Genomic DNA, 110,954 nt, shown 5'->3' with positions numbered 1-110,954 from the left:
GAATTTCTCTAAGGCTATCTTTCTCCCTCACTAGCTAACCTGTGTCCTAGTCAAGGCTTGCAGTATCTCTTGTCTTGATCCTTACATACAGTTTCCAGATTAGTCCCCTAAACTTTTCTCTTTCAATTCATCCTAGTAGCCAATATCAGATTTGTCTCCCCAAAATTCTCTAATTGATAACCTACATATTATGAGCTGAATTATGTTGCTCTCCCTACCCCCCCCCCCAAATTCATACGTTGAAGCCCTAACCCTTAATGGGAATGTATTTGGAGATAGGGCCTCTAAGAAGATAATTAAGGTTAAATGAGGTAATAAGAGTGGGTTCCCAATCCAATATTGGTGCCCTTGTAAGAAAAGAAAGACCAGATCTTTTTCTCTTTATGCCATCCCAGGAAAGGCCATGTGAAGACACAGTGAGAAGCAATTATCTATAAGCCAAGAAGAGAACCTTCACCGGGGACTAAATTAGTTGGCACCTTGATATGGAACTTCTAGCCTCCAGGACTGTGAAAAAATAAGTTTCTGTTGTTTAAAGCATCCAGACTATGTTATTTTCTTGTGGCAACCCTACCAGACTAGTATACTAGGTTAACTCCCTATTTTTCTGACTCTAGACTCCTTTATACCCCCTACCAAATCCAATCCTACCATAGTTACCCATCATCGCCAACTTGGCATTCTCTGCAGTCAAGTATGACTCTTCAGTGTTTCTTGAATACTAGCTTTTGTTCGTGGTGGCTCCTACTTCAAAATAGGACCATGCCAACAGATTATTTCAACAGCCTCCCAGTTGGTCTCTGTGCCTTTCCCCTTCAGTTTATCTTCAGTCTACTCCTAGCACAGCTGTCAAGTGATTCCATTAAAGCATGTCCAAATATCTTACTCCCCTGTCCAAAACCTCCCATTGGATTCCCATCTCACTCAGAGTAGATCATATTCTTAAAACGGCCCCCAAGACCCTGCCCAAAAAGTTCCCCTATTGTCTTTCTGACCCGATCACCTACTACTTACTTTCTTGTTCATTTCGCCCCCGCCATGTTCGTCTTCTTGCAGTTTCTCCAACCTGCCAGGCACATCCCTCCTCAGGCTGTTGCACTTGCTGTTTTCTGTGTCTGGAATACTATTTCTCCTGGACAGCCACATGACTGCTTCCTTCATTTCTTCAGCCCTTTGCTCATATATGTCACCTTCTAAGAGACATGGTCCCTGACCAACCTATTTTAATTTGCACACACACATCCCACTTTCTGCTTTATTTTTCCATGGCTACCATCTGTCAGACTATTTTACTTTATATTTTCTTAATTTCATGTCCTTAGAATGTAAGCTCTCTGAGGGTAGAGATTTTGTCAACTTTATTCATTGCTGTATTTCCAGTGACTAGAACAATGCCTGACTGTTCAAGAAAAACAAATTAAATGAATCCCAGGGCCTCTGCCTTTCTTTTCCTGTCTGATTTAATTTTTCTGGTTTACTATCCCAAACCTTAGTACTGTCACCTTCAATCTGTTCAGACGTCAGTTGTTCTGTTTAACATGTGCTTGTTTTTTAAATCTTCCCAGCCAAATTGTAACTTTCTTGAGGGCAAAGACAACAGAGGATTTCTTTTCTGCAATCCACAGCTCCTAGCAGAGTGCTGGGCACGTAGTCAACGTTCATTAGATTCTTCATGATTAGATTCTATCTACAGTAAACTAGAGTCTTTCAAGGTGAGGCTGCCTATTGGATAACTATAAAAAATTTCCAAAGGGGCAGACAAGTAGGCTAAAGGTATACTTCCTTCTTGAACACTCAAATTCTTTATGATAGAGATTTTCATAGCCCGGAAAAGCCAAGCAAAGGGTCTGTTGTTTATTGAAAGCTTAAGGAAATATGAAGGATGAACAAGAATCATCAGTAATTTCTCAGGTGATGTCTTAGGCCAATACAAGTATGGTTATTTCTTTTGTAATAGTCTGTCTCCTCACTCACCAGTTAAATCTGCTGAGAAGAGGATGAAAAAGCTGGATCCAGCTGTCTATCTAAATGCCAAGAGGTATACTTTGAGTTCTAGGGTGGAGTTCTAGAAGCTAATATCTACTTACAGAAAAGGGTCAGAAAAAAATGTTAATGTAGCCACTTTGGAAAACAGTTTGGCAGTTTCTCAAAAAGTTAAACACAAAGTTGCTGTATGACCCAGTGTTTCACACCTGAGTATCTACAAACAAGAGAAATGAAAACATATGTACACACAGAAACTTGTACACAAATGTTCATAACAGTACTCATAATAGCCCCCAAATGGAAACAACCTAAATGTCCATCAATGGAGGAATGAATAGATAAAATGTAGTTTGTTCATATGCTAGAATACAGAGCGATAAAAGAAAATAAATTGATACATGCTACCTGGATGAACCTCAAAAACACTATGTTAAGTGAAAGAAGCCAGATACAAATAACCACATGTTGTATGAATCCATTACATAAAATATTCAGAAAAGTAATGAGACAGAAAGTAGATTAGTGGTTGCTTGGCTGAGGGGGAGGAGTATTAACTATAAATGAGCGTGAGGATTCTTACTGGGGTGAAGAGAATGTTATAAAACTGATTTATGATGATGGCTGTGCCACTTGAGAGAGTTATTAAAAACCATTGATTTGGCCAGGTGCAGTGGCTCACGCCTGTAATCCCAGCACTTTGGGAAGCAAAGGCGGGCGGATCACTTGAGGTCAAAAATTCGAGACCAGCCTGGCTAACATGGTGAAACCCTGTCTCTACTAAAAATACAAAAAAATTAGCCAAAGATGGTGGTGCGCACCTGTAATCCCAGCTACTCAGGAGGCTAAGGCCCAAGAATCACTTGAACCCAGGAGACGGTGCAGTGAGTTGAGATGACGCCACTGCACTCCAGCCTGGGTGACAGCAAGATTCTGTCTCCAAAAGAAAAGAAAAGAAACATTGATTTGTACACTTGAATGAATTTTATGATGGAGCCTCACTCTGTTGCCCAGGCTGGAGTGCAATGGAGTGATCATAGCTCCCTGTATCTCCTGGGCTCAAGCGAGCCTCCCGCTTCAGCCTCCCCAGTAGCTATAGGTGTGTGCCTGGCTAATTTGAAAAAACTTTTTTTTTCTATAGACAGGGGTCTTGCTATGTTGCCTAGGCTGGTTTCAAACACCTGGGCTCAAGTAGTCCTCCCACCTTGGCCTCCCAAAGCACTGGAATCATAACGCTTAGCCTAAAATTGTTTTTTTTAAGTTAATATTACCTTTTTTCTGCTTGTAAAAGGAATGCATACTCAGAAAGTACAGAAAAGTATAGAAAAGTAAATAATACCTATCCAGAGATTTAAAATTAGCTATTTCTTTCTGGTCGTTTTTTTAAAAATGTGTGTGTTTTACACAGTTGATATCATTCTGTGTGCAATTTTATATCCTGATTTTCTGACTATTATATGATAAGCATTTACCTTCATCAAAGCCTTATGATAAATATCAATTGCTGAGCAATATTTCATCACGGGGATATATTATAATTCATTCAACTACCCTCTATTGCTGGACATTTCAATTTTATAAATAACACATGCTGAATATATTTGTACAAAAAAGTCACTAAGGCTAAACTAGATTTTTCAATCTAGTTTATTTCTGGTTCTCAGTCTATCTTACAAGTCTTGAATTTAGAAATATGACCTTGGTAATAGGGGCTTCCTTATCTTCAGTTGGTGAAGTGAGCCCTGCTGAAGTGCAGAGAATCACTCATGATTTCAAAATAGGGCAAGGGTTACAATAGAATGAAACTGGCTGGGCCTGCTTGCTCTGGTGAGAAGGCCATGCCAGTGTCAGGGACTGGGATCTGCAATAGAGGGTGAGGACTCCAGTGCAGCAAGAGGTCAGGAACAAGGCCAAGAGCCCTAGGAAAAGTGGCCAAGGCAACAGAGCAGGCTCCAGGGTGGCAGTGGGTAACCTATAGTCAAGAGTGGGCTGGAGTCTGGAAGCCAAAGGGTCTGAAGCAGAAAGAAGTCATCAGCTCTCCCAACTCCTGGCAGAAACAAAGGTAGATCGAAACACAGCACCGGGAACCAGAAGTGAACCCGGCCCTAGGGCAAAGACTGTTTGCTAAATGCTCTCTCACATGGTGACCCAAAGGAACTGTGTGCTGGTATATAGAAACTCTAGTTAACCTTCCTACCTATCCAGAGGTAGGACTGGAGTTAGAGCGTGTTAACCCATCAGTCTTGGTGTGAGAAACGTCATTTTAAATAAATAATTGTATAAAGGTAATGAATGGGTACAGATTTCAAATGCCTTGTGAAATAAAAGTAGTCATTTTCTCATCACTCATAGAAATTGACCATGAAGATCATAAAATTGACTCTGGTGACGGCTGCACAAACGCAGTGACTATACTAGACATCACTGAATTGTACCCTTTAAATAGTTGAATTGTATTATACATGAATTATATCTCAATAAAGCTATTTTTAAAAAGAAAGAAAAGAGAAACTGACCATGATCGGCTAGTCTTTTAATATCTAGAGGATGGGGCCTATGAACTTCTCCCCATGTTCAAAATCTCTACCCCATCTGCCTCCCAGGGAACATAAGGTTTCAACAGTGAGAACTGATTCCTCTGTATCATTCTATTGCTTCATCTAACCGTCAGGCTACTCTGAGATACCCAACTCCCAGGGCTAAGAAAGAAAAATGGCGGTTAAGAATACATGCTACTTGTCCCTGAAGGGTTTAGTGCATAGGCATTAAAGGCTGTGGAATGGCCCGGGCCCAGTGGCTCACGCCTGTAATCCCAACACTTTGGGAAGCTGAGGTGGGTGGATCACCTGAGGTCAGGAGTTCAAAACTAGCCTGGCCAATATGGTGAAACCCCGTCTCTACTAAAAATATAAAAATTAGCCAGGCATGGTGACTAATCGGGAGGCTGAGGCACAAGAATCATATGAACCCAGGAGGCAGAGGTTGCAGTGAGCTGAGATCGCACCATTGCACTCCAGCCTGGGTTACAGAGTGAGACTCCATCTCAAAAAAAAAAAAGTCTGTGGAAAACCAAGTTGTGGAATCCATATATTATACACATAGAAAAAGCCTAAGCAAAGGAAAAATCTTTAGCAGAAATTAAAATGCTAACAGCAGTGTAAGAGAAAGGGGAGAATGATTTTTCTCTAACAACGTGTATTCTAATGTTTCTTTGCCTGTCAAGAGATGCCATTCTGTGGTTTTTAATGATGAATTATTCTGGAGAGGCAACACATTCAGCTCGGTTCAGAGAACTTGCTCTGTGAGACGTGCTTTTCTCCTGTGACAAAAGGAATCCAGGGAAATATGAAAACTCAGGGTGCTTGTAAGAGCTAAAAGAAGAGAAAAAAATAGCAGGGGCATAAGGGAGCAAATAAAGTTAACTTTTGTTGTTCTTGTTCAGAATTTTTGTCTGTTTTTTCAATTATATCCCCAAAAAAAGTCAATTTGAGATTATAGCTATGTAGGACAACCTGACTTATCTTCTCACATCTTGGCCTCTTCTACTGGAAAATATTTTCTTTGTGAAAATACAAATACAGCTGCTACTCTCTCCCTCTTAACTAGAAGTGACCTTAAAGATTATGTAACCTAATCTGCTTATTTTAAAAGTGCTTTTGGCCAGGCATAGTGACTCACACCTGTAATCCCAGCACTTTGGAAGACCAAGGCAGATGGATTGCTTGAGCTCAGGAGTTCAAGACCAGCCTGGCCAACATGGTGAAACCCCATCTCTACAAAAAATACAAAAACTAACTGGTCATGGTGGTGAGTGCCTGTAGTCCCAGCTACTCAGGAGGCTGAGGTGGGAGTATCATGTGAGCCTGGGAGGTCAAGGCTGCAGTGAGCTGAGATCACATCACTGCACTCCAGCCTGGGTGACAGAGTGAGACCCTGTCTCAAAAAAAAAAAAAAGGTATATTAGTATTGTTTGGAAAAATCCTAAAGCATACTCTTCACAACCTAAAGATAGATGGACTGGGCATGGTGGCTCACACCTGTAATTCTAACACTTTGGGAGGTTGAGGCAGGAGGATCACTTGAGGCCAGGTGTTTGAGACCAGCCTGGTCAACTAGCAAGGTTTTGTCTCTAGGAAGGAAGGGAAGGGGAGGGGAGGGGAGGGGAGGGGAGGAGGAAAAGCTAGAGGCTCATGCCTCAGGAGTTCAAGGTTGTAGCAGCCTATGATCACGCTACTGCACTCCAGCCTCAGTGACAGAGCAAGACCACAACTCAAAAAAAAAATTGTGTGTGTGTGTATATATATATATATATATATATATATGTGTGTGTGTGTGTGTGTGTATACATATATCTAAAATATATATAATATATATAAAAGATATATATATATTTGGAGGTTTTATTTAAAGCCATAATATAGCATATTTCAAATTTGTATCACTGAAAAATTGAACTTATTTTATTATTTGACAAACCAAACTAATATTTATGAAGTTAAAAGAAATCTCTAATTCATGAGCTTAATCTGATTATTCTGGAAATATTTTTAGACAGTAAAACATCTGTCACTACTTACATTATCTTATTAGAATTTTAAAAATCTGTTTCAGATACTTAAAAAACAAAACACGTGTGCATATATATGACTTTTATGTGTCATTTAAAAATAAAAGTTAAATACTTCACATGGGTTCACATGAGAAATGTTTATTTATTTATTTAAGACAGGATATCACTCTGTCCATCAGGATGGAGTACCATAGACCAATCATGGCTCACTGCAGCCTTGAACTCCTAGGCTTAAGCCATCCTCCAGTCTCAACCTCCCAAGTAGCTGGGACTACAGGTATGCACTACCAAGTCCAGCTAATTTTTTAAATGTTTTGTAGAGATGGGGGTCTCACTATGTTGACCAGGCTGGTCTCAAACTCCTGGCCTCAAGTGATTCTCTGACCTTGGTCTTCCAAAGTTCTGAGATTACAGCGTGAGCCACCATGCCCAGCTGAGACATTTTTTAAATAGATTAAATCATTTTATCTTCACTATCCTATGTTTTTATTATTATTTTAAACTGGAAAAGAAAGATGACTCCTACTGTTAAAATTCTTAAATGTTTTCTCAGTATATTTCAAAGGCAGGAAGATAAACTTAAAGAGGTGTCTAATACATGGAATCTAGAATAAATATTTCAATATTTCCATAAAGTGGACTAGCTGATGAAAGCAATAAAGTAAAATTTAGCAGTAATTGATATAAAATTTTATACTGGGTTCCAGAAAATTTTGCATCACTTGGAATTTTTAGTGTAGACGAGAGAAGACTTAGCAGGGAGAAAATAGCAGTTTTCAAGTTTTAAAATGTATTCAGAGAAAGAGAAATTGGCCTTGCAAGGTGTTACTTTAAAAATTAAAATAGGAGCCCAGTGGGAAGTAGATATTGGGCCATAATGAGAAATAACTTCTTTTAATTACTGCTATAGGCAGAGGAATGGGCTGCTCTGTAAATGGCAACCTTTGCATACGAGATTTTTTTTGGTAGCAGTTGTGTTACTATCTAACTCCCTATGATTTAAGGAAAGTAAGCTAACCATTACCCCAGCACCCAACCCTGCTTTTCAAGGCCAGCATGGTGCCTTGTATATAATAGACCCTCCACAAATATTTTTGAGTAAGTGAACTGATTATGGCCTAATTATTGCTACATATCAGTAAAATTATGGAAATATAACAAATTAAAATCAAAGTATGTAGTTAATCTGATAAAAGACATTTTTAAAAACTAATGAAGGCTGGGAGAGGGGGCTCACACTTGTAATCCCAGCACTTTGGGAGGCCGAGGCAGGCAGATCACTTGAGGTCAGGAGTTTGAGGCCAGCCTAGACAAAAGGGTAAAACCTCGTCTCTGCTAAAAACACAAAAATTAGCCAGGTGTGGTGGCATGCACCTGTAATCCCAGCTACTCAGGAGGCTGAGACAGGAGAATCACTTGAGTCCAGGAGTTGGAAGTTGCAGTGAGCCAAGATCTTGCCACTGTACTCCAGCCTGGGTGACAGAGTGAGACCCCACCTCAAAAAAAAAAAAAAGAAAAAGATGAAACATTTATAATCTTTTTAACATAAGCATTTCTTTTAATGTTGAATTTTTTTTTTTTTTTTTTTTGAAATGAGGTTTCACTCTTGTCGCCCAGGCTGGAGTGCAGTGGCACAATATTGGCTCACTGCAACCTCTGCCTCCCAGGTTCAAGTGATTTTCTTGCCTCAGCCTCTCGAGTAGCTGAGATTATAGGCTCCCACCACCACACCCGGCTAATTTTTTGTATTTTTAGTAGAAATGGGGTTTCACCATATTGGCCAGGCTGGTTTCAAACTCCTGACCTCAGGTGATCCACCTGCCTCAGTCTCCCGAAATTCTGGGATTAGAGGCGTGAGTCACCGCGCCCAGCCAATGTTGAAAATTTTTTGACTTTTATTTATCCACATTACTTTGAACTTAAGGCTGTGTGCAGATTATTAAATAAAAGTCTTACAGCAAATGCCTGCTGGACTGTGAAAGAATCTGTTTTACAACAAAGCCATATTTAGTTTTAGCCCAGCTAAGAAACCAATCAACCCAGAGCATCACATGACACAGTTTAAGATACGCTGTAGCTAGGGATGGTATTTTTACTACTGGAAAAACATAACCATGGACGTCATCTGTTTCTTTCTTTTTTTTGTTTTTTTAAAGACGGCATCTCCCTCTATTGCCCAGGCTGGAGTGCAGTGGTGCAAACATGGTTCACTGCAACCTTGACCCCCCTGGACTCAAGTGATCCTCCCCGCTGAGTCTCCCCTGCAGCTGGGGCCACAGGTATACACCACCAAGCCTGGCTATTTTCTTTTTTTTTTAATGTAGAGATGTGGTGGGGGGTGTCTCAGTTTGTTGCCCAGACTGATCTCGAACTCTTAGGCTCAAGTGACCCTCCTGCCTCGACCTCCCAAAGTGCTGGGCTTACAGGTGTGACACCCCATACTCAGCCCTGTTTGAATTTTTTGAAAGCAATCCTTTCCTTCCAGACCATAGAGGAGGGAAAGTAACTCAAGTTCACCAATACATACATACTTAAATAAGTATTGGAACCATTAAGTAAAATAAGAAAAAAATAGAAAGTGAAGTTCTAGAATTCTTCCACCCAGAGCATATTCAAAACAAGCAAACAAAATATTCAGTTCTGACTCTTGCTTCTTTTTAACCTATATTCTTGGTTAGACCTTCGACATTTGGTAAAAAGAAGCATTCTTTCCTGTTCCTTTAGTTCTTTGTCCTGCAGTATTAGGGTCTTCCTGACTTCATCCCCCGTGCCACCTCTTTAAATTAGACATTTGAAGGCATTTGTCCATCCTACTTGAATGTCATTGTTTAAAATTATAAACCGAGGATTTGCAAATTCCTTAAAGTGGAATTTAAGAAAATCTTTAACATTTCATAAGTCATATCCTAGTCAATGTCCTATTTTCAGGACATTGTCTCCTCTTTTTTCCAGAGCAGACAAATTCCCCAGAGTTATGCTGCATGCCAGACCATCCTCCTTTTTATTTAATTATTTCAAAGGATGAAAAGCTTTTTCATAGCACCCCCACAAAATCTGTTATACCAAGCACCATAAGAAGTCACACATAGCATTGAGCTCAACACAATGCCTGCAATTGTAACTCCCCTCCTCGGCTTCTTGTCTCTCCACTCCTCAGGCCTGTAGCTTGTACACGTTATCTCTTCTGAATGCAGGCTTAACACTAACATACCCAGCAAGCACACACAGCTTCCTGCACCCACCTCAAAGTGGTGGGCTGTTGTTCCTTCAGCATGAGTATCCAGCTATGGAAGACAGGAGATTACATTTTCTTTGGTTGCATATGAACTGGTTCTGTCGTGAGATGCTAGGCAGGGCCATGCTTGCATAGAACTGCCAATTATTCCAAGGCCAAAGTGGTCCATTTTGGTAACTATCTCTCAAAATACAACTGGCTGAAACTTAATGACTGCGTTCAGCAAGAATTTCATTCAGGTACCTACCCAGGGATACCTTTGACAAACAATTTAATCTAAAAGCTTCACCAGCAAATCTATTGCTAATGGTTAGGCTTTCTATGGGTGTTTATGGAGAGTTTTCTTGTGTGTTCACTTTTGTAAGTTGGTAAAATGTGCTTTAAAAATGCTCCTGGCCGGGCACAGTGGCTCACACCTGTAATCCCAGCACTTTGGGAGGCTGAGGCAGGCAGATCATCTGAGGTCAGAAGTTTGAGACCAGCCTGGCCAACACAGTAAAACCCCGTCTCTACTAAAAATACAAAACAAAATTAGCTGGGTGTGGTGGCAGGCGCCTGTAATCCCAGCTACTCAGGAGGCTGAGGCAGGAGAATCTTTTGAACCTGGGAGGTGGAGGTTGCAGTGAGTTGAGATTGTGCCATTGCATTCCAGCCTGGGCGACAGAGCAAGACCCCATCTCAAAACAAACAAACAAAAAAAGAAGTTATGTAGACTGCTGCTTTCTGGGATATTTAAAAGTCCATCATCAATTTAGACTGCTGCTTTCTGGGATATTTAAAAGTCCATCATCAATTACCTCCTCCTGCTACTCATTTCTTACTTTTTGTTGAAGGAGAATTGAAAAGGCAATCAGGAGAGTCCATGTCAAAAGGAAAGAAAAGATTACATTAGGAAAGAAAAAACTATGAACTCAAATTCATTTAAATGTATTCAGAAATATGTCATGCATATTTAAAATAATATACACATTGTTTTACTGAAGTAGGATTCTATTGTTCTGGATGAATTACTAGAATTCTTAAACAAACTGATAGGAACTAGAGGCTGAGCAGACTTGATATGATATCTAGTAAATAAATTAAAGCTATTAAATTATACAGAAGAAAGTAGGTTATGTCCTATATGAAATTTAATCTCAAATTATTTTCTCTTTTAATTGTCTAAGCCTTTTACAATATTATTTTGTTTGGTGAATGGCTTAAGAGTTTAGATCTGCTTTTGGTTAGAAAGTGACTGAGATGGTTAGTGGAGAAACGGGGAAGAGTAACAGGTCATTGCTACTTGGTAGTAGAATAAAAGAATGGTGATGAGCTCATCACCATCAGGCATGTTTAGATAGAAAAATCAGCCTTTTGTAAGACAATTTGCTAGCAAAATTATCATTGGAAAGAATTTCTTGTAGCCAGTTCAACAGAATAGTATTGTTGAAGACTCTCTAAAACTGTATTCTTTTGTATATAGAAGTGAACCTTTCTTATAATGTTGTGCAAATATACATATTTTTCTAAAACATATTAATAATATATAATATATACTTCTAGGTATACAAATATATACTTAGCATTTCCTCACTTCTGTTGACACACAATAAGTTAAATAAAAATGGTGACAGTTTGGTGGAGAATAAAATTTCAAGGTGAATCTCAATCTGTTTCCACCATAGCCTACCTTCCTGTGGGTCACGTTGAATGATGAGCCCTGGTGGGTTTGAATTGAAAATGGATTGACTCTCACCAATTGTTTTGAGATGTTTATACAATCTTCAAACTCTTTTGATTAACTGACATCTATCTGGTCTTCACTGGGTAGACATAGCAGAGCTAAGACTAGAATTTGCCAATCTTGGTAGTTGTTGCTTTCTGTTCTTGATTGATTATCTGGGAGGAAGCGAATCTTGATCTTTCACCTTACTGTTTGTTAACAAACATTATATTTTCAGCTTATCTCTAGTTTTCTATACTTTCTCTAGTCTAATTACTTTAGCTTTTCCCCTCATTCCTTGCTTAGAATTAAAAACTTTTTAGTTGGTTGTGTAAACTGACATTGCACAATTTCTTCTATTTCACAAAATAAATTCTCTACAATCTTATCTTGTTATCTATTGCAAACTTTGCTAAAGGTAAAATAAACATCTCAAAAAGTGCTTGAGTACAATGCTCGGTCTCCTCATGCATTTTAGTACAATCTAATTTTATTACAAACTATTTTTCACACAAAATCTCAACTACTATTTCTCGCTCAAGAAACTCCAGTTATTCTTTCACCTGTAGACTCTGCATTTACTTTTAATAAAAAGGCAGCATTTTGTTGGCTGTAATTAGGTTTGGCTCAACCCATTAGCTTTGCTAACAATAAACTAATTGTCAGTGAAACTTGTGTTTTATCTGTCACCCTCTCCCCTCCTCCATTTTCTAGCTTAGTGTAGTGACAGGAACAGGCGCAGCTGACTTGAAATGAATTATTTTGTCTTTCTGAACCTCCGTTTTCTCATTTGCAAATCCACCATCTTAGGATTGCTGAGCAAAATTGATCCAATTCCTGCAAAAGAATCATCACTCAATAAATGTGAATTCCTTGCCCTCAGAGAAGGATCTTGTAGGAAATTTCACCAGCAAAGCAAAGTCACTGGAAAACAGTAAGTCACCTCTTCATCTGAGTTTTACATCCAGGCTTTGACACACAAAAGACGGTGGTGGTGGTAGTGGTTGTTTTTTAACTAGTCAAGTGCAGCAGTGAGAAGTGGGGACAGAGTAGAACAAGGAGTTCGAGTTGTAGCTGACTGCAAACAATTGACAGGACTCACTACCTGTTCTACCTTTAGCTCACAATACACATTTTAAAAAATCACTCTCCCAAACCATTTTCAAAAACTTAAAGAAGAAAGCCCACATTGAAGCTTGGGGAAAATTGTTTAAATTTGTCCCCTCATTTATATTAACCTCTGGCTCAATATTGTCATGATGACAAAGTCATTCTCAAAGCATTTTGCACTCTTCCTTTATAATATTTATCACAATTATAACTAAATGCCTTGATCCCTGGTATTATGAGCTCTATCTTGAAGGGAGGAACTGTGTGGCTGTCTTGGCAACTTCTGTATCTCCAGTTGACATACAATAGGCGACCTTAATAAACATTTGAAGAGTCAGTGAGTGAGTGAAGTAGTCTGTGTTTCTATTTAAAGCAGTGCTTCTGAAAGGCTGTAGGTGAATCCACTTTAAATCCATTTTTCCCCCCAGTGATTTGTGGTAAAATTACCACCGATGCCTTCTCCCCATTTCAGCCTGCTCTTCACTTGACATTATCTCATTAAAAGAATCTGTCTCTTATTGATCTTCCTTCTGCTCTGTAAATAAATGCTTCTGGGAGATAGGCTAAGGGTCAAAGAAGAAATTTAAAGAAATGCTATTGCTGAATTATTTTATTAAGGCAAAATCTTTTCACATATGAAAAGTGTGTCCTTATATTTTTGTGTAATAATGTTAGATTTTCACTTGTTGCAACTTCATTAAAAAATATGCACTTATATCTCCCTGGGACACTCTGTAGGGGTGCTTAAAACATTTTCCTAAAAGAGCAAAAACCATATTTTTTGCCTAAATTTCATTTTAGCCTCTTTCTAATTCTAAGCAAAAAGTACTTGCTACAACTATACCTCACATTTTTTACTCATTATTTAACTAAAAATTTATTGTAAAATCTGTCTTCAAATCCATCGGTAGAAAAGGAGAAAGGATTTAATATTTCAATAAAACTGTGGACTTGGAATGGAAAAAATGTATCATGAGTTTGAATTCTTCAACTGCTTATTTTTCTGGGGGAGGGCTGGAAGGGGTTGCAGATGGGAGGCCTTGCTCTAAGAGTTATTGTGATAGGATCTTTTGACAAAAGAGGCTCTTTTTAAATGGTTTTTCAGGCCCTTATGGATTGGGATAAGGACCTATGGGCTGGAACTTATGCAAACGGAACACTTAAGCTGGGGTTTTTTATATTTCCAGGAAATTTCTGAAGAACATGAGAGTCTTTAGCTTTGCAAAACATAAAATTTCAAAAACAGTCTTCTAAGCCTGCATATAAGTAGTTCCCACCTTACCTCATTCTTTAAAACAAGATTTTCAACACATTTAAAAATTACCTTAGAGTTTGTGAAGAATGCACATTCCATAGTTATGGAGCTGAGCTCTGGCATTGCATGTTAACCCACAGGTTATGAGATTCTTATGTACATGATCAGTATAAACTATGCTTTGAAAAAGGTTATTTTCAGATAGAAGTGGGCAACTAGGTTTCAATGACCTCCCCATTTTTCCTGTTTTTCCTTCTCCACTTCCACTCAGTCAGTGCCTCAGATTACTTTCTTAGACATTCTCCTTCCACTTCTCAACAGAGAGGCAGCCTCTCCAGAGAAGGCCCATGATAGAATCAGGTCTCCAACTCATCCTGTCCTCAATCCACACTCTCATCCCTGCACTTCCTTTTTCAGCTCACTTGCTTATGACAGTTTCAGAATGGTTTTCTCTCCCACTTTGTTCCTTTGTCCACAGGCTCACCATTAATATTTCCCCAGGCATTTTGTTCTGGACCTCTGTGAACCACAATGACAATCTGAGAATGCATCTAGAATGAGGTAATCGTGGAAACCATATCCATGAGGCCCAGAAATGTGAACTAGGGTGTTTAGCTTAGAAGGAATGGATGTCTTATGGAAGTTAACTTAGACTCATTCTGTGCAGTTCTATGAATCCTAACTACAACAACTAAGTAAAAGTTATGCAAAGCAGATTTTGGCTGAGGATCAAAGAAAACTTTCTAATGAAATGGTAGTCTTGCAAAGTTATAAAAATCCAGTCACCATGAGTGTTCAGATAGAAGATGGAGAATTTCCTGTAAGGGTTTGGGGAAGGAAACATTCTATTAGTGAAGATCGTAGCACCCACTGTGTGGATGGTGCCCCAAACAGTGGTGATACAAAGTTAAATAAGACTTATTTCAAGGTCTAGCAGAGAATTGGACATTTAAGCAAAATCATTGCAATGTGGTGTGTTGAGTGTAATAGAAGAATGCACACAACTGGCATCAATCACAGGCATGTGTTTGAGCAAGATTCAGATTCCAGCTCTCAGACTGTAAGCTGGAAGTCAGACTTTGTCACACTTTGACACCAAGTGGAGTAGCAATGAACTCCCCCAACCCCTAAGCTTTGCCCAAGCTGCAGATTTGGGAGCAAAATATATATTGTGGTTGTTTTAAGCACTAAATTGTAAGGTGGTTTGTTTTGAAGCAACAAATAGCTGGAACAAGGATGAAATGAATTAATTTATATAAAGAGCATAGAACAGTTATCTAGCACATGGTAAGTACTCAATAAATATTAACCCACTATGGTTATTGTTTTATTATTACTTATTGTTACAAAAGTGGTATTATTTAAAAAAGCACTAGTATCAAAATCTCTATCAATTTATTCAGCTTTGTCATGCCATGAACTGTCTGCTCATATTCCGTGCCATTTCCACATGTTTTTCCTCTTTCTTTTGCCACTTCTGCATTGCCCATAGCCACTTGGAGTATGTCTACAAAGAGCTAAGTATTTTGCATTTTCTATTTACCTTACCTGGAATATAGCAATACTCTCCTCCCTGGTCAAGCCACTTTCAGATTATCCCTTCTGATCCATTCTGATCCAGGGTTGTTTTTTGTTGTTGTTGTTATTTCACTTCAAACCTGACCACATCAGTTGCCTACTTAATATCTTTCAATGGTTTCCCACTGTTCTTAGGATGCAGCCTCCAACCATAATTGTGGCTTCAAACCCTGTATGGTTGTCCCTCTGCTCACTCTCTCCCCGCTGAGTCTTATCACCTTTACTTACTGTATTCCAACTAGCCTGGTCTGCCTGCACCTCCTCTCCTTTCTGCCTTGGGGTCCTGGAACATACTGTTCCCTCTGGGCCCTAGGCTCTTTGAAGAGCCTTTTTATTGAGTTAACTCCTCCTTGGCCTTCAGGCATCACCTTCAATTTTACTTTCTATGGAAGATCCTGAGCTCCACAGCACTTCATCAAATGTATATAAATAATAATAATTATTAGTGGTATTGTATCATTATTTGTTTAATGTCTGCCTCTACAAAGGCAGGGATGATTTCCCCAAAGACACATTCCCACCGCCCTAGCACATAGGAGGCAAATGAGTGTCAAATTGACTCATTTCAATGGCTTGTGCTTAGGTTCCTAATGTTTATACATATATTAGATATATAAAATATGTATACAGTCGTGGACCACTTAATAGTGAGGATATGTTCTGAGAAATGCATTGTTAGGTAATTTTTTTTACTGTGCAAACAGCATGGTGTGTACTTACACAAACCTACATGGTGTAGCCTACTACGCTCCAGGGCTATACCCTGTAGCCTATTGCTCTTAGGCTACAAACCCATACAACATGTTACTGTTCTGAATACTGCAGGCAATTGTAACACAGTGATAAGTATTTGTGTGTCTAAACATAGGAAAGTACAGTAAAAATATGGTATAAAAGATAAAAAATTATATACCTGTATAGGACACTTATTATGATTGGATCTAGGAGGGTGAGTCAGTGAGTGAGTGGTAAGTAAATGAGAAGCCCTAGGAAATTATTGTACATGACTATAGATTTTATAAACTACCGTACGCTTAGGCTACATTAAATTTACGTAAAATTTGTTCTTTCTTCAGTAATAAATTAACCTCAGCTCAACATAAATTTTTTTTACTTTATATACAAACTAAACTTTTTTCAACTTTTTGACTCTTTTGTAATAACACTTATCTTAAAACACAAACATTGTATGGCGGCACAAAAATATTTTCTTTCTTTATATCTTTATTCTGTAGGCTTTTTTCTACTTTTATATTTTTTAATTTATTTAACTTTTTAAGTTTTTTCATTACAGACAAAGACACAAACATACACATCAGCCTAGGCCTACGCAGGGTCAGAATTATCAACATAACCATCTTCCACTTTCACGTCTTGTCCCACTGGATGGTCTTCAAGGACAAATGACGCATGAAGCTGTCATCTCCTCTGATAGCAATGCCTTATGGAATATCTCCTGGAGGACCTGCCTAAGGCTGTTTTACACTTAAGTTTTGTTGTTTTTTTTTTGTAAGTAGAAGTAAAGCTTTTCCAAACAAAAAAATCAATGCAAGTGGTTTTATGGAAGTTAGAAAAAGAAAAAAAAAAACATTTTTTAAAACCAGAAACTGTGCTAAATGCTCCATGTATTTGATTGCATTTTGTCCTCACAATAATCTTGGCAGAAAAGCACTTTTAACTTAGGCACAGAGAAGTCACTAAGCTCATAAGGAGCAAGTTGGCATTTGACCCCAGTGACTCTAGGTCTGTGCTGTGAGAGTAACCTTCAGAATCTGTGGTAATTCAGGCGAAGATAACAGTGGTCTCTCCTGAGACAAGGGCAGAAGGGTTGAGAACAGTGGATAAATTTGAGGACTCTTAAGGAAATAGGAATGAAAGGACTTGGTGATTGGCTAAAAGAAGTGAAAAAGAAGAAAGAAAAAGAAAGAAAGAGAGAGCCAGAGGAAGGGAGGGAGGGAGGGAGGGAGGGAGGAAGGAAGGAAGGAAGGAAGGAAGGAAGGAAGGAAGGAAGGAAGGAAGGAAGGAAGGAAGGAAGGGAGGGAGGGAGGGAGGGAGGGAGGGAGGGAGGGAGGGAGGGAGGGACGGACGGAGGGAGGGAGAGAGGGAGAGAGTATCAGTCAGGACGCTTTGCTGTGCAAGGAACAGAAGCTCAAGACCAGCTGAGCAAGACCCTGTCTCTACAAAAAATTTTAAAAGCAAATTAGCCTGGCGTGGGGGAGAGGGCCTATGGTTTAAGCTACACGGGAGGCTTAGGCAGGAGGATCGCTTGAGCTCAGGAGTTTGAGGCTGCAGTGAGCTATAATCGTGTCAAAGCACTCCAGCCTGGGTGACAGAGAGAGACTCTGTCTCTAAAAACAAAACAAAAAAGATATAAACCAGAGGCAGAGCTGTTGGAAGGGAAGGTTTGGGGGATTCCGGTGTGTCTCTAAGGACAATTCTCAGCATACTGGCGGTGCGGTGCCCCTTGTAGCCTCGGAATATCTGTTTCACTTTCTGGTGTCACAAGCAGACTTTCTGCTCCTAAGAGTATAAGCAGAACTCTCCCAAAACTTTCTCCACACGGTGCAGCAACCTGCGCCATTAGGCACCTTACACGCATGCGTGTGACCACCCTAGCGCATCTCCTCCTGCAATTGGCCTCCCTCGGTATCTAGGGATAAGCACGCTAGCGGCAGAGCCTGCCATCGGTCGGGGAAAGGACTGGAAGAGGCCCTCTGGGTCCCTGGCAGGGGTCGGGGCGATGAGCCTAAGGAGTTCTGCGTCCTGGGTACGCGGAGAGTGGTATGGATGGGGGCCACAAGCTCCGCATGGGAATGTCCCCTTGGTTCCAAGACACCACCCTTTACAGGGAAGGACGCTATTAGAGGAGTGCCAGGGAGTCCTTCTGCTACATCCCCTCGTGGCTTCTTAGAACCTCCCTCTCCACCCCTCACTCCCAGCGGAGTTTTCTTCAAGTATCCGCAGCCAGGTGCAGCCACACGCCCTGGCCACAGATGCAAAGGGTTCTGGGAAAGCAAATGTCACCTTTTCCACTTCTGCAGTGTAAGAGACAGTGAAAAGTAGAGGATGGAATATGAGATGGTTGCTGGAAAGGCAGCCAACTAGGACTGCCACAAAAAGTCAAGAGTAACAACCAGAAGTTTCTTTAAACGTTAACACAAAATCAATGTGACCTAGACATTCTGCTCCTGCAAATTTAACCAAGAGAAATGAAATCATATGTACACACCAAGGCTTGTACATGAAATAATAGTTTTATTTGCAATAGCCAAAAGCTAGTAATGACCCAAATGGCCATCAACAAGCAAGTGAATAAACAAATTATGATATATCCATATAATGGTATGCTACACGCTAACAAAAAGGAATGAATGGTTAATACATCAACATGGATGAATCTCAAAATAATTATGCTTAGTGAAAGAAATCAGACAAAAAAGTACATGCTGCATGACTCCATTTATATGAAATTCTGAATACTGCAAATTAATCTATACTGACAGAAAAGCAAATCAGTAAACATGTGCGGTTTATTGTGGTCTATAACTTATACCTCAGTAAAGCTGTTTAGAACAAAACAAAGCAAAATGTTGCCAGGGTTTTTGTTATTTGGGCAACTGGTTATTCACTGAAAGGACCACAGGTTGGGAGGAAGACGATGAGCTCTGTTTGGACATACAGTGCTGAGTTTGAATAGAACCATACAATATCCAAATATAGAAGTCAGTAAGTTTTGAATACTAGAGTCTCTTTAAGGAGAAGTATTTGGGCTAGAGCTGCTATTTTACACCTGAAATATGCACATGAAATTTTATGACAGCAACCATTAAGGTTGAATGGTGAGGACAGAGCCAGACTCCAGTAGATTGAGGCGGAAGCAAAGAAATGTAAGAGAAAAATAGGTAACTCTTTGGATACGTTTGGCTGTTCTGGATAAAAGAAAAATCAAGCAATCGCCAGAGGAAGTGTCTGAACTGAGGGGATGGGATGTTTATGTGATTTTTATTATGGAAGATAATTGAGTTATATTTAAAGTCTGAGTGTAAATCTCCAGACGGGAGGTAGACATTGATACAGGATAGAAAGAGATAACTGATGTCACTAAGTGCATCAAAATGTAAGAAAGATTGGGATCCAGAGTGTTCTTCTACTGTAACCAAAAGGAACAAGAGACATGTACCCAGGAGTTGGTGACAGGTGTGACAGCCATGCTGTGCTCATTGGGAGAGCACCTGCTGCTGACTTGAAGGTTTTTTTTTTTTAGAATAATACAATCATTATTCTATTCCTTATAAATAAATACATGTATGTATTCAATTTGTATTCATTATGAGCCCCCATGTACTGGAAAATGTTTTCACTTTCCCAGCCTCAGCAATGATCAACTGATGGCCTATCTTATTTGATCTATACCCCAATTCTTCAACTCCCCTATCCAGATGATTTTGAAGCAAATCCTAGACTCTTTTAAAACAGACATACAATTACTATGCCATTATTCAAACTAAATAAAAATTAACTAATTCCTTAGTGTCTTCCATTATTGAATTGTTGTAGAACCAGATTATTGACCCTGCCTACTGAAAGGTCATAGGTAGGGTCTTTTGGAAGAAAGAAACGAACAAAGGTTTGTGCTGAAATGCATACCCAGCTCCTTACTGCACTACTATCATGAGTGTCTTCCCAGTTGAGACCTGGGCACAAAGTAGAGCCACAGTTATAGCCCTGGGTAGTTAAAAAGCTCAAGTCCTAGAGCATGAACTGTGGCAAATCCAGACATAGGAGCTGAAGCCTCACCAGCATTTGATTAATCCGTTTATTCATTTAATATTTTCTAAGTGCCTATTCTGTGTCAGACACCATTGAAGACACTGGGCATATAGAAGTAAGCACATTGGACATGGTCTCTGGCATCATGGCCATTCCAGCTTACTGCAGTGGGCTCCCTTTACCCTTTATGGAGAATCTATCCTCCTTCCCTTCTTTAGTTCACCTAACATTGTTCTCTCTTCCAATTTGTATTTATTGTTAAAACAATATTCTAACATTGGAGGAATTTTTTAAGAAAAAAAATTTATCAAAAAATAGCTAGATCTTTTCATAATTGTTTTTATTTTTCCACGCACACTTCTAGTGTTTGTTCAGGTATTAAAATTGGAAGTTGGCTGTAATCTCAACACTTTGGGAGGCCGAGGTGGGCAGATCACTTGAAATCAGGAGTTTGAGACCAGCCTCGTTAAAATTAGCTGGGTGTGGTGGCAGGAGCCTGTAGATGCAGCTACTTGGGAGGCTGAGGTGGGAGAATCACTTGAACCTGGGAGGCAGAGGTTGCAGTGAGCCAAGAACACACCACTGCACTCCCACCTGGGTGACAGAGTGAGACTCCATCTCAAAACAAACAGACAAACTAACAAAAACAAAAATTGGAAGCAACCTAAATGTCCATGAGCATGGAATCATTAAATTCATACAACAATTAAAAATGAAGTAGGATCTCTATATATGTGCCTATTACAAATACATAAACTCAAAGTTTGCCTAAGTCAGGGATTCTCAAGCTTTAGCATGCATCAGAATCACCTGGAGGGCTTGTGGATGGGCTTCGCAATCGGTAGGTCTATGGTGGGACCTGAGACCTTGAAATTCTACCAAGTTCCTAGGGGATGCCAATGCTGTTGGTTGGGGGACTCTAAGAACCACTGCCTGATCATTTAATCTTGCTAAAGCAAGGACAAGTTGTAAAGTCTCTACAGGTACTTTGTGCTGTTCAAGTATAGTGTTCCAAAGCAAATGGCTATTTATTTATGAGGCCATTTTGGTAAGTACAAAAGTTGGTCAGTAGCAGAGTTTGGGGTAGAAGCAAAAGGTACTGAGCTCTGCATAATAATAGAGTGGGAGGACATTTGAGTTCTGGGAAAAATTAGGGAAGAAAAAAATAGAAATGGGGAAGAAAAATGACTAGAGATAAGTGGACAAAAGGACTTTGGAACGTACTGAAATATTCCATTTTAAATTATTTGCTTTCCTTTTCTGCAATAGAAACCATTCAATTGTCTCCCAGTATTTTGATATTGCTTAGTCAATAGTATTTTGGGAAATGGAGATCAGAAGTGTCCAACATGCGGTGATGTGGTGCAGAAAAGGAGAAACACATACAGAAGGTGAGACCAAGAGCAAGGATCAATAATTCAGCAAAAACAGGATGTCAGAAGAAGTGACTAGCAGAAGTGAAAGACCCAAGAGTCCCTGAGGAAGAAGAGAGATGAGAGATGGTGCTCAGAGCCATCTGTATTTGCCATTATGAAAATGGGTGTGCCCATAATGCTGGAGGACTTGTAATATTATCAGCTGATATCCAGTTAGGGACTGATATTGAGCATAGATGACAAGGTCAAGTGTGACAACACTTGTATGTTGCAAACAATGGGGGTAAAGTCATGGTTGGAGCAAAGAGTTGAGACAGAATGTAAGTAAGAGACCATGTTTACTCTTAGAATAGAATCTCCCCCAGAGCCTGTGGTGAGTTTAAGCTATTAGAGTTTAGTCAGATAGAATAACTCCCACAATACCAGCAAGGATTTCCTGGTCAGTAACTGTGTAGTTCCACTCAACAGGAAACATTATCTTTAGGGACAATCTGTACCTTAATGCCACGTGGCATTGGTGTCCAGACAGAAACCAGCAATGTAAGGAGAAACACCTATGGTAACAGTGCTCTCTTTTTCTGATAATAAATTAGCATAGTCTCTGAAGCCAACAACTGTTTCACATTCTAAAAAATATTGCTTTGTGATGCATAAAATTTGCTTTTCCACTAGCACTGCAATAACTTGTTATTTTGTGGAAGGCAGATAGAGTACAGATGCTCTTTCACTTAGAGTAGGGTTACATCCTAATCTATCCATCATGAGTAGAGAATATTCTAAGTCAAGAATGCATTTCACATACCTGACCTCCCAAACATCATCATTTAGCCCAGCCTGCCTTAAATGTGCTCAGAACACTTACATTAGCCTACAGTTGAGCATAATTATCTAACACAAAGCCTATTTTATAATAAAATGTGGAATATCCCATGTAAGAATATAAAACTGATTATCGCTAGCCCAGGAAAAGATTGAAATTCAAAATTCAAAGGATGATTTCTGCTGAATCCCTATTGCTTTTGCGCTATCATAAAATCGAAAAATCTTAAGTTGAACCATCATGTGTTGGGAACATCTATATGAGGACTGTTCCTACAATGCGTCCCGTGGGGCTGGATAGCTTCATATGTGCTCTGGCGGCACCCTGTGCGTCATTCAGTCACAGCACCTATGATATCGCATTTTAAAAATTATTACTATACTTTAAGTTCTCAGTTACATGTGCAAAACGTGCAGTTCTGTTGCATAGGTATACACGTGCCATGGTGGTTTGCTGCACCCATCAACCCATCACCTACATTAGGTATTTCTCCTAATGTTATCCCTCCCCTAGCCTCCCACCTGCCACAGGCCCCGGTGTGTGATGTTCCCCTCCCTCTATCCACGTGTTCTCATTGTTCAACTCCCACTTATGAGTGAGAACATGCGGTGTTTGGTTTTCTGATCTTGTGACAGTTTGCTGAGAATGATGGTTTCCAGCTTCATCCATGTCCCTATAGTATTCCATGATGTGTATGTGCCACATTTTCTTAATTCAGTCTATCACTGATGGACATTTGGGTTGGTTCCAAGTCTTTCCTATTGTGAGTAGTGCTGCAATAAACATACGTGTGCATGTGTCTTTATCGTAGAATGATTTATAATTTGGGAATATGCCCAGTAATGGGATTGCTGGGTCAAATGGTATTTCTAGTTCTAGATCCTTGAGGAATTGACACACTGACTTCCACAATGGTTGAACTAATTTATACTCCAATCAACAGTATAAAAGTTTTCCTATTTTTTGACAACCTTTCCAGCATCTGTTGTTTCCTGACTTTTTAATGGTTGCCATTCTAGCTGGCATGAGATGGTATCTCATTGTGGTTTTTATTTGCATTTCTCTAATGGCCAGTGATGATGAGCATTTTTTCATATGTCTGTTGACTACATAAATGTCTTCTTTTGAGAAGTATCTGTACATATGCTTTGCCAATTTTTTAATGGGGTTATTTGCTTTTTTCTTGTACATTTGTTTAAGTTCCTTGTAGATTCTGGATGTTAGCCCATTGTCAGATGAATAGATTGCAAAACTCTTCTCCCATTCTGTAGGTTGCCTGTTCACTCTACTGATAGTTTCTTTTTTTTTTTTTTTTTTTTTTTTGAGACGGAGCCTCGCTCTGTCGCCCAGGCTGGAGTGCAGTGGCCGGATCTCAGCTCACTGCAAGCTCTGCCTCCTGGGTTCACACCATTCTCCTGCCTCAGCCTCCTGAGTAGCTGGGACTACAGGCGCCCGCCACCTCACCCGGCTAGTTTTTTGTATTTTTTTTTAAGTAGAGATGGGGTTTCACCGGGTTAGCCAGGACGGTCTCGATCTCCTGACCTTGTGATCCGCCCATCTCGGCCTCCCAAAGTGCTGGGATTACAGGCTTGAGCCACTGCGCCCAGCCATACTGATAGTTTCTTTTGTTGTGCAGAAGTTCTTTAGTTTAATTAGATCCCATTTGTCTATTTTGGCTTTTGTTGCCATTGCTTTTAGTGTTTTAGACATGAAGTGTTTGCCCATGCCTGTGTCCTGAATGGTATTCCCCAGGTTTTCTTCTAGGATTTTTTTTTTTTTTTTTTTTTTTTTTTTTTTTAAGACGGAGTCTCACTCTGTCACCCAGGCTGGAATGCAGTGGTGCGGTCTCTGCTTACTGCAAGCTCTGCCTCCTAGGTTCACGCCATTCTCCCGCCTCAGCCTCCCAAGTAGCTGGGACTACAGGCAACCACCACCATGCCCAGCTAATTTTTTTGTATTTTTAATAGAGATGGGGTGTCACCATGTTAGCCAGGATGGTCTCGATCTCCTGACCTTGTGATCCGTCCATCTTGGCCTCCCAAAGTGCTGGGATTACAGGTGTGAGCCACCGTGCCTGGCCTTCTTCTAGGAATTTTATGGTCCTAGGTCTTACGTTTAAGTCTTTGATCCATCTTGAGTTGATTTTTGTATAAGGCGTAAGGAAGGGGTTCAGTTTCAGTTTTCTGCATACGGCTAGCCTGCAAACAGAGACAATTTGACTTCCTCTCTTCTTGAATACCCTTTATTTCTTTCTCTTGCCTGATTTCTCAACACCATTTATTAAATAGGAAATCTTCTCCCCATTGCTTGTGTGTGTCAGATTTGTCAAAGATCAGATGGTGGGTAGATGTGTGGTATTATTTCTGCGGCCTCCGTCCTGTTCCATTGGCCTATATATCTGTTTTGGTACCAGTACCATGCTGTTTTGGTTACTATAGCCTTGTAGTGAAGTTTGAAGTCAAGTAGTGTGATGCCTCCAGCTTTGTTCTCTTGCCCAGCATTGTCTTAGTTATGGGGGCTCTTTTTTGGTTCCATATGAAGTGTAAAGTAGTTTTTTCCAATTCTGTGAAGAAAGTCAGTGGTAGCTTGATAGGGATGCCATTGAATCTATAAATTACTTTCGGTAGTAAGGCCATTTTCATGATACTGATTCTTCCTATCCATGAGCTTGGAATGTTTTTCCATTTGTTTGTGTCCTCTCTTATTTCCTTGAGCAGTGGTTTGTAGTTCTCCTTGAAGAGGTCCTTCACATCCCTTGTAAGTTGGATTCCTAGGTATTTTATTTTCTTTGTAGCAATTGTGAATGGGAGTTCATTATTTGGCTCTCTGTCTATTATTGGTGTGTAGGAATGCTTGTGATTTTTGCACACTGATTTTGTATCCTGAGACTTTGCTGAAGTTGCTGATCATCTTAAGGAGATTTGGAACTGAGACAATAGGGTTTTCTAAATAAACAATCATGTCATCTACAAACAGAGACAATTTGACTTCCTCTCTTCCTATTTGAATACCTTTTATTTCTTTCTCTTGCCTGATTGCCCTGGACAGAACTTTCAATACTATGTTGAATAGGAGTGGTGTGAGGGGCATCCTTGTCTTGTGCCAGTTTTCAAAGGGAATGCCTCCAGTTTTTGCCCATTCAGTATCATATTGGCTGTGGGTTTGTCATAAATAGCTCTTATTATGTTGAGATACGTTCCATCGATACCTAGTTTATTGAGAGTTTTTATTATGAAAGGCTGTTGAATTTTGTTGAAGGCCTTTTGTGCATCTATTGAAATAATCATGTAGTTTTTGTTGTTTTTTCTGTTTATATGATGGATTACACATATTGATTTGCGTATGTTGAACCAGCCTTGCATCCCAGGGATGAAGCCAACTTGATCTTGGTGGATAAGCTTTTTGATGTACTGCTGGATTTGGTTTGCCAGTATTTTATTGGGGATTTTTGCATCAATGTTCATCAGGAATGTTGGCCTGAAATTTTCTTTTTTTGTTGTCATTGTGTCTCTGCCAGGTTTTGGTATCAGGATGATGCTGGCCTCGTAAGATGAGTTAGGGAGGATTCCCTCTTTTTCTGTGATTGGAATAGTTTCAGAAGGAATAGTACCAGCTCTTCTTTGTACCTCTGGTAGAATTCGGCTGCGAATCCATCTTGTCTTGGACTTTTTTGTGTTGGTAGGCTATTAATTATTGCCTCAATTTCAAAACCCATTATTGGTCTATTCAGAGATTCAACTTCTTCCTGGTTTAGTCTTGGGAGGCTGTATGTGTCCAGAAATTTATCCATTTCTTCTACATTTTCTAGTTTATTTGCATAGAGGTGTTTATATGGTAGTTTGTATTTCTGTGGGATCAGTGGTGATATCCCCTTTATCACTTTTTATTGCTTCTATTTAATTCTTCTCTTTTCCTCTTTATTAGTCTTGCCAGTGGTCTATCTATTTTGTTGATCTTTTCAAAAAGCCAGCGCCTGGATTCATTGATTTTTTTTTTTTTTTTTTGAAGGGTTTTTTGTGTCTCTATCTCCTCATTCTGCTCTGATCTTAACTTTTTCTTGTCTTCTGCTAGCTTTTGAATTTGTTTGCTCTTGCTTCTCTAGTTCTTTTAATTGTGATGTTAGGGTGTTGATTTTAGATCTCTCCTGCTTTCTCTTGTGGGCATTTAGTGCTATAAATGTCCCTCTACACACTGCTTTAAATGTCTCACAGAGATTCGGGTACGTTGTGTGTTTGTTCTCATTGGTTTCAAAGAACATCTTTATTTGTGCCTTCATTTTGTTATGTACCCAGTAGTCATTCAGGAGCAGGCTGTTCAGTTTCCATGTAGTTGTGCAGATTTGCGTGAATTTCTTAATGCTGAGTTCTAATTTGATTGCACTCTGGTCTGAGAGACAGTTTGTTGTGATTTCTGTTCTTTTACATTTGCTGAGGAATGCTTTACTTCCAATTATGTGGTCAATATCAGAATAAGTGCAATGTGATGCTGAGAAGAATTTATATTCTGTTGATTTTGGATAGAGAGTTCCGTAGATGTCTATAAGGTCCACTTGGTCCAGAGCTGAGTTCAAGTCCTGAATATCTTTGTTAATTTTCTATCTTGCTGATCTACCAAATATTGACAGTGGGGTGTTAAAGTCTCCCACTATTATTGTGTGGGAGTCTAAGTCTTTTTGTAGATCTCAAAGGACTTGCTTTATGAATCTGGGTGCTCCTGTATTGGGTGCATATATATTTAGGATAGTTAGTTCTTCTTGTTGCATTGATTCCTTTACCATTATGTAATGGCCTTCTTTGTCTCTTTTTATCTTTGTTAGTTTAAAGTCTGTTTTATCAGAGACCAGGATTGCAACCTCTGCTTTTTTTTGCTTTCCATTTGCTTGGTAGATCTTCCTCCATCCCTTTATTTTGAGCCTATGTGTGTCTTTGCACACGAGATGGGTCTCCTGAATACAGCACACTGATGGGTCTTGATTCTTTATCCAGTTTGACAGTCTGTGTCTTTTAATTGTGTCATTTAGCCCATTTACATTTTAGGTTAATATTGTTATGTGTGAATCTGATGCTGTCATTATGATGATAGCTGGCTATTTCACCCATTAATTGATGCAGTTTCTTCATAGCGTTGATGGTCTTTACAATTTGGCATGTTTTTGCGGTGGCTGGTACCAGTTCTTCCTATCCATGTTTAGTACTTCCTTCAGGAGCTCTTATCAGGCAGGCCTGGTAGAGACAAAATCTCTCGGCATTTGCTTGTCTGTAAAGGATTTTATTTCTCCTTCACTTATGAAGCTTAGTTTGGCTGGATATAAAATTCTGGGTTGAAAATTCTTTTCTTGAAGAATGTTCAATATTGGCCCCCATGCTCTTCTGGCCTGTAGAGAGATCCACTGTTAGTCTGCAGAGAGATCCAGTGTTAGTCTGATGGGCTTCCCTTCATGGGTAACCCGACCTTTCTCTCTGGCTGCCCTTAACATTTTTTCCTTCATTTCAACCTTGGTGAATCTGATGATTATGTGTCTTGGGGTTGCTCTTCTTGAGGAGTATCTTTGTGGTGTTCTCTGTATTTCCTGAATTTGAATGTTGGCCTGTCCTGCTAGGTAGGGGAAGTTCTTCTGGGTAATAACCTGAAGAGTGTTTTCTAACTTGGTTCCTTTCTCCCCATCACTTTCAGGCACACCAATCAAATGTAGATTTGGTCTTTGCACATAGTCCCATATGTCTTGGAGGCTTTGATTGTTTGTTTTCACTGTTTTTTCTCTAATCTTGTCTTCTTACTTTATTTCATTAATTTGATCTTCAATCACTGATACCCTTTCTTCCACTTGATCGAATCGGCTATTGAAGCTTATGTGTGCTTCACGAAGTTCTTGTACTGTGGCTTTCAGCTCCATCAGGTCATTTAAGCTCTTCTCCACACTGGTTATTCTAGTTAGCCATTTGTCTAACCTTTTTTCAAGGTTTTTAGCTTCCTTGCAATCAGTTAGAACATGCTCCTTTAGCTCAGAGAAGTTTGTTATTACCAACCTTCTGAAGCCTACCTCTATCAACTCATCAAACTCATTCTCCATCCAGTTTTGTTCCCTTGCTGGCAAGGAGTTGTATGCCTTTGGAGGAGAAGACACATTCTGGTTTTTGGAATTTTCAGCCTTTCTGCTCTGGTTTCTCCCCATCTTTGTGGTTTTATCTAACTTTGGTCTTTGATGTTGGGGACCTACAAATGGGGTTTTGGTGTGGATGTGCTTATTGTTGATGTTGATGCTATTCCTTTCTATTTGTTAGTTTTCCTTCTAACAGACAGGACCCTCAGCTGCAGGTCTGCTGGAGTTTGCTGGAGGTCCACTCCAGACCCTGTTTGCCTGGGTATCGCCAACAGAGGCTGCAGAACAGCAAATAATGTTGCCTGATCCTTCCTCTGGAAGCTTTGTCCCAGAGGGGCACCTGCCTGTATGAGGTGTCTGTCCACCCCTACTGGGAGATGTCTCCCAGTCAGGTTACATGGGGGTAAGGGACCCACTTGAGGAGGCCATCTGTCTGTTATTGGAGCTCAAACGTCATGCTGGGAGAACCACTGCTCTCCTCAGAGCTGTCAGGCAGGGATGTTTAAGTGGAGAAGCTATCTGCTGCCTTTTGTTCAGATATGCCCTGCTCCCAAGGATGGAATCTAGAGAGGCAGTAGGGCTTGCTGAGTTGCGGTGGGCTCTGCCCAGTTTGAGCTTCCCTGCCACTTTGTTTACACTGTGAGCACAGAGCCGCCTACTCAAGCCTCAGCAATGGTGGACACCCCTTCCCCCACCAAGCTCCCATGTCTCAGGTTGTTCTCAGACTGCTACACTAGCAGTGAGCAAGGTTCCGTAGGCATGGGACCTGCCATGCCAGGCACAGGAGGGGATCTCCTGGTCTGGCGGTTGCAAAGACCATGGGAAAAGTGCAGTGTTTGGGGAGGAGTGTACCGCCTCTCTAGGTACAGTCACTTATGGCTTCCCTTGGCTAGGAAAGGGAAATCCCCCAACCCCTTGTGCTTCCCGGGTGAGGTGATGCCCCGCCCTGCTTCAGCTCACCCTCTGTGGGCTGCATCCACTATCCAGCCAGTTCCAATGAGATGAACGAGGTACCTCAGCTAGAAATGATGCAGAAATCACCTGTCTTCTACATTGATCTCATTGGGAGCTATAGACTGGAGGTGCTCCTATTCAGCCATCTTGGAAGTGACCTCCCTATATATTGCATTTTAATGTCTGATCATTTGTCTTTTTCCTCCAGTGGACTGTAGGCAGCTTGAAGTTGGGGACTGTGTCTTTCATTAGGCACTAGAACATTATATAACCTCATAAGAGGAACTTTTAAAAATAAGCGCATCAAGGGTTGTATGTGTCTTACAGTAGCCAAAGAAAACAATATTATGCCTCAAAGTCCTTCTCTATAAAATGACAGGGTTGAACTGCATGATTGCCAAGATCTATAGATCTAAAGGGCATCCTTTGTCTCAGATACTTGATATATTCAAATAATTTAGAACTTCCTGAAGTTTTCCCAAGAACCCATCCACTGTTGATTCAAGTACTTTATTAACAGAGGACAGAATCTGAGGTCCTGGAGATCAGAGTCTCCATTAGAAGTACTGGAAAATTCCAAGACTATCAGAGATGAAGGGATGGAGATTCTTTTGGGAGTCTGCAGCTTCATCTTCAATAGTAAGTTGCTGTACATGAAAGAAGCCAGAAACAAAACGTTGCATGTGGTATTATTCCATTTACATGAAATATCCAGAATAGTTAAATCCATGGAGACAGAAAGCAGTTTGGTGGTTGCCAGTGGCTGCGGGGAGAGAGGAATGGAGAGTGACTGCTTAAAGGATAGGGGGTCTTCCTCAGGGGTGATGAAAATGGTCAGGAACTAGATAGCGATAATGGTTGCAAAACATTGTGAATGTGCTAAACACCACTGAATCGTACACTTCAAAATGGTTAATTCTATTAGCCAGGCACAGTGGTAAATACCTGTAGTCCCAGCTACTTGGGAGGCTGAGGCAGGAGGATCACTTGAGCCCAGGAAGTTGAGGCTGCAGTGAACCATGACTGCACCACCATGCTCCAGCCTGGGTGACAGAGCAAGACCCTGTCTCAAAAAAAGAAAAGTTAATATTATGTTATGTGAATTTCACCTCAATAAAAAAAAAATCACTGACAACCTTGAACTGGGTCAAGATTTATACTAAACTCTATTCTCTAAAATTACAAATAGTATAGTGTTAACTGACTGCAGAAACTTGATGATGGGTCTACTTAAGTATCTTATTTGTATTGGATCTATAGTTCCAACAGTCTGTTTTCCAATAGGCTTTAAATTAATAATGTTCATCATCGTCATAATAATAGCAAACATTTATTGTGTTTACTATATTCTAGATACTCTATTAATCTTTCTGAGGGTATTACCTCATTTAATTCTCATAACAACATTATAAGGTTGGTACTATTATCATTCTAATTTTACAGTAATCCAAGTTTACCCACCAGAGCAATAAGTGGCAGGCTGAATTCAAAACTCTAATATCACTGATTGAAAGCCTATGCCTTTGTTAATAATGCCAAGGACACAAATGACACAGTTCATGGTAGTACATGCAACTGATGTAAAGAAACCTTGTTTGATATGATAAGCAAGTTTTTACATATTTTTGTAATTGCACAAATATACCTGTCCAGTTTCCAAGTGAAAGAGTGCAATGATGAGGTCTTGCTGGTGAACAGCAACCTTGGTCGAGGAGATGCCAAATAGACTTGACCCAGTTAAACGAGACAAAGTCAGAGTCAGAGTGAGCCTTATAAGCTTTCAATGTCTGGAGAAATATCATGAGAAATCTACTGACACCTTCTTCAATCAGACTTTCTCATGGTACAGATGCTGTGTACCCAGGTCTCTATGTTCCTTCTCAGAAGGTGTTACCTCTAGAAAGGATAGATGGTACTGTCTTCACAAAGGAGTCCTTGCAAGATCAGCTATGTGAGCATTATAATGTTAAAGGAGTTTTGGCTAATTTGGTAATTCTGGCAAAACATCTCATGAAAAAATATTGTGAGCAAAGCCTGTATTGATTATTGAAATGTCATGCTATGCTTCATTTATTCACTTATCCTGTTATATACTCTAAAGTATCCTAAGGCATATATCCTCAATTTTTCTGAGTATGATGCAACTCTTGGATCTCAGTGCCCTGTCAACAATCCAGTTCATCATGTCAGGTGATGTGACTCCATGGCATAAGTTCTGGGCTTCCATCCATCAGCATTTGAATAGTATGCTCTTTCAAGGTGGCCTTTCCTCATTCAGAATCAACACTCCATATCTTTAAATCTGTGACTCACCACATCCTCTGAAAAAGGTTAGGATGCCTGAAACTGATCTGCAGATATTATGGAACAGGCGTTCCTTGTGTTCAGCTGCCTCTGTTGTCCAGAGTTTCTGCCTAGGTTAGGGACAATATTTAAGGAGCACATAGTCTCACTAGTTTAGGCTCTTCTTTTTGTTGTTGTTGTTGAGACAGAGTCTTACTCTGCTACACAGTCGGGAGTGCAATGGCATGAACACAGCTCACTGCAGCCTCAACCTCCTGGGCTCCAGTGATCCTCCCACCTCAGCCTCCCAAGTAGCTGGGACTACAGGTGCTCATCACCATGCCTGGCTAAGTTTTTTGGTATTTTTTGTAGAGATGAGGTTTCACCACATTGCCCTGGCTAGTCTCGAAACTCCTGGGCTCAAGCCATCTACCTGCCTCAGCCTCCAAAAGTGCTAGGATTACGGATGTAAGCCACCATGCCTGTCAACGAGCCCTTCTTAAATGTCAGATTTTAATTGCTCAAGAGGCAGTATCAGAGGATAGGATTGTGAACCCCATAAACCAGGTGATCCCTTGACATCTCATCTAACAGTCCCTGACCTATAGAATTGAAACAGAAAACAGGGCTCTGCCAGATAGAGAGTGCAGTGCCCTTGCCAGGGGCTGAATTTATTTTGCGTTTTAGTTAGCAAATAGCACCTCTCAACGAGCTTCAGAATCGCTTTACAACTGCCTACTTGGCATCTCCACTTGGATGTCTTAGGCCATCTCAAACGTAATATGTTCAACACTGAGCACTGGATTTACTACCTTCCTCCCAAACTTTTCCAATCTCAGTAAATGGATCCATGATTCACCCGTTGCTCAGGCTAAACACCTAGGGGTGATTTTGAATCTTCTCTTTCCCTCACACCCAAAGCATCGTCATGTTTTTCTAATTGCAGAAATATACCTGTCTAGTTTTCAAGTGAATGAGTGCAATGACGGGGTCTTGCTAGTGAACAGCAACCTTGGTGGAGGAAATGCCACACAAACTTGACCCAGTTAAAGGAGACAAAGTCAGAGTGAGCCTCTTGTCTCTATTTACAAAATATATCCCAATCCGGACAGTTCCTACCCTCTCTTACTTTGGCTACTTTAACAGCCTTCCTGCTTCTCTCCCTGCTTTCCTGCTTCTCTCTCTGCTTTCCTGCTTCTCTCCCTGCTTTCCTGCTTCTCTCCCTGCTTTCCTGCTTCTCTCCCTGCTTTCCTGCTTCTCTCCCTGCTTTCCTGCTTCTCTCCCTGCTCTCTTATGTCTACTATTTAATCAGAGGCCAGAGTAATCTTTATAAAACATAGAGCAGATTATGTCATTCTCCTGCCCAAATCCTCCGGTGATTTCTCATCACATTTACAAGACATTGACAACTATGAAATAGAGCCTACCAAGCTCTGCATACCTTTATGACCTCGCAAGTACTGCTTTTTTCCTGAGTCTTTTCTAACTTGATTCGCCCTCTTTCTAGTCTTCAAATTCATCAAGCTCATTTCCACCTCAGGGCCATCACATCTGCTGTTCTTTCCACCCGGAACATTACTCTTCCGCAGATGTTTTCAAGGCTCACTACCTTACTTTTTCCAGGGGTCTGTTTAAATGTTACTTTTTCAGGAAGGCCATCCCTGTCCACCTTATCTAAAATAGCCTTCCCTACATTTTCTATCCCTTTACCATGTTTTATTTTTATTCATAGCATATATAACTTCTGATATATTTAAGTATGTGTCCAATGAATGAATGACTTCCTAATAGTGCTAGAAAGTGAATTTTCACCACCTAATGTTGTGCAACTTTATATATAAAGGCATTGCATCTTATCCCTCTGAATATATTCCCTCAAAACATACTTTCCTCTGGCAGTAAAGAGATTATCTTAATGCTCTTGAAACTGAGTCCAAACTAATCACACCAATATACAATTTCAAGAACACGAAAGCTCCCAAACACCAGCAAAGATCTCAGAAGAAATCAGAGTAACAGCACTGAATCACAGATTCCCATTGCACATAAACATCTTTCCCCTACAGCAGTGGGATTGCAAAATGTTACATGTGATAAAGATCAAAGGCTGTCACAGGGACCTGGGTGGAGTAGGCAAGGACTTCAGGACTGAGTTATACCATTGAAAGTGTTAGGATGTTATCAAATTCTGACCTAGGACCTAACCGCAATGAGAATAAGGGTGCTGAATGCTTCGCACTTGCTTGATTTCACTCAGTCCATTTCCTAGTACAACAACATAGTAATGAGCCACACCCCACAGCCAGGGCTAGCAGCTCTTCCAGTGCTGCCTGCTTCTGAGTAAAGCATTTACAGGGTGAGAAAATAGAGAAGAAAAAAGTAAGTGATTAAGAGATGGAAAAAGGAAAGAGAGTGGCAGAATGGGGAAGGAAGGGCAGGAGAGAAAGAAGGAGAAACTTGATGGGCCGGGACAGAGCAGCAGAGAAGGGTCAGCATGTGAGCAATTCCATCAGAACACCTCCCTAGTGCTGGCGCTGCAGTCAGGCTTTGGTAACGGGTATGTTGAGAAACGAAGAGCTTCACATACAGGGCTCTGCCCTATGTGGCTTCTCTTTTGTTTCTTCTCCCTTGTCGCTCTTATTTCTCCTCTCCTTTCTTTATTTCCTCTGCATATTCCTTGTGCTTTCCACCTGACAAACACCCCGTCTTACCATCACTTGCAATGGACACATTTATTGCCTGCAAAGGAGACACTAGATTTTTCTTGGGCCCTGGGAAAATACATGAACAGACATAGGGACATCCATACCTGTGGAGCAGCTTTGCTGAAGCAGCAGCTGCTCTTCTCTAATCCCAGCTGATTGGGACATCCAAAATCATTTCCTCATACTGTAATCAGGTTGCGAACTTGTCACAAGGACCTTTCTCCTGGAGGCTTAGTTCCCTTTTCTGTCCCAGACGAATCACACTGATACGGAAGGGGAGCGGGGAAGTGCTGGGAAGGGAAGGGGGGGGTCCCTGGCTAGGGCTCTGCCCACCTGCCGGTGCTCACAAACCTTGGTGAGGACAGGCACTCCTGCCTTCGTGCCCAAATGTTGCATTTCCCAAGACCTCCCTGGCCCACCATACCCCCATCCTGTGCCTATAATCTGTGTGACCTGGAAGTTCTCAGGCTTGTGCATGGAGTGTCTGCCCATTCTCTAGAAATGAGGTAGGAAGAAGCCACTGCCCCCTGTTCTGGGGCCTGTAAAAATGAGGTGGGAAGCGTAGGAAGAGCTCTAAAATAGTCAAAGGGAATGTGAAAGATGAGGCCCAGGACAACACCATAGCAGGCAGGCACACAAACCGCTGGACGTCGAGAGCAGCACATTGGTCAAAGAAGACACAAGCAGCTGGACTGCGAGAGGACGTAGAGGGGAGCATGCTGGTGGAAGAGCACATGACAGACCGCACGTGGGCAGGCAATGGACTGGAGGAAGGAGGAGGAGTTTGACTGGGGCAGTCCGAGGAGAGCCGGGGATGCCGAGTGGCCCAAATCCGGGGAAAATCATCTCCCTTTTGGCTCCCCCATTTGCTGAGAGCTACTTCTACTCAATAAAACCTTGCACTAATTCTCCAAGCCCACACGTGATCCAATTCTTCCGGTACACCAAAGCAAGAGCCCTGGGATACAGAAAGCCCTCTGTTCTTGCGATAAGGCAGGGGTCTCACTGAGCTAACTAACACAAGCTAAACTAAAAGAGCACATGGTAACACATGCCCACTGGGGCTTCAGCTGTAAACATTCACCCCTAGACACTGCCGTGGGGTGTCTGTATGCTCCCCTAGAGGTTTGAGCAGGGGGGCACTGAAGAAGCGGGCCACAGCCCCATCGCATGCCCTACAAGTGAGACAAGGGAACTTCTCCCATTTCACCTTCACTAGGTTTGTGGTTATTTTCTACGCCAGGGCATTTCTGGCTGGCATGAGGAGCAAATAGTACAACTCAGGGTACACATGATGAGATGAACCATTTAGGATGCCTTGCCCAGGACCTAACAGCCTGTGAGCTCCAAGCTAAACTATGAAATGTCTCCTGTATTAGTCTCACCAACAGGAAGGAGTTGTTTCCTTAGGTACAAGTTCTTTTGCTTGCTGTATTCAAATTCCAGCTCTGCCACTTCTATCTATACAGGAATTTTGTGTAAGCGAATTACCATATATACATGGTAATTATACCAGGTATATAACATATATAAGTCTCAGTTTCTCCTGGAGAAAAAAGGACAGTAGCTTTTTTACCTCAAGGGTGCTTGTGAAGGTTGAATGAAATGTTTTCTGTAAAGGGCTCAGCACTGTTTCTGGAACAATCAGTGTAAGCTATTATTCCTACTTGGTAAGAGGTCATTGTGAACAGCCTCTTATCATTCATTGTTCTCGATGGCCAGGGGCTGTAGTTCCTATTATTTCTTTTAGAGTCCTTGACCAGTTCAAAGACTGTGAATTATAACTTGTTAGAGTTTGGCACAGCTGGAAATCTAGAGACCCCACGGTCAGCTGGCGAGTGAATGGCCTGCCTATTACAAGTCAATGTGAGGAAGCAGGGCAGGTCAGCCAGAAGCAACAAGACCAGGATTGCAACAGTTGTCTTCCTTGAGAGCTCTGCCAACTCTGATTAAGGATGGACTGGAGAAGAGGCTGGGGTTTTATAAGTAAGTATAGTTTCTGGTTGACTTTGGTATCGATGGGTCTTTTAAGATTACAGCTCCACAGGATAGTATTGGTGCCCTTCTCTGTATCTCCAAAACAATTTTAGGGTTTTATATTATTATAAACAATTTCTTATTTCCCTCAATATTTATCTTATACTACCTACTACCCCCAGGACCCAGATAACACAGGGCCTAGATAATTTGGCAAGGGAGGATTTAGTTGATATAATTGTCAACATGAAGATTCCAGCTATCCTTTAAATGGATGGAAATGATATTCTCGTGGGTATACCCTGTTCTGTCTTGGAGTCAGTGTTGGATCTCTGGAGCTCCCACATCATGCATCAAGCCAAGTGACACATACCGTCAGGTTAGTTCTGGGCCTCATCTCTCACATTCCCCTTGACTATTTTAGGCTCTTCCTAAGCTTCCACACCTCATTTATACAGGCCCCAGAGAAGGAGGCAGTGATTTCTTCCTCCCCATTTCTAGAGAATGGGCAGACACTCCATTGCACAATAGGCCTGAGAACCTCCAGGTCACATAGATTAAAAATCATGTCACACACACATAGACAAACAGAAACTAAGAAATATGTTTCTTATGTTAGAAAGTTAAGTTGGTAGATTTTCTTTCTTTTTATTGTGTTGTTATTGCTCTGATGCTATTTATGCAAAAACATTTAAAACTCATTCTTTAGAAAAAAAAAAAAAAACAAATTCTGTCATCTATAATGCATGCTTCCTGTCATAGTGTTCTTTGAAGCAGGAATGTTTTCAGAGATGGTATCTCTGCTAGTTTTAGTTATTTAGCACTTGTTATTTTCCCTCTGAAACTGGCAATATCTTGCTTATCATTGGAAGCCTGAAGAAAACTTGATGACACATCACGGTTAACAAGAATTACACATTCACAGGTTGAGCTTTATACATTTTGATTCTAAGAATCAGGGCCTGCTGATGAAGAAAGCGCCTACTGGTTTAGAAAGGACATTCCAGAAAGAATGTTAGGTTTGGGGAGCTGTGGATATGAGTCACTGACATGAAAAATCTAGATAGCTTGTTTGCAAAGGTTTCTAAAGACAGAGTAAAAATACATTGAGTTTTTGGTTTTTTTTTTTTTTTAATGTTAAAAATAGAGACGGGGTTTCACCATGTTGGCCAGGGTGGTCTAGAACTCCTGGCCTCAAGTGATTTGCCAGCCTAGTCCACCCAAAGTGCTAGGATTACAGACATGAGCCACCATGCCTGGCCAGAAAACATTGAGTTTTGAAGGAGATTTTTCAATTTCAGATTGTACAGTACTTCTAAATGATTTATAGTTTTCACTATCATAAGACAGCATCCTCTAGAGAAAGACTGAGATTTGGAATAGTTCATGAAAATAATCTAATAGGCCAGGCACAGTGGCTCATGCCTATAATCCCAGCACTTTGAGGGGCCGAGGCTGGCAGATCACTTGAGCTCAGGACTTTGAGACCGCCTGGGCAACATTACAAAACCCTGTCTTTACCAAAATACAAAATCTAGCCCAGTGTGGTGGCATGAGCCTGTAGTTACAGTTACTGGGAAGCAGAGGCAGGAGAATCACTCGGGCCTAGGAGGTTGCAGTGAGCCAATCTTGGCTCACAGTCTCAAGCTAAGATTGTGCCATTGCACTCCAGCCTGAGTGACAGAATGAGACTCTGTCTCAAAAATAAAAAAGAAAACAATCTCAAGGACATCATAATAAATCTGGGAAGTTATTTCCTGTTTTTAGCTGGAAAGGTCTGAAGACCTCACTGCCTTAAAAATGAATGTCATGTCCAATTTTTGTCTGGTTCGCCAAGTCCATTTATGCATTTATTCATTCTTTTTCAACTCGCTATTACCTAAACTAGATTGTTCACAAGACAGCTAATTATGTAGTTGATCTTACCATCCAAAAATCATTTTTTGATGTTATCATCTTCTGTTTTCATTTTACTTACATGCCTCTAATATTCTCAAAGGAGCTAGGGAGTTTTCCATTTAAACCCACCATTTAATTACCTGTCTTCCTTTTTCTGGTAAATATGTCTGACTCAGCTCTAAAGGCAAGCTCATTTGTTCATTCAAAAAACACTGGTGAGTAATTTCTCAAGTAGTGTACACTCTTAGAAAGGAAATAATTACATAAATAATTATACACAGTACACTAATTTCAGACAGGATATGGCACAACAAGCTAGAGGAATTTTGAGGAGGATCTATTTCATCCAGGAAATGGAGGAAATGATTTTCAATATAAAAAGGACACACTAATTAGAAAAAAAAATGTATGAACAAAGTCAGGGAGATGGGAAAGCACAGAATACATTTGGGATAGGCAGTGACCCATCAATGAAGTTTGTAGATTAAGGTGAATGCTCAGAGCTTCCATTTGGAATAGCAATAATAAATGTGTTCTGAGGGCTTGCTATGTGCTAGGCAGCGTTCCAAGCACTGGAAACACCAAGCACTGGGCAAAACAAACAAACAAAATCCCTGCCTTCCTGGAGCTTATATTTGAGATGAAAATGACAGTCATTAAACAAAAAGACAAATATACAACATTTTAGATGATGTTAAGTGCTATGGAAAGGAGAGGGAGTGTGTGTGTTTGCATGCTGGTTTTTTTTTTTTCTTTGTTCTTTTTAAAAAATTTCAATAGCTTTGGGGGGTACAAGTAGTTTTTGGTTACACAGATGAATTATAGAGTGATGGAGCCTGAGATTTTAGTGCACACATCACCCAAGTAGTGTATAATTTACCCAATATGTAGTTTTTTAAATCCCTCATCCCCTCTTCCACCTTCCTCCTTCTGAGTCTCCATAGTCCATTATATCACTCTGTATTGCACGCTGCTTTAAAGAAGGTGGTCAGGAAAGACCTCACTCCAAGGTCACATTTAAGAAAAGGCCTAAAGTGAGGGCTTGAGCCATGTGGGTTAACTGGGGGAAGAGAGTTCCTGCCAGTGGAAGCAGCAAGGCCAAGGGATCTCAAGATGAGAGTGTGGTTAGAATGACAAGGGAACAGCAAGGAGTGAGCAAGTGAACAGCAAGTGAGTGAGGAATAGGAATTAAGGCCAGAGGCATGGTAGGAGCTTGATCACAGGGACTTCAATGGCCACTCTAAGGACTTGGGCTTTTACTCTGAGATAGGAAGCTCCATTGGAGCTCCTTGGAAGAGAGGAGTGACATGATCTGACTTAAAATGTTATGGCTGACTATGGCTGATTGGGAGATTATCTGCTCCAGAGATTCTGACTTAATCGGTCTAAGAGGGGACTGAGCGTTCTAGCTTTAAAAGTGCCACAGATTGAGAACCGCTTCTCTAGGGCTTGCAACGTGTTCTCGCATTCGTTTCCTCAACTTGAACCCCTGAACAACCCCGTGCATTGTGCAGATGAGGAAACTGAGGCCCAGAGAAGCATAACTGACTTTTGAGGGCACATGGCCTGAAATGGGTATAGATAAAATTTAAACCCACGTTATCAAGTCTTAGTCTAGTAATGCTCTTTCCATCATAACACTTATACTATCAATGGAACCCTTTTTCTTATCAGTTTGCCACTAGTTTATAGGAATTTTGGTGGATTCATCTTACATGCTGAAAACATAAAGATACTATCTCTAGTAATTTTGATTCATACTATCTTTACTCAGGTTTGATTCCATGGTCTGTTCTGTCACCCTAACCATCCTCTTGCCATAAGATCATGTTACTCTCCTGCAAATAATGAGAGATATATACTCTAGTTCAGCTGTGTCCTGGCCTCAGTATTTGGCCAAAGTTTGCTTTTTAGTTTCACCTTCAGCTTTGGCTTTTGGAAGGTCATATTGTCAAATTTCTATTTCACCTTCTGGCAAGTCTAAACTTGGTATGGCCTCCCCATCAGGTGATCTCACTGGGTAACCATTATATCTAAGCAGCATAACTATGTAAATTATAAGAACAAAGTATGTTAGTCAGAGTTAGTGTTAATATATGAATACGCACTTTCAAATATGGGTAAGCATTTTGGATGTATTTCCTCATGTTGGAATTCTATTAATGGTTTAATATAAACTTCAGTAATAATGGTAATTGTGAAAATTGTTAATTTTATGCAAAAATGTAGAACTTTCAAGTAGTTAGATAAGAAAATAATTGAAAATTAATACGATTATACAAAAGATGGGCTACATAAATTTAGAAAGAAAATTACATCCTTTTGAACCACCAATATACATACAATTTAATTAATAATGAAAGGCATGCAGAGGAAATAAACACATATTAGAAATTAAAATTTTAAATGAGAATAACAATCTTAGGTGTGCATCTGAAAATATCCACAAAGCATCTTCTTCAAGCACAGCACAAATTTCAGTTTCTAGGAGGCTTCAATGAAATGGAATCATGTCCATTGGCCAAATCTTCAAGTCCAGCAGTGGAAGAGAGGATAAAACTTAGTTTCTATTAGAAAGGAAGGGAAGCTTAATAACAGACGATGACACCACCATCAGAAGTATCCTATACTAGCAGAGCTAGCCAAAAATAATCTTGTTCCTCATCTGACTTTGGTTAATAGTGGACTTTAATATTTAAAATTGCAATGTGCAGTATCATGACTGTAGGAACACTAGTAATGCTAAGAAATTGTTCCTGCATTATTTCAAGCTTCTGAAGTTTGACTACTGCCAAATAAGAAATGATGTTTAACCTTCTTCATGTTATATTTTTAAGGATATGTTATTAATATATGTTCTGAAATTGTATGAGACTCCTAAAATTCTGATGTGTCTTGGTATATGTTATCAGTCATAGTTACAGTTAGTATGTTTAATAATTGTAGGTCACAGAAATAACCAAATTTCCTGGTCAATCGTGTCTTTAACCATGACCATTTTAAGTCTTGCTTCCAGTTAATTGCTTAATTCTGGTGTATTTTCCAAAAGCTATTTATAAGCAAGTAAAATCCTAGAGTATTGCGCCTTGAAGGAGGCTTGTGGAAAGGATAGAAAGGACCCTGAGAAGCATTCTTGAATACAGGGTTCTGATAACTTTAGGATCATATCATTTGGATTGGGTAAGAATTCCTAGAACCCTCATGAAGAGACTGACTGATTCATAAAACTGCTAACCCAAGCAGGACAAGAATTGATTGAATATCAAGAAAAAATGTTGCCAAATGTTATGCAAAATGAGCCAGTACTGAAATTCTTAAGAAATTCAACTTAAATGAACTCCATGGCCCAAGGCAAATTACCTATAACAGATTTAACAAACAGTGCTGTGCAACAAAATTGCTATTTAAGAATGATAAAAATCCAATGTTAAGTGTGAACTCATGGAGAGCCTGGATGGCTGCCTGGCCCTTCCTGAGTCCTTATAGCTTCCATTATTAAGAGCTGTATACCCTATGACTCATTAGGAAAGAGATAAAATGATTCAAATTATATGTATGTATGTGTGTGTGTGTGTGTGTGTGTGTGTGTGTGTGGTGACTATTTTAAATTGCTAAAATGGCTTATGATCAATGTTTAGTTCGTCAAATTTGTAATTAAGGGAAAATATCAAAATTTCAGGTACATTTCTGCTACATGATGAGCCATTTGAACATTTATGGGGGCATTTCATTCAATTGCCATTTTCTACACACATTTTCTGATTACATAGAAGCTTTCCCATGCAAAAAGGCCAATGCTATAACAGTAGCTAAAAGGTTATTTTAAAATGTATTTCCCTCATGGGGAATTCTGAAGAAATCTCCAGTGATGGAGGTACTTGTTTCACTGGACAGGTTGTAGAACAGTTATATAAGGTATTATAACATTAGGCAAAGCTAAATGAATCGACTGGATTGCCTTGGTCCAAAGTATTGAAGATTGAGGGCAATCAGATCCACTTCCAGAGGAAAACATAAGTTGAGCCCTTTTGAAACAGTCACTAGAAGGCCTATCCCCCTAATAGTAGAACATTATATCTCTTCCACTCCTATACACTGATATGACTAATTGCTGCAAGGCTTTAATGCATTATGCCAAAGTGTATTTTAGTCAGGTAAAGGAAATTTTAATGACCCATTGACTCAGAATAATTAAACCACTGATGATATAGAACCGAGATACTGGGTCTTCTGGAAGTGAAGAGAAAGACTGCCCTTGCCACCCACACTGCAGCAAAACTTTGGGACCGCAAACCTTGAATCCATAGCCTCATAACTCTAAACCGTCCTTCCAGACTCTTAGGACTGCATACCAGGAGTCCCCCTAACAGGTACTGGTCCATGGCCTGTTAGGAACCAGGCTGTACAGCAGGAGGTGAGCAGTGGGCAAGCAAGTGAAGCTTCATCTGTATTTATAGCCGTTCCCCATCTCTGGCATTACTGCTTGAGCTCCACCTCCTGTCAGATCAGCAGCAGCATTAGGTTCTCACAGGAGTGTGAACCCTATTGTGAACTGTGCACATGAGGGATCTAGGCTGCACACTCCTTATGAGAATCTAATGCCTGATGATCTGTTACTGTCTCCCATCACCCCCAGATGGGACTGTCTAGTTCAATGGTCCCCAACCTTTTGGGCATCAGGGACTGGTTTCATGGAAGATAATTTTTCCATGAACGGGGAAGGAGAGGAGGAGGAGGATGGCTTTGAGACGAAACTGTTCCACCTGGGATCAACAGGCATTAGATTTTCGTAAGGAGCAACAACCTAGATCCCTCTCATAGGCAATAAGGTTCACTTTCTCAGGAGAATCTGGTGCTGTTACTGATCTGACAGGAGGTAGGGCTTAGGTGGTAATGCTTGCTTGTCTGCTGCTCACCTCCTGCTGTGCAGCCTGGTTCCTAACAGGCCACAGACTGGTACCAGTCCACAGCCTGGGGTTGGGGACCCCTGGTTTAGTTACAGGGAAGCAAGCTCAAGGCTCCCACTGATTCTATGTTATGGTGAGTTGTATAATGATTTCATTATATATTACAATGTAATAATAACAGAAACAAAGTACACAATAAATGTAATACGCTTGAATCATCCCAATACCATCCCCCACCCCCAGGTTCATGGAAAAAATGTCTTCCACAAAACCAGTCCCTGGTGCCAGAAAGGTTGGGACTGCTACTGTATACCTTAAGGTAAAGCTAACTGGGAATTTTCTCCCCAGAAGCACACAGAATCCTAGACATGAAGAACTTTCTCAAGATCATGGATCAAGGCCCTGCCATCATGTGACGCTTACATCTTCTTGCTTATGCCTCTATGAACAATAGAAATGGAAAAGATGCTTTGGGTGTACCCATAGGGTATACTTTTATGTGTGGAGGATTTTATGGCTAACTTTACACAGGGGAAACCTTATGCTTTAATGCAGTAGTCCCCAACCTTTTTGGCACCAGGGACTGGTTTCGTGGAAGACAATTTTTCCATGGACTGGGGGTGTTGGGTGGTAGGGGTGATGGTTTTGGAATGAAACTGTTCCACCCCAGATTACTGGGCATTCAGTTATCATAAGGAGTGTGCAACCTAGATCCTTCACATGCACAGTTCACAGTGCAGTTCTCATTCCTATAAGAATCTAATGCTGCCACTGACCTGATAGGAGGCGGAGCTCAGGTGGTAATGCTTGCTCACCCACTACTCACTTCCTGCTGTGTGACCCAGTTTCTAACAGGTCCTTAGCTGGTACAAGTTCATGGTACAGCGGTTGGGAACCCCTGCCTTAAGAAATAGAAGATGAGGGACCAATGTGTGCTAGGGAATTTTTTTTTTTTTTTTTTTGAGACGGGGTCTCACTCTGTCATCCAGGCTGTAGTGGAGTGGTGCAATCATAGCTCACTGCAGCCTTGACCTCCCAGGCTCAAGCAATCCTCCCACCTCAGCCTCCTGAGTAGCTGGGACTATAGGCACGCATAAGTACACCTGGCTATTTTTTTAAATATTTTTCATTTATTTGTTTTTTTGTAGAATTGAGATCTCACTATGTTGCCCAGGTTGATCTTGAACTACTTGGCTCAAGCAGTCCTCATGCCTTGGCCTCCCAAAGTGCTGGGATTACAAGCATGAGCCACTGTGGTCAGCTGGACTAGGAATTTTAACGGTACCTTTGTTGCTCCGCCACCAGTTAAAAACAGAACCTTGGTCCACTCTTCTTAACATATATCATAGGTTAAAGAGAACATTGCCGGGAGGACTTCACCTTTCTGGATGGGCGTCATTGTTAGGTCTTCTTTTCTGTGGCATGGGGTAAATATAAATCAGACAATGATTAGAAATGTGTGCTTTGTAACAGACTTTATAGAAGATTTTACTGCAAAGGCTATGGTTGCACAACAGAATTTAAAAATTCTCTTGCTAAAGTTGTGCTAGATGACTGAATTATTCTAGATTATTTTCGACTGAACAGGGAAGGATCTGTGCGGTTACTGACACTTCTTGTTGTATGAATACATCAGGTTTTATAAAGACTCACTTGCAGGGGATTAACAAATGGGCTGGTTGGTTAAAACAAGATTCTTTATCAGGCTGATTCTTAGATCTATTTGATTTTAGTTGGCTTAGTTCATAAGGACCCTGGCTAGGGAGCATACTCCCAACTCTTGGTATCATCCTTCTGATAATTGTAAGAGTAGTATCCCTGGTGCACTGTATTTTCTCCAAAATTTTAAATGCTTGCATATAGCCATCTGTAGAAAGTCAAATGATCTCCCTTTTATTGGAATGACAAAAACTCAAAGAAATGAGTGGTCATGAAGACACTGTCACCTATGAATGACGTGCTGTGACTAGAAGTCCAAAATGATGGCAACTGGAAGTGCTAAACCCTAAATCTTGGCTATACTCACTTAGGTAAGAACTTGAGCAAAAGGGTGGGATTATTATTCAAAATTATAGGAAGCCATTGCTCTAGACAGAGCTCCTGCAGTAGGCCCCAGCACACCAAACCAAACCAACATGGAGTCACTCATGCTAAATGCTGCATAATCAAAGTGAAACATTATGGAAGCAGATCGATCCCAAAACAGATCAGTGTTTTGTTTTTTTTTTTTCTCCTGAAAACAGGAGATTCTAATAAGGAAGTCCTCTCTGCTGTAACCCTTGACATTAATGCCTAAAGTTTTGGTCACCCTCTATACTGAGATGGTGACCAAAAGGGTGAATTGTTAAGTTAAAGCTGCCTCCTTACACATATAGTAAACTGTCACCTAACAGGATGTGTAAACAGACTGTAACTTACTCTTGTACTAATCATGTAGTTTCAGCCAATCATAGGTGGCCAACTGTTCAAACCATATTCAAATAAGACAAGTACCAAGCTATAACCAATCAAACTGTTTCTGTACCCCACTTCCATTTTCTGTACCTCACTTTCTATAAATATGATTGGATCATGTATCAGCCCCAGAGTCTCCCTGAGCCTATTCTGGTTCTGGGGACCTGCTCAATTGGCAAATAATTTTTTGCTTAATTAAATTCTTAAATTGAACTTGTCTAAAGTTTCTCTTTGAACACTACTAAACCTTTTAATAATAAAATTGTAATAATCCAATTTTTCAATAGTCATTTAGATATGTTTTTATATTCCAGAAGTATTAATTTTAACATTTCGCTATTCACATTCAGACAAAATGTGAATTCAGTGCACTTCTTTAAAATTCTCCAAATGGCTTTTTGACTTAAAGTTAAATCCAAATTCTTTACCATAGCTTGCAAATTAGTACAAAATCTGGCCTGGTCTAGACTTCCATTCTATCTATTGTCCATACTACTCTCTCCCTCCTGCCATTCACTATTTACAGGTCTCTCCTTTCTGTTTCCACAATTTAAGAGTTTCCCCTCCTGGGGCCTTTGCTTGTCTTTCCCCTATCTTTTTGTATTTCTCAAATCTCACATCAGATATCACCTCTTCAGTGGTCAACCATCTAATGCAGTCCATTTCTTCCTCCTAGGGACTTTGTGCCCTGCATCCCAGCTGCTCCAGCTGTGGCTAAAAGGGACCAAGGTATAACTTGAGCTGTGGCTTCAGAGGGTGTGAGCCCCAAGATTTGGCAGCTTCCATGCGGTATTGAGCCTGCGGGTGCATAGGTGTCAAAAATTGAGGTTTGGGAACCTCCACCTAGATTTCAGAGGTTGTATGGCAATGCCTGGATGTCCAGGCAGAAGTTTGCTGCAGGGGGCGGGGCTGCTCATGGAGAACCTCTGCTAGGGCAGTGTGGAAGGGAAATGTGGGGTGGGCACCCCCACACAGAGTCCCCACTGGGGTACTGCCTAGTGGAGCTATGAGAAGAGGGCCACCATCCTCCAGACCCTGAACGGTAGATCCACTGACAGCTTGCACTCTGCACCTGGAAAAGTCACAGACACAACACCAGCCCATGAAAGCAGCTGGGAGGAAGGCTGTACCCTGCAAAGCCACAGGCGAAGAGTTGCCTAAGACCATGGGAACCCACCTCTTCCATCAGCATGACCTAGATGTGAGACATAGAGTCAAAGGAGATCATTTTGGAGCTCCAAGATTTGACTGCCCTGCTGTATTTCAGGCTTGCATGGGGCCTGTAGCCCCTTTGTTTTGGCCAATTTCTCCCATTTGGAATGGGTATATTTACCCAATGCCTGTACCCCCATTATGTCTAGGGAGTAACTAACTTGCTTTTGATTTTACAGGATCATAGGCAGAAGAGACTTGCCTTGTCTCAAAAGAGACTTTGGACTGTGGACTTCTGAGTTAATGCTGAAATGAGTTAAGACTTTGGGGGACTGTTGGGAAGGCATGATTGGTTTTGAAATGTGAGGACGTGAGATTTGGGAGAGGCTGGGGCAGAATGATATGGTTTGGCTGTGTTCCCACCCAAATCTTATCTTGAATTGTAGCTCCCATAATTCCCTCGTGTTGTGGGAGGGACCCAGTGGGAGATAATTCAATTATGGGGCAGTTTCCCTCATACCGTTCTCTTGGTAGTGAATAAGTCTCATGAGATCTGATAGTTTTATAAGGGGAAACCCCTTTCACTTGGGTCTCATTCTGTTCTCTTATCTGCCACCATGTGAAGTGTGACGTGATTGTGAGGCCTCTGCAGCCAGGAGGAACTGCAAGTCCATTAAACCTCTTCCTTTTGTAAATTGCCCAGTCTTGGGTATGTCTTTATCAGCAGCATGAAAACAGACTAAGACAATGACTCAGGAAGGGTACTGTTTTGTATACCTTATACATACCCACACCTCCCATGGGTAAAAGGAGATGCTTCCGCTTACCTTAAGCTATGTGAGAGAAGCTTTCTGGGAAACACTTGGAGAACTTGACACATGTTGCCTGGAGTGTGGTAGAATGCAAGGATCTGAGAGAAACAGTGAGAACAAGCTGCATTTTTGCCTACTGTGTCTATATGAATTTTTCTCAGGGCAAAGTGTACTGAAGTCTGCAATCTACTTTGACATGCACCAAAAATAAGAAGAATTAATAGCTGGATAAAGGCAGAGAGGGATGGATAGTTATATGATAAATCAAGGGTAGCAAAATGATTCCAGGGATTGATGGGATCCCAGGAATTCTGCCTGAAGCCATTTTAAAAGGGAATCCAGCAAATAAGGCTGCCTTGCTGTTCCCCAAAGTGATCAAGTTGAGATTTAAACCCTCAGAAGTCCAAGGGCTGAGGGCTAGGGTCATAAGTGACTCTCTGAGATGACTTTGCTGCATGTAAACATGCAGGAAAGTAGTAATTAAACATCTGAGAAGCTCTGCCACCCTCCCCCTCAGAGTTCAAACCTGGAGAAATCTAAAAGCCTAATCAGAGAGTGTTTAAGGTAGAGGAGGTGGAGACATAAAACGTAGAAAACAAAACTGAAGTGGACCAAGCCACGTCCTTCACCCCAGGCTTCCAGCCTGAAGCAGGACTGAGCTGGGGAAAAGGAGAAGTTTTGACGTGGAATAAAGTGTGTGTGACCTTCATGAGATTTCATCCAAGGCAGAAAAAGAAATAGTCTTCAGGTAATTTGAAGGTACAGGACAATAAATAATAATTCTACTTGCACCCTAGTGAATCCTGCTCCTTCAATAAAATGCACATGCCTAACAAAACCCTAACCCTGGATGAAAGAATCCTGATTTAATATCATATTACAGTTCATTTATTCAATAAATATTTATTGAGCACCTGCTGCATGCTAGGCTTTGGTATAGGTAGTAAGAATAACAACAATGTCTAAGACAAGCATTTGATATAAGTAGAGAAGTTTTAAATGTCACTGGAGGTAATGGTGACACTCTATGTTTTGATAGAGATTTGAATTACATAGGTGTACGCATTTGTTAAAGCTAGAATTCAATATTTGGTTATATTTTTTTCTTTTGAGATAAAATGTACATATAATGACATGTACCTATCTTAACTATATGTTTGCTGAATTTTGACGAGTGCCTAGTCATCACAACTCCACTTCTGTTTATTGTCAGCAGGTAACCTTGCCTCCTGCATCACTGAGACAACAGAAGCCATTAGGCATTCCCTCAACTTTCGGCATGAAACTTATAAATGTATATAATCTGTAGCCATATCAATCTTTTCTTCCTTTCCTCTGTTACAGTAGATAACATGCCCCTACTTCCATCAAAGGTCTATTTCTTCCCCCTGGTATTTGTATTCTATCCCCTCCAAGCTTCTCAGAGGCCTTCATCTATTGGATTATCCCTCACATTCTGAACCCTCATCTCAAGGGATGAGCTTGTGTGAGTACTAAAGGCTGAATTTTCTCTTTCCTCAGAATGCTAACATTTGCCATTTCCTCTTCTTGAAGCAATTTTCCTGCTTCTTCTCCTTTACTAATCATAACTCCTACTCACCCTTCAGGTCTTTCTGTGGATGCTATTTATTCAAATACGCCTTCCTTGACCTTCCATCCCTTACCATGGTAACACCTATTGTACTTCCTTTTTCATGACACTCATCTCACTTATAACGATTTGTCCTATGCATGTCTTGCCCACAAGACAAACATGGTCTCAGCCCTCATGGTGTCTCATAAACTGCTGTATCTCTAGTATTTAGCATAGTACCTCGCACATTAAATATTTATTGGTGAATAAAATAATTTGCATTCATTTATATCATCTGTAAAATGTAGTATTTTTAAAATGCCTTCCTTTTTTCACAGATTTTAATTTTTTATCTACTAGCTATTGCCATCTTTTTAAAGATTATGTTAAATGAGAAGGGCATTGTGACATTTCTGTTCTTATAATTCTTATGATTTTGTTCTTATAATTTTTTTTTTTTTTTTTTTTTTTTTGAGAGGGAGTCTCGCTCTGTCGCCCAGGCTGGAGTGCAGTGGCCGGATCTCAGCTCACTGCAAGCTCCGCCTCCCGGGTTTACGCCATTCTCCTGCCTCAGCCTCCCTTAACGAATGTCTTGTATGTAGAAGATTCTCAATGAAAACGATTTTACAGTCATAAAAAATCCGACAGTGTGGAAAGATCCTTGGGAATCCTGCTTAAATTTCCTCAGATCATTCCTCAGAAGAAGGAAGAAAAGCAAAAGTACTATAGTATTTTTATGAGTGTATTACTATTATCTTTTTACTCAGATGAGGGTATATTATGGCTATAGACCAGCAGTAGGAAGACAATCTGAAAATTCAGAGTTATTTTATCTTTCAATTGTGAAGAAAAATGGTCATCTGTTAGTTTACATAACTACTCCTTATAAATAACTTAATTTTTCTGAGCAACCAACCCTAAATTCATTCAGCATTCATTGAATCCCAACTAGGTGTGTGATAGGCACTAGGGACCTAACGTTACTTTAATTGCACATATATGTACAAATGTTACGTACATTTGCAATTCAAATACACATGCATTTATATTAAATTTGAGGAGGTAGAAAAGTTACTAAAATTAAATAAATATATTTAAATCTAAATATAAATGTGTAAATATGAATGTTTCTCCTTTCAAACTGTTTCTATTGCCAGCCTTGATATAAGTCTTGCTGACACAATATAGTTCCTTTCAGCAGGCCAATATATAATACAGGTTGAATGTCCCTTATCTAACATACTTGAAACCATAAGCGTTTCAGATTTGGGATTTCGGAAGACTTACACTATACTTACTGATTGAGCATCTCTAATCTGGAAGTCCAAAATCTAAAATGTTCCAATGAACATTACCCTTAAATGTCATGTCTGTGCTCAGAAAGTTTCTAATTTTGGAATATTTGGGATTCAGGAGGGTTTGAGATTTCATAGTTTCCAATTAGAGATACCCAACCTGTGTCAACATAAGTACAGCAAGGGGCCTTCACATAACAAGCCTGGTATTGGAATCTAATAACCAGACTAATAACTTAGACTAATTGAAAAGGCAATTAGTCTTTACCGATGTCTCCTGAAGCATGACAAAGCGAATTTCTTAAAATCTCTTTCCCATTCCTAGCTGTGGATCTCCACACCAGTGCCCCAAACAGCAGCCACCTGAACTCTCTTCCTTCACTGAAGTGTAATTTAGCTTATATAGTTGTCCCTAAACATCCCAGGGGGATATTGGCTCCAGGATCCCTGCTGATACCAAAATCCATGCGTGCTAAAGATCCTTATATAAAATGGTGTAGTATTTGCATATAATCCATGCACATCCTCCTATATACTTTAAGTCATCTCTAGATTACTTATAATACATAATACAATGTAAATGCTGTATAAGCAGTTGTTAAACTGTATTACTTGTATTTTATTGTTGTACTTGTTATTTCTTTTTTCCCCAAAATATTTCTATCCGCGGTTGGCTGAATCGTCACGGAGGGTGTGGGTGTTGGAAGGTGTGTCTAAGGAGATGCCCAGAAGGTATTTGCCATGCTAACGGTAGTGCCCAGTTTCAAGACAGTGTCTGCCCTTAAGGAGCTAAGGATCTGAAGATAAAATAATTACCTGTTGGGTGGTGTTATACAGATCCTGCATAAAATTAGGAGTTCTGAGATGGGCGAGGTCAGCCTGGATGTGAGCCTAGAGGTGGGCATGAACCTGGACAACGAATTAACTAATCAATAAATATTTGTGAGGAGCCCTTTCTTCCAATCATTCTGTGTATGCGTTTTACATATGCATTTTTCTAGGGCAAGACTCCATTATTTTCAGAATATTCTCATTCCTTTATAGTCATGACTCCCTTTATTTGCGTAACATAAGGAAGGAGCAGATGTACGGTGGGCAGATGAAAGCTTTTCCAACATCTCTTAAGAGATGGTTTCAGATCCTGAAGAGGTCTTTGAGGGCCCGTGTGACCTGGGTCCCAGGTGGTCTTCTGACACTTCTCCTTTAACAGTCGCAGGGGTGGCGTGTGGTTCGGGGCACCTGCTCCTGGGCGCCTCCACCTGGCTTCAGCCTCTAGGCCAGGCCGGGTTCCTGCTACCCTTGCTGAGGCCATTCGCTGTCACTCCGCCCACTGCCCCTCTCTGCCTCCTCCCCACTCCTTTCCCTTCCGTGCGCCTCCATTTCTAACTACGCCTCCCGCCCATTCGGGCCCTCCTCGGCTTCCGTCCCAGATGATCCCTCCCCGAAGCTGCCACCGCCTCCTCCATCTCCCGGAGCTGGAGCCGCCTCCTCGGCCAGTGGCGTAGCCGAATCGGTGTCGCGGCTAGCCAGATAGGGGCGGAGGTCCGGAACCCAGTCTGGACCCGAGCGGGGGGCCATGGAGAAAGCGGCCCAAGGCGCTATTTACACCGACTAGCGCGGGCCCGTTGCGGCTGCAGGCACCATGGACCGAGCCCCTACAGAGCAGGTACGCGGGTTTGGGCTGGGCCCGCCGAGCCGGGGGTTGGGGTCGCCGCTTCCTTCCAGGCCCAGGTCTCCGAACGTGGGGACCGAGGGCCGGTCCTGCGGTCGCAGACCCCCTTACCTGGGATCCTGGCAGCTCCCGGCTCTCCTTCATTGTTCCAGCTGCTGCCTGGGACTTGGGGGCTTTTCCAACCCTGATTACTTCCCTGATGGAGGGCTCGCCGTTGCCGCTTCTCTCCGGCTTGGTGCAGGGGTCAGAAGGCTCCAAGTTGTCCCTGCTCTCCTGGGAGGAGGGCTTATAACTTCCAGCAGTCTCCCCACTTCCCGCATTCCCTTCAGCTCTGGAATGTGTTTTCAAGGTGGAAAGGCGTTTGAAGGCTTCTTACCCAGAAAGACTGTAAGAGAATGTGTGGTAATTACAGATGAAGGGAAGTCACGGGCCTTTTAGATCTATGTTCAATGGAGCGAAGCATTGTTTTTGCAGTGGTTTTACGGAGGTGTTTCTTTTAAGAAACGATACTACGATTTCCCCTTGTCCTTTTATCCAGTTATTTTGCAAAGAATGGTAATTAGTGGTTTTTTTTTTAAGCTAGTTTCTATTTTAAGGGTGTAAAGCATAAGCTTATTTTCGAACCCGTTTTCATATTCGCAAAGTAGTCCCATCAGTGTTCTGTTTTGTTTTTAATTGCATCAAATTCCTGATTATCCATGCTAGTAGGTGCTAGCAGGCAGGGATAATAACAGTGTTAAAAGTAATCGAAAAAATAGTTTTTCCCCAGTATTTTCCACTCTTAAGATCTCTGCGAAACGACTTAATTTGAAGCCCAAGTTTATTCACTCTATTCCCTTCTTCGAAGGCCTTGCCCATTGATGACTAGATGACGGAAGAAGAGAGGCTAGTAATTTCTGCCTTTTAATTTTACAGATGGATAACTAGCACCTGAATTAATGAGAGAAGATTTCCCAAATTCCTGTATGTGTCTATATGTAGTTGTAGCCGGTTTTTATTTTGAAATCGGATTCTGAGCAGGCAAAGCACAGCTTCCTAGTTGTGTATACTTGTTTTTACACAAGACTTATTTTTTTTTTTAAAAAAAAAGCTTTATGTTAATATAACTCTGAAGACACAAATGAGTTTTGTAAAACAATACATGGAATTACCAAAGAGAAATTGATATAGAGCCTCTTGGCAAATACACATAGGCGTTTATGTGACCCAGAAGTATTCTGTATACAGCCTATATCTAGTTTGATTTAAAAACATTTTTGAAGGTATCTATCAAAAATACCTGAGATTTCAAAGCCTGACAAATGAATACGAATTTTCCTTGAATCATTTCCTTGTATGTGTGTTACTAATGAAAGGGTTCAACATTTTGTTCCTTCACTAGGATGCCAGGACTAAAACCAGTAATGCTACCTTATGTATACTTAGAGTTCCTTTCATCCTAGAGGAAATATAATTAACTATTTAGATGGTAATTTTTAGCATAGCTGTTTGTGATTATCCTAGCAGCAAGTGCTGTGAGCAAATTATTTAAACTAGAAAGACTTTTTCTCTTTCATCCCACACCTTTCCAAAGTCCACGACCTATTAAAACCTTGTAGAAATTTAAGAACTAGGAAAAAAACATGGAAGAAGGTTTTCTGTTGACTTTTTTTTCTTCCAATACCTCTTCCCTCTTCCCCAACCTAACACTAAATGAAAGAATAATTTGAAAATCCTCCACTCCCCTATACACTCAGAAAATAGATATAGAAAAGTGATGTTTTCACCTCGTTTATGCGATAGGAAGTTAATTCAGGGGTCCATGAATGACCTGGAAGGAGTATGCTTCATTATATGTCTTTTTCTAGGGCAAGAATCCATTATTTTCATCATATTCTCAAAGGACGGCTAAGAACCATTAACTTAATAGTAGATTGGGAACTGAGATTTCTCAATTTTGTGGAATTCTTGATTATACCATAGAGTCATGTAATGGCTTTTCCAGGATATTTGGATTATACTTTTGTATTTCTACTATTGAAGTGAATTTAGGTAGATAAAAGTCATTGGAAAGTATAGTAATATGTGCCGATTTCCATTTTTCCTCACAGAATTTTTTTTCCCTTTTGACCAGTGTTGACATACCCAGAATTTCCCTAAATGCCTACAGCATTAAAACTTACTCATTATAGTATTGTAGTAGTTAGCAATTCATAGAAGTTTGATTTTTAAAAAGTAGTACTTAATATAGACTTTCTGTATTTTATCTTAACCTGATTAAATCCTTGTGTACTTTACAAGTGTAACTAAAAAAGAAAATAAACTTTCTTTTTGCCTGAAGGCATTCATGTTCTTGTTCTTGTGAATTACCTTTTTTAAATATATAAAATCTTTTTATAGAAAAGGTAAATTGTATGTGTGCTGATCAAGATTTGTAAAAAGTAAATTACCGGGGATATGGTGCTAGATGGATAATCTTAATTGCAATAATGATTATTTGAAAGAATTTTATAACTAGAAGAAAATCTCAGGAGTATCTTCTTTCAGCACTTTTTATAGGGTATTCTCTGTATTTAATCAAAATAGCTAGCTTAATTTTAACTCCAGAGTTAAATGTTCTAAGAAGATGTGTTGCTTCGTATATAATGCATTTTTCCCCTTAAAAAAAGAAAAAAAAAAAAAAGCTTGCATTATGAGATGTGAAGAATAAATCACGGAGTTCGTTTTGTTTATAAAGGCTTACTGTTTCTATTTTTAGGAAATTTATTGAGATTTTAAAAAATAAATAATGGGCTTAGAAGTGACAGGACACTTGAGGTTAACAGTCTCTTTTCTGTTATCACAAATAAATTAAATGGTGGCTTAATTTTTAGTACATTAGCATTAGATAGTTCTTTTAAAAGAATTTATAAAATTACTGGTTATTAATGTCTTTAATTTTTGGAAAAACTAGCGAATACATATGATTTCATGCAACATGCTTTTGACAAAATTGTAAAGCTTTTGTAAAGGATACAAAATTGTCTAGCTTTTCATTGTTTCCTTTAAATAATTTATAAACTTTAAATAATGTCAGTACTCCAAATGAAATGTATTCTAAATAAGTTATTTTAAAATGTGTGTTATTCAGTAATACGTATAGTTGGCCCTTACGTAAGGATATTAGTAAATGACCTGTCTTATCAGATGTAAAAAATAATATGTTCATAATAAAAAGAAAGTGTTAATATATACATTCAGGGAAAATACCATTTGGAAATTTAAAAAAGCATTTTCTGTTTTTTCTTTTTGAGACGGAGTCTCACTCTGTCACCGAGGCTGGAGTGCGGTGGCAGTGTCTCAGCTCACTACAACCTCGCTTCCCCGGTTCAAGCAATTCTCCTGCTTCAGCCTTCCAAAGCTGGGATTACAGGTGTGCACCACCACACCCAGCTAATTTTTGTATTTTTAGTAGAGATGGGGTTTCACCATGTTGGCCAGCCTGGTCTTGAACTTCTGACCTCAGGTGATCCACCCGCCTCAGCCTCCCAAAGTGGTGGGATTACAGGCGTGAGCCACTGCTCCTGGCCAAAAAGACATTTTCAAGCTCTTAGGTCAAAAAGGAATAAAAAATAGAATGACAGGTTATTAAAAATGTGTTAATAATAAAATACCACATATGAAAATCCTATGGGGCCCAGCATGGTGGTATACACCTGTAGTCCCAACTGCTAAGGAGGCTAAGGCAGGAGCATCGCTTGACCCTAGCTAGGTGTTCTGGACTGTAGTGTGCTATGTGGATCAGGTGTCTGCACTAAGTTCAGCATCAATATGATGACCTCCCTGGAGTGGGGAAACTCCAGGTTGCCTAAGGAAGGGTGAACTGGCCGAGATCAGAAATGAAGCTTGTAGAAACTCTGGTGCTGATCAGTAGTGAGATCACACCTGTGAATTGCCACCATACTCCAGCCTGGACAACATAGTGTGACCCCATCTCTAAAACAAACAAACAAAAAACCTGTGGAATGTGGCTGAAGCTATGCTCTGAGGCAAATGCATGGTCATAAATGCCTTCGTTGTTAAACAGTTTACAAGGAGAATGAAAATTAAGCATCCAAGGCAAGAAGTTAGAGGGGAAACTCCATCAAATCAAAAGAGAAAATAATAAAAACAAAGTAATAGATAATTCAGAAACTAATATTAAATCTAGAAAGCTGTTTTTTTAAAAAAGTAACCATCAGATTTAAAAAACATTAGATTTGGTCTGTTTTTTAAAAAGGAAAATATGGGTTGCAAAACATTCTGCCCAGTATGGGCAGAATCTAAGTTAAATTCTTTGATTTTTCTTCCTCTTTATTGTCTGGAGCCTGTAAAACTTAACACGTATAAGTACTGTGTTTTGTTTTGGCATTTTAATCAAAAAACAGCACAGCTAGTAGTTATCTCTTAAACATTAATCATTTTTCGCTTCAGAGGACATTTATTTTATCTTTTGCCATGAGATATAAAATATCTTAAAGTTTGAGATATCCTATTTTTACTTTAACATAGAAAGAATATGGCGGGTTTCCATGGTCATATTTTTTCTGTGGGTGTGTGGTACATACTCTGGAGTTTCACTGTGGGAGAGTGTCTCGTTATGTTCCAACTTCTGTTTTGATTTTAAGTGGGTGTCAGTTTTTTATTGCTTAATCTGGGAAAATTATTTGCATTCATCTGGAGGTTCCATCTCTGAGGAATTTAGTGTACATTCTCTGCCCCAACGTGTGCTTTGTGGTAATGTTTGCCCATTTTCCCTAACCCAGTCCAGCGCAGCACTCTTTCCGGAATGTATGCTAAATGCACATTTGTTGAATTATGTAGGCTCTCAATGATCTGAATACATTTGTCTAATAAACTCTTTTAAATAATATTTTTGTTTCATGCTCTGACAGAATCTTGAACTTTCTAGATTATTTATATCAAAGGCATTTTGTTTGTAGACATTTACGTTAATATACACAAAAAAATGAACATGAAACTGCTTAAATATTTTTACAAAGATGATTCTGGGACTATGATTTTTTTCATTAATTGGGAAAATTCTGAAATAAGTTCTGAAAGATGATAGTTTTACTATATAGATAGTCGTGCTTTTTTGTGAAGCAAATAATACAAGAATGATTCGACTTTGTTAAGTGTGGTTAACATTTATTCCATATTTATCTCCTTTGTGAAGACAACTCCCTGCTCTGAACGTTCTTATTCCTAAAAAATAGATCTTGGCGAAAGTAGAGAGACAAAACAGAAATTCAAACTGAGGAATAACGTTCTATAATGTATCCAGTCTCGTTTTTTCATACATTTTGTTGTTCACTATGCAAGGCATTTTTCTTTGATTTCTATACTAATATAATTAAAATACTGCCAGAATTTGTTATTTATTTAACATGTTATTTATATGGGCTTTAGTATGTGGACTTTTAAGAATAGTTTGGGATCTTAACACTCCTTTTCAGTCCTGAGAACAGCAGATGCTGCATTTTGATGTATATTACTGAAGGCCCCAAAGTCACAATAAACAGCTTTTGAAACCATACAGAGTTGTAGCTATAGGAGAAAGTTTGCCAGTCTGTTCCTACTAGTGACATCTTCTGTTTGTGCAGCTGTTGACTATAGCAGCTTCTCTCTCTTTCTCTCTTTTTTTTTTTTTTTGTGCTAAAAACAAAGGATCATTTTAGTGTTTGTGAGTTTTATTGTTGAGCTCTGATATCTAGAATTGCACTTAGAATATAAGCCAATACAAACTTTAATATTTAAAGGCACATACTGTATGTATGTACAGACATTAGTTTTGAATTATACAGAATACCTTTTAAACAGTAGGTTGCCTAAGTTTATAAAACCTTTTATAAAGTACAAATGAAGTGGGGTGTAAAAATTTTTTGCAACTTTCGACCTGAGCAAGAATTTGAATTTATTGCTACCAAGGTAATTTATGAGTTGATATTTTTCTGGGGGAGAGGTCAGGAAAAGTATTATTTTAAAATTATTTATTTATAATTATATTAGTGTGGTTAAGACTGATAATTTGATGTACCCATATACCGTGCTGGAAAAAAACCCTGAAAGTCTACTAGCTCAGATTTATAAAACTGCTCAGTGAGTTCTCATATGTCGTAAAGGACTTTTTCGTTTTTAAAAGAAATCCTGACCAGGCTCATGCGTATAATCCCAGCACTTTGGGAGGCCGAGGTGGGAGGATCACTTGAGCCCAGGAGTTCAAGAACAGCCTGGGAAACATGGCAAATCCCCATCTCTACATTAAAAAGTTTGCTGGGTGTGGTAATGTGCACCTGTAGTCCTAACTATTTGGGAGGCTGAGGCAGGAGGATCACTTGAGTCCAGGAGATTGAGGCTGCAATGAGCCATGATCATACCACTGCACCCTACCCCCATCCCCACCCCATGGCAGAGTGAGACCCTTAAAAAAAATCCTAAAAATTATATTTTTAGTGCAGTTAAAACGTGATTTCAGTTTCTTTTCTTCGACATATATGTGTGAACTGTATAAAGCAAGCTTCCATTATCTTTATATTATTGCTGTAAGTCGGCTTTTCTTTTTCCTAATTGGGGAAATATTTATTGTTTTGATATATTGTGTCCTATATAAGTGAGTTTGGGTTCTGATGAATATCACAGAGTGAAAATTACTAGCTTGTATCATTAGAGTTTGAAGATGTTTTTGCCTCTTATGTTAATCTTTAAGAAATCAACTTCAATTCACTACTATTTATATTATTATTATAGCATATCTACTTCTGATTTGGTTAATTGTACAAATGTAAACTTCAAATCAGGTGGGGAGGAAGGATACTGAATTAATACTGCTGTACAGTTCAGATTTTACCATCCCCACCCCATCCCTTTTAACAAGCATTTATGAGTATTTACAGTGAACTTTTTAGAGAACTTAATTTTTCTGAAACAAATGAGCATATCTCATCTTCAGATTTTTTACTTGGATTCCTTACTAACTGCTTTTGTGAGAAACATGAAATTTATTCTTAAAACTATGCTTTGATGGGAGCTTCTAATAACTATCACCCTAGTGGGTTTGTTGGGGAAGAGTTCTGGCTAGGGCCGTGGCTTTTAAGGTAATTTTTTAGAGTAGTTAAAAACATTAACTTGCATTTCACTTACTGGTTTCATTAAAACATGTTCATATCATTTGATGTTATATTTATATGATTTTTTACAGAATGTACTTAAGGATTTCAAAAAATAATTTAAAATGTTAAATTTGTTGTTAACTATAACATATAGAAACTGCATAAAACCAATGTACAGCTTGATGAATTGTTACAGGACAAACACCTTGTAAATTTTATCCTGGTTAGGATATAAAACTTAGCCAGGCACCCTGGAAGCTCTCCAGATGCCTCTTAATCACAACTCTCTTTGCTAAGAATAAGTCCTATCCTGACTTTTATGGATTTTATTTACTTTTCTTTACAGTTTTGTCGCCCATGTGTGCATCTCTAAATACTACAGGTTTTTTTTTTTTTAATGTCTTTTAAAGCTGTATAGATTTCTTATAAGAAAGATACAAAGTAAACTAAAATGGATTACATATCTTGGATTACTTTAGTTTACTCAGATGTGTACTGGGAAACTGAAGTACTCATCTTTTCCCCAGTGTAACTGTGCAGATATTTTCTTCTTAATGTTAAGTATTTTTTTTTTTTTTTTTTTTTTTTTGAGACGGAGTCTCGCTCTGTCACCCAGGCTGGAGTGCAGTGGCCGGATCTCAGCTCACTGCAAGCTCCGCCTCCCGGGTTCACGCCATTCTCCTGCCTCAGCCTTTTTCATCTTAGACATTTTCTTTTCTTTTAATGATACCGATCTAATTTCCAGAAATGGACAGAAATAGTCAACTTTTAAGACTATTGAAACAAATATAGAGTATTAATTATCCTTCATAATTTTGTTCAATTTTTCCCCCAACAAAATGAGTTAAAAACACATTGTCTGAAGAGCTACATCTCTTACTACCAACTTTATTTTTAGACCCTGGTGTATGACTTCTGTATTTTCTTGATTGTTTTAACAGCTTTAATTACATTGAAATGTAACATTTGATTTATTTTCCTTATTTGGTGGCTTTGTCTAAATAACTTGATCATTATTCAGTTATTTTAAAATTGACATTGCTCTTCCTTTTGGATGTTTTATGAATGCTGAGAAGAGACCTAATTACTGTTTATAAGGACTGACTCTTCTGTTGTTAAATTGTGAATTTGTAGGAAGTTGCTTGCTCGCTTGTTATTAATGTATTCTACTTTCTCTTTGAAGAATGTCAAGCTGTCAGCTGAGGTAGAGCCATTTATTCCCCAGAAGAAGAGTCCTGATACATTTATGATCCCGATGGCTCTCCCAAATGATAACGGAAGTGTTTCTGGTGTAGAACCAACTCCAATTCCCAGCTACCTGATTACCTGTTACCCATTTGTGCAGGAAAACCAGTCTAATAGGTAATTTGTTTATTTTTATTTTCTTTTTCGTGGGGGTGGCTATAAAAGCTGACAGTGCACTTAATATTTTTCTTTTGTAACTTTTAGACTTTAATCATTTCTCTATTAAGAGGAGTAAATAAAATGATACTGAAATTTGGAAATTGTTAATATGGATTAGTTTCTTATTTTTTCTAAGGGAAAATTGAATTCTTAGGCTATGTCTCCTTCAGTAAGTCATTGAAATTTATTTGAAGTAAGTCAGCTCAAAGGGAGAAATAAAATATTCAGAGGTGAACAAAACCTTTTTTTTTTTTTTTTTTTTTGAGATTAAACATCTAATCTCACAGCTACCAAGACAGTCTCTGGTGTAAAAGAAAATACCAAGCAATAGTCCTTAACTTTGAAGCTGTCATGGTTAGTATGTATTAATATTTCTAGACTCAGATTTTAGTTTAAATTGATGTCTGTGCTATAGTTACAGGATGATTTAGCAAAATTGCCCGCAATTAGGTCATGTGTAACTTAGTGGTTAGGGTGTTACTTATGATAGTCATGATAGCCATTCTAACCCTGCTTACACTGTCTGAGTGATGAGCACTTCATTGGTAGAGTTTATTTTATTGCTGTATAAAAGTACTTTCAGCCTTTTTCAAGTTATGTCACACAGAAAATTTTGTTTGTCTAGGACTATACATGGATGAGACAGCTGGTGACTGGCTATAGGCTCTGTCATTCCTGAGGGCTGAGGCAATCAATATTTCTACCCCATCTCTAAACCATTGTTGCACACTAGTGTGCCAGTGCACATTCTTTGAGAAATTGTGGATGTATGGTATATAAGGCCATTCAACTACTCAGATATTAAGTATTCAAGTTAATATTCTGAGACTCTTAATAAAAGAGTCTTGAGGGTTAGACAAATAGTAGGAACTAAGGAATCATTTTCAACTGAAGTTAGTATTATATTAAATATCTTTGCCTATATTGGATAATGTGCAAACTGATTCATGAAACTAAATTTAATAATACTATTTTTCTATTTGAAAAAATGGCCACGTATACAGTATGATAAACTTAATTGATTTTCTTGGTTTACCAAATGATCTTTGTGAATTCATGAGTAAACCAGCCAACAGATTATTTTAAAAATATTTTTAGGAATATGGCCGTGAACATTTTACTGTTTTGCTTTGTCATGGGAGTAATGAGGAAAAGCTCTATGCTTCAGCTCCCTACTCCCTAGGACCCTGTATTGATTTGGTGAGGGGCTGCTGCGATAGGAAGAATTTTGCTAGTGTTTTATATGAACTACACTAGAAGCAGCTCCACCGCTGAAGATGTCCGTGAACAGATTTGCCTCTTCTCTTCTTTCCCTTGGACCCACAGCCTGCTTCTATTGCCAGGAGGGGAGCCAGGAAAAGAGCTGGACTTGGCCAAGTGATTAGGGGAGTATGAGAGGAGGAGGAGTAGGCTCTGGGATTGAGCTGAAGAATGAGAGGTAGAGGAATTAAATCACCCTATGTAACGGTCACCTTACACAATGGTCACTTTACTCTGTTCTTTACAGAAGGCTGTCACAGTTGTTTACCTTGAATGGGAACTTTGGACTGCCATTGTTGGTAGATCCAGTAGCTAGGTGTTTAACTTTTAGGCAGAAATATCTTGAGGAAGTTGAAGGCAGAGTTACAAACTATACTGGTACGTGGAATACTGTAAAACCATCAGGTTGGGTTCGTTTATACTGTTGTTTACATTGTTACTACATGTACATAATGATCTCTGTAGCAAAAAAATGTATAAGATGATGAAAGTTTTGTCTCCTTTCCCAAAATTATCACAAAGCCACTGTTCTGTACTGTTTTGTCTTCTATTAGTATAAGAGATTTTGCTTTAGTGGATTTTTTAGACTTGTCAGTAGATTTGTTCTTCTTTGATTGGTTTTACAGACAGTTTCCTTTATATAACAATGATATACGATGGCAGCAACCCAATCCAAACCCTACTGGACCATACTTTGCCTACCCCATTATATCTGCTCAGCCACCTGTTTCTACAGAGTATACATATTATCAGCTGATGCCAGCACCATGTGCCCAGGTTATGGGTTTCTATCATCCTTTTCCTACACCTTACTCCAACACCTTTCAAGCTGCAAATACTGTAAATGCTATCACCACAGAATGCACTGAGCGTCCAAGTCAGCTTGGACAGGTCTTCCCATTGTCCAGTCATCGAAACAGAAACAGTAACAGAGGATCAGTGGTCCCAAAAGTAAGTGTCTGGTCTTGATTGGCTTTTAAATTTGATATTACTTATATTAGTATAAGTAAGTTGCTACTTGGGTTGATTGACTGTTAATGCTGAATTTGTTATAAAACATACTGTTCCTATTGTGAAATGGTAAAGGGTATGTAATTCTTAAAATAATTTTCTTTGTGTTGTTTATTCCTCATTCTTAATCGTGGTGTGATTGATAATCATTTTCATGTCCCCTTTAGAGAGTTTTACATAACATAAGGCAGAAATATTTACAAATTAATTTAGGGATAAAAATTGCATGGTGACACCAGCCTTCATAAGTGATTAGTGTGGATCTTGTGCTAGCTGTGTTGAATGGCTAATTCATTTCAAGATATTTCAATTGGCCAGGTGCAGTGGCGCATACCTATAATCCCAGCACTTTGGGAGGTCAAGGCAGGCTAGTCGCTTGAGCCCAGGAGTTTGAGACCAGTCTGGGCAACATGGTGAAACCCCATCTCTAACAAAAATACAAAAATTAACTGGGCATGTTAGTGCATGCCTGTAGCTCCAGCTACTTGGGAGGCTGAGGTGGGAAGATCAATTGAGCCCAGGAGGTCAAGACTGCAGTGAGCTGAGATAGCACCACTGCACTCCAGCCTAGGTGACAGAGTGATACCCTGTCTCAAAAAAAAAAACAAACCCCAAAAGCTATATTCAAAAGTTAGCAGGAGACATTATGGAAAAGAACATTTGTGATTCATTAGATCCCTTCAACTTTATTGTTTTTAATCTGTGAATTTTTAGTAGGAATAGCAGTTTATTATTTAAGAGATGCTTTACTTTTATATGAATAAGGGTCTCCTAGGACTGAAGAAAATGAAAGATAAATATGTGAAACCAGTTATTCAGTACCAACCTTTTGACTAAGTAAAAAAAAAAAAAAAAGAAAAAGAAATGAAGGCTTAGACTCACAAGAGAATTAAGATTTAATTTTAGTTAACTTTTTAACTTAAAAGGCTATTTTACAGTTGAAGCCTTATTGTCAAAGCTAATGGGAAGAAGGAACATGTTTCTAAGTTAGCACTTTTTAGCTGATAGAAGAGGTACATCTTAGACATATCTTACGAGTACATCATCAAGGAGTTGATGCTTTCCCTAGATTCCATTAGCCCAATTTCTTCAGTGAAGTCTACTGCCTCCTCGTATAATTTCTAAAAATTGAAATACAAGCAGCAGAGATTGCTTTCAAAAGCTTTTAGTTTTTGTTCATGGAAACATTCTTGGTCAAGGAATATCCTTTTGGGAACTCAGAATGAAAAAAAAAAAAAGTGTTGGAAATAAGATAGTAGTATAAAATTTCCAGATGTTGAAGGAACATGATTTCTCAGGATACATTCCCAGCACGTCAGTTTAGGAAGTTCAAGAAGTTAAATTTAGAGTTCTATTGTGTAAGTTGCTATGAAGTGATGAATACTTATATTTTTAAAAGTAAAGGAAGAGATCAGTTTTTTAATATTGATTGATTGATTGACAAGGTCTCGCTCTGTCGGCCAGGCTGGAGTACAGTGGAGCCATCATTGCTTACTGTAATCTCAAACTCCTGGGCTCAAGTGATCCTTCTGCCTCAGCTTCCTGGGTAGCTGAGACTACTGATGTCTTTTTTTTTTTTTTTTTTTTTTTTTTTTTTTTTTTGGTAGCGATCGGGGGTCTGTATGTTGCCCAGGCTGGTCCCAAACTTCTGACCTCAAGTGATCTTCCAGCCTAGGAGCCCAGGAGTTTGGGATAATGGGTATGAACCACTGTGCCCTGACAGGATCAACTTTTTTATATTTTCTTTTTAAATTCTGAAGCAGAAATCATTTTTCATGTCATTGCTTTTCTGAAACTAAAATTTACTTTGCAATAAGTTACCTTTTTAAAGAAATTTACAACCCCTTATATGACATTATTATACCCCTGCTGTTAATTACTTTTTGACTGAGAAAATAAAAAATACAAGTAGCAGTTAAAAATGAATTCATTTATTAATCATACTTATATGACATTATTATACCCCTTATATGACATTATTATACCCTTGCTATTAATTACTTTTTGACTGAGAACATAAAAAATACAAGTAGCAGTTAAAAATGAATTCATTTATTAATCATACTTATGTTGTTATTTGAAAAAGTGTATAAATGTGTGTATAATACATTGTTTAGCCTATTATGCTTTGCTGCAGGTATTTCATGAAACCCTAATACTATTGCCCCATGGAAGCCAAGAATTTTGAACATATACTTAGCTGTATTTTGTAATAGATGTGTATTTTATAATGTTTAGTACATTGAATAGTTGTGTGTTTTTTGTTTTTTTTAAATCAGCAACAACTTTTACAACAGCATATAAAAAGCAAAAGGCCGCTGGTGAAAAATGTAGCTACTCAGAAAGAAACAAGTGCAGCAGGTCCCGATAGTCGATCAAAAATTGTGCTTCTGGTAGATGCTTCACAGCAAACTGGTAAGGCAAAGGTTCTTACATGTGCATCACTGATTTTGATCTTTTTTCATTTGTCACTTTGTAATTGTGGTCTGTACCACTTGTCAGAATTGTAGACTTTCATCCTTTCTTTTGTCCTGCCACTTTGTGAAATTCTCTAGGAAGGATAAAGCAATCTGTGTCCTTAATGTTCTTTCAATTTGCTTGCTGGCCTTGTGTACAATTTTGGGCGGGTTTAAGGTGTCCTTTTCCTTTTGTAATAATGTAGTTCAGAAACCAGAGATGGAATTTTGCAGATACTATAGAAATTTGAGGAACTCATTTTGGTTGAAATTAAAATTGTACATGTTTTTATAACTAGATTAAAACCCTTTATAAAACATCCTAGGCCGGGCGCGGTGGCTCAAGCCTGTAATCCCAGCACTTTGGGAGGCCGAGACGGGTGGATCATGAGGTCAGGAGATCGAGACCATCCTGGCGAACACGGTGAAACCCCGTCTCTACTAAAAAATACAAAAAACTAGCCGGGCGAGGTGGCGGGCGCCTGTAGTCCTAGCTACTCGGGAGGCTGAGGCAGGAGAATGGCGTAAACCCGGGGGGCGGAGCTTGCAGTGAGCTGAGATCCGGCCACTGCACTCTAGCCCAGGCGACAGAGCCAGACTCCATCTCAAAAAAAAAAAAAAAAAAAAAAATCCTAATATCCTATACATCTTCATAGAAAGAACTTAGCAAATTTTCTATGGCATATTTTGGCGTAGATCTGAACCAAACCTATGTATGTCATTTATATCCTGTTAAGTACAAATTTTGAACTAGTCAAATATCATTTTGTCAAACATTTTTAGAGGACTGTACAGGCATTAAATAAAAAAGCTTTCACCTGGTAATAGACAAGAATTAATATTCTTACAATGTGCTATTTTTTACAGTTTATATTATGAAATTTCGCTTTGTATCCTTGATCTCAGTTTATTATATGTAGAGTAGATGTTTATCTCCTCTCATCCATAGTCAGTGACACTAGTAAACAGTCTTTGTTCATGATCCAAGACCAAGATCCATTCAAAGTCATAATTAGCTTTTCTATCTCTGTACAGCCTCCATTCAAATGAGGTCTGAGTTGAAATGAATAAGATGGCTTATGCTTTTTTCACTTAGGTTATACCTTTTCTTTTGGAGATCTATTTATCTTTTTACGGTTGCTTAGATCTATTAGGAGCAGAGAAAGGATCTGAAAATCAGTTTAAAAAGTCTTGCTGATAGTACAGTGATTGTGTGGTTAAAGCATAAAGGCATGCATCTTTGAGATTAACAGACTGACAAATACTTGGAGTGGCTATGGAAAAGAATCACAATGTAATATATTACAAAGTTTTCTGGTTTGGTTGTCTTTAGTCATAGTGACCCGTTGCTATGTGCTTTTAACCCTGGGAAGGCTTTAAAATATCCTTCTTTATGTTGCTTGTTATTTTAACCACAAAGACACTCTGAGGCATAGGAATTAGAAAATGAAAAGATAAAGGTGAATTTGGATAGAATATTGCATATTGTACATCCTATTAGTATTTTTATTTTTAGTTTTCAAGTTCAAGGATTGTAATTCTATCAGTATTTTTATTCTTCAGTTAAGTTTTTAATTTCTGAGGATTAATTGGTATCAAGCAGAGATCAAATTAAATATTATAGTTTATTAGGAATGTCTTTCCATTTGTAACAAATTTTTACATTTGAACACAAGCTCATTATTTAAAAAGAGTTTATAATAAGATGGCTGGATCTAATATAATATACAAAAGTTAATTGCATTTCAGTTTGCCACCCACAAAATTTAAAAAAAAGATGTCATTAACAATAACACTGAAAAAGAGAGTTTCTGGAAATCTTAGAGAAGACGTATGGGATGTGTAGGCAGAAAATAGTAAGACTAGGCTGGGTGTGGTGGCTCACACCTGTAATCCCAGCATTTTGGAAGGCCGAGGCAGACAGATCACTTGAAGCCAGGAGTTCAAGACCACCCTGGCCAATATGGTGAAACCCCATCTCTAGTAAAAAATACAAAAATCAGCTCTGTTTGGTGGCAGGTGCCTGTAGTCCAGCTACTTGGGAGACTGAGGTAGGAGAATCACTTGAACCTGGGAGGCGGAGGTTGCAGTGAGCTGAGATTGCATCACTGCATTCCAGCCTGGCAACCAAGCAAGACTCTGTCTTGAAAGAAAAATAAAAAAGAAAGCGATAGGTCTTTATTATGGGACATTAAGAAAAACCTAAATATCATGTTCAAAGTAATTTTGGGGAAGCTTGATAAACTAATTCTAAAATAAAGGAACAGTGGTCTCAGAAGACCCAAGACATCCCTGGAAAAGAACTTTTCCTCTAGATATGGAAACTTATAAAGCCGTCTTAATTCCTATAGATTTATTTTGTCGATGCAGTATACAAAAGTCAAACAGAACAGAGAGCCTAGAAACAGACCCCACATGTGTATGAAAACACGTGTATATGGAAGATGACAGAAAGAGCGTTGCCGATTTGTGCCCCATGCAAATCTATTTCAGATTGATTAAGGACGTAGGGAAGCCCAATGATAGAAGAAAATATAGGCAGATAACTTTATGACTGCAGGGAGGGAACTGTTTCTAAAATTAAGAATTTCTGTTTATTAAAAGTAAGTGAAAGAATAGGCCCCAACTTGGAAAAGACTTTTACCATGTATGTAACTGACAAAGGATTAGCATGAGATGTATAAAGAATTAACATGAATCGATAAGAGAATGATCCCACCCTGTCCTTGGGGCCCATGGAACACTGTGCTGGTAGGCTAAACAATTTTGCAGGAATATAGGAATTTTTCTTTGGACCCAGCCATCTCATTCCTATGAATGTGTCCAAATGGAGCCTCCCCCTAGAAAGAGTGGAGGCTATTTGATTAAAGGTGCATTTTGCCGCAGTGCAGCAAAAGTACTGAAGCTTTCATAGTGTCCACTAGTAGCAGGTAACAAGTCCTGCTTGGACACTAAGTACAGGACACCCGCTCAGTGGAATAATAAGGAGTCATCTTATAATTATGAAGACTTGTCATAACATGACGTCATATTAAGCAGAGTACAACTCAAAATTAAATCAGTGTTGTATAAAAATTATGAATGGGCAGAAATGTGGAAAAAGGAAAACTTGTAATTTGTTCAAAGAAAGTCTGGTTTTTTGTTTTTTGGAATGTCTTGCTGCAATTATAATTTGTGAAATAAGAAATACAACTCAGAAAAATGGCAGAAGTCAGATAATTCAAAAGTAATATTAATAAAAATTTCACAGAAGGGAAAACACTTGTGGCTAAAAGCAAAAAAGAAAAAAAAAAAGATCAGCCTCATTATTAAGCAGGAAATACTAATTAAAATCCACAATGAGCCACCATTTTATACCCAACAGATTAGGTACAGTCTGGATGATAATGTAAAGTATTTAATGAATATATGGATCATTGGGTGAATATACTATTGTTGGAGTATAACTGTCTATTAAGTACCTTTGAAAATGATTGGGCATCGAGTAAAGTTGGATATGTTCATCCCCTAAGTTCTGGCAGTATTTACCGTAGAGAAACTTACATATGCATGTATGCACATTCATGTGTCTGTGTATCAGTGTCAACAGTAATAGTGTTCTTAGTAGCAAAACTCCGAAACAACTCAGGTGTCTCATCAGTAGTACAAAGGATAAGTACACTGAGGTATATTCATGTAAAGGCATTCTAGATTCCAGTGGCATTAATGAATTATAACACATGCACCACAATCTCAAAGCCAGTGTTGAGGTGTGGCAGGGGTGAGAAGTCACATGGGCAAAGTGGTGTTTTAAAATAAAGTTGAAAACTGGAAAATTATATGATTTAGGTTTTAGAAATACAGAAATCCATGGTAAATCTATAAAGAAAAGTGAAGGAATGATATGCACAGAATTCAGAATAGATGGTAAGCTCTGGGCTAAGAAAATGGTATAGTAGTGGAGGGGAACACACAGCAACCTTCAAAAGATTGATGACGTTCTCTTTCCTAAATGGTTGATGGTGATTTTAGTATTTTAGTGACATATTTTAGTCTGTCTTCATAATAAAAACATACAGGCTGGGTGAGGTAGCTCATGCCTGTAATCCCAGCATTTTGGGAGGTCACGTCGGGTGGATCGCTTGAGCTCAGGAGTTTGAGACCAGCCTGGGCAACATGGCAAAACCCTGCAAAACCCTGTCTCTACAAAAAATAACCCCGGTGTGGTGGTGGTGCATGCCTGTAGTCCCAGCTACTTGGGAGGCTGAGATCGAAGGATTGCTTGAGCCTGGGAGGCAGAGGTTGCAGTGAGCCAAAATTGTGCCACTGCCCTTCAGCCTGGGAAACAGACTGAGACCCTGCCTCAAGAAAAACAAAAAACATTAACCAACTTACCAGGAACATCTTACCTTTTAATGAACTTTTCAAAAAGTTGTCACCTATTTCTTCATTTATGAAGTTTGGTATCTATTTTCTTACAATCTTAATGATGATTTAATGAGAATTTATCAATTTGCTCATCACAAAGAATTGTCACGCTTTCCTTGCCTTTGTAGATTTCCCATCAGATATCGCTAACAAGTCTCTCTCAGAGACTACTGCCACAATGCTCTGGAAGTCCAAGGGCAGGAGAAGAAGAGCATCCCACCCCACTGCTGAATCTTCTAGTGAGCAGGGGGCTAGTGAAGCTGACATTGACAGTGACAGTGGTTACTGCAGTCCCAAACACAGCAACAACCAGCCTGCAGCAGGGGCTGTGAGAAATCCTGATTCTGGGACCATGAATGTATGTGGCATCGTCTTGATTTCTTTATTGGTCATTGATATCAGTATTATTATTTTGCATCCTCTGCTAAAGCTTAAGTATCTGTTTTCATTAACAATTACTACAGTAATAGGATAGTTACAAGTGTATTTTGTATTTTATTAATAAAAATGTTCATTTATGAATAAGTATGATAATACTGTGATATGCATGCTTCACACTAAATTATAAAACATTTAGCAAAGTACATAATGTTGGTTCTCAAGTAGAGTATAATTGTCTTTTTGTTTCTTTTTTTAGCATGTGGAATCATCTATGTGTGCAGGTACTTATTTTCTGCATTGTGTTTTTGCTATACTTTCTACTTTGTCCATTATCAAGTTTTCCTTTTAAGCATGAGGCGTGCTGATATTGCAAACAAAACAGAAATCTTGCAGAGATTCAAGGTAATTTGGAAGTACAGTTTTGCTGATCAGCTTGAGAAAATGCCAGCTGGAGATATTCTGTAAGAGGACACTTGTATTACTAAGAACTGTAGTACTACTTACAAGTTTATAGGGCTGGGTAAGGTGGCTCACGCCTGTAATCACAGCACTTTGGGAGGCCGAGGCAGGTGGATCACCTAAGGTCAGGAGTTCGAGACCAGTCTGGCCAACATGATGAAACCCCGTCTCTACTAAAAATACAAAAAAATTAGCTGGACTTGGTGGTGAGCGGCTGTAATCCCAGCTACTTGGGAGGCTAAGGCTGGAGAATTGCTTGAACCCAGGAGGCGGAGGTTGCAGTGAGCTAAGATCTCGCCACTGCACTCCAGCCTGGTAAAGAAGAGCGAAACTCCGTCTCAAAAAAAAAAAAAGGTGTATAGAAAAATGTTCAGTATTGCATTTCTAGTGACTGAATTTCAGTATATGAAGTCAGGTCAATTTAGGTTTTCCTGTCTTTTATAAGTAAATTATAATTTAAAATTGTGTTTGTTATAGGTGGTGTAAATTGGTCCAATGTAACTTGCCAGGCAACTCAGAAAAAACCTTGGATGGAAAAAAATCAGACATTTTCTAGAGGTGGAAGGCAAACTGAACAAAGAAATAATTCACAGGTAATTCGAATTACGGTGGAGAAAATTAATTAGGTATGAGATGAGTCATTTTAGATTTGTTAGTTACAGTGGTGTAGTGGATATGCACATTGAGTGATTTGAAAGTGAACTATCGTGTAACTTTAAAATGGCTTAGCTAATAAACTTAAATAATGAAACAAAATGGCAAAGTGTTGAGTGGGTATATGTGGTACCATTTTTCTACATTTCTATATATTTAAATATTTTATAATGTTAAAAAAGGATGCCCTTTAATCCTGTTTCATTTGCCATGTCTTTTTCCCACATAAAAATTCAAAAGCATTTTGTGCTTTAAATATTGATTCTTTGATCTTAGGGATGGTAGCCTTGTCCACGTGTCTTTACCTGACTGTAAATACCCTTTTGTGCTAATGGCAGTGCCATAGTGATGGCTTGCCATGAGGTAGTCAGGGCAGATTCCTGAGGCCCAGAGGAACAAGGTGTAACTGCAGTACAGGAGAGGGGGCTGTGCACTGCCATGAACTACAAATAACTGTAACTTCCTGCTTTGGTTGGCTGTAAAATCAGGGAGTTGTTTAATGGTCATTATTTTTCCTTTTCATTTTTTTAGATGGCCTTCTTGGATTCCTTAACTCTATTAAGGAATTAAAACTATCATATGACTATATGGATATATTCATCTGTGAATAAACTTAAATAGGAACAAGTTACTAATGGGTTAAATATGCCAACTATTTGCCTGTTCCTTTGCCTCCCTGGAATGGAATATAGGTTGAGCATTCAAGAAAAAGTTTCAGGCCGGGCGCGGTGGCTCACGCCTGTAATCCCAGCACTTTGGGAGGCCGAGACGGGCGGATCACGAGGTCAGGAGATCGAGACCATCCTGGCTAACACGGTGAAACCCCGTCTCTACTAAAAAGAAGTACAAAAAACTAGCCGGGCGAGGTGGCGGGCGCCTGTAGTCCCAGCTACTCGGGAGGCTGAGGCGGGAGAACAGCGTAAACCCGGGAGGTGGAGCTTGCAGTGAGCCAAGATCCGGCCACTGCACTCCAGCCTGGGCGACAGAGCGAGACTCCGTCTCAAAAAAAAAAAAAAAAAAGAAAAAAAAAAGAAAAAGTTTCAGATTTTAGAGCATTTGGATTTGGGATTGGGATCCCTAATCCAAATCTAAAATCTGAAACTTTTTTCTTTTTAGTTGACACGTAATAACTGTACATAGTTGTAAAGTATAATGGGATATATTGATGTATGTATACAATGTATAATGATCAAATCAGGGTGATTAACATATCCATCATCTCAAACATAGATCATTTCTTTGTTTTGGGAACATTCAGAATCCTGTCCCCTATTTGAAAATATACAATAAATTATTGTTAACTGTAGTCACCCTACCAGTGCTATAGAACGCTAGAATTTATTCCCTCTTTGTAGCTGTAATTTTGCATTCATTGACCAACCTCTCCCTATCCCTCTCCCTCAATCCTTCCTAGCCTCTGGTAACCACTATTCTACGCTCTACTTCTGTAAGATCAACTTTTTTAACTTCCACGTGTGAGTGACAATGTGTGTTCTTTATCTTTCTGTGCCTTGCTTATTTCACTAAACATATTGTCCTCTAGGCTCATCCGTGTTGCTGTGAATGACAGGATTTTGTTCTTTTTATGGCTGAACAGTATTCCATTCTATATATATACACCACATTTTCTTCATCCATTCATCTGATGGACACTTAAGTTGATTTCATATCTTGGCTAATGTGAATAATGCTGCAATAAACAAGAGAGGCAGATATCTCTTTAACATACTGATGGCTTTTTCTTTGGCTCTAGTAGTGGGATTGCTGGATCATGTGGTAGTTCTTTTTTTAGTTTTTGAGGAAACTTTATACTATTTTCTGTAGTGGTCATACTAATTTACATTCCCAAGATCAGTGTGTATACGAATTTCCTTTTCTCTGCATCCTCACCAGCATACCAGCATTTTTTTTGAGAATAGAATAGGCATTCTGAGACAAGAAAATACCTCCTTATGGTTTTGATACACATTTCCCTGATGATTAGTGATGCTGAGCATTTTTTCATGTATGCTTTCCTTTGAGAAATGACTCTTCAGATCATTTGCCCATTTCTTAATTGAAAAATATGAAACTTTTTTAGTGCCATGACACTGCAACTAGAAAATTCTGTACATAAGTACTTAACACAACTTCGTGTAATGCACACAGTTATTTAAAATACTGTATGAAATTACCTTCAGGCTATGTGTATGAGGTGTATATGAAACACAAGTGAATTTCAGTGTTGAGTCTTGGATCCCATCCCCAAGATACCTCAGTATGTATATGCAGATACTCTAGAATCTGAAAAAATCTGAAATTCAAAACACTTCTGGTCCCGAGCATTTCAGATAAGGAATAACTCAACCTGTACTTCATATGTACCTTAACATTAATTAGGCTGTCAAAAAACAAAACTCACTCTTCCCTGTGGTTATTGCAAAAATAAATCATTTGTGGCAAGCTGGTGAGGCAGTCTTAACTTTATTTGATTAAAAACAAAAGAGCCAAAAGAGGAATCATTTATATAGATTAGATAAACAAATTCTACGTAATATTTACATATGGGCTGAAATTTTCTGCTGAGACTGTAATCGCTAGTCCTACCCGTGTTTACAGTTTCAGTACTATTGGTTTTGCTATCAGTAGCTCACTAGAGAGGAAATAATACTCAGATGAAAAACATTTTGTCTCTTTCTCAAAACTGATGAGGAATGTTAAAAGAACAAAAAAGAAAACTTTGCAAATATATATGGCACCAAAGAACTGGAGCCAGATGTTTGACAATGTATTTGCTTTCTACTTCTGATGCTGTTATCCTTGTACTTTACTTAAGTGTATTTGTTTGATTTTTGAGATGCAGAATCTTTTTAAGTCAAAATGTTTTCCCTGTTTGCAATTTCTGATTGTTTTTAGACTCTAGACATCTTTTAGAAATCAAATAAATACTGACCTGTATGTTCTGTTACTTTTTGTAATATAATATTTCAGGGCATTTTTATCTGAGATTTATTTTGTTCCATGGTAAAACAAAATGGAGTGGATTTTCAAAGTAGTTAACCAGTTGTCCTAACATTCTTTCCCTGGTTTTTGTTTCCATTTTAGTGATTTGCTGATTTCTTTTTTTCTTTTATTCTTTCTTTTTTTTTTTTTGTGACAGAGTCTCGCTCTTGTTGCCCAGGCTGGAATGCAGTGGCACGATCTTAGCTCACTGCAACCTCCGCCTCCCGGGTTCAAGTGATTCTTCTGCCTCAGCCTCCTTAGTAGCTGGGATTACAGGTGCCCACCACCACGTCTGGGTAATTTTTGTGTTTTTAGTAGAAACGGGGTTTCACCATGTTGCCCAGACTGGTCTCAAACTCCTGACTTTGTGATCTACCCACCTCGGCCTCCCAAAGTGTTGGGATTACAGGGGTGAGCCACCGCGACCGGCCTACTGGTTTCTTATATGCTGTTTTGGGGCTATTTGTTTTGTTCAGTTTATGAGATTTTTGCACCTGTACCATGCTGTTTAATTACAGGAGTTTTAAACATCCTTACCAGTGTTTTAACATTGGGTAACATAGATCATTTCTTTAGTCTGGTATACGTCTAATTTTAAATGATAGAAAGAATCCAAAAACTTGAAATCTTTTAAAACGGCTTTATTTTATAGAATAGGTTGAAAAGTAAATGAGATTTTAAAAAAAAGATTATATACAATGTAAAAGTCTCATTTCACCCCTGCTTCTCCTTAACTTCTCCTCTCCCCCTATACCTCTCCCACTTTGAGTAAATTCTTGTAGTCTTCCAGAGTTTTTTCACTTCATTATAAGTAAATAGATGTATATATCTTATTTTTGTTCTTTCTTTACAAAAAAGAGCATATCTACTGTGTTCTCTGCTTTGCTCACTTACAGTGTATCTTGGAGACATTTTCATAATTTCCATATTGCCACGTAAAGGGCTTCCACACTTTTTCCTTTTAGACAACTCGTAATATTGTGTGGATATACCCTTGTTGATTTCTGTAGCCTTATCAATGGATACTTGAGTTGTTTGCAAACTGTTGCTGCTGTAAACATGCTGCTGTGTCATTTAGAAATGTGTATGTATAGAATCAATTTCTAGATAAGGGACTGCTGAGTCAAAAGGTAAATTCATGTGTTGTTTTGGTAAATATCACCAGATTGTATCAGTCTGCATCCTCAACAACAATGTGGAAAGTGCCTAGTATCATACGGCTTCAGATACAGTGTGTTTTCAGGATTTGGGGTGTATGTCAGTTAGATAAAAATTATGTCTTAATGTAGTTGATCATTCTTCCATGTGTTTAAGGAGCATTTGTATTTACTTCTTTTCCTGTGAACTTACCTGATCCTATACTTTGCTCATTTTTTGAATCTTGATCTATTTCTTTCTTTTTTGAGGTACATTTTAAAATCAGTTTGATCAAGTTTTTATCAAGTTCCTGAAGTTACTTGGAGCCTTTAATATGTAACGCAAGTTGCAAATATTTTGCTAGGTTTTCCTTTTTATTTTTTACTTTGCCCATTATTATCATGATTATTGCCATGCAGAGTTTATTTTTAAAATAACATTAAGGCCGGGCGCGGTGGCTCACGCCTGTAATCCCAGCACTTTGGGAGGCCGAGGTGGGTGGATCACCTGAGTTTGGGAGTTCGAGACCAGCCTGACCAACATGGAGAAACCCCGTCTCTACTAAAAATACAAAATTAGCTGGGCATGGTGGTGCATGCCTGTAATCCCAGCTACCAGGGAGGCTGAGGCAGGAACATTGCTTGAACCTGGGAGGCGGAGGTTGCGGTGAGCCGAGATTGTGCCATTACACTCCAGCCTGGACAACAAGAGTGAAACTCTGTCTCAGAAAAAAAAAAAACGTTAAGAAGTTTGTATTTATAAATTGACTCTATTGGTCCTTTTTTTTTGATGGCTTCTAAAGTGTTTTAAATCATAGTTGGAAAAGCTTTGCCCCTACTCCAAGGCTGTAAAGGAATTTGCTTGTTTCTTCCTCTAGTGTATTCATGGCCTTGTTTCTTTACATTTAAATATTTATTCCATTTGGAGTTTTTCTTGGTATATGATGTGAGATATTATCCTACTTTGTATTTTCGAAGTGACTTTAAAATCTTCCAGCACCATTTGTTGAAAAGTTTGTCTCTTCTTCAACTGACTTTAATTACCTTTATCACTTAATAAGTTCCCAAATATATTGGAATCCATTTCTGGACTTTCTATTCTGTTCCATTGGTGTCTATAAACTTAGAATCAGCTACCTTTTATGATATGTCATCTTTCTATGCAAAAACAGTATGTCTTCCTATTTTTGAATCTTTTTTAAACGAAGTCTTTGTTGCCTAGGCTGGAGTACAGTGGCACAATCTCAGCTCACTGCAATCTCCACCTCCTGGGTTCAAGTGATTCTCCTGCCTCAGCCTCCTGAGTAGCTGAGATTACAGGTGCCTGCTACCACGCGTGGCTAATTTTTGTATTTCAGTAGAGACCAGATTTCACCATGTTGGCCAGACTGGCCTTGAACTTCTGACCTCAAGTGATCCACCTGCCTCGGCCTCCCAAAGTGCTGGGATTACAGGCGTGAGCCACCGCACCTGGCTTCAATCATTTTTTGGTGTTCTTTAGAAAAGTGGTGTAAGGCAGGCATGGTGGCATGCACCCATAGTCCTATCTACTTGGGAGAGTGAGGTGGGAGGAACGCTTGAGCACAGGAGTTTCAGGTTACAGTGAGCTATAATGGCGCCACGGCACTGCAGCCTGGGCAGCAGAGAGACCCCGTCTCAGTTAAGCAGTCAATCAATCAGTCAGTCAACAAATGGAAGTGTTGCAAAGTTTTCCTTAAATAAGTTTGTACATAGTGGTAATTTCTAATATTTTTTTCCTTTTTATTATTGCAAATGGGGTATGAAAACTTTAAAATTTTTAATTTTGTGCTACTCATTTAAGAATCTTTATATATTCAGAGCTGTAGCTTCTGCTTTGTTTTGTTCAGTATACCCTCTTTCTATCAACAAAACTCTTTTTTAGAAGAGCTGACAAAAAGTATTTAGATGTCATGAGGTTATTGATTCATTAATGAGTTTATTGGAATACTTGCACATTTGGCTCACGTGAACTTTGTTGGGACCATTAGTTTGGGGGTTTTAATTTAATCCTGGTGCTTTATGTCTCGAAGTGTAAGAATCAGATTGCATTTGTTTTTAAAGGAAATAGTTTTACTATTTGTAACACCATTAATGCATATATACTAATTCTGGTTTACAACAGCAAGCGTAAGAATTCAGGTGGTTCCAGGTCTTTGTGTGCATCTGTTTGATTTCAGAATCCAAGGCCTGCGTACCAGCACCTTCTCTCCAGGTCTGCTTCCAATTTGCAGTTGTTAGAATTTTGGAGTAGCTGTTACTGAAGATCATATTTTTCATATCTTTTAAGTGTCTTGGTTAAGAGAGGCATTTTCTGTTAGCTGCATTTGGTACTTAAGAGAGGGAACTTGAAATGTCTTAAGAGTCTTAGAATGTGTAATTTTTTTTTCTTGCCCACATGAAAATTGAACATTTTGCAGATTTGTTAATGGGATTTTTTGGTCTGTTTTGGCTGCTATAAAATAATGCTGTAGACTCAGTGGCTTATAAACAACAGAAGTTTATTTCTCTCAGTTCTAGAGGGTGGGAAGTCCAAGGCACTGGCAAATTCGATGTCTAGTGAGGGCCTGCTTCCTGGTTCCTAGGTGACTGTCTTCTAGCTTTGTCCTTACGTGGTGGAAGGGGTGAAGGAGGTCTCTGGGGTTCCTTATATGAGGTCACTAATCCCATTTATGATGGCTCTGCCCTCATAACCTAGTCACCTCCCAAAGGCCGCACTTTCAAATACCATCTCATGGGCAGAGGGAGTGTTAGGATTTTAATACATCAATTTTGGGACATAGAAACATTTTAGTTCATAACATACAATAATAATACTAATTTATGTGATTGAATGAAAAGCTTATTCTCTTAAATCTTGGAAACAAGATTTTTATTAAATAATTTTCCTAATTGTTTTATCTATTTTATAAAAAAATAAACTGCAAGTATGAGAAAACTTACAGTAGTTAAAGAGTAACTGGGCACGGTCACTCATGCATGTAATCACAGCACTTTGGGAGGCGAGGCAGGAGGATCCCTTGAGCGCAGGAATTCTAGACCAGCCTGGACAATATAGGCAGACCCTGCTTCTACAGAAAATAAAAAAATTAGCTGGGTGTGGTGGTGCACACCTGTGGTCCTAGGTATTTGGGAGGCTGAGGTGAAAGAATCACTTGTGTCCAGGAGGTTGAGGCTGCAGTGAGCATTGTTGGCACTACTGCACTCCTGCCTGGGTGACAGAGTAAGATCCTAACTTAAAAAGTAATATGAAAGGCCAGGTATGTGACTCATGCCTTAATCTCAGTACTTTGAGAGGCCAAGGTGGGAAGATTGCTTGAAGTCAGCAGTTCAAGACCAGCCTGGGAACATAGTGAGACCCCTGTCTCTACAAAACTACAGATAAAACAATTAGCTAGGTATAGTGGCATGTGTTTGTAGTCCCAGTTGCTTGGGAGGCTGAGGCAAGAGAATCACTTGAGCCTAGGTGTTCAGGCTGTAGTGAGCTATGATCAAGCCACTGCACTCCAGCCTGGGCAACAGAGCAAGATCACGTCTCTAAAAAAAAAAAAAAAAAAAAAAGTAAGTAATATGCAGTTCCCCCCCAGTGGTAATATCTTGCAAAACTAAAGTGCAATATCACACCCAGATATTGGCCTTGATACAGTCAAGACACAGAACAGATTCATCATCACAAGGACCCTCCTGTTGGCTTTCATAGCCACACCAACTGCTCCTTATGCCCTAGAGTTCACTGACCTGTTCTCCCTTTCTAATTCTGCTGTTTCAATAATTTTGTATGCCTTTGTACAGTCTTTGGGATTGGCCTATTTCACTTCCATGGTTCTCTGGTTGTTGAGTTTATCAGTACTGTCGTTTATTCCTTTTTGTGGTTGATACAGACTTCTATACTATGATCTGGATCTGCCGCAGTTAGTTTAACTGTTCACCCACTGTAGAACATCTGGTTTGTTTCCTGTTTTCAATTTTGTGAATAAAGCTGCTAATAAATATTCATGTCGAGGGGAAAAAAGTAATGTGCATTAATCGTCTCATTTTTCTATTTTACTTATAAGTACCTTATTTGTCAGAAACTTGATCTTTAAAATAAGTGATGCACTTCGTGAAAATTTATTGAATTGTACACTTGTGCGTACTTTTCTGCCAGTATGTTATATACTTGAGTGAAACATTTATTTAAAAATAATTAGATTTTTTTTCCCCCTCTGGGGTTTACTTAGGTTGGATTCAGATGCCGAGGACACAGTACTTCCTCAGAAAGAAGACAGAATTTGCAAAAGAGACCAGATAATAAGCATTTAAGCTCTAGTCAATCCCATAGAAGCGATCCTAATTCTGAATCTTTATATTTTGAGGTATTTTTTTCAAACTCTATTTGTAAGCTGTTATAGGAAATGTTCCCATTAAGAAATTAATGTGTTACATTGTGAACATTATGAATACTTATGTCTTAACATGTGATTCTAGTATTAAATTATAAATTACTCAGAAGTATTAACTCATTTTTGTCTTGGTTATATATATTTAACATTAATTTTACTGATGTTTATTTTTATAAATTTTTGTCCTGTGTGTTCACCACATTGAGGTAATGTGTAGAGGTAGAACTTGATTTCATGTGGACTTTATTTAGTATGGAGCTTTTTCACTTAATTTTTGTTGTTACTCAATTCATTTGAAAGGCTTTTCAGATTTGAGTAGTTCAATCTAGTTAAGTTGTGCTGTCAGCCAGGAGAGTTTTAGAGGAGGAGGAAAGATGTTTTACTTTCTCTGATAGACAGTTCCTAATTGCACTGTTATTCATCGAACAGATTCTTATTGGTGGTCTATATGTGTGCAGTAAGGTGCTCTGAATGATACATAAAGGTGAACAGACCTGCTATCTTCGGGAGCGTTGCTGTGTAGTAGGAGAACGTAGGCATATACACACCTAATACTTAGTTGAGTGTGGTTAGAGTTGAGCGCAGAGACAGGTCACTTTGGGTTTGTGGCAGGGTAGGTAACATTTGAAATGAATTTAAAGAACAAGTAGAATTTGTATGTGTCAAGATGTTTTTCACCACATATCTCTGGAAACTCATTTGAGTAGCTCATTTTGGTTGGATCATAAATTCTATTAAATGAGTTAATAGATGGAGATTAAACTGGAAAACTTACTTGAGGTCAGAGGATAGAAATGAATAATATGCCGGGTGTGATGGCTAATGCCTGTAATCCCAGCGCTTTGGGAGGCCGAAGGTGGGGCAGATCACTTGAGGTCAGGAGTTTGAGACCTGGCCAACGTGGTGAAACCCCATGTCTACTAAAAATACAAAAAGTTAACTGGACATGGTGGCAGGTGCCTGTAATTCCAGCTACTTGGGAGGCTGAGGCAGGAGAATCACTTGAAGCCAGGAGGCAGAGGTGGCAGTGAGCTGAGATTGTGCCATTGCTCTCCAGCCTGGGCAACAATAGCAAAACTCCGTCTCAAAAACAAAAACAAACAAAAAAAAAACAATAATATGTTAGATAAGTTTAGTAATTGAGTCAAAGGACTTGAGAGTATCTCAATTACTCTATCAAGAATAGTTGCAATATATCCAGATCTGGCAATAGTAGTACATGTATTCAACTGTACTATTGGTTCTATACTTATATTTAAAGATACTAGATATAATTTTCAGGATAAAGGAAGATATTAAGAACTTAATTTCAATGGAAAAATTTTTAAACCTTATTGACAATCATGTGGAGTAATGCAGAACAAGGAATATATTAAGAAAGTTTACATGAAGCTGTCTATTAAACACTTTTTCAAATTATCTGAATGTGATAAAATCCAGTTTGAATTTCTTTTCAATTACCCACCCATCTGAAGGTAGAACTATTAATAAAAATGAAATAGTAGGTGCAGAAATCCAAAAAATGGAGATGTGTGGATATGCCGCCATCCTTGAATAATTAAATTGTTTATGTTTTAGCATGTGAGAAATGACATTTCCTCTTTAAGACCGACTTTGAATAATTCAGTAGTAGAATACAAGAAATAACTTCCTCATTTTTCAGTACTTCTAAGCATTAGAAAAAGTTTTTTTTAGGAGTTTGCCTTGAACTCTTTTTACTTAAAATGTGAAATATTTCAGGATGAAGATGGGTTTCAAGAACTAAATGAGAATGGAAATGCTAAGGATGAGAATATTCAACAAAAACTTTCTTCTAAAGTTGTAAGTGACTCTTGAAAAAGAAAAGCAAAATATAACATCTTTTGAACAATGGCTATGTTGAAGGGAGATATTAAAGATAAGTGTAAAGGCACATGGAGCAGCAGAGTGTGCAGGAGATGGTGTTTAGTACCTATCTTTAATATTTCTTTCCAGCATAGCCTGCACAAAGATAATTCCGTATGAAATCCACAGTTCTGTTACTAAAGTACCATTAATTAAATGACATCATCATGCAACATACAGTCTGTACTGAAATTTTCCCAATTGTTTCAAAATTTTACTTTGGAGATATTTTGTTTTATTTCATTCAAGGATCCAGGCAACCATCACCCTCTGCATTAAGCTGTTTTGTCCCTTTATTATTTCCCAGTCTGAAATGGTCCCACTGTCAAATCCTGTTCTTTATGACATTGAATTCTTTTTTTTTCTTTAATGACATTGAATTATTTGAAGAGTCTAGTCCAGTTATACTGCAGAACATCCCACATTCTGGATCCTTTTTCCTTATGATTGACTTTTATGGGGTCACTAACAAATGTTTTTTTCTGGTTATCATAGTTGGATGATTTACCTGAAAACTCACCAATCAATATAGTTCAGACTCCAATTCCCATTACCACCTCAGTTCCGAAACGTGCAAAAAGTCAGAAGAAGAAAGCTTTAGCAGCAGCCCTTGCCACAGCTCAAGAATATTCAGAAATAAGTATGGAGCAAAAAAAATTACAGGTACATATTCCTTTTTATGAACAAATGTGATACTTTACTTGCTAGGTTTGATGGAATAAATAGAAGGAGTGATAAATATAGTCATCTTAAAATGCCACACTTTGATACTGTAACAAAAACATTAATTTTTTATATTTATTTTGTAGGAAGCTTTATCAAAAGCAGCTGGAAAAAAGAATAAAACACCTGTGCAGCTAGATTTGGGGGACATGTTAGCCGCTCTGGAAAAACAACAGCAAGCAATGAAAGCACGGCAGATTACTAACACCAGACCTCTGTCATATACAGGTGATGTCATTAGTCTGAGCAATTTGCTGTTTGTCTCTGGTAATATATGTTAGATGTTGTTAATTGAAATTTTAAAAGTTTTATATATGTATGTATATATGTATGTGTGTGTGTGTGTATATATATGTGTGTGTGTTTGTGTGTCTGTATTTTAAGTAAGTCAGCTTAAACCACAAACCTTGAAATTCTCCATGATCCTTTTCTTTCCACACCTAGTCCTTTAACATATCCTGTCTGTCCTGCCTGCAAAACATATCCATACTCTAACTACTCACCAGATTTCCTGCCACCACAGTAGCCCCCATTATTGTATAATACTATACTGAGTAGCCTCCTTACTACTACCTGTTTTTCCCTCCCCCCAACCTCTAGTCTGTGTTAAAAGAAGTGACCTTTTTAAAATGTAAGCAGGATTATATCACTTCACTGCTCAGAATCCTCTAATAGTGTTTCATTTCACTTGGCATGAAGCCAGGCTCCTAACTAAAGCCATATTTTAGCTGACCCTATTACCTTTTTGCCTTTGTCACCATTTTGTCCTAACACACTCTGCTCTAGCCATGTTAGCAGTCCTCAGACACACCCAGCCTGATCCTAGCTCAGTATCTGTGGGCTTGCTATTGCCTTTACCTCGGACGCTCTTTCCCCAGGTATCAGCATAGTTTGCTTCCCTCAGGTTCTTTAGATCTCTGCATAAATGTCAGTTGGTATGCATTTTGACTCACCCAAATTTTTTTCTTTTTCAAAATTGAAATTTAAAAAATCACAAGTAATCTGGCTTTCTTACGTTATCCAGTTTAAAACTCACTTGCAAACAAGGGTTTTTATCAGATTGTGTGTGTGTATATGGGAAAATGATCTGGCTTTCTACTGAAACAGTAATTTCTATTTTAACAAACCTTTTCAGATTTAGAGCTCAGCTTTTCCATGTTCCCTCATTTCTTTTCATTGTCTTTTTAGAGGGTGAGGAATAGAACAAAAGAACAGGAAAGGTACCAATGTACAGTACCAGCACCGATGCTGAGAGGCAAAATTGAATTTTGTGTTTCTTCTGATCCTATGTGAAGGGACTATTACTTATTAGAAAGATGAATTACAATGTATAATTTTAACCTGTGTGCAAAATGTTTAAACCTATCTAGTTACCAGTCCACTGTCAACCTTTGCTTTGAGTAACTATTATTACAAATAGTACTGAATGTGTATAAAGCTTTAGACTTGCATGTTGAGCTGGGGAGAGTGGCAGTAATCTCTCACTGAAGAGGAAAAGTAGGGAATAAAACTGAGTTAGCAATGTGCTGGAGGGGTGTGGCCTAGTAGCTAAAAGCAGGGGCTCTGGAATCCAGTTGCCTTTGTTTGAATCCTGTTCTTCCATGTGTTTCACTGGCAAGTTACTTAACCTTCCTGTGCTTCAGTTTCCTCACATTAATGTGAGAGTACCTGCTTCAGGATTGTCTTGAGAATTAGATGAGATGATATATGTAAAGTACTTAGAGTATCCGGGTTATAATCACTCAATAAATGTTTAATATTATTATGGAGACGAGATTGTTAACCTGTGATACGTCAGATGGCTTATTACAACTTTGATTTATTTAGTAACTGTTAATGTATTTGTTTATATATGTACATATATACAGTATATATACCATATATATTATATGCATATATACAGTATATGTACCGTATATATTATATACATATATGGTATATAATGTATATGTGTTATATGTGCAGTATACTGTATATGTTATATATGGCATATATACTATATACAATACACTATATATGTAATATACATATATACAGTATATACTGCTAAATATATGTTTGTATATACACATACTGTTAATATACATATATAAACATATTTAGCAGTTGCTAAATGTTAATATATAATTATTAGAAATTATATAACTATATATTGTTTTATATATATCTTTTTTAATATATTTATACCCATATGTACACATGTTCAAGAAAAGGATGAAACTGATCATGATGAAGAAGGATTATAGGGATATGATGGATCTGGAAACAGGTCAATGATGACTCCAAACTCTCTGTCTTGGATGACTGTGGTGGTGATAAGGGCTGCGATGTTACTACACAAGATAGGGATTATAGAAGAATTTTGTTGGGAAGAGCAGATGCTGCCTGTTGTATTTTAAATGCTAGCACGGGAGATTCTGGTGGTTCCTATTTAGCATATAGTTATGAATGTATAGTTTAGGTTACAAGTCAGTGAGTTTCAAATACAGATGATTGTTGAAGCTGTGGAAATCAGATTGTTGGGGGAAAGAAAAATTAGGAAAAAGATGTTCACAGACAAAGCCTTGTGGAATGCTCACATTTAAAGGATGAGAGGAAGAACAACAAGAAACATAGATTTGAGAAAGAATAAGAAAAATAAAGGAGTGTAATGTTACAGACGGCAAGGATAGAATTTTGAGGAAAAGGATGTAGTCCTTGGTACCAAATGCTGAAGAAAACTAGAGTAGAGTGAAGAGTCAGAGAATTATATTTGGCAATTGCAAGATTGTATGTGACCTTGACAATAAGTTTCAGGAGAATGGGTTGGGCAGAGGTCAAATTGTAATAATTTGAAAAGTGATAATGAGAGAAAAACTGTTTAGAAGTTTAATAGGGAAGGAAAGGGGAATGATGGCACCTTAGCTTGAGGGGAAGTCAGTCAAGGGAAGGGTTTAGTTGGTTTGTCTTTTTAAAAAACCCTTTCTAAGTTTTAGATAGAAGATTTTAGCATCTTATTAGGGGATCAAGAAAAAAGTCAGGGGTCGGGGAGGAACTTGAAAGATGCAAGGGTATAGGAATAGAGTTAGATCCTAGAGAAAATGAGATAGAATATTAAGAATAGAGACAGTCAGTGAGCGTTGGACACAAGTAAGGATGTCTGCCACCCCCTTTCAGGTGGTTTGTAAGTTTGTATTGGATAGCATCTTCTCAGGGAAGTGGCAGGAAAGCTCTGCTAGAGTGAGAGGATTGAGTTTGGGGATTTAGGAATAGTAAAGGATTGGAAGACGCCAGTGTAAACTGAGGGTATCAGCCAGACATAAAAGAATTACTGAGGCCAGGTACAGCGGCTCACGCCTGTAATCCCAGCACTTTGGGAGGCTGGTGCAGGTGGATCACAAGGTCAAGAGATTGAGACCGTCCTGGCCAACATGGTGAAACCCTGTCTCTACTAAAAATACGAAAATTAGCTGGGCGTGGTGGTATGTGCCTGTAGTCGCAGCTACTCGGGAGGCTGAGGCAGGAGAATTGCTTGAACCCAGGAGGCAGAGATTTCAGTGAGCCGAGATCGTGCCACTGCACTCCAGCCTGGGCGACAGAGTGAGACTCCGTCTCAAAAAATAAATAAATAAATAAAAATAATTACTGAATGGGACTGAGTACAGCTGAGTGGGTAAAATCATCATTCTTTACTGACCAACTGAAATAAGGAGAGAAGTGATAGATAAGATATCTTACATAAGGACAAATACCAGATTCAGTAGGAATAAGAACGAGTGCAGCATTGTGAAGTTTCAAAGGTAGAATGGTTCTGACTGAAGACCAGTTGCAAGGAATTGCCATGTTTGAGGGTTGTACAGTAGAGTAGAACTAATTATTTATCCCTCTAGTGGACCTCTAAATTGGTTAATTGCATTGGCTTAGTCTCTAAAGGATAGGTAAAAGCTGTATCTGAGGGACACTGCCTAGCCATGTGTAGTGCTCCTACTGTTATGATGTCGTTTTTTCCATGGGAGGAGGATGTTCTTGTTTTTGTAGTTATCATTGGAAATTTTGAAAGTATGTGGGATTGGCCCTAATGGTGAAACTAATGTTCCTCTTTGTTTTTAGTGGTTACTGCAGCTTCTTTTCACACTAAAGACTCTACTAATAGAAAACCTTTAACCAAAAGTCAGCCCTGTTTGACATCCTTTAATTCTGTGGACATTGCTTCTTCTAAAGCAAAAAAAGGAAAAGAGAAGGAGATAGCAAAACTAAAACGACCCACAGCACTTAAAAAGGTAAACCAAAATCTGGTGGGATATTTATTTTATAAGATGAATAAGGATTTTAATCTCTTTTGTAAAAGTAGGTTGTGGTGTCTTAGCTAACAGATTGTTGTGAGAAGTATTCATACACATGAATCTTGACGATAATGTGTTAATTAGAAGCTCAGGATATCATCAGTATCATGACTGTCTTTCTGTGTAGAACGGGACCCTGGAAAATGAATTATTTCTATAAAGTTAAAAAAAAGTTGAATATTTAGTATCCCAAAACATTAGACTCCAGGAATCAGAAGCCCTGGATTTCAGTACTAACTTCAGTGCTGTATGTCATTTTAGGCAACCATTTTACTCTCATCCTTCTCATGTATAAATTGGGCATCATATTTTATTTAACTCACCGTTGTTAAGAGGTTCAAAATGAGATAATTTGGTTCCAGATAATTGAAAACTGTAGAATGTCAATCAAGTGTAACTGTATGACCTGGGTTCTAAACTTTTTAATTTACCCATTTAAATTTAATTTAATTTTTTTTTTTGGAAACTAGTTTGTCACCCAGGATTTAAAGAATCAGATGGGTATGGTTTGATAGCTGTATATTCTATAATATAATTGCTTTTCTTTATTTTGTATGCAGTACTTCCTTCAACTTACAGTGTCTGAAATTACGTTTGCCTTTTTGCCAGTTAGCCAAACTTCTCATGTTCATGTTTAAGTGAACTACTATACCTGTGTTTAATGTATATTGTCATCATTTGTACATAGTTGAAGAGTTATCAGTAATTAAAGACTGGTATAACTTTTAGGTTATTTTAAAAGAAAGAGAGGAAAAGAAGGGGCGCTTAACTGTGGACCATAATCTTTTGGGATCTGAGGAACCAACAGAAATGCACTTAGATTTTATTGATGATTTGCCACAGGAGATTGTTTCCCAGGAAGGTAAGGAGGTCCCCCTTTCTCCTCTTCTCATGGAATGGTCTGAAATATTTTAATAGATATGTAAGCTATCACTAGTTATGCTCCTGATTGAAAGATGTGCTCCATATTTTACATAAATCTCTTTATTTTTTAGAGTGGTTTCTTTTAAAGATGCTTTTGTAGGGAGATGGTTAAAGAGAAGGGGACAGATGTTATATAGTAGGCCTATGACATTTTTGAGGCTTAAATCCTGAATTTGTAGTGAACCCTCAAAATTAAGATCTCACGAATGCGTGAGATCTCTGGAATTGTCACAAGTATTTTCATTTTGTTTTCTTTTACGTCCAGAACACTGTTGGCTATCTTTCTTTGTGGGGCTATTTTTCATCGAGTCATTTTTGTTGATTTTCTTGCTTTTGTGGAATTAATACATATGCCACAATGCCACAATGAATGCAATTGCAAAGCAGAATCTAGTTGGTCAGTAAGATTCAGTGTCATACATTAAGTAGCAACACATGATTCCAATTGGTAACTTAGCAAAACCACAGATTTCTTCTAATATTTATACCACCACAGAAGAAAGATTTTTCTGCTAGTATATCTTTATTGCCCAAGTTTTTGCAACACATTTAAATCTGCTTTACATGTAGATTAAGCAACAATGTTTCATTGTTTTTAGAAAAATGAGTTGATTTCTAAGGATTGTTCACCAGAGAAGTTTGTTTAGGGTTCGCTTTTATTCTCAGTTTAATGATTCCCTGTTTTTAGGTGTAATCATCCATCCATTCATTCAGCAAATGTTTACTGAATGCTTACCCCATGTATTTTAGTAACTAGAGTAGCAAGAGGACGTTGGGGAATGTAATAAAGATATATATATAGTAGACAGGTCCTGCTGTTGAAGAACTTACAGCCTAGTAGGAAGGTAAGAAGATACATGTGGGCTGGGCGCAGTGGCTCACGCCTATAATCCTAACACTTTGGGAAGCCAAGATGGGCAGATCTCTTGAGCTCAGGAGTTCGAGACCAGCCTGGGCAACAAGGCAAAACCCTGTCTCTACAAAAAAAAATAGAAGAATTAGCTGGGCGTGTTGACTTACGCTTACAGTCCAAGCTACTTGGGGCACTAAAGTGGGAGGATTGGTTGAGCCCAGGAGGTCGAGACTGCAATAAGTGGAGATCATGCCACTGCACTCCAGCCTGGATGACAAAGTGAGACCCTGTATCAAAAAGAAAGAAAGAAAAAAAAAACCATGTGTAACTTTGCTAATTAATGGACTAGATATACAAATACGAGCTAATTTCCTGAGTTTGGCTGTTTGGGAAAGAAGCAGTAACTAAACGAAGGAGACAGTAGAGTCAAGAAATGGCATTTAATAATGTGGCTTCTTGAACACAGAAGCAAAGACCAAATAAGAGAGAAACCGGGGTGGTGCCTGGAGAATCAGGAGTGGTGTGGAGAGGGTGAGGTAGAATTTGTCATTGCCAGCAATAATGGGAAGTTTTAGATTGTTAAAAAAAAAAAAAAAGATTTCTAAGAAATAGATGGAAAACTAGAAATGAGGAAGTGAGTAATGTGATCTGGAAAGAGGTACAGATTTTTGTGTGTGTGTACCTGTGATAGAATCTCTGTTGTTGCCTAGGCTGGAGTGCAGTGGCGCGATCTCGGCTCACTGCAACCTCCACCTCCCGGGTTCAAGCTATTCTTCTGCCTTAGCCTCCCGAGTAGCTGGGACTACAGGCATGTGCCACCATGCCCAGCTAATTTATTTGCATTTTTAGTAGAGACGGGGTTTCACCATGTTGGCCAGACTGGTCTTGAACCCTGGACCTCAAGTAATCTTCTGCCTTGGCCTCCCAGAGTGCTGGGATTATAGTCATGAGCCACCAGGCCTGGCCTAAGAGGTGCAGATTTTTGCTTTTTAATGTAAATTCTCTAGGAATACATGTTTTAGATAATGTATATTCTTCCTCGCCCCTGTGGAGACTTCTGGGCTATGCTTAACTTTTGGGAGAGAAGGAATTTTTTTTTTAAAGAGATGGAAGTCTCACAGTGTTTCTCAGGCTGACCTGAAACTTCCAGATTCAAGCGATTTTCTCACCTCACCCTCCCGAGTAGCTGGGACCACAGGCATGTACCACCTCACCTGGCTAAGAGTATACTTCAACAGACAATAGGAGAATTTAATTTTTTTAGTGTATGGAACATGTTTATTTATGATATGAAAAATGCCCACTTTATTAGCTTCTGGAAAATTTGGAAATGACCCAAAAGACAACGGCCATTCTAAATTACATTGATCAACGTAGAGCTTTTCAGCATTTGAAGTTTCTAAATTTTTTCCCTTCACTCCACATCTCCACAGATACTGGACTGAGCATGCCCAGTGATACTTCACTCTCTCCAGCAAGTCAGAACTCTCCGTACTGTATGACACCTGTGTCACAAGGCTCTCCAGCTAGTTCTGGAATAGGCAGTCCAATGGCATCTTCAACAATAACCAAAATCCACAGCAAAAGATTTAGAGAGTAAGTTTTATACTCATTATTGAGGTTGAATAGTTTAAGGATCTTGATTGTAGTTGTGAATTTAGTATTGTCATTGTTACTCAGTGAGTCGAGCAGACAAAACACTAGAGATCTTTAACTCCTTTCGGATTTTGTTTAACAGCTGAGTTTATTTATTTAAAGCATTGCCTCTGTCTGCTGTTAGTATTCACGTGAGAGTGATTTGACAGTAAGTATATTCTCTTTATATCAGATAGTATTTCTATTCTAGAAATCTAGACTCTTAACATCTTATATATTAAAATGTTGTACTATCAGTTTTCCTCCTACAACTGCTTTTGCTTTTTTGTTTATATTATTGTCCCTTCAAAAGATCACTCTAATCAATTAATAATAGGTTTCTAAGACCCTGTTATATGAAATGAACCTATTACATAAAACTATTTGTGCAAGTATTTCTAAGTTCTTAAATTGAGATAACTGGGGGATCACGGAATATGATACCCCATCTGTGGATAGCTTTAACAGTTATTGCTGTGAAGGATTTTTAAGATTTTAACATTTATGTTGATGAATTAATTTTACCTTTAGAAATGACATATGAAAGAATCCCAGGGTAAAAGTATAATCTGAGTCCAGATTACTTTGGTTTATTCTGTTCCGTTTCCTTATACCATTGTTTTTGAGCAAATACTTCTTGCCTAGCTTTGGAAAGCTAATTAAATGTCAAATCACAGATGTGGAGCAAATGAAACACTTGGGGGATAAAATGTTATGTATGAAATGAACAGCTTGAAGGAAAAAAGGAAAAAAAGAATGAAGAAAATTGCATTTTGGGATGTTCTAGTCTCATTGCATTCTTGAATTTGGCATACTTTGACAGTTAAATGTTCCTCAGTCTCTCCATTTATATATATTCTTCTGAAGTAGTGTCATACTTGTACTTATTTAACTATTTTTCACAGAAATACAAAAAATTCCACTGCAAATTGTTTTGCACTAAAGAAGAACAGGCACAGATTTTCCCACTATATAATATAATTTAAAAGTAGAAATTTGCTTGCCTTGGTTATTCATAGGTAAGAAACACCAATTCTCCTTATTAAGTACCTGCTTATGGTAGACATGAGGGACGATTACTAGAAAAGATGGAAAGAGCATACAGGAGAAGTATATACTTAGATAATTTCTTTATCCCAGAAATTAGGTACTTTAGTGGCCTCACACTTCTGACTTTCTGTTTCTCATGTTACAGTCACATAATTTCACAGAGAGCCCTATTCATTTGCTTTGTCTGATGTAGAGGCATGTGATTTTTACCTCATGACCTCTTTGGTTTTGGCTTCAGTTTAATTATTGAGTTCATCCTCCATAGCCATAAATTTTCGGAGCTCTAGGGACCCTTGAGGCCATTTTACCTAGCTCCTTATTTTTATGACTGAGAAAGCCAATGCCCGGAAATCTATCCGAGCCCAGAGGAGGAATTGTTGGTAATAGGACATTCAGTTAGAAATCGTGTATCTTTCCTACTAGAAGCATCTTTAGTAACTCTTTACCAAAATCATTTGTTTTTATCTAATAGCAGCTGTCATTTGGTTTATATCCTTAGGAATTTAATAATTAGTAATTCTGATAGTCCTTAGGTTAACTTATCCTTTACATAAAATCTATCCGAATCAAGCTTGGCAAAGCTGCTGTAGCCAGACTGCCTCTCTAGATCCCTCCTCTCTGGGCATGGCATCTCTGAAAGAAAGACAGCAGCCCCAGTCACGGGCTTACAGATAAAACTCCCATCTGCCTGGATCAGAGCACCTGGGGGAAGGGGCAGCTGTGGACGCAGCTCCAGCAGACTTAAGTGTTCCTGTCTGCTGGCTCTGAAAGGAGCAGCGGATCTCCCAGCACAGCACTTGAGCTCTGCTAAGGGACAGACTGCCTCCTCAAGTGGGTCCCTGACCCCCGAGCCTCTGAATGGGAAACACCTCCCAGCAGGGGTTGACAGAAACCTCATAACAGGAGAGCTCCGGCTGGCATCTGGTGGGTGCCCTTCTGGGACGAAGCTTCCAGAGGAAGGAACTGGCAGCAATCTTTGCTGTTCTGTAGCCTCTGCTGGTGATACCCAGACAAAAAGGGTCTGGAGTGGAACTCCAGCAAACTCCAGCAGACCTGCAGCAGAGGGGCCTGACTGTTAGAAGGAAAACTAACAAACAGAAAGGAATAGCATCAACATCAACAAAAAGGATGTCCACACAAAAACCCCACTGAAGGTCACCAACATCAAAGACCAAAGGTAGATAAATCCACAAAGATGAGGAAAAACCGGCGCAAAAAGGCTGAAAATTCCAAAAACCAGAACGCCTCTTCTCCTCCAAAGGATCACAACTCCTCGCCAGCAAGGGAACAAAACTGGACGAAGAATGAGTTTGACAAATTGACAGAAGTAGGCTTCAGAAGGTGGGTAATAACAAACTCCTCCGAGCTAAAGGAGTATGTTCTACTTCAATGCAAGGAAGCTAAGAACCTTGAAAAAAGGTTAGAGGAATTGCTAACTAGAATAACTAGTTTAGAGAACATAATAAATTGCCTGATGGAGCTGAAAAACAGCACGAGAACTTCGTGAAGCATACGCAAGTATCAATAGCTGAATCAATCGAGCGGAAGAAAGGATATCAGTGATTGAAGATGAAATTAATGAAATAAATTGTAAAGACAAGATTAGAGAAAAAAGAATGAAAAGGAACGAACAAAGCCTCCAAGAAATATGAAATATATGAAAAGGCCAAACCTACGTTAGATTGGTGTACCTGAAAGTGACGAGGAGAATGGAACCAAGTTGGAAAACACTCTTCAGGATATTATCCAGAACTTCCCCAACCTAGCATGACAGGCCAACATTCAAATTCAGGAAATACAGAGAACACCACAAAGATACTCCTCGAGAATAATAAACCCAAGACACAAAGCATCAGATTCACCAAGGTTGAAATGAAGGAAAAAATGTTAAGGGCAGCCAGAGAGAAAGGTCGGGTTACCCACAAAGGGAAACCCAGCAGACTAACAGCAGATCTCTCTGCAGAAACCCTACAAGCCAGAGTGGGACCAATATTCAACATTCTTAAAAGAAAAGAATTTTCAACCCAGAATTTCAAATTCAGCCAAACTGAGCTTCATAAACAAAGGAGAAATAAAATCCTATACAGACAAGTAAATGCTGAGAGATTTTGTCACCACCAGGCCTCCCTTACAAGAGCTCCTGAAGGAAGCACTAAATATGGAAAGGAAAAACCAGTACCAGCCACTGTAAAAACATAACAAATTGTAGACCATCGACACTATGAAGAAACTGCATCAACTAAGGGGCAAAATAACCAGCTAGCATCATAATGACAGGATCAGATTCACACATAACAATATTAACTGTAAATGTAAATGGGCTAAATGCCCCAATTAAAAGACACGGACTGTCAAATTGGATAAAGAGTCAAGAGCCATTGGTGTCCTGTATTCAGGAGACCCATCTCACATGCAAAGACACACATAGGCTCAAAATAAAAGGATGGAGGAATATTTACCAAGCAAATGGAAAGCAAAAAAAAAAGCAGGGGTTGCAATCCTCCTCTCTGATAAAACAGACTTTAAACCAATAAGATCAAAAGAGACAAAGAAGGACATTACATAATGGTAAAGGGATCAGTGCATCAAGATGAGCTAACTATCCCAAATATATATGCACCCAATACAAGAGCACCCAGATTCATAAAGCAAGTCCTTAGAGACCTACAAAGAGACTTAGACTCCCACACAACAATAGTGGGAGACTTTTTTTTTGAGATGGAGTCTTGCTCTGTCACCCAGGCTGGAGTGCAGTGGTGCTATCTCGGCTCATTGCAACCTCTACCTCCCAAGTTCAAGCGATTCTCCTGCCTCAGCCTCCTGAATAGCTGGGACTACAGGCCCATGCCACCAAGCCTGGCTAATTTTTGTATTTTTAGTAGAGACAGGGTTTCGCCATGTTGGCCAGGCTGGTCTTAGTGTTCTGACCTCAGGTGATCCACCCACCTTGGTCTCCCAAAGTGCTGGGATTACAGGCGTGAGCCACTGCACCCAGCCAGTAGTGGGAGACTTTAATACCCCACTGTCAATATTAGATCAACAAGACAGAAAATTAATAAGGATATTTAAGACTTGAACTCAGCTCTGGACCAAGCGGACCTATTAAACGTCTACGTAACTCTCCACCCCAAATCACAAATTATACATTCTTCTCAGCACCACATTGCACTTATTCTAAAATTGACCACATAATTGGAATGTAAAACCCTCCTCAGCAAATGCAAAAGAATGGAAATCATAAAAAACAGTCTCTCAAAACAAGTGCAGTCAAATTAGAACTCAGGTTTAAGAAACTCACTCAAAACTGCACAACTACATGGAAACTGAACAACATGTTCCTGAATGACTACTGGGTAAATAACGAAATTAAGGCAGAGATAAATAAGTTCTTTGAAACCAGTGAGAACAAAGACACAATGTACTAGAATCTCTGGGACACAGCTAAAGCAGTGTTTAGAGGAAAATTTATAGCACTAAATCCCCACAGGAGAAAGTGGGAAAGATCTCAGATCAACACCCTAGCGTCACAATTAAAAGAACTAGGGAAGCAAGAGCAAACAAATTGAAAAACTAGCAGAAGACAAGAAATAACTGAGATCAGAGCAGAACTAAAGGAGACAGAGACACAAAAAAACCCTTCAAACAATCAATGAATCTAGGAGCTGGTTTTTTGAAAAGGTTAACAAAATAGACCACTAGCCAGACTAATAGAAAAGAGAGAAGAATCAAATAGACACAATAAAAAATGATAAAGGGGATATCACCACTGATCCCATAGAAATACAAACTACCATCAGAGAATACTATAAACACCTCTATGCAAATAAACTAGAAAATCTAGAAGAAATGGATAATTTCCTGGACACATACACCCTCCCAAGACTAAACCAGGAAGAAGTCGAATCCCTGAATAGAGCAATAACAAGTTCTGAAATTGAGGCAGTAATTAATAGCCTACCAGCCAAAAACCCAGAACCGGATAGATTCACAGCTGAATTCTACCAGAGTTACAAAGAGGAGCTGGTACCATTCCTTCTGAAACTATTCCAAACAATAGAAAAAGAGGGACTCCTCCCTAACTCATTTTATGAGGCCTGCTTCATCCTGATACCAAGACCTGGCAGACACACAACAAAAAAAGAAAATTTCAGGCCAATATCCCTGATGAACATCGATGCAAAAATCCTCAGTAAAATACTGGCAAAACAAATCCAGCAGCACATCAAAAAGCTTATCCACCACGATCAAGTCGGCTTCATCCCTTCGATGCAAGGCTGGTCCACCATATGCAAATCAGTAAACATAATCCATCACATAAACAGATCCAATGATAAAACTCACATGATTATCTCAATAGATGCAGAAAAGCCCCTCGATAAAATTCAACAGCCCTTCATGCTAAAAACTCCCAAAAAACTAGATATTGATGGAATGTATCTCAAAATAATAAGAGCTATTTGTGACAAACCCACAGCAAATATCATACTGAATGGGCAAAAGCTGGAAGCATTCCCTTTGAAAACCAACACAAGACAAGGATGCCCTCTCTCTCACCACTCCTATTCAGCATAGTGTTGGAAGTTCTGGCCAGGGCAATCAGGCAAGAGAAAGAAAGCGTATTCAAATAGGAAGAGAGGAAGTCAAATTGTCCCTGTTTGCAGATGACATGATTGTATATTTAGAAAACCCCATCGTCTCAGCCCCAAATCTCCTTAAGCTGATAAGCGACTTCAGCAAAGTCTCAGGATACAAAATCAATGTGCAAAAATCACAAGCATTCCTATACACCAATAATAGACAAACAGAGAGCCAAATCATGAGTGAACTCCCATTCACAATTGCTACTAAGAGAATAAAATACCTAGGAATCCAGCTTAACAAGGGATGTGAAGGACCTCTTCAAGGAGGACTACAAACCACTGCTCAAGGAAATGAGAGGACACAAACAAATGGAAAAACATTCCATACTCATGGATAGGAAGAATCAGTATTGTGAAAATGGCCATACTGCCCAAAGTAATTTATAGATTCAGTGCTACCCCCATCAAGCTACATTAGACTTTCTTCACAGAATTAGAAAAAACTACTTTAAACTTCATATGGAACCAAAAAAGAGCCTATATAGCCAAGACAATCCTAAACAAAAAGAACAAAGCTGGAGGCATCACACTACCTGACTTCAAACTTTACTACAAGGCTACAGTAACCAAAGCAGCATGGTACTGGTACCAAAACAGATACATAGATCAATGGAACAGAACAGAGGCCTCAGAAATAACTCCAAACATCTACCACCATCTGATCTTTGACAAACATGACAAAAACAAGCAATGGGGAAAGGATTCCCTATTTAATAAATGGTGTTGGGAAAACTGGCTAGCCATATGCAGAAAACTAAAACGGGACCCCTTTCTTACACCTTATACAAAAGTTAACTCAAAATGGAGTAATGGCTTAAACATAAAACCTAAAACCATAAAAAACCTGGAAGAAAACCTAGGCAGTAGCATTCAGGACATAGGCATGGGCAAAGACTGCATGACTAAAACACCAAAAGTAATGGCAACAAAAGCCAAAATTGACAAATGGGATCTAGTTAAACTGAAGAGCTTCTGCACAGCAAAAGAAACTATCATCAGAGTGAACAGGCAGCCTACAGAATGGGAGAAAATTTTTGCAATCTATCCATCTGACAAAGGGCAAATATTAGAATCTACAAAGAACTTAAACAAATTTACAAGAAAAAACAACCCCATCAAAAAGTGGGCAAAGGATATGAACAGACACTTCTCAAAACAAGACATTTATGCGGCCAAGAAACATGAAAACTCATCATCACTGGTCATTAGAAAAATGCAAGTCAAAACCACCATGAGATACCATCTCATGCCAGTTAGAATGGCAGTCATTAAAAAGTCAGGAAACAACAGACACTAGAGAGGATGCAGAGAAATAGGAATGCTTTTACACGGTTGGTATGAGTGTAAATTAGTTCAACCATTGTGGAAGACTGTGTCGATTCCTCAAGGATCTAGAATCAGAAATACCATTTGACCCAGCAATCGCATTACTGGGTCTATACCCAAAGGATTCTAAATCACTCTACTATAAAGACACATGCACACGTATGTTTATTGCAGCACCATTCACAATAGCAAAGACTTGGAACCAAACCAAATGCCCATCAGTGATAGACTGGATAAAGAAAATGTGACACATACACACCATGGAATACTATACAGCCATAAAAAAGGATGAGTTCATGTTCTTTGCAGGGACATGGATGAAGCTGGAAACCATGATTCTCAGCAAACTAACACAGGAACAGAAAACCAAACACTGCATGTTTTCACTCGTAAGTGGGAGTTGAACAATTAGAACACATGGACACGGGGAGGGGAACATCACACACCGGAGCCTGTCGGGGTGGGGGGTGGAGAGGGATAGCATTAGGAGAAATACCTAATGTAGATGACAGGTTGATGGATGCAGCAAACCACCATGACACGTGTATACCTATGTAACAAACCTGCATATTCTGCACGTGTATCCCAGAACTTAAAGGATAATTAAAAAAAAAAAAAAAGAATACAACGTGGAAGACAACAAATATATTTGTTGATTTATCAGATATTTTTGAGTGCTTAGTATGTGCCTTTTTCTAGGTGATGGGGATAAAGTGATGAATAAAACCAGTGTCATAATAAAAGCAAGCATTTATTGAATACTTAAAAAAAATTTCGGAATCAAATCTGCCTATTTGAAATGCAGAAACAAGGAATATCTGTATCACCCTTCTGTTTTTGTAATTGACTGAAGAATTTAAGAAGTTTTAAACACTTCTTTAAAAGACTTTTCATGAAAACTTCTTGCCAGATATATTTTCTCTTAGAGATACTTCCTTAATGTAGTTTTATAACTATAGGGGAAAAATTAGGATGGAGTTACCCATTTTGGTTTTCTTTACAGGTATTGTAATCAGGTTCTTTGTAAAGAGATTGATGAATGTGTGACTCTTCTTCTCCAAGAGCTTGTCAGTTTCCAGGAACGCATCTACCAAAAAGATCCTGTGAGAGCAAAAGCAAGGAGACGACTCGTTATGGGTCTAAGAGAAGTTACCAAACATATGAAGTTAAACAAGATCAAGTGTGTTATAATTTCTCCAAACTGTGAAAAAATCCAGTCAAAAGGTATGCGCTTTTTGCTTTTGAAGTGTTTTGATAGTATAGCTGTAGGATATTCAGTGAATATAAAGTGGAAGCCATATGTCTTTCTCATCAGAGTTTAGGTATAAAGCAGACTATCGGAGCATGAGAAAAGAAAATGCAGTCTTTCAATACCTGAAATTAAGTAGTAGAATTGAGACTGGATTGTAAATAAAATCCTCATGTATGAACACCAGTGGAAGATTTCAGTTTGGCCCACCAACTGTCCCTTCTGTTGTGATCAGATGGAGGTCTAGCCAGAATGCATTTCTTCTGCGAATATATTCTGCTTTTAAAATTTTATGGTGGTGATTTGTCTCTCAGCAGCAGTTTCATTTAGAGGCACTTATGCAAACCAGCACACAAGTACTTTGAACTACATCATGCATCCTTATTTGTCCTTTTTGATGGGCAACTTTAGGTGACCATAGTAGACAAAGCAGGTAGAAGTAGTAGGCATATGCATGGCGAGGAGTATCAGTGAGACCAGTAATGTATAATCGATCTCATTGCATTGTGAGAGGTCTTTTCTTGAACTGAAAGATTTGCGAGTCAGCCATTAACAATTTTAATTAATTTCTTTATAATAAATATTTGCTGAATTGCAGTTTGATTGCTGCTATGCTAATCCCTATGGAGAAAGAAAAACACTGGATTTAAGGGAATTTGGAATTTAATAGGGGAGAAAGAAAATACATATATACTTCCATATGTAGTATAAAATCAAATAGGATAATGTGTGTAACAGCGTAAGTGCTACAAGCGTTCATAGAATTCTTTGCTGCAATGTTTTATGCTTTAGCTGTCAGGTGTGCAATTAGCTCCATGTAGGCAACAACTAAAAGCCTTTGTGTGTGTTGATTTTCTCAGGTGGTCTAGATGAGGCCCTCTATAATGTTATAGCCATGGCTCGGGAACAAGAAATTCCTTTTGTGTTTGCCCTTGGAAGGAAAGCACTAGGACGCTGTGTGAACAAGCTGGTTCCTGTTAGCGTAGTGGGAATCTTCAACTACTTTGGTGCTGAGGTAAGAATTTAGAAGACACACACTCTTGCTCTCCAGCACATCCCCCAGATAGCACATTTTTCAATTGACATATGCCAGTGTTATGTTTAAGCATTTGAAGGAGTGAGTTGACAACCCTCAAAGAATGAGTGGAAATTTTTTGAGTATTACATTTCCTTTTTTAGTGGTGGAAAAGATTTATGTAGATGAATCCTAAAGCATTTTGAAAAGGTTTTAGTTCCTATTTCTGCCAAAGTGGTTTTTTTCTTCCGGGCTCAACTGCATAGTACTTGGTAATTTATTTTACTGCCGGTTAAAGATACCTGATATTATGTAATATAATTTCTTCAGTCTCTAGATGGGTATATTTTGTGCTACTAGGAATCAGGAGACAAAAGAATCCTTTAATTGGAAGGGATTTTCCTTTAGAAAATGGAATTTCTAAACCAATTGTCACAATAGTTGTACCCATGATACTATCAACTATCATCTCTCTGGCAATCTGCTAATATTGATCTTTATCTATAGGAGCTGATAATATAATGGTTGTTAATTTAGCATAATGCTCATCAACTGTAGTGTTTAAGACTGTTTTTTTACGAAGGTGATTCTAAAGTACTTTGTGATATCATTGACAGACTGTTTTTGCCAACCACACTATTTTTGTGTGTCTATCCAGTCACCATGTTTGCATATCCTACATTCCCCTGTCCATTCTGTTTCTTTCCCACCACCCATGAAATTCTCTACCCACCTGCTCTATGAGCATATAAATAATATTTGTGCTCCCACAATAGCCCATGCTTTTGTCACGTTTAGCATAACACACTGCCTTGCTGTAGGTTATGTATGTTTCTTTCCGTTTAACTGTGAATTCCTTGGTGACAGCCCCCTTCCTTTGTCTTTATATTCCTGACACCTTTCACATTACTTGAGTATAAGCAGGCAATAAATGTTTGTTGAATGAAATTGTGAGATAGATGTATATCTGCCCACTATGCTAGACTATATGTGAGAATTTCTTGCCTGTTAGCCCAGTCACTTGGGAGGCTGAGGTGGGAGGAGCGCTTGACCCCAGGAGTTCCAGACCAGCTTGGTATATTATCAAGTATGTCTATTCACAGTGAATGGTAGTGCACCTGTTACTTTTACCATCTTATACAACTAATCTTTGAATTAAGCTTCCATTCTTTACCCTCACATTCAAGGCTTTTATTCCTTGATCTTAGCATCTCTCTTCAGTTTTTCTTCTCTTTCCTTATATTCTTTTATTCCTAACAATTTATTTCTTTTTTTATATTGTAAAACCAATGTTAAACTCACATATCCATTTGCATATTTTCTTTTTACTGTTTTCACTTCAATGCATGGTTTATTAAACACTGCAAATATTTGTCAAGCCTGTTACATGTAACCACATAGGGGCTGTCATTTTTTTTAACAGAATCTGTCTTCCTTTTTAAAAATAATAAATCCTGAATATATTTTTTTACACTACCAGTAGGTAACACCCACCACTCTTCAAAATTAATACAATTAGCAGCATCCTATATTATACCTGCTATTTTAAACGGTTTAAAGTGCAGCTGGATAAAGGAAGCTACTTATATTTTTCCTTCTTGAGATGAATTTTCAGAGACGTATTATTCTACAGCAATGTAGCACTTTTTGCCATGCTTTCATCTCAAGGTTTATACTTACTATAAAATTAAACAGATTCTCAAAAATGTCCAGGTTATGTTTAATTCTTTGAAATTCTTTACTTAATGTTGTATGTTGCATTGTGATACTAAATTGGTCATTTAACAGGAGTGGGATGCTGTAGAATTATGGCATAACTAAAAGTCATATAGATTGGCCTTCTGGTGGCTGTGGAAACTTAAATCTTTGGACATTATTAGGTATCATAGTTATTGAAGTACAACTTTAATGCTATATGAATTTTGCCATCTTATTAATTTTTTTTGAGGTGGAGTTTCACTCTTGTTGCCCAGGCTGGAGTGCAATGGCATGATCTCGGCTCACCGCAACCTCTGCCTCCTGGGTTCAAGTGATTCTCCTGCCTCAGCCTCCCGAGTAGCTGGGATTACAGGCATGCACCACCATGCCTGGCTAATTTTGTAGTTTTAGTAGAGATAGGGTTTCTCTTTGTTGGTCAGGGCTGGTCTCGAACTCCTATCTTCAGGTGATCCACCCACCTCGGCCTTCCAAAGTGCTGGGATTACAGGCGTGAGCCACTATGCCTAGCCGAATTTTGCCATCTCATTAAATGTGAGTATGCTCAGTATACCTACCACTTCACGGAAATTATTTATTTTGTTCCTATTTTTGTTTCAGCAATGAAAGAACTTCCGGGTTTTTTTAGCTCCGTATTCTACTTCCAGGCTCTATATTCTAATTTGCATTTGGCCCAGTAGTCATGCTTTTCTATCTTGTGTTATCTTTTCATCATCTTCAAGGTCCTAGCTATCCATATTATCACCAGCTTACTTTTGTCATCTAGTTCTTCCAAAAAATAAACAATACAGGAAAATTTAATTCCTATAGAGATTGCCATCTCCTTCTACATTCCTGAACATCACTCAGAATACACTCATTCCCTTATATTGTAACCCAGATAAGATTCTTTACTGCTCCCCTAACAAGCCTTATACTTTTCTTATGTCTGTAGCTTTATTAATGATTTTGCATATTTGGCTTTGAAGGCCCTAATTTCACCCCTCAAAATTGTACCGTTTTCCAGGCCAATGCTGATGTCATCTTCCCTTCATGACTTCCTCAGTGATGCCCAGCAGTTTAGAGTTGATGTCTCATCTAAAAGCCGTAACACTTTACACCTCTCAAGGCATTTAAGGTATTATGCCTTGGATTATAGGTGTCTCTTACCATCTTTTTCCAGCCACATAAAAGGTTCCTTGAGAGTAGAGTTGATGTTCAGTCATCTTTGTACCCTCTGTAGTGGCAGACACTAAAGGAAGAGTGTACTTGTTGAATGTCGTAAGAACTTTTAATATATCACATTTAGTGGCTAGTGTTGGAATCAAGAAATTTCCTCAGACTTGTGAGAATTAAACAGTAAACGTAAGTTATAGAGTAATTTCATAAGGTTCTGTGGTTTGCATACCATTTGGATTTTATCCCCATTGAAAGTGTGTCTGACCCTGAAACAAACAGTAGAGATACTTATTATCCATAATAGGAATAAAAAGTATAACAAAAAATGGATTAATCAAAATACTCTTTCTTTTCAGAGCCTGTTTAATAAGTTAGTAGAACTCACTGAGGAAGCCAGGAAAGCATATAAAGATATGGTTGCAGCAATGGAACAGGAGCAGGCTGAGGAAGCCTTGAAGAATGTGAAGAAGGTGCCACACCACATGGGACATTCTCGGAACCCCTCTGCAGCAAGTGCCATTTCTTTCTGCAGTGTCATTTCTGAACCCATCTCTGAAGTAAATGAAAAGGAATATGGTAAGTTGTTGAATACTATTTTAAATAACCTAAACTATGAGATGATTTCTATTCTGCCTTTTGTTTCTATCTTTATTCTTGATTAGTCAAATGTTGCTCGAAATTTGGTTTAAAACATTGCATTAAACATGTTCATTAAAAATCAGGAGAATATTTGGGACTGAGACTTCTTATGAGACACTGGAATTTAATCACAGTTCCAAATTTTTAAAAAAGCCTCGGGGGCTTTAAAAAGCAAAACACACCGTACTTGTGACCTGTCACTAAGTAAACACTAGGAAGTTTTGTTCCAATACTTTATGCTCAGTTACTAAAATTTTATATTTCCTAAGGGCTGGTCTGAAGGTAGTGAGTTATCTAATTTGTTCACAGTCAGTTATAGATTGATCTCCTTTGTTCTGCTCTTTCCCCGCTTCTCACTACTGCACTAATCTTAAAAAGAAAAAAATTTAAAAAAAAATTTTAATGTTGTATTTACTAAGTAAACTACAGACCTGAATGTTTTTCACTCTAAGCTTGTAAAACCTAGACATGATATTTGCCTTAAGTAAAGTCTGATTGTAATCAAAAAGAGATACAGACTAAAAAATAGTACTTAATGTTTAACATTTGTTTATTGAAGTCTACATCTCAGTTGTTTCTTTGCCTTATAGTCTATAATACTTTGAGCTCTTTAATTCTCTTTCTTGGTTTAGTTTATGATTTGTTTTCCCTATGTAACTTTCTTTGTTCTTCCTTTCTTAAAATTTAAATAGTATAGCCACCTTCTTTCATTTGACTCTTTGTTCATTCTTTTTTTCTTTTCTCTGGGAGGTTATCAAATAGCTTGTTGCCACCTAAAATTTAACATGTAAAAAGAGTGAGTCCTCATTTTCTTCCCATACTCCCCTTCCTGGCCTCCCTGTCTGTGATTGTAGTTAGATGTTTGGAATGCTTTCAATAAAGCTTCAGAGCAGAGGCAATTTACAAGTTGTTGTGGGCCCTTAGGAAACTATTGGCCAGGGGCAGGTGATACTGGTTTAGAGGCAGACATGTTTCTTTTGCAGGAGTGATACTAGTTGAAAATTAAGAAGATAAAGGGAAAGTGCTAACATTGTAAATGAGCGCGATGCTCCCTATATAGTGAAATGCCACATCTCAAAGGCAAGCCATAAGAGAAACCTATAAAGCTGTGGGTTTGGACAGATGACAGAGTAACAAATAATATTCATACGGGCACAAATAAACACAGGTAGTATAAAAAGAAGGTCTCAGAGATGGAGGTGATGTTTTCAAAAAGCACCAGATTCAAAGTGTTCAAAGATTGAAGCCTTGGTTTTTCTATATTCTGCCTAAAGGTTTTAGGTGTTATCAGTTAATCTCGGGGTCTTGGATTTCTCTTTAGAAAAAAAACTGTTGAAAGGAAATGTTAATGTGCATCTAAAATTTTAAGACATTTTATGCCTTTCGGAGTTTTTTTTTATATGTAATTAAATATATGTAGGAACATTTTCACTTACTAGACTTTTTGTTTGGTTTTTTTTTGTTTGTTTGTTTTTGTTTTTTTTCTAGCACTTACTATATGCCAGTCATAGGGACACAGAGATGAGCTGGAGTGGAAGTGAGGAGGGATGAGGAAGGTGAAACAGCAAACACAAAACGAGAGCTTTTGACTGTATATGTAAAAAGTGCTGTGGGAGTTCAGGTTAGCGATTGCCTGTCTCAGGAGTCAGGAAAAACTTCATGAGGGAACTAACATTTAAGAGTAGTTTAAGATGAATGGGAGTCTGAAGGGGAAAGGAGGAAAACACATCTACAGAAAGAGTATAGCTTATGTTCCAACTTTAGGGAACAGTGAGAATTTAAATGACACTGAGCAGGGAGCGTGTGGCCCATGGTTCAGGGTCAGAATGAAATAGGACCAGAGTGATAGATAAGGGCCAGATCATGGAGGCCTTTGCTGTGCCACGCCAAGGATTTTGGATTCTATCCTAGGGTGATAAAAAGCCAGTTAGACAATGATATAATCAATTCACAAAACTGGTTAGGAAGATACTACAAATGAACAGCAAGAAAAAGAAGGCCTGAGCTAAGGCAGTAGTAAACAGATTTAGTAGTTTTTGAGCTACCAGTGTCATGGTATAGTGGTGAATTCAGTGGACTAAAGGGATATAATATTAATAGGAGAGAAAAGTAGAACCAAGGGTTACTATAAGGTTTCTTCTGCTTTGAGATCGTGTAAATGATAATGTCATTAGCTGAGAATGAGAATATAGAAGGAGGTGTTGTTTGTTTGTTTCTTTCTTTCTTTGTTTTTTCATGAGGTAGAAATTAGAGTGGAAAGGACTCATTCTATGCTAAAGAAGCTTCAGGAAAGAAATTTTTTCCCAGAGAATGTATCCTGACTTGAAGTGCCCAAAATACGCTCTGTATCAATATATCGTCCATAGATGGTAACCATAGTGAACATATTAGTGTGAATAGGTTTGCTACAACTGACACCTATAAACTGCAAATAGTAGCTGTAATGTCAATATGATAGAAGGATTATTGGTATGTTTTTTGCCTTCAACTGATTTCCTATCATGAGAAATAATTTAGTTTGTCACCACTCTAGTATATAATACTTTTTTTGTCTTCCAAAATCACTTTGTAAGCCAAGCTATATATATATGTTATAAAACAACCTTTCACAGATGTTAGAAATGCATAGATGGATTCTTTGCTTATAATTGGAAACACATGTCCCATTACAGGCCAAAAGATAATTTAAATAACTTGCTGAGTGAGCATGGTACAAACACATGAAATCAGAACTATTGTTGCTGGACATCTTGGCTCTTCTATCTCTTGGGTTGTGGGTCCTTGAGCCCAGTACACCTCTAGGCCACAAAAAAGTTAGGCAGTTCATTGATTTTCATGAATGTGTGGATTTTATTTATGAGTACCAGTGAGCTCCTATTGGTATAAGATCTCTTGCATTCTGAAGCATTAATATACTTATTTTTACCTCCCTGTTTCTTTATTTTGAATGTACATTTTTGGGAATTATTTTCCCTTTATAGCATTTAAATTAGGTTGGGCACAGTGGCTCACCTGTAATCCCAGCATTTGGGGAGCTCAGGATAGGAGGATAGCTTGAGCCCAGGAGGTCAAGGCTGCAGTGAGCCAAAATCATGCTGCTGCATTCCAGCCTAAAAGAGCAAGACTCCATCTGAAATACACACACACACACACACACACACACACACGCGTGCGCACACACACTTTCTCTCTCTCTCTCTCTCTCTCTCTCTCTCTCAAACTAGTACTAAACAAACTAAATTTGTAGTTTTTCCAGTTTCTAAGCCAACAAATTTATATATTTTGTTGTTCTTTCTTATTTGGGGGTTTTTAAAGAGTTGCATGATTTTGAAACAATGTTCCAGAACGTTTTAAAAAATCTGCTTGATATTTGTAGAAACAAATTGGAGAAACATGGTGGAAACTTCAGATGGACTGGAAACATCAGAAAATGAGAAAGAGGTATCCTGTAAGCACAGCACTTCTGAAAAACCCAGTAAACTTCCATTTGACACACCCCCTATTGGTAAGCAGCCATCATTAGTGGCTACAGGCAGTACTACCTCAGCTACAAGTGCTGGGAAATCCACAGCAAGTGATAAAGAGGAAGTGAAGCCAGATGACCTGGAATGGGCCTCACAGCAGAGTACAGAGACTGGCTCTTTGGATGGCAGTTGCCGAGACCTTTTGAATTCCTCCATCACCAGCACCACCAGCACTCTTGTACCTGGCATGCTTGAAGAAGAAGATGATGAAGATGAGGAGGAGGAGGAAGATTACACTCATGAACCCATATCTGTAGAAGTGCAGCTCAATAGTCGAATTGAGTCTTGGGTCTCAGAGACCCAGAGAACTATGGAAACCCTTCAGCTTGGAAAAACCCTTAATGGTTCTGAGGAAGACAATGTAGAGCAAAGTGGAGAAGAGGAAGCAGAGACGCCCGAGGTGCTGGAGCCAGGGATGGACAGTGAGGCATGGACTGCTGACCAGCAGGCCAGTCCTGGGCAGCAGAAGTCCAGCAACTGCAGCTCGCTCAACAAAGAGCACTCTGATTCTAATTACACAACCCAAACTACATAACTCAGGAAATGTCGGCTCTCTATCTCCAGCTGTGGAAGGGTTGCAGCCATTACCATTTATGCTTCATCTCAACATTTTGCACTGTCCAGTATTTAATATACGTATTTAATTCCCAACAAATATTTTTGTAGCTTTTACTTGTTTTGTTATGATCTGTAGCTTAGCTTTTGATTAGCATCCAGGTGTCTTTCTTTCTAAGAACTGTGTGGAAAATTCAGATCTGTTTCAGCTTATTTTGTAATCAAAAATAATGATAAAAAGAAGACCAGATCTTAAAGAAAATAAATTTCAAATGCTTACTTAAAGTTATTTTGAAAATTAAAGAACAAGGTTCTCAGGATAGAAGCAGTTATCAGTGTTTGCCTCAGGATTCCACCTCCTCTACTCTCATTTGACCAAAAAGTTGTTTGGGCTTCTTTAAAAAAGAACTGGGGGTGGAGTCAGAAAACTAAATAAAAGGCTGAGGGTAACTAAGTCCACCAGTGTTGTATGTTTAAAAAATCGATGCAACTTTTATGTGGTCCACAAATGTTTAGTCAGAAGTCACTGATTATTGTAATTAATTAATGTTGGGATGGGCTAAAACAGAGTCTTCAAAACTTCGGCTAGCAGTGGAGCCACCATCTTAGATTATAGCTAGCTAGCCTCATTTGTGGAAAGTGATAGATGCTGTCTATAATAGTGAACAGTCACCCGTGATAGGACCTCCAGGTTCTCTCATATTTGCTTCTTACTTACCTCAGGAATGCTCTTGTACATAGACTTATTTACAAAAGTTAGGCACATTTTGACAGGTGAATAACTGTAACCGATTGTATGACTGCTGCACTTACATGTAAACTCTTCAGAAACAAAGTCTTATACTGGTGTGTTCTCTTGCATGCTTCTGGTTCAGGACTCTTGATTTGAGATATGGATTTGATTGAGTATCCAAACTTGTCCTGAGTGCAAAACCGTTTCACCTTTTAAAAGATACCTATTTTGCACCTAGCCTTGAGCACCTTCCACATAGCAATGACCGTAGTTACTGTCAGGAGGTCAGGGAAAGGAACTTTGCACAACTTGTGACATGTATCCTGATAATCAAGGCTTAGATGAGGAAGTTTTAGAAGATAAGAGAAAGTTGTTCTAATTGTGCTGAAACTATTAGATGATTTAGAGTATACAGATATGTAGGTATTAATTGTCTATTCACTATTATTTATCTCTGCCCTTCTCTAGGAGTTTGTATACCTGCTTAGGAGACAATAAATGAGCTAAATGTTTTATTTGCTAGTCAGTCACCACCTGGACTTTAGTGACTTTACAAGTTTATGTAATGGTGGAAGAATGACAAACTGTATTTTTTGTGTCTTCCATCCAACTCCCCACCACCCCCAACTGCCCCCCCACCCCCCCATGCACACGTGTGTGTGTGTGTGTGTATGCCAGTTTCCCACTTACAAGCTTCCATAAGCAGGCACACAACTGAGAAGGAAGGGGTATTTTCCCTGCCCTGATTATCTGGGGCAGGGCTTTGCCTCACAGAGGCAGGAGAGAAGAATTGGGCAGATTCTTTACTGAACTCATTGGGACTACTGTGCTAGTTTTCATGTTTTATAATGCTGGCATTTAATTACTGGAGAGATTGGATTCTTGGTTGGTGATTTAGTATTTGTGAATTGTGAAAGTTTAGGAGCATTGCTGTGTAGAAAATGTTAGTCAATCAACTTTATTATTGTGCTAAAAGGGGACATTATTATACTGTCCTGTCTAAACTGTTCTCCAGTATAGACTTCCTAGGCACTAAATATCCAATACTTAAAGGAACACAGCAGGTAAGGAATGAAGCCTCTGAAATAGTACTCATGGATTTATACGTGGCAGATCTTACTGTCTCTACACATTTGGAAGTGTTCATTGATTTAAAGAAATGATAGAGGTTTTGAACTACTGACAGTCTTAAAAGTGAATTTCAAAACTTTCATACTTTTTATGGTGTAAATTTCCTTTGCTCGATGTCAGTGATTCAGATAACTCTTGACCTTGAGATGATGGCTTTTCACAGGTTTCTTATATTTTATATCTCTTCTGAACATGAATTGTCGTTTTAGATTTTTGACATTTGTATCAAAAGAGAAGTTGAGGAAATCTTCAGAACACTGGTAACTTTTAATTTTGCTATGGACTTCAGAAGTGTTTATTTCTATGTTCGGTAAATGCTCTCGCATATGCAGTACCTCTTCTGCCAGCAAATCCAAGGCACCATCGCCTTTTTATGAGACAGGTCACCTTGAGAGGACAACCCAAGAATTAGTAAAGGCAATGTTACCATTTTGAGAGCATGCTTAAATAAATATTAATCACGTCTTTGTAACTTGTTTCCTTTAAATTTTGGAATATTGAATTACAGACTTTGGAGGAGTTGTGAAAATCAGTTAAGTTTTTATGTATTTTTTGAAGTGGGCGTGCTTGGCTCTTTGAAGACCTATAAAGAGATCCAGTGGAAAGAGTAAGGGTTCATCATCACAAGAAATAAAAAAACATAGTGATTCTTTTTCTTAATGTGTAGAGGTGGTTTTACTGGCAATAATTAATAATAGATTTCTATTTCCGTATATAAGTATATTAACTAAAATATGAATTACACTTCCAAAGTTAGATTTCTGCTTCAGTAGGTTTGTTTGCTGTGAAGATTACTTCTCAAAAGACAAATGTTCATATTAGCTTAATTTTTGGTTTAAATATGTTTGTAAATGATGTAATATATTTCTTTTGACTAAACATGGAAAAGTAATGTGTGTTATACATTGAGAAGTTTTTACTGGCTTTGACTGGAGGTTGTTTTTGCAGAGATGGTATTTTATATGATTCCAGTATTTCGAAAAGAATTAGTCAAAAGGAATTCACATAGTTTAAATACTGAGAAATTAATATCCAAATATGTACTTGTCTGATTTCTAAATAAGCTGGGGGAGGAGGGAGGGGTGGGAATTGAAATGTGCAAATGAGTAGTGAATGCTACATTCATTTTCAACTCTTTAACATACAACTGTTCAATCTTAACATATTGTTACTTTAATATATGTATAAAGAAGTATTACTGTTTGTAAAGCTGCTGTTTGCTTAAAAAAACACCCTTGTCATGTATTTTCTGTATGTTGGGCCAACAGGTTAGAACATTAACCCATTTAAAAATGTTTATCTTTTTTTGATTTAAAAAAATTGTGTGAAATAATTTATTTACAGACATCTTCCTCCTCCCTCATCCCTTCCAACCTTTACATACATCACAGAATCAACCAAACTGTTTGCTTAATCTGAAATCTGAATCCTAATGAGAAAAATTTAAACTTTGTTGGCACATCACACCTTGAAAGTATTTGTATTATTTTATAATTTAATTTCTAAATATACCACATAAGTTTATAATTTAATGTCTTAATTGTAATGCTCTAATAAAAAACTAGCAAAATTAGTGTGAGTTATAACATGAAGGGATTTTCATCTTTTGCTCTATGAAGGATAATTGTTATATCACATTTGGGGGGTAATAACAGCTTTTTTGCACTATGTAAATACTAGTGGGGATTCTTCTGTACTAATAAAATGATTATTGAAATGAAATCTGTCCTTTCAGAAGAGATACTTAAAGAGTTCATGACTTTCCCCACATGTGGAAGACAGAAAAAAGAGTCCAGCTCAAGTATTGATTGGTGGTCACATGGGGTTGCCAGAAAAGGCTTTAAAATCGGCACGAAGGAGTTAAGAATAAAAATCTCCATCTGGGGTGGTCGGTGTGATCTGTGGCACGGGCCCAGGCGTTTAGCCAGAAACCATCCTGATGTTAGGAGAAGGCTTCTGTAGATTCCTTCACCTTTTTATATTAGTTCCCCTGTGCTGGGCACTGTCTTTTCCCAGTATTAACTCATCTAATCCTT

At 38.7% G+C, this 110,954-nt stretch overlaps 1 protein-coding gene and 1 long non-coding RNA gene across 5 annotated transcripts; one reads left to right on the top strand and one right to left on the bottom strand.

The window, feature by feature from the left end:
- Nucleotides 1-12,195: 12,195 nt before the first annotated feature.
- On the top strand, nt 12,196-110,640 carry SECISBP2L (SECIS binding protein 2 like). 3 transcript variants are annotated; one of them, XM_005559502.4, is made up of 18 exons: nt 12,196-12,424; nt 60,475-60,653; nt 62,582-62,906; nt 65,246-65,381; nt 69,958-70,187; nt 70,467-70,491; nt 71,147-71,262; nt 79,680-79,814; nt 81,582-81,662; nt 82,221-82,388; nt 82,535-82,676; nt 86,538-86,707; nt 87,500-87,632; nt 89,981-90,143; nt 98,202-98,422; nt 99,308-99,462; nt 102,693-102,912; nt 106,352-110,640. In XM_005559502.4, exons 2-18 carry the CDS (start codon nt 60,538-60,540, stop codon nt 107,032-107,034), a joined length of 3,219 nt encoding a protein of 1,072 aa, XP_005559559.1. In that variant the 5' UTR covers nt 12,196-12,424; nt 60,475-60,537; the 3' UTR covers nt 107,035-110,640. The 3 variants fall into 3 exon arrangements, with proteins under 3 accessions (XP_005559559.1, XP_005559558.1, XP_065403988.1); XM_005559501.3 differs by lacking the exon at nt 12,196-12,424 and adding an exon at nt 51,982-52,176; XM_065547916.1 differs by lacking the exons at nt 12,196-12,424; nt 79,680-79,814 and adding an exon at nt 51,982-52,176.
- On the bottom strand, nt 44,509-52,528 carry LOC107130204 (uncharacterized). 2 transcript variants are annotated; one of them, XR_010588056.2, is made up of 4 exons: nt 52,294-52,528; nt 51,327-51,419; nt 47,658-47,740; nt 44,509-44,639 (listed from the first exon to the last, which is right to left on the bottom strand). It is a non-coding gene; the product is annotated as an uncharacterized lncRNA (long non-coding RNA). The 2 variants fall into 2 exon arrangements; XR_010588057.2 differs by lacking the exon at nt 51,327-51,419.
- Nucleotides 110,641-110,954: the final 314 nt, after the last annotated feature.

Source organism: Macaca fascicularis, chromosome 7 (assembly GCF_037993035.2).
Source record: "Macaca fascicularis isolate 582-1 chromosome 7, T2T-MFA8v1.1".
NCBI classification, from domain to species: domain Eukaryota; kingdom Metazoa; phylum Chordata; class Mammalia; order Primates; family Cercopithecidae; genus Macaca; species Macaca fascicularis.
This window is presented reverse-complemented; position numbering and strand designations above follow the sequence as displayed.

Excerpts from the sequence above, each read along its gene's own strand:
- SECISBP2L (XM_005559501.3), top strand. The coding sequence starts at position 52,153 with ATGGACCGAGCCCCTACAGAGCAG. Across the intron at positions 52,177-60,474 it reads ACCGAGCCCCTACAGAGCAG|AATGTCAAGCTGTCAGCTGA; the intron begins GTACGCGGGTTT and ends TTCTCTTTGAAG. Across the intron at positions 102,913-106,351 it reads AGTAAATGAAAAGGAATATG|AAACAAATTGGAGAAACATG; the intron begins GTAAGTTGTTGA and ends TGATATTTGTAG.